The sequence below is a fragment of the Podarcis gaigeae genome, assembly GCF_964106915.1.
Source record: "Podarcis gaigeae genome assembly, chromosome: 6".
Lineage (NCBI taxonomy): Eukaryota > Metazoa > Chordata > Lepidosauria > Squamata > Lacertidae > Podarcis > Podarcis gaigeae.
In genome coordinates, this window is record NC_139682.1 from 33,455,694 (window position 1) to 33,599,872 (window position 144,179).

At 42.4% G+C, this 144,179-nt stretch overlaps 3 protein-coding genes across 5 annotated transcripts; 2 read left to right on the forward strand and 1 right to left on the reverse strand.

The window, feature by feature from the left end:
* Positions 1–2,223: 2,223 nt before the first annotated feature.
* On the forward strand, positions 2,224–29,599 carry LAD1 (ladinin 1). Of its 2 annotated transcripts, XR_014566141.1 has the most exons (11): positions 2,224–2,778; positions 17,449–17,592; positions 18,536–19,118; positions 20,619–20,768; positions 21,569–21,612; positions 22,984–23,056; positions 25,310–25,444; positions 26,297–26,386; positions 27,096–27,189; positions 28,284–28,842; positions 29,224–29,599. XR_014566141.1 is itself a non-coding variant. In XM_083746608.1 (10 exons), the coding sequence occupies exons 1-9, from the start codon at positions 2,741–2,743 to the stop codon at positions 27,159–27,161; spliced, it is 1,323 nt and encodes a 440-aa protein (XP_083602734.1). In that variant the 5' UTR covers positions 2,320–2,740; the 3' UTR covers positions 27,162–27,189; positions 28,284–29,599. The 2 variants fall into 2 exon arrangements, 1 of the variants encoding a protein (XP_083602734.1); XM_083746608.1 differs by having other exon boundaries at positions 2,320–2,778; positions 28,284–29,599.
* Positions 29,600–48,313: 18,714 nt separating this feature from the next.
* On the forward strand, positions 48,314–62,234 carry TNNT2 (troponin T2, cardiac type; the record flags this gene model as incomplete). 2 transcript variants are annotated; one of them, XR_014566143.1, is made up of 11 exons in its annotated part: positions 48,314–48,437; positions 49,945–49,974; positions 50,704–50,725; positions 52,029–52,089; positions 52,248–52,364; positions 52,834–52,911; positions 53,540–53,650; positions 53,924–54,033; positions 55,694–55,784; positions 58,749–60,533; positions 61,904–62,234. XR_014566143.1 is itself a non-coding variant. In XM_083746678.1 (11 exons), 10 exons carry the CDS (start codon positions 48,314–48,316, stop codon positions 58,791–58,793), a joined length of 789 nt encoding a protein of 262 aa, XP_083602804.1. In that variant the 3' UTR covers positions 61,904–62,234. The 2 variants fall into 2 exon arrangements, 1 of the variants encoding a protein (XP_083602804.1); XM_083746678.1 differs by having other exon boundaries at positions 58,749–58,793.
* A 20,448-nt stretch (positions 62,235–82,682) lies between these two features.
* PKP1 (plakophilin 1) lies at positions 82,683–126,730 on the reverse strand. The gene is made up of 14 exons (XM_083745276.1): positions 126,217–126,730; positions 112,697–112,797; positions 101,708–102,126; positions 97,241–97,385; positions 93,967–94,174; positions 92,768–92,945; positions 89,386–89,500; positions 89,043–89,198; positions 88,597–88,773; positions 88,294–88,447; positions 87,275–87,461; positions 85,787–85,871; positions 85,018–85,121; positions 82,683–83,811 (listed from the first exon to the last, which is right to left on the reverse strand). Exons 1-13 carry the CDS (start codon positions 126,431–126,433, stop codon positions 85,050–85,052), a joined length of 2,214 nt encoding a protein of 737 aa, XP_083601402.1. The 5' UTR covers positions 126,434–126,730; the 3' UTR covers positions 82,683–83,811; positions 85,018–85,049.
* Between the last annotated feature and the right edge of the window lie 17,449 nt (positions 126,731–144,179).

Sequence of the window (144,179 nt, forward strand, 5' to 3'; positions counted from 1 at the left end):
TCTAAGCAAGAATCTAGACAGGAGGGTTTCCTTTAATCAGCTCAGTTATAGCGGCTGTACTCAGAAGTCCCACTCAGTTTAGTTTTTGATCCTCTGAAATAGTTTTATTTCTCCCCCAGCTCTAATATATACTCCATTGCATTTCCATATACCATATACAGCTGTTTCCATCTATTGCTTGTTACTGACCCTTGGAGATGATAGATGATAGATGATAGATGAATAGATAGATAGATGATAGATAGATAGATAGATAGATAGATAGATAGATAGATAGATAGATAGATAGATGATAGATGATAGACAGAAAGAAAGATATGGTGGTAGTCAGCTAAATTTTAATCAGAGTTGTTGGCATCTGTCTGTCTCAAGAGACAAAGGAGTGAGTCTCTAGAGGCGAAATCAAATCGCTGCATTAGTAGCACTGAAGTGACCACCCAGGGTGCAAGCCTGGGCAGTAGGTATGGAGGTCCTGGGCTGCCCAGACGACAAGACCTCCCTATTGGCCTCACTGATGTGGTCCAAAGGAAAGCAGAGCAATACCTTTGGCTCCAGCTTGGCTACATGAGTTGCCAGAAGGAGGTATATGAGACATCATGCAGCCCTCTTAAAAGGTAAAGGGAACCCTTGACCGTTAGTTCCAGTTGCAGATGACTCTGGGGTTGCGGCGCTCATCTTGCTCTATTGGCCGAGGAAGCTGACGTACAGCTTCTGGGTCATATGGCCAGCATGACTAAGCCACTTCTGGTGAACCAGAGCAGCACACGGAAACGCTGTTTACCTTCCCGCCGGAGCGGTACCTATTTATCTACTTGCACTTTGAGGTGCTTTCGAACTGCTTAGTTGGGCAGGAGCAGGGACCAAGCAACGGGAGCTCACCCTGTCATGGGGATTCGAACCGCCGACCTTCTGATCAGCAAGTCCTAGGCTCTGTGGTTTAACCCACAGTGCCAGCCATCTTAGGGACCCACTAAAATTAATGAACATGACTCAATTGGGTCCATTATTTTCAATGGGGCTATTCTTACTAAAACTTAGTTGAATATCACCCAATGTCTATTAAGTGTGCATATGACAGTAGCCCCTGGTGTTTTCTTTTTAAATGTAAGCTGAACATTCAGGAATGGTATCTGGAGTGTGGGTCATTCTGCCCCCCCCCCATTGACTTATTTTACTGTATTTTAATATTTTTGATCTGGCAAACTGATTTGAGATCATTTATGTAATGTAAAGCCACAATACATTTTAAAATAAATAAAACTTTACTATATAATAAAACAAAATAAGTATCCCTTCTCCCTGCCCATCTGTGGCTACATGTTATTATGACACAAACATAAATAATGGTTAGGACAGCAAAACTGTTCCCATTAGTCAGAGGGGAAAAAATTCTAGTAAGAGGACATTTGAAATGAGGGATCTGTGTGTCCAGAAAACCCTGGGATAACAGTTTCCCACATGCAAGCCCTCATTTAATGATGCATTTAGGATGGCGACTCTGCATGCACGAACGCCGTCAGGGTTAGGCCAAAGAGGATTAGAAGTCTGTGCTTTTAAAGATAATCCCAAACGATGTCATCTTTCGACTGAAATGAGTTTCAGATCTGTGCTATTTACTTTGCTCTCGAACTTGTTCCGCAAGCAGCTTCAGATCAGCGCACCTTGCTGCACCTGTCTTGGATAAGGGGCTCAGGTGTCGGTGGGTGTTGTACAGGGAGGCACCCGCCTCATCCAGCCTCCTAACTTCACAAGGCTGGATAGAGCACAACTCCAACTCCTTCATGGGCCCTGTGACTCACTCCTTGGGAACCTGCCACAGCCCAGCAAATCACAGGCAATCACAATGATGGCTCAAAAACAAAATGATCACCACCCATTTGCCACCAGCATTAGGTCTCAGAGACAGGGACTTCCTTTGGAAACAACCCTTGGGAAAGTCCTATTCTCCTTTAAAAAAAAAAATTGACACGGTGACCATGGGTGTAACCAGGATTTTTTTTTTTGGGGGGGGCAGGCTTTTGTTGGGGGGCAAAACCTCAGATCTGTATTGATTTTTTTTGGGGGGGGAGCTGGCCCCGCCCCCCCTATGCCCATGAAAGTGACCAAGTTGCAAGCGAGCCCTCTAAGCATCTGGGTGCCTCTGATCCTCTGATTCAGTGGGACACGGATGACTTGATGAAGTGTTTTTCTCCACCCTCTTTCTCTCTCTCTCCTTTTTCCACCTTCTCTGCCTGCACAGCCGTGGAGAAACCGGAGGCAGAGTCGGAGAGGCAGGAAAAACTGGTTCTGAGCAGGGAGTTGCCCCCGAAAACCCAGGGCGCCTTGGCCCTAGCGTGGAGCTGAATTCAAACTCTTCCCCAGCCCGGGCAACCAAAGAATGGCTGCCTTTGTGCGCAGGCTGGGTCACGTCCCACCCTCGCAGGGTGCCTTTTGCAAGGTGCTGCTAATAGACAAATTACAGCTCCCAGCCTGTCAAGGTAGATAACAGCACCATGTGATGCAGGCGGCCCGGCAGTCGACGGGTGGCACCGCAGGGGAAAGGTGCGCAGCGCAGCGCGGAGGAGGCAGGAAGGGGACGGGCGAGCGCAGCGGGACTCTCCGCCTCGTGAGAACCGGGGTGCTCTTCTTCCCGGAGGATCTCGCTCCTGCCTTGATGCCCCGGGAAGTTTTGCAAGCGCCTTGGAAAGAATAAGAAGCGAGCAGCCACCGCCACTGGCCAAGCCCAGCGGAGGAGATCAGCATGGCTTTCGGCAGAAAGAACTGGTCTGCGCTTTCCAGGTGGGTGCTGCTTTCTCCTTGAGCCGGAATCCCCCCGGGTTGGGAAGGAAGGAATGAAGGTGGGGTCTTGGACAGCCAGAGAGGAGGAGGAGGAGGAGGAGGGGCAGGGGGCAGGCAGAGTTTCTTTGGGATCCTGCCAGGGAGAGGGCAGCGGGGAAATCCTCTGGGCTGTAAGGATTCCGAGGGAAGAAGAGCAAAACTTGCGCATGGATGTCCTTGGAGGCGGATGGTCCCTTGGCGCAGGTTAGAATTAGTTGATGAGTAGCCCCTTTAATATACAAACGGAGCTTCACATTTTCTCTTCGCCGGAGGCCAGTGTGGGGTGGAAACTTGTGCTTCTTGAGGCGGACTCGCATCTCTGCCCGAGCGCACAGGGCTGGGTGGTTTCGCTGCAGGCGATTGCTGGATTGGCCACGGATTGTGGGAACTGACTCCACGGCGAAGTTGGGTTAGGGTGGAAGCGAGGCTGCACATTCGGAGTTGGTTAATCCCTTAGAATCCAACCATTAGGTGAAGGGATTTTAAACATGTTGGTTGACTAAAAAGATGTTCCCTGCCAGATTATGATGATGATGACTATCATCATTATTATTATTATTATTATTATTATTATTATTATTATTCTCCAGACAGCGACTAGCATTTTAACGAAACATTCTCTCCTGTGCGTGAGAAAGTGGGGTTACCCTTTCTAGGTTGATGCCTGCTGAGAAAGACAGAATAGCTCAGCTGGTTAGAGCATGGTGCTGATAATGCCAAGGTTGCAGGTTCGATCCTGATAAGGGACATCTCCCTTTAGAACTTTTCACCACCCATCCATCAGATACTATAGTATAGAGATTTAAATGATTGATTGCCTAAAACTCATGCAATGAATGGACTAATGTTTCATTGTTTGGGTGAGTGTCCCAGTTTGAAATGAGGAGAGTACGAAAGCTGTATCTTTGGTGTTAAATCTCTGAACTTGATGTTGCAGCTATCAGGTAGCGAGCATGCATATGTCACCCCAGTCCTCAGTGGTTGCTTGAATGTGTGAACTGACTCCACTAAAAAAACCACAATTGTCTTGATTTAATTCGCTAAAATGGATCTGTTTAATAGCTGGGATAGTTCATTCACACATTCAGCCTATGACTTCATATTACAGTGGTCAAGTGATAATCATAGTTGTGTGAACTAGAACCAGATTTTATGCAGGGCTGCACAGCCATTCCAAGCCATGACACATTATTCAGGGTCACAATTCAGCTTTCATCACAAGTTGGCCAAAGGAAGCAGGGTGCAACCCAACCGGTATGTCTAAGCATTACTTGCAATGCGGAGGATGAACCTCTTAGATTTATTGATGCTGCTCTTTGGGGTGGCAAAATAATATGGGCCAGTTCCACTCTTTCTCCCATTTTGCAGTTGAGACTATGGGATAGCAACCTGCCCAGGGCCACTTAAGGCAGGACCACAAGGGAGCGTCTTCCTGTCTCTTGTCTTCAGTGTTTAACTGCCAAGCTGGAAGTTTGAGTGAAGACCCTCCCCTCCCCTCCCCTCTCCTGCTCCACTCCAATAAAATATAACGTGGCATCATGGACAGCCCTTTGCCAACATCACATTGTGGATTGTTCAGGTAACACATCACATTTGAGCTGAGCTTTTGCCTTTTCTCTGTGGTGATGATCAAATGAGCAGATCTGGTTCCCAAGGAAAGTACCTTGCAGCACACGCCTAGTGAGCTAATAATCAAAGTAAGATTTGATTCCTGGGCTAAGTCCAGCAATTGGCTTCGTTGGCTTTTGCAGTGGGGCAGAGGAACTCCCAAGAACCACCCTCAGAGAAAAGTACAACCAAACCAAACAAACAAAGCTGTTTTTGAAAGCTACAGGCCCATTGATTGCGAGTTTTTAAGTCAGTTGGCAACCTGATCTAACTGATCAATTGATCATAATAGCTCAGTGGCAGCTGGAGATTATTTGGGGAAGGTTAATGATTTCCCTTGACCGAATACTACGAGGGGGAGAAATTTGCTTCAGTTTGTAATTAAAAACGAGCTTACCTAATTTTCACTTTCCAAAACAATGTGTGAACTGAACATAGAGATCTTTCAAAATTCACACATCTCTGAATTTTGCAATGTAGTTTTCTGGCCAAGTAATGTGTACAAAAATTAGTAGGCTAAAGTGTGTATAAAAGTGCAAATATTCTTGAAAGTGTAAAAAAAAATGCTTTATTTTAGGTAAAGTTGCTTTGCAAAAGTGAGTTTATTAGGCAAAACTGCGTACAAAAATGTGTGTATCAGGAGAAATTCACGCTAAGATACTGCTGAGTTTTCATGAGGACTTCACAAACTGATGTGGAAAGTGGAGAACTGTGTGTAAGGTTGGGAAAATGAGAAACGGAAAGAAATTGAAATTGACAGATTCATCCATTCCCAACTACAAGACTTCCTGCACTCTTTGGAAAATCATTTTGCTATCTGAATGAATAAAGGTAAAGGTAAAGGGACCCCTGACCTTTAGGTCCAGTCATGGCCGACTCTGGGGTTGCAGCGCTCATCTCGCTTTATTGGCCAAGGGAGCCGGCGTACAGTTTCCGGGTCATGTGGCCAGGATGACTAAGCCGCTTCTGGTGAACCAGAGCAGTGCACGGAAATGCCGTTTACCTTCCCGCCAGAGCGGTACCTATTTATCTACTTGCACTTTGAGGTGCTTTCGAACTGCTAGGTTGGCAGGAGCAGGGACTGAGCAACGGGAGCTCACCCCTCACGGGGATTCGAACTGCTGACCTTCTGATTGGCAAGTCCTAGGCTCTGTGGTTTAATACACACACACATTTGGATCCATCTCTCAACTGGCTTTTAGTCTTGGAAGGGCTTTTCCCCCAAAGGTAGCACAGTAATATTACAAATACATATAGACAGACAAACTGATATGGGCTAGAGTTGGGCCATGATTAGACCATGGTCCTGTTTTGAACCTCCAGCCTTTCTTTTGGGGACTGCCACAAGAGCCTTCTGAATCAGACTAAAGGCCCAACTTGTCCAAGACTAGCTAATGTGGTGCCCTCCAAAGGTCGCTGGACTCCAACTCCCATCAGTCCCAGTCAACCAGCATGGTTAGGAATGAAGGCAGCTGTAGTCCAATGGTCGCCAGAGCATGAGACTATTAATCTCATGGTCACAGGTTTGAGACCCATGTTGGGCAGGAGATTCCTGCATTGCAGGGGGGTAGGACTAGATGATGCTCCTAGTCCCTTCCAACTCTGCAATTACATGATATGATAACATCTGGAAAGCACCATGTTGGCTATCTCTGATCTGGTCTAACATCCTTTTTCCCAGAACATCAAGCCAGATGCCTCCAAACTGAGCATTAAGGCAACAGCTCTCCCCTGTTGTTGCTACCAACTGGCTGGTGTTGCAGGTTCCCATAAACTGCAAGACAAGAAAATTTCAGAGTCCTCCACCTGCTCTATAACATTTTTTTGGCACTTGGCAATGATTGCTCATCCCAGATACAAATTGTCCACGACAATGTCAGCGGAACTGAACGCCCTTGTCTAAATGGAACACCTATGGTTAAGATCTAATTAAAAATCCATGTTTTTAAATTGGTAGTTAAGGAAGTCATTGTTATTCTCCCAATAATTAGAGTGATTAATGTTTCCCAGCCCTATTGAGAATGCATTCATTGGTGTGTCATGAAAATGGATGATGCTGTCATAGCCGCATGGATCACGGATCTCCCCAACCAGTTTGCATGGTGTATTTCCCCCTCTTCCTGTGTTATAATCCTCATTCCAGAAGTGCTGCAGGTAGGGAAGGAAACTTAAGGAAGGATGTGAAAACAATCACGTGATATATTTGGTGTGGGATCTTATGTACGATACCAGATTATGAATACAGTAGAACCTGTTTTGCTCTGATATCTTAGGAATATAACATTTGCGCCTCACAGAGATGTGTCTACATATACTGATGGTGGAAAGAAAGCCTAAAGATATGAAGTCCTGGAGGACATTGTACCTGCTACAGAGTTATCCTCATCTTGGAGGTCTGAGTGTATTGTAGCAACTACTTGATAATCACTTGACTCCAGCAGATCCCTGAGGCTGGCACTGATGTGCAACCCTTAGCTCTGGTTTCTAGTATGGAGCCAGGGTGCTTCTGAATGGTAGGGATAAATTTTTAGGATCCAGTAGCCTTGGTGAGAAAGAGGTCGCCTGCAGTTGTTGTTCACACATTTGGCTTTTTATAAAAAGGGTGGAAAGAGGTCAAGTGTAAATTGATGTGAGTTGGCACAAACTGTACATAAGAATCACAAATTGCCAAATTTACATGGTCTCCATAGACCAGGCATAGGCAATCTTGGCCCTCCACATGTTTTGGGACTACAACTCCCATAATCTCTGACCACCGGTCCTGTTAACTAGGGATGATGGGAGTTGTAGTCCCAAAACATCTGGAGGGCCAAGTTTCCCTATGCCTGCCGTAGACCCACTAGAAAGTAATGAGCTGGCCATTCCTCAGTGACTATAAAGGAGGCGGGATTCCCATTTGGTGGATGTTTCACTTAAGACAGAAATGTTGGAGCAAATGCATAACTTGTGAACAGGATATTTTCTCTGAATCTGAAGCTTTGATACTTGTTCCCATGTTTGTGACTTTTCCTCTCACAAGCATGTGGTTTATGAGCATCAAAGAATACAGCTGCATCCCAAAAGTTCATTTCCTCTGATTGAGAGATTGGTTTTTGAATGGATTATATACCGTAACTGAAATTGTGTGGCTCTTACGTGTGCAAAATTCAACCATTTGAAAATCTCTAGTTTAGTTCAGTCTTGTCCTGCCTGGAGTCTTGTCTCCTGGAGCCTGGAGATGTTGCTGGATTCCAAGTCCCATCAGCCCTAGCCAGCATGACTAATGATCAGGGCTGATGAGAGTTGTAGTCAGTTAGGGTTAATTTAATAAGAACTGGCAGAATGCATCTGAAGTTTCTAGTTCTATTCAATGACAAGGATTTAGGCACTTCGTCATTGAAGTGGATGGACTTGCAGTGCTTAATTTTGACTGAATTCTGCCCAGTGATATTAAAATATATCCAAAATTCCATCCTTTAAGTCTTTGTGCACACTAAGTTTACAGGTGATAATCACAGGTCTTGAGCATACCATGCATGATGAAGTGAGTTGGAGAGAGGTCCAGTGATGATTTCTCCCTAATTCTAGTCTGATGGAAGTGAGAGCATTTGTCATGTCCTTGTTATTCATCCATCACATCTCTGATTATGGCACAATATGACAACCTAAATTAAGAGTCGGGATTCATGTGACAATCTTAAGGATGTTATCTACTCATCTGTCTGCCCCAAAATTCTAGCTTCCCCAGAGTTCCACACCTTCTTGTTTCTTGTTGCTGGTGAGATGCCAAGGAGTGATGTAACGTCAAGCCTGGCGGAATTTCAATTAAGTGATGACCTAGACTACCCCCATCTTTTGGGAGTTTCACATGTAATCACAACGTTTGTATTATCTACACATAGGGCAGGGCAACCTGATGGGTGGGATGAGTTAGAACCCCGTGTATATTGCCCAAGTGAGTAGACTAGATGCTAACAACGACATGAGCTGAGGATGGGATAGAAATAACACAGAAAGATAGGCAGTGTGTTGGACTAAGGCCTGGGAGGCTGGGGTCCTAGTCCCCCTTCAGCCATGAAGCTCACAGGTGACCTTAGGCCAGTCACTGCCTCTCAGCCTAACCTACCTCACAGGGTTGTTGTTAAGATATCTGGGGAGAGGGGAGAACCATGTATGCCCCCTTGAGCTTCTTGGAGGAAAGGTGGAATATAAATGTATTAATAAATCATAGAATTATAGAGTTGTAAGGGACCCTGAGGGCCATTCTAGTCCAACTCCCGGCAGTGCAGGAATAGAAATAAATTTTCCCGTGGAGTGATCAAAGTTATTTGTGTTGTTTAAGTGTTAGTTTTGTTTTGAATAATGCAAACATAACAAGGGCAAAGGGGGTAGGTACGAGGAGAACAGGTTATAGCTCACAAAGGAAAAATGGAGAAGGGGTATTTAAGTGCTGTCAAGATGATGAGTGTTTAAGGAGGGCAGCTACATGTGTATGTAACTCTTTTGGCGTGTGCTGTTCAGATGTCAAAGAAGTGTCTATGTAATGATCCTGGCTGAACTCCTATAAAATGAAAACCGGGGATTCCAGAAGATTAAGTGACCTCAAACTTGAACCGACAAAAGAAAAATGACAAAATTGGCAATGATGGAACCTGAGCGCAAAGGTAGCTTCAGTGGGACATGCACGGTAATCTCAACAAGAACAACTTGAAAGACAGGGAGTTTGAGGGGAGACCACAGGAGAAATCTCAGATCCTGCTGCTGTGTATATAAAGGACACCTTGGGCACTAGGTGGTCTGTATGTAACTGGGCCGGGGGAGGCGGGAGCAGTGTCTTCTCAGCTTCCTTCCTCTTATATTTGTGATAAAGGAAAGGAAGAGCCGTGCATTGTCTGGCTTCAAAACAGGAAGGAGAAAAGATACTTTGGAAGACTAAGTCTTGTTCCTGGAGTGGTTAATATGTGCCTGATTTCCTGTTGCATCTTGCTTTCTTTTGGTATCTTGTTTTGACAATGGTTGCAAACACATTTTTGACAGGAAAGCCCTTCCTTAGCTCTTTAGTTCTTGGTAATGCATTCCAATTGCTCAAACTCACACAGCCAATTATGAGTTTCCTGTCCAGCATTGGTTACATCTTCTGATTTATTAACAAACACATCTGTGAACCAGTCAAAAAGCTTAATATAAATCTAGGGGTTCCCCATGTCCTTTAACACATATTTTCCTGTTACAGATAGGTAGCCGTGTTGGTCTGCCATAGTCAAAACAAAAAAAATTCCTTCCAGTAGCACCTTAAAGACCAACTAAGTCAGTTCTTGGTATGAGCTTTCGTGTGCATGCACACTTCTTCAGATACACTGGAACAGAAGTTTCCAGACCCTTCTATATAGTGAGAAGGTGGGGAGGGGTATTACTCAGAAGGGTGGTGGGAATGGGTGATTGGCAGATAGCTGTGATGAGCCTGTTGACGACTCTTAACGACTGCAATAGGTCTTACAGGAAGAAGCAAGGGGTGAAAAGGTGAAAAATGGCTTTGTCATGTATAATGAGATAAGAATCCAAGGTCTTTGTTCAGGCCAGGTTTCTCCATGGTTTTAAGTTTGGTGATAAGTTGTAATTCAGCAGCTTCTCTTTCCAGTCTATTTCTGAAATTCCTTTGTAGTAAAACAGCTACTTTGAGATCTTGTATAGAATGTCTTGGGAGATTGAAGTGTTCTCCTACTGGTTTCTCTGTCTTGTGATTCCTGATGTCCGATTTATGTCCATTTATTCTTTGGCGTAAGGTCTGGCCTGTTTGTCCAATATAGAGAGCTGAAGGACACTGTTGGCATTTGACGGCATACACAATGTTAGACGATGAGCAATTAAATAGTCCCGAGATGGTATGTGTGATGTTGTTGGGGCCAGTAATGGTGTTGTCCGGGTGTATGTGGCAGCAAAGTTGGCATCTGGGTTTATTGCAGGCTCTGGTGCCAGTGTCCGTGTTAGGTCTGGTTGTAGTAACCCACAATAATACTACAACCAGACCTAACATTATTGAGGAAAGAATACACACAAACACACACACACAGTTTTGCAAAATGTAGATTGATCCAGAATGTGCAAATCAGGCTAGTTTGCTTATAAATGCAGACCCAATGAAATTCTCAAGCATCCCTACTCCAAGACCAGGCTAACTTTAACAACATCACACATACCAATCAGGCTCCCGGAGGAAGTTAATCAGCCTATTAGGCTGGTAGGATCGTAGAATGCAACAACTCATTCGCCTGCAGGAAAAGACCAATCAGGCTCCAGCAGGGAAGCTGAATCAGCCAATCAGATGGGACTCATTGTGCAAATAATGTATATAAAGGCCTGAGGTTTTGGGGAAAATTCAATCACTGTTTTACAAGCTGCAATAAAGAGCATGAAATCACTGCAGGACTTTGAGTATATTTCAATATGTGAGTGGGTTTTATTCAGATATTGGCAGGAGCTGGTGCTGAAAGTCAGTGATGTGGTTGGTTAGGTGATTGGAGAGCCACATTGGCTACCCACAAATTTGTTGGATTCCTATCAACCCAAGTCAGTATGAGCAATGGCCAGGAATTATGGGAGTTGTAGTCCAGCAGCAACTGGAAGACATCATATTGGTTATCCCTATTCTAGGTTCTGGAATGAAAGTTTTACAGAGTCCCTTCCCTTTAGATGGCAATGTCTATTACTTCACCTATTTCAAAATGTGGTGAGCCCCTCCCTTCCCCATTCACACCAGTGCCACTGCCATTCCTGCTGAGTGCGGCCAAGGATTTCTTCCCCAAAGTCCTACCTGAGTGAGAGTTAGTGTCATGAAGTAGGGAACTGAATTTGATTTAAGATTCTACTTTTGCCAGGCTGTCACTCTACCTTGGCCAGGTCACTTGTCTCAAGCTGTAGTTCCCCCTGGGACAAAAATGGGAATTCTAGGAGGAAGGATTCAGCTAATGAGCCCTACAAGTGGAAGTACTAGCACCATGGGGCTTTCTCCCATTTCATTCAATGCCCCTTTAGTGCTATGTTGCATTCCTTCCAATGGCTGTCGGGTGGAATTCAGTGTAGCATCAGGTAGGATGTGCATGACCGGAATGAGGTCACCCATATAACAAGACTTCCCCTTGCATGTCTTCTCCATCCCTAAACATGTTCTGGGTTTCCTCTAATCCTGCAGAGCAGATTTAGGGTGCCCAGGGGGACCCAAGGTGGGAAGTTTCAATTGCATGAGTCAAGGCTCATTCAACAACTTAGCTGAAACTGGTCTATTGTCTCTAGATTGTTGCCTGAGCTAGCACAATAAAGATAGCAAAGGGAATTTCCTTTTTTGAAGTGTTTTATGATAAGTGGCAATATTTAAATCTTTTATTTTTTAAATATTATATTAATTGTATATCACTTTTCAGTATTACAAAGTCATTTTCTTCACTTTTAAAAATATGAAGTTAAATAAGAGCTTTCATTGATATAACTATCCATTTATATATCTGACTAATAACTTTCTTAGGTAGTTAAGGCTAGGAAATTGTGGCATTAGATTTAGATGCACTATCACTGAATACACACTGCAAAGAGAACCAGGTTATTCAGGTCTAGTTATCTAGGTTATCCAGACCAACCACATATTTTTTTTATAGTTTAGTCAATCACTTTGATATAGTATATCTTGATTTCAGCAAAGCATTTGGCAAGGACTACCATGGTATCCTTGTTGATGTGATAGTGAAATGTGGACTGGGCAATACTTCTGTTAGAGCTTCCTATTATTAAGATCATCTGCTTCAAGAGTTCCAAAATCTGCTGGCTGGGACTAGCAGTGTAGCTAGCCGCTCGGGTGCCTGGTGTGGCAGGTGCGTCCACTGGCTGGGACTGTTGCTCTAGAGAGAAACCTAGAAGCAATGGGTGAAAATTGCAAGGATATAGATTTGGGCAAAATGTTAGGAAAAACTTTGGAAGAGGTGAGATTGGCAAAATGCCACCACTGTGTCAGCTCTTCCCATGTGGAACTCCCTTCCTTGCATTTGCCTTTAATCTGTTTCTCCTCCACTTCTGCCCCAAATGTTCCATCACTATCCACTGCATCTTCACAGCAGCACTTCTGCAGAACTGTAGGCTGGGAATTAAAGATGAGAGGTGAATATTTGCCTGAAGCCACAAGTGAGACCATGGCTTAATAAGTCTTTGATCTTTGGACCACACAGGATTATGATATATTAACTCATAATGATGTAACTGTTTGCTTATGATATTACAGATTCCCCATATGCAGTTTAATTTGGCAAATTTGCCTTGGCAACAATACAGGCTAGACATTCTCATAGTTTCATTCCAGTACTTGTTTTCCTTGGTAAACAAATACCTGTACGATTTGTAATAATATCGGGAGAGCTGTGAATCGTTCTCTTAGTGAGCAGATGACTTGCATATTAAGGCAGCAAGATCAGGATCTACTAGGAACCTGTCCTGCACAAACCTCATTGAAATGAATTATTATTGGCGGATTGGGACTGAAGCTGCAAAGACTTGTGCGTTCCTGAGGTCATGATCAGATATACAGATGTAAACCTCTGGAGAGTGAATATGCTGCAAAAACGCTTGTGAAGTGGTTTTGCAATGTTTTTAAAATCATTAGCAAGGATTTCCTAATCACCAGGCAGTTGTGCAAAGAGAAATAGGAAAACCTCTGCTGGATTTGATAAAAAGTGAGGTTGTATGGAACATTTTCACTTTCCCAAAGTCCACCTCTGGTGACCATGAAACAAAATTGCTCTTTGGCAGTTCAGTTTGGACATGTGAGGGCAAAAATATGCAAAAGGATGAGCTCTGCTCCCAGCCTCACTGGACATCTCCCCCCCCCACCCCCAATCACTGACCTTAGTGTGTTTAGCACCAAGCTCTGAACAGTTTTCTTGCTGTTGTTACCTGATGAACCTGACAAGTTCAATGGGCCCAGATAAACTAAATTTCCTGATGGCAAGGAAGCTTGCAAGCTCTTTCAGGGAAACATGCTTGCAACCCACCTTCTCTCTCTCTCTCTCTCTCTCTCTCTCTCTCTCTCTCTCTTGATGGTGAAACATTTATTCATTAAAACAAAAACAAAAAACCCCCCTTGGCTGCCATGTTGTAGGGAGGGTGAGAGGTGGGTGCCCAGTCCACAGTGACTGAAAGTCAGTGCAGGTATCATGGTGTGCCAGGTTTTTGTTACTTCAGCCATTATACCTCGTGGAGGAGTCTGCTGCTGCCCTCTGTGAGGCGCAGCCCTAGATGACTGTTGGTGGTGGCCCAGAAACAGCCTGCCTGGACCGAGTTTGCAGCCCTCCAAGCCAATCTGGCCTTGTCTGAGCTGTGCCATGTTGCCTTGCCAGGCAGAGTAGCTGGGCACAAAAACATACTTGTAGAAGAAGACACAAAAATATGCATGCTGATTTGCAAGTGTGGATGTGAACGTAGAAACAATGACTTACAAACTATGAAGTAGATCTCATCCTAGTGGAGACGACACCTCATCTGTCTTGCCATGGCAAAAGAAAACAGCTAATAATAATAATAATAATAATAATAATAATAATAATAATAATATTTATTGCAAACTGCCTTCTGACCTTATGAAGTTTGAGAGTGGAGGGGGCATGTCAATAAAGCTGAGGGTGTGGCGGATGCGTGCACCCCATCTCTCTACACACCTTTGCCTTCACATCTCCGGGCTAAACACCTGAAGTTGCCTTCATTTTCATTGCAAAAGAACAACGTTTTCCCATGTTGTCATTCTTGTGGATGGGGCTCAGAAGCCTTTGATGGAGGATGCTGATGAACCGCATTGTTATAGTGGAATGTGTCTGCCAGCCAACTTTCAGGCTTGCCTATGGCAGAACTGCAACTGAGCAGACTGCAGACGAAAACCCTCCTCCGGCTGGGTTCCCCTGCGGTCCCAACAGGAATGCTTCAGTGCAGGATGATCGATCCTGCTCCACGCGAGCAGAAGCTGTTGCTGGACTGTCAGTGTATGGAATGGATGTAGTACTAATGTGCTATCTGTTTCAGCATGTATTCCTCTTTCAGAATCAATGCAGGTGTTGGTAACATAAAACATTTACTGCATAAAGCAATCTGGCAAAGCTTTCATACATGGGCCTAGGGCAGGATTTCTGACTGAGTGCTGGACTGTGCTTAAGGCAGGTGCCTTCAGGAAGTATGGTCTATGACTCCCCTAAGGAGCATGACCAGGGATAATGCTAGAAGCAGTCCAGCAACACTTAGCTTAAAGGAACAGTACAGTCGTTCCTTGGTTGTCGAACAGCTTAGTTGTTGAACATTTCGGCTCCCAAACGTCGAAAACCCAGAAGTGAGTGTTCCTGTTTTCAAATGTTTTTTGGAAGCCAAACATCTGATGCAGCTTCCATGGCTTCTGATGGAGTGTGGGAAGCTCCTGCAGCCAGTTGGAAGCTGTGCCTTGGTTTTTGAACGGTTCCGGGAATCGAAGGGATTCCCGGAATGGATTAAGTTCGACAGCTAAGGTACAACTGCACACAGTTAATTCACTTCTTCCTCCTCCTCTTCTTACTCTTCCTTAAAAAAAGAGAGAGAAAAACTCAGATTGTAGAAGAGGGTGGGGCTCTCTTGTTATGATCTAAGAACAACAGAAGGGAAGGGTCTATGAGTCATGAATGGAACAGAAGTTGATGTGTACTCCAAGCAGATTGCTGCCATTTCTGGTTTCATTCCTGGCTGCAGGCAGGCAGCTTGCTGCTCCAATAGGATTTTAAAAATTCAGTGCAAAGGTTTAAACACTCTTCTTTTTCTTTCCTCTTTGTCCCCTCCCCCCGCTTATTCCCCACTTCCCCATTTGTATGGCCCTCTCACAAGAGTGGAAAACAACACAGCGTAACTTTTTATTGAAAGTAAAAAAAATGCAGTGGAATCCATGGCACAATAATGATTAACCAGCATCCTGTGATAGCAGGAGTGGCAGCTTTCTTGAATGCCAGGGGGCTGGGCACGCCAGTGCCACAGTCGATAGCTGGAGCCTTTTCAGTCGCAGGAGTTTCAGCAATGCCCACCAAAACAAGTTGAAATCTTGGGTGCTTCCGCACAGAGATCTGTGCTCATGAAAGCCTGTACACAACCTGTTCTGATGCATCTGCCTCTCCACAGCTGTCTGGAGAACAGAGCTGTGCCCAGGAGATGTGGAAATCTGGAGATATAATGTAGACATGAGAAATCTGGTACCACATCATATCACAGTTTCCCTGGAACTGGTTTCCCACCCCCACCCAGTTGTGTGCTAAGGCACAAAGAAGGAGAGCAAGAAATGTTCACTGATGCATCCCCCCGCCGTCCCCTGATCTGTGCCCACATCCCAGCAGCTCTGTAGGAACACCCCATTTTTGCAGAGAGTCTTGGTGAAAAGGGGACATTCTGTTGACAAGGCTGGATTAGGATCTCCTGCCCCTTGGAGCATGCTGCTCAAGGTGGGTTGCCTCAGGTTGCCTCACTGCTAGGGCAGCAAGCTATTTTAGGGAATGCAGGGCAGACCACTTGTCACACCTTCCTTTTTTCTTTTTCCCAGACAAAATAAAATTTTATTAGACAAAAATAAATACAATGAAGAAGGCTCTGCCAAATGTTGATAAACTCCTAGTTCCAATATGAGACTCTCTAAAAATGATGAGCAGGAGGATGACATGTTTGTTTAATTGATTTGGAGAAGAAAGCAGGGTAGGATTTCTCTGGCTAATCATTGTCATGTATTGTTACACTACTAGATAAAAACACTTCTCTGAAAATAAGTTTTCTATTGATCCCGCCCCCGCCCCCCCCGTTTTGATTATTTATTTATTTGAGTTCAGGATTTTTACATACCTTATAGTATCTTCTTCCAATTTTAAAATTTCCCATACAATTTTTCCCTTTCCCTCCCCCCCTTGTCACACCTTTCTAGCCCCTTTCCACTCCTCAGTATTTGCCGTCTGAGGCAGCTGCCTCACACTGCCTCATAGTAGGTCTGAGTCCTGTCTCCATGTAACCACACCATCTCAGAATACATATAAAGTATGTGGTACAGCAAAGACAACCATGTTTCATGTGTGTTTGTCATGTGAAATTTTAAAAACCAATCTTGAGTAAGAAAAGAGAGGTTTATATATATAATTATTGTCCTTAGCTACATATATTTAATATATACTGTATTTAAAACTGCCTTTAAGGGTAAAAGGCCATCTCAAAAAAATAAAACAATTAGAAGACACTGAGCACAACTAATTAAAACAGCAGCATTAAAAAGGTTCAGAAAATAAAATTAAAAATTCAGTAACAGGTGCATTTAATTATTATTATTTATTAAATTTGTATCCCACCCTCTCAGGGCAGTTCACAGGATAGTTAAATGTAGATTGGAGAATCCAGGCCTTTAGGCCTGATAAGGGAGGGAGCTAAACACACTTCTAGGGCTAGAGTCACCCCAGAAAAGTCCCTGTGTCTCATGCACAACAAACTGATGGAACTTTTTGGCAGATCCTTAATTCAGGCCTCTATTGCCAGTCTTGGCAGGTCCATAAAGGTGTAAAGTGGCTTTTCCAATAACCTGGTTCTGTACCATTTAAGGCTTCCAATGCAACAACCAGCAGTTTAAACTGGGCCCAGAGATGCACTGTGCAAATGGATCAGGATGAATGTGCAATGAAAAGCTTGTCTGAAAGAAACCTAGAAGACAGTTCTGCAAAGGCAGAATAAAAGCAAAATTCTCAGAAGCCAGAAAAAATAACAAGTCACTGTCAGCGTGCCATTGGTCAAATGCTGCACTACAAAACTTAGTCTTAAGAGAAGGCCTAGGATGAGCCAGGTGGTCCTCTCCAAGGAGGACATTGCAGAACTGTGATGCCATAGCCAAGAAAGCTCTTCCCTGTACGCACAGCTACAGTAGCTCTGGAGACTATGGGCATTATCCATCTAGCTCATTCCATCAGTGCAAGGATTTCTGAGTCAGCAGCAGCTGAATAATGCTTATTTCTCTCTCATTCCTCCTTTCCCTTCCAGCCTGGCCCAGCAATGGAGTACTGAGGATGAGGAAGAGCAGGAGAGGGAGCGCAGGCGGAGGCACAGGCAGCTGAGCTCCACCATCGAAGTGAAGGAGGAGACCCCCAACACAGTGCAGAATGCGACCAGCCGAACACCAAATAGGTATATGTTTGCTGGGAAGGGAAAACAAAGCTCTCAAGGCTCTGAAGGCTGTTGCTTGGTACCGCAAGGGAAAATGTACAAGGTGTGAACGGAAAGTTTGGTGAATGGTCACAGAAATCAGACAGCGAGAAATATTCAAACATACATGCCTTACAGGCCTTTAAAGTAGGTCCTCTCTGATAAAATGCACCATTGACAATGTTCGTAGAACTGTTGGAAACTTCTGGAGAAGTCCTCTTTTCGTACTGCTTTCAGTTCCCCCATCGCAGCAGCTTGGAAGCATGAAATGTTGGGAAATCTGTGCCCTTTCAGTGCGGATATCAGTTTTGGAAAAAGAAAGAAATCCAGTGGGGCCAGATCGGCAGACTATGGAGGGTGGGACAACTCAGTAACCTCAGTAATGATTTCACACGGAATATGCAATTCTTTTGTCATCTTTCGGACGGACAAACGCCAACCCCGCATCAATAACTCAAGAATGTTGACATTTGCTGCTGTTCTGCTCTTCAACAGTCTGCCAGACTGAGGGTTGTCTTCAATGGTTTGCCGCCCTTCATGGAAATGCTTAAACCACTGTCTTTCGAGATACAGCTTCATCTCCATACACAACTGTGAGCATTTTGTAGCTTTCCAATGCCGATTGTGTGTTCGAATATTTCTCGCTGTCTGATTTCTGTGACTATTCACCGAACTTTCAGGTCACACCTTGTATATGACTCTGCACGGTTATGCAGAGGTTGAAACAACTTCTGACTGTGGGGCCTGAACCAAATTCCACTGATTCCAAGTCTGGTGAAATCTTTTGGTTTGCTTTAGTTTGGGTTTGGGGAAGGCGAGGAAGAACAGGATCAGGGAAGTCTTGCGGGCGCCATTGGGCACCCATGTCAGCTCCTGTGCTCTAAAGGGAACTTTTGAGAGCTTTCTCTCTCTTTTTTCATTGTAGGTTCCGGGGCTCCTTGGAAGTAAAGCCGTCCAGGCAGGAGAACTCAAAGCCGGCAAAGGACAGGACACTGGAAGAGGTAATAAATAAGCCAGAGGACAGAGTAAGGAGGAGAGTGGAGATGTTCAATAATGTGAAGCAGGAGAAAAAGGAGACAGTGCCTGCCAGGAAATGGAAAGAGGAGGCTGCTGAAAAGAAAGCTAAGCCTTCTTCAGAACCACCCCAGGAGAAGAAGGAACCCACGGTGGAAAAATGTGAAAGCCTGACTCAGCAAAAGGAGCCTGACAAAGAAAACCATCGAAACCTGAGTGAGGAAAAGAAGGTGAGAAGCTCAGAGAAACAGGAAAACTTAGATCAGGACCCCAAGAAGGACCTCAAAGTTGATGAGGATTCAGTCTTCAGTGAGGAGCAGAAGGCACTGAAGGAGCACAAGTCTCAGCGACCGGCCGCAGTCCAGAATGAGGTGGCCACACAGCAGCCTCTGCGAGCTTCTTGGGAGCGTAGGAGCATCAGCCGGCTTGAGGTGAAGATTAACCCCAGGGTCAGGAGCTTCACAGAAGTGGCTCCAGCTGCCTCTGGGACACAGGTACTCAGTCTTGGAATTTTAGAGGGAAGAAATGGAAGCCAAAGGGCTGGAAGGGAAAGGCAGTAGATGTGCATTGGGTATCAGTGCAAGTCAGAGGTAGAGTGAACTGGAGTCTCCACAGTTGTCAGCATCATTCAGCACTGGGATTGAGAAGCCAGTTGGTGAGAGCACAGTTCTGGTAACACCAGGCTTCAGGTTCGATTACCGTATGGGACGGCTGCATATTCCTGCATTGCAGGGGGTTGGACTAGATGATCCTCAGGGTCCCTTCCAAAGCTATGATTCTATGAGAAATAAGGATTAAATAAACTGAAAGGAAGGAACTCTGATGGAGTGAAAGAATGGGACATCATCAGCCGTTGTGGGCTAGGTAAATTGAGGATGGGACTTCAGGTTGTTCATCTGTGCTATAAATAAAGTCTATCTTACATTATTTTATTTGTTCACATATACACATAAATAATAATAATAATAATAATAATAATAATAATAATAATAATAATAATATTTGTACCCCGCCCATCTGGCTGGGTTTCCCTAGTCACAGTGGGTGGTTCCCAAAATAATAATAATAATAATAATAATAATAATAATAATAATGTGATAAATAAAGTGACATCAAACATTAAAAATGTCCCTAAACAGGGCTGCCTTCAGATGTCTTCTGAATGTCAGGTAGTTGTTTATCTATTTGACATCTGATGGGAGGGTGTTCGACAGGGCAAGCACCACTACCGAGAAGGCCCTCTGCCTGGTTCCCTGCAGCTTTGCTTCTCACAATGAGGGAACCGCCAGAAGGCCCTCAGCGCTGGACCTCAGCATCCGGGCAGAATGATGGGGGTGGAGACGCTCCTTCACGTATACTGGACTGAGGCCGTTTAGGGCTCCAACACTTTGAATTGTGCCCGGAAACGTACTGGAAGCCAATGTAGGTCTTTCAAGACCAGTGTTATGTGGTCTCGGCGGCCGCCCCCAATCACCAGTCTGGCTGCTGCATTCTGGATTAGTTGTAGTTTCCGGGTCACCTTCAAAGGTAGCCCCATGTAGAGCACATTGCAGTAGTCCAAGCAGGTGATAACTAGAGCATGCACCACTCTGGCGAGACAGTGTAGACCAACATTCAGTCCAAAAAAATGCCTCCCAAAACACTGATTAACTTTTAATTATCCATATAAAATAAAACATTAAAGCTATTTTAAAATTTAACATCAACTCCCCCCAAACCTATCTTTAAAGCCAGCATAAACTGCTTCCCAGTAGCCCAGCAAACACCATCAAACACAGTAACATCTACTTCACCAGCTCCCAAATGTCACAGTCAACCGATAAGTCTTCAAGGCTTGTTATGAAAATGGAAGGATGGCATTTGCTGGATCTCACTCCTAACTGAATTCCATAATTGAGGGGCCACTTCAGAGAAGTGTCCCTGCCATTATCGTATCAGCCCAGAGTTTTCTCTCAATCCACCCAATGGTTTCTTGACTCATATTTGTTTTCCAGGCAGCAGAAAGAATTAGGCTCAAAATAGAAGAAGCTGCAAGCTCTCCCTCTGCTCAGGATGGATCTGAGGCTCCCTTACTAACCTCTCAACCTCGGATTACCTACAGTAGTTCATTCAAACGAGTCAGCCCAAGGACAATCTCATTCCGGGTAGGTATTCATGATCAAGGCAGGAAAATACACCTCCTTTGAAAAGGACAAGAGACCACTTTGTGCATTATTCAGATTACTGGGACTCTATATACAAGGCGTGTCCAAAGTCCATTTCAGGGGCCTAATCTGGCCCACCAGATTTAATGTGCCCCCCTGGCAGTATGTAAAAAGGTAAAGGGACCCCTGACCATTAGGTCCAGTCGTGACCTACTCTGGGGTTGCGGTGCTCATCTCGCTTTACTGGCTGAGGGAGCCAGCGTACAGCTTCCGGGTCATGTGGCCAGCATGACTAAGCCACTTCTGGTGAACCAGAGCAGCACACGGAAACGCCATTTACCTTCCCGCCGGAGCGGTACCTATTGATCTACTTGCACTTTGACGTGCTTTTGAACTGCTAGGTTGGCAGGAGCAGGGACCGAGCAACAGGAGCTCACCCCGTTGCGGGGATTCGAACCGCTGACCTTCTGATCAGCAAGCCCTAGGCCCTCTGGCAGTATATGTCCTGGGTTAAAATCCTAAAAAAAGCTCAGCAACTTTGGTCGGCCCTCACGCATGTTCACTTCATCAAATCTGGCCCTCCTTGAAAAAAGTTGGGGCAGCAGGGGATATGTGGCTAGCCCACTCCCCATGTCCCTTGGCTAATTCAATTGCTCAGAGTCGGCCTGCTTAGCTGATCATGCCCAGCCTTAACCGTCCACATTGGAAGGGTATCTTCTTGGCAGGTTGAGTCTAGCAGTTCAATTTCTTCCCTTGTGGCAAAGACCACCATTAATCACCACCAATTATTGTGTCTCTAGGTTGTCCCCAGGAAAGAGAAACAAGATGATACATTAAGCAGAAGGTAAGTGGGTATCAGGCTCAGCTAATTCTTTAGATTTGTCAAGATGCTCAGGGCACTTAGGGCTTCCGAGCTTTTGTTAGATTTCTTTCTTGTGGACCTTTGAAATATTTATTGAATTTGTTTGAGTTCTGCATAGAAAACATTAGACTGGGGGGCTGGAGAGTAGAATGCTTTTCTAGCTGTGAAAGGCTGCATGCACACAATTCACCTGGAGCAAATTTTAAGCACATGACTTCCTCAAAAGAATCTTGGGAGCTGTAGTTTGTTTAAGGATGCTGGGAATTGTAGCTCTGTGGTGGGTAAGCTACAGTTCCCATGAGTCTTTGGGGAGGTCATGTGCTTTGAATATCTGAGGTGGTATTCAACTAAGTTATACACAGAGCAGACCCATTAAAAGCAATTGACTCAACTTAATCATATTCACTCATTTTGATAGCTCTACTCTGAATATAACTTAGTTAAAGACCATTCACAGTGTGTATGCAAATCAAATCCTTGAGTACAAAGTCAATGCACTTCCTGTATCCATAAGTGTTTCTTGCTATAAAAAGAGACAAAAGTACAAAAAGAAAAGAATTAAAATAAATATTGCAGCATTTTTATTTTTTTTAAAGAGAGATGAGTGAGCCATCAAATTCCATTGGTAGCAGAAAGCTTGTCATGTTTTTGTATGTAGGAGGAGATACCCTTCTTGATTTGTGGACCTACCAAACGAATTCTTTGCTGTACATTCTTTCAGTTGCATAAATCCACTGCTAAGTGCAGGAAGATCTATTTTGTAAAGCTGCATTTCTCACTGTAAAAACAGTTGCATCCCAGACATGGTCTTGATGTGAACGAAATCTTTGAGTTTGATCAGCAGTGGTTAGAATTCACAGTATGAAAATGTTTAAGGTACATTGCTATTTCTAATTCCAACTGGATATTTAAAAACAGGAGCCGGGAAGGGCAAAAATAGTTGTTTCTGCTTTCTAGAATAAGGGAGCTTTTGAAAAGATTTTGTTTTTAGTACGAGCAGTAGGTAATGTGCTAGCTATGGAGGCTGTGTTTTGGAATTTAAGAAGGGCGGGGGGGAGATGCCGTGGTATTAATTTAGGGAGTGTTAATTTATTGCCCTCATTTTTTTTTAAATGCCCAATTTATTTTTTTCTTCGCAACTTACATTTCAAATAAAAAAATGTTCAAGACTTAGTTTTCAGACGTTTCAAATTTGCATTAAATTTAATTTTAGCTTTACAATGGACTCCAGAGCATTGATGCCAACTTATTAGGCTCCAGTGACCTTTCACTTGGGGAATGAATATCACTGTTCCTTACAGGATCTTGGAAGGTTTTTGGTCATACCCTGTGTTATTTGCTCTTTTCCACTAGTGCCAGCATGAGGCTCCCAGCAAGCACTGCTAAGCTGGAGGAGAAGCTGGAGAAATATACTTCTGCTGTGCAGGTAAATATTGGAACAAGCTGTGATCATGATCTACGGCAAGGGAGGCTAAACATTTTCAGGCCATGGGCTACATTGGCTCAAGGCTAACCCTCTGGGGGCAACATGTCAATGTGGCTGTGACCAAAGTTATAAAATAATAATAATAGTAATAATAATTTTTAAAATTTATTTCCCGCCCTGCCCAGCTGAAGCGGGCTCAGAGCGGCTAACAACAATAAAAGTAACATAGTTTACATAAAATCACAATCAATTCATTAAAATTCATTCTAAAATCTATTCAAAATCAAATTAATGGCAACCATTGGGCTAGAGCCTCTTACCACCTCTTCTTTATTAATTTCCCATTAATTAATTCATGATTGATTTTATTTGATTCAATAAATATGCCCTGCCCCACTTTCACTCTCTGAAATATACTCGGCTGCATTCTGAATCCTATTGTTCTAGGACCAATCAGACTGTTGCCTTGTGGATCCTATTCCACTCAGTACATAACACTCTCACATTCCTTATTAATTTCCACCATCAACAGCTTACTGTTTTCTTATTTCTTATGATTTCTTTCTTTACAAATTCTTTATTTAATCTGCCTCAATAAATATATCTTGGAAGTACATTCAGTGATGAACACAATAGGCTGCACTCACAGAAGTTCCCCAAAACAGGAAAAATCTGTGAAGGGACCAAGGACAGGTTGAGTGAAGGGGGAGAGACAGAGACTCCTTGGCTGCAAAGGAAGGAGGCAGCATGGGAAATGGGTGGGAGGGGGGAAAGAGAAAGAGACTGGCTCAAGGTCATCCAGTGTGCTCCATGGCTGAGTAGGGGTTTGGATTCTGTCTCTCAGGCCCCAGTACAATACTCTAACCATGACACAATCATGTCATCCCTGACCATTTGCCATGCTAGTTTGGGGGGTATGCTAGTGAGTGATTGGTGCTGTTCAAATGTGGAAATATTCCTTTGTTAATATTTCTACCAGATGCTCAGTACTGCAGAGGTGTAAAAATCATTCTCATTATTGCTGGTGAGTGCTTCATAAAGTACAAGCATGGAAAATGTCCTAGTCAGCTTGCATGGCAGGTAGGAAGGTGACAAAATGTCTTGGGCCAGCCCTGACCATCACTAATGAGTGTTCTGGAGTGCTCAACAGCACCACCTGCTGCTCAGGAATAGATATATAATAGAATCACAGAATTGTAGAGTTGGAAGGGACCCTGAGAGCAGGGGTCAGCAAACTTTTTCAGCAGGGGGCCGGTCCACTGTCCCTCAGACCTTGTGGGGGGCCGGACTATATTTTGAAGGGGGAAAAAACCCCGAATCCCTATGCCCCACAAATCACCCAGAGATGCCTTTTAAATAAAAGCACACATTCTACTCATGTAAAAACATCAGGCAGGCCCCACAAATAACCCAGAGATGCATTTTAAATAAAATGGCACATTCCACTCATGTAAAAGCACACTGATCCCAGACCATCCATGGGCCAGATTTAGAAGGCGATTGGGCCGGATCCAGCACTCAGGCATGGATAGGCAAACTATCTAGTCCAGTGGTTCTCAACCTGTGGGTTCCCAGATGTTGTTGGACTACAACTCCCATCATCCCTGAGCTCTGGCCTTGCTAGCTAGGGGTGATGGGAGTTGTAGTTCAACATCTGGGGACCCACAGGTTGAGAAAGGCTGATCTAGTCCAACCCTCTGCAATGTGGGAATCTCAGCTAAAGCATCCATGGCAGATGGCCATCCAACCTCTGTTTAAAAATCTCCAATGACGGAGAATCCAGATGCTGTGGAAAATACAGTACAAAAGCCAAGTTGTTGGGGGACTTGGAAGGCCACCAGAAATCCATATGGCCCATGGGCTGTGGCTTAGGCACCCTGGCCTATGACTTCTTTGTACTATGCGCCCATCCTCTGGATAGGCCATGGGCATGAGTAATTACTAAGCTCTTGAATGATGTGAAAGGGACTCTGGTATGGACATTCAAGAAGCTTTGGCTTGATTTACATCTGAATCAAAAGGCCAAGGGATAATCACACAGGTATCCAAAATGTATCTCTGAGGAAGAGAGGACCATGAATAAAGTTAATAAAAACCAACCCAAACTTCTTTTGGCGGGGGGCGGGGGGAGCAAAAGAATAGCCAGTGAAAGAGAGGAAGATGCTTCTCTGCCAGGCATTGATTAAGCAGAAGAAGAGGTTTTTTCTTGAAATTTGAACTTCTCATTTTGCCTGTCTGTCTTCTTGACCCTAGAGAGCAGGGTCAATTAAATTACCTCCATCTACTCGGAGAAACTTCCATCCGCCTTCAGAGGGTGTGGCCAGCAAGCGCAGCATCTTTGAAGCAACTGTCCCCATCCGGGCTGAGACGACCACCCCTGTGCGGAAGGTAAGGTCTAAGTGCAGTCAGGATCATCAAGCTAAAAGGGATTTGGATACCCAGAAAAAGGCAGTGGGGAGTGTTTAACAGGAGGAAGATGGCACCACCAAGCCCACAGCCACATCTGCACCATACCTTCAAAGCACTATTATATCACTTTGAGTCATGGCTTCTCCTAAAGAATCCAGTGGGAACTGTAGTCTGTTTAGGGAGCTGAGGTTTGTTAGGAGACCCTTGAAAAACTGCAGTTCCCAGGATCCTTTGGGGAATGCCATGACTCCTAAAGTCAACTAAGACTTTTTTAAATGCATGATGTGAATGTAGCCATGATGAAAGTTGCCAGTCAGTGTAGACAATCCTGCGATCCGACCTGTTGAAGGACCGACGATTTGACTAAGTATAAGGCAGCTGCCTATTTCCCTATGATCCTAATTAATTAGGGCCCCATCTTCCTTCCTTCCTTCCTTCCTTCCTTCCTTCCTTCCTTCCTTCCTTCCTTCCTTTCTGTTCTCACATTTCTCCTGCCTTTTTTTCTGCCATGGAATCCAAGGCAGCATAGACATGGTTCTTAGACAGTCTCCCATCTGGGTGCAACATGACCCAGACCTGCTTAGCATTTGCAAGGTGTGGCCTCATGTGCTTTTCAGGCCATACCCTGGGATATGCCATGCAAGTCTCTGTACCATTCACCTCTGTAGCAGGGCCACATGCTCTTTTTGCTCTGCTTGCCCATGCTGGAAACTCTTGTCTGCCCCTCCTGTCATACCACAGCGAGGATGCTCCAACATAGGAAAGGCAGTGATAAGTGACTTGCTTTTCCCCACTCTGCAGTTCTGCACTCTCTATTCTTTTGTTATTTAGGAGAGTTTGAAGATCCCTGGAGGCGTCACATCTCGCATCAATCTCTGGATCAGTCGAACTCAGGAGCCCAGCAAGGATGAAGGAACCAAGGTATGATCTGTCTCAGTGGCGTAGCGTGGGGGGTGCAGGAGGGGCCGGCCGCACCGGCCGCAACATCTGGGGGTTAGGGTTAGGGGCGCAAATCCACGGGTTAGGGGGCGCAAATTACTTGCCTTGCCCCGGGTGCTGACAACCCACCCTACGCCACTGATCTGTCTCATGAAAACACTTGGGTTTAACAATCAAGAAGAGGCAAATTGCTTGTGTACAGTCCTGCTCAGCTACAGCCATAACCCATAAGCAAGGCAGGAGGACCCTCTTAGTGCTTATTTGGTTCAGGAACTTGAGTTGCCTTCTTTAGTTTCACTTTTGGGATTGTCAAGGGCTGCTTCCTTAGGATCGGTCAATTCACTAGTTTCTTGTGCCATTCCAGTCCAAATACTGCTCTCGTCTGCATTTTGTTATCTGCTACAGGAGATGAAAAATTGTTCAAAGGGCTGCCATAATCACATCACTCTAGAAACAGCACAATGACCACAAATCTGCTCCTGGAAACAGGTGTATTTGTGATAATGTTAGAAGTGCATCTAAACAGGAAAAGGCATGCGTGGTGGGTCCATTTTTTCCTGGAACCATGTGCATCTGCTTGGAGCTGCTCTCCCTTTCCAAACTCTGTATCTAGCTTAGCCCACCAAATCTTAGGTAGCCACATGTCTCTGTGGGGAGTCGTTTGAAGAGCCTGTGACTTGTCTTCCTGCAGGACATTCAGAAAATTGAGAACAGTGCGGAGTGGAGTCAGTTGGAGAAAGGGCCTAATAATTCCTGAAGGAAAACCAGTGCAAGGGCAAACGGAGGTCAGTCCTGAGGACACAAAATGACTTGATCTGATCCTAATGGGTGTCAAAACCACTTTGATTGCAAAGCGAATTCAGTTGAACTGGGTAGACTTCATCATGTGGGCAAATGATAATGCAAGTAGCAAGCTCAATAGATCCACTAACACAATCATTTCCTCTTGAACAATGGAATTTTCCTCCCTCTCCCTGCATACCCTTGAACCCTCTCCACATCTATGCCAGATCCTAGACGTGCAGCTAATTGTCCTTGCACTTGCAAATGGAATGCTGTTTGGTGGAATGCTGCCCTTAGGGCTATACCGATATTCAACTAACCTTTACTCAGAGTGAACCCATTTAAATGAATGGCCATGACTAACTTAGATTCATTCACTTCAGTGGGTCTGTTCTTAGTAAAAGCTAATTGAATACAACCCACTGCTTCCAGGTGCACTGGCACAAAATCCCCCTCATCTTCAATGTGCTACTGCCATCTTGCTGATAATGGAAATAGCAAGAGTAAGATTTAGTCTGGATGCTTTATGAAGTGATTGTATATGGATCCACTACAAAGACCACTTTGCCCATTTGGAAGGTTAAGACTGGGGCCATAATGTTAAAGGTCCAAAATAGGCATGGAATAGGACGAGCTGAAATAGCATCTGGCCAATGGATCAGAGCATGGGTTTCCTCAGAGTTATAACACTGCAAATTTGTAACCCCAGAGAGAGAAACCAGAAATGTGTTCTCATGATCTTTGGTGATAGGTGGCCCAAATGAGTTAACATTTGCACAATATATAGTGGTTAAAATGTCAGATTAGGACCTGGGAAACCCAGATTCAAATCCCACCTCAGCCATGAAGCTCACTGGACGACCTGTGGTCTATCTAGCTCCTTGGAGCTGAGATATACATTTAATTAATAATAATTTGGAGGGTGTATTTAATGAAATTGTATTCCCCCCCGGATATTTATTGAAGAAGTCTACATGCTAATATTGTAGGATATATGCAAACTGGTGCCCAAGGCTTGGATTCAAAGTCCAGTTCACCCTTCTTTCTCCCTTGCAGCAAGCTCTGCACTAGCCTAATGCTTCCTTTTATCTTGCAGGTGTCACTGAACAAGCTGCTCTGGGGACAACATTATCTCCATTTAAATCAAGGACCTGGACCACTTGAAATTACCCTGCATTCCTTGGTTTCAGACTGTTCCACAAGGCCATTTGCCTGCCAAAGAGTATCTATCAGTCAAGCTGCCTATGGTGCCTTTTCATGGATGGGGTTTCTTGGTGACTTAAAAAATGCTTCTAATTGGTGGATGGGAAAGATGGCGATTATGACATGGAAACTATATTACCCACGATCCACTTCTGTTCCTTTCCACTCCTGTATCTTCTAGCCCCCAAATAGCAAATACATGTGGCCTATTCTCTGGATTTTCCTTCAGTTTTGTATCTGCCATAACAATAGGGTTCACCATGTAACTCATGTACCCTGCAGTGACTGCATAGAGTTAGTATATCTACTTGCCACCAGTTACGCCACCACACGGCTGGATCTTAAGAACATAAGAGGAGCGCTCCTGGATTAGACTGAAAGCCTGTCTGGCCCATCATTCTGTTCTCACACTGGCCAACCAGAAGTCTCTCGGAAGCCCATGAGCAGGAAATGTGCCCAATAGCTGCCTCCTACTTGTATTCCCTAGCAACTCGCATTCAGAGACATTCTGCCTCTGACACTGGAGGTAACATATAGCCATCATGACTGGTAGCCAGTGGTGATGATGTCACTGGGATGAAAGAGGCTGATTCAAAGGGGGAGAATTTGTGAGAAAACTGCAACTGGTCAGGGCTGTTCTCAATGGAGATTTCTGGTATCTGAGATAGGGTGATGGGCTACCTGTGTGTGGTGGCAGAAGGGTGCAGGATGCCTCAAAATGTGTGTGTGTGTGGGGGGGGCTTCTTGCTACAGCAGCCCTGCCAACCCTGTGCAAAGAATTGCTAAGAAGTCATCCTGACAAAATATCAAAGGGTGTATGTGTTATCATGCAGTATGGATATGTTCTTAAAACCGATGGAACAAATCTGTTGTATCTCAAGGCTCAATGTTTCCATTTGTACTTAGAGTGAAATCTTGTGCATTGCTACTTAGAAGCAAGCTCCACTGATTTTGGTGGGATTTACTCCTAGGTAGGTGTGCTTAGGACTGGAGCCTAAGTCATGGCAAACTTTAGCTGGATCAGGGGCCATAGGTTCTCGTGTGAACCCTGCCCATAACAGCTTATGCCAGTGACTTAAAAATCAAACCAGTTTGAGCAGAAAGTTTTTTATTTTTAGTATATATTGACTTATGAACACCTAACTCTAGATTCACTGGTGATTTTGGCTCTTGCTGTATTTCATAATAAATTTCACTTTGGTTCCAGTACTTCCTGTCTTTGGCTCTTCTTAAATTGATTCTTGGCTGTGAAAAACTGCGCTGGGCTGAAGATCCATTTTGCCCGTTTCCAACAATGGCTGTCCAGATGTCTCTAAGACAGCAACAAACTGGACCCAAAGGCAATAGCACTTCCCCACTTCTGTACCCTCAGAATCTAGTGCATTCAGATCTATACTGTTTCTAAAAACAAAGTTTCTATTTAGCTACCATAGCTAAATCCATACTTCTGTTTCTGCCACAATTTTTAAGCACAGATCTATGACTTGTGGGCACAGGTCTGTGCTTTTTTTGGGAGGGGTCCCTGTTTCACCACGTTCCCCAGGAAAACCCACTGTTGATCACTGAATTGGAACAAACATCAACCCACAGAAAGCCGATTGACACTTGTTCTGATTCAGCGGCAAACAGGATGTTTTCCTGAGGAAAGCAGTGGGGCAAAGAAAAAACCTGCCCAGACTTATGCCTAGAAATTGTGGCATAGATGGAAGTGTGTATGAGCCCCAATAGCCTTGACAGACTACCCATGTTAATCTATTTTCTAAGCCTGTTGTTAAACCACTCTAAGCCTACTCTGGGCCTACATCCCATCTTGTGGTTCTCAGTGCAGAGGAAATTGTTGTATCAGTCCAAGATCTTGGAAAACTCACATACTGCTAATAGAACAAAGTTTGGGGATGAAAATGTGCATACTTTCTTCTGTGTGCAGCTGTTGAGTACCTTTGTATATAGTTGGTATGATTGCTTAGGTATTGTTCTTCCAACTGTAAGCAATGACTGTGTTGCTCTGGATACTTTTTCATGCTGTCATTTGAAGAAATTTCTCATGTCCAAGAGATCTTGTACATGAAAGAGAACTTTTATACAAGCCAAACAATCATGACATTTTCTCGATTTCACAGGTTTCACGGTCTATGGACAAAAGGACCAAATGGAAGTGTCATAACTAAGTGAAACAATTTGCCTATCTAGTCTACTTCCATTTCCTGTTCTGCAGCATCCCCTGCTAGAGCTACTGGATCTATTTTACGGTGGATGTTGGGGACTGAACTTGGGACCATCTGCATGATGAGCATGTGCTTTACTACTAAGCGATGGTCTCTCCCCTAAGGATCATCACAGTTGGTGATGATCGGTATATAGCAGCTGCAGCAACCCCCCCCCAAACCCTCAGCAGAATACAGTCTGTGGCAAATCAATCATGTGAAGCTCACGCTATGCACTGAAAGTTTATATGACAAACTGATATTCCTTGCTGCATCTGTCCACATGCTGAGTCATCATGAGAATAGGCATTTGGAGAAGGTGCTTCAAGGGGCCAGCAAGAGATAGATGTAAGTGGGCAACGTAACCATGAAAGTATTTTGACACCATAGCTAAACCTGGAGGCGTTGCATGCTCAGAGGTAGTAGCAGTCCATAACTGTGACTAACTCCAGTAGGAGAAGATGACAGATGGCCATGAAGGAATTCAACAGGACCAGCAGTCAGGAATACCCTCTGTAGAAGTCAGTGGCTTTCAAACTGTATTCTGAGCCCTGAGATTCCTTGAAAGTTTACCCAGAACCCCTCAAAGAGAAGATCAATGCATGGCTGATAAGCTTCCTTATCAATGCTACCAATCTCCCACACTAACACACAGCTGCAGGAGCATGTTGGGGGCATTTACACAGGGCAGGGATGGGAAGCCTGGGGTCCTTCAGATGTTGGTAGCCATCAGTCACAGCCAGCATGGTGAAAAGTCATGGATTATGGGAGCTGTAGTCCAACAACATCTGAAGGACCACAAGTTCCCCATTCTTGATGCGGCACCAAGGAGGCCCTTCAGGTCTGGCTTCCATTTGGTCTGAACTGTCTATGTGCCTTAAAACAAGCTCCAGATGACCTTAGAAATGCTATGTGGTTTACTGACAGGCAACTTCTTGTGAAAAACATTCACTGAAATAGAGAAGTTTTGAAAACTTAAAGTCAAATAACAAGATGGGTATTAGAAGGAAAATCTGTATTAGAATTCCTATTGGGTGGGTTGTGGGAGGCACGTAAACTTTCTGTTTAGGGTTTAAAGATAAACTCACTCAGATGATTTCCCTCCATGTTTTCTTTTAATGGAACATAGGGAGAGCTCATCTGGATCAGAATAAGATAGTATCTATCTCAGTATCCTATTTTCACAATAGTCAACCAGGCACCTATGGGTAGCTCACAACACCCCTCTTCTGCAGTTGTTGCCCAGTAATCAGTATTGAGAGACAAGTTGCCTCTGATTCTGATGTATAGCTGTCATGAAAAATAGCTATTAATCTCCATGAATTTGCCTAATCTCACTTTAACTAGATGGCCATTCTAGGCATGAGTCCATGTATATGTAGTTAAGTCCCTGGCACAAGTAGGGTCAAAGAGCTAGAGATTTAAAAGACTCTTAAGTACCACAAATCTCTTGGGAGCAGAGCAAGCAAGTTCTGGTGACCAGCTCAGTTGAGTTGATTTAAGCCTCCAGTTTAATGGTTGCTTCTGTGCATACTTTTTTTTTAAAAAATGTAGCTTGTCATTTAGCTCTACCCTGCCATCTCTGCTCATTTGCCAAAGCAGCTGTGCAGGCAGTAGGGGGTCAGTGGTGTTCCAATTAAAGGGACCTGGGGGGGGGGGGATAGGGAGAACAAAGCCATGTGCCGAGCTTCACTTGCTAGCCTTCTAGATTTCCACCATGAGCCCTTGCAGGGCAGAAGCATTCCATATCAGAGTTCCAGGCCACTCGAGAGTGACAGCTGGCTGGCTTGTGTCAGACTCTTGGGCACTTGGGTATCTGGGGTTTAAAATAGCAGTTCTCTGAGGCCATACAATAGCAAGGGCTTATATGGGCTCTGGGGAGGGGAAGAAAAGAGTTGCACAAGAGGCTTCAGCTGACACTGCCAAAATAGCAGCAAAGCTTAGCATTCCAAGCTGTTCCCTGCTGGCATTCCTCCAATCAGGCACCCGGCCCGGGGGTGGCAGCCTGGGGTGGAGTGGCCTTGTTAAAGCCTCACTCTTTTTAGTTGCATTTCTCAGACACTGCCCTTGTCTCCACTGGAAGGACTCTCACCTGTTCTCTGCACAAGAGGTAAGGGATTCAAGCTTAGATAGCATTCCTCATTCTGAAGTTAGCCAGGGCACAGGATATACCTGGGAATTGTCTGTATGAAACCTTGTGGGAGAGAGGATATTAATTGATATTGGACAAAATCCTTTCCTCCCCCCTCCCATTCTCAATGGGGGCACAGTTTCTGAGCCCCCACATACTTACTGGTTTCAAACACCCATAGCAAATAATTCCTTGTAGAGAAGCTACCCTCTCTTCTACATCAGGATGGAGAAAGAAAGAATTGAGCCCTGCATGCAAATATGCCGTTGGAAGGTGATGGAATGCAAAACAAGAAATGCATCAGTTCATGCATAAAATACATATGGAAAGCACAGGGATGAGCAGGGGACAGAATTCAAGAGGTAGAACTAGAAGTATAATAGAGTTATTCAGGGCAAAACTGGTTTGCCTAATGGCATATTTACAAAAAGAAAATCTAAAGTATGGCGGGTATCAGTGTAGCATCTAGACAATGACTAGATCTGTGGGTTTTGTTTTGCAAAGCAGAGTGTAAAAAGCACCTCTGGTGGAATTTTGTAGACCACTCAGCACACAGTTTGAGCAGGGGGAGCTCATAGTTGTAGCAGAAATGTATATGTATTCTGAATCATCCTCAGGTTTCCTTAAAGTCCTTTGCATAGTGCAAAACTATGTCATGAATGCAGTTTGTAACCTTACTGAATTAGGCTTCATTTTTAACTAAACAGTTTGGCATTATAATTGGAGGTGCATTAGATAAAAGAAAAGTTACTGTTCTTTTCATTAAATCTTATTGTGGTTTCAATTTTTTGCAAATTCATATTTTGTTCATTGTGGTTCACAGCTGATAACTTGTTTGTTTAATTCTTTGTGGGTAAAAATTGCCAGCTGAGTGTAAACATATGTGGCCTTCTAGGAGTTTTGCTTTATTAAAATAGTTGGGTCTGAAGTGAGATCTGAAGTTTTATCAAAACGTTATACAATATGGATTCACCTGGTCCTCCTGTCTGGAATCTGAACCTGTGGAAAGAATTCCTACATGCTTTAGGGCTACAATCCTACACACATTTACAAGGGAGTCAGCCTCAATGAACACAGAGGGACTTACTGCAGAGTAAACGCGTATAAGATTGCACTGCTTAAAAGATGCTGGATGCATTTCTTAGCACCTGGTGAGAGGATAGGGTATCTGAGAGACTGAAATGCCTAGAAAGATAATGAGGGGGCATATGCTTGTGGCAGCTCAAAGGGAACTAAGGAGGGAATAGAGTCATACCACCCAAGACTATAGAAGCTAACAACAAATAACTCACCTTCAAAACCCATAATTCAGGGATGGGGAAGATGTGGCTCTCTCTAGATGTTATTAGATTCCAATTCCCATCAGTATGAGCCAGCTTTGTTAATAGCCTGTGTCACAGACTCCTTTTATAATCTTGACTGCATGACTCTCTTGAATTCACCCCTCCATCTAGAGCATGGGTGGGGAACCAGCAATCCTCCAGATGTTTCCAGACTACAACTCCCATCATTCTTAATCACTGGCCATTCTGGCTGGGGCTGATGGGAGTTGGAGTCCAACAAGAACAACATCTGGAGTGCTGCTAGTTCTCCATCCCTGATCTAGACAGTGAGGTGTCCAATTTTTTATCTGTAGATCCTGGTTCATCATTGTTAAAGTTAGCCTGGTCTTGGAGTAGGGATGTTTGAGAATTTCATTGGGTCTGCATTTATAAGCAAACTAGCCTGATTTGCACATTCTGGATCAATCTACATTTTGCAAAACTGTGTGTGTGTGTGTGTGTGTGTGTGTGTGTGTGTGTGTGTATTCTTTCCTCAATAATGTTGTAGACAAGCCAGCATTTGCTGTGAAGCCAATGTTATCACCACTCTGTGGAGGAATAAGGATCTCTGTTTGCAGTAGTCTCTCATGTAATATACAGGATATTTGAATATACATGTAAGATTCAAACATGCGCAAGACTCCCAAGACAAGTTGTGATTTAGATGTTATTGCAACTTTTCTCCCTTTATCTTTCGCAAAATCATTTTGTGAACGGAGGCAGTGGGATCCTTGATTCTGCTATCATACAGCTGTTGTACATGGCTCAAATAATACATGCTTTGATGCTCTGTCCCTAGGCAGAAAAGAGAAACATGGAGGTATGGCAGGGAACAGATGGCCTGACACATGGGAGTTATTTGTAGCGCTGGGCAGAACCTCCCTACCAAACCCCTCCAGTTTCACTTAGTTTGGGGATTTGCTTCAAACTTGAAATGGACAGGCTGGATTTGCTGAGAGCTTTTGCCGAGACTCAGGAATGTTTTGAGCAGCCAAGACTACTGGGCAAGGTCTGGGCAAGGCTCACACTGATGTACAGTGTCAGGTGGAAACATGCAGCCCAGGAAGAACCTGGCTTTAAACATGAAACTCAGGGGGGAAATGGCTTGGGAATCTACTGAGGATTATGGAGGCCTCTATTTTAGTGATGGATACAAAGCTTGGAATCCAGGCTTAATTGTTCTTGGAAGGGAAGGGAACCAAGAGATTCCTTAAAGGCAAGTTTCCATGCCCATCACCCTTTGATATCTCAGTCTTTTGTAAACATAACAGCACTTATAGAGGAGGTTACAAGCAAAGGTTGCAGTGATGGCATCAGCACAGAAAATATTATGGTGGGCACAAAAGGGGGAATCAGATTGCTACAGGGAGGCAATCCTCAAGCCATCTTTAGTCTTGCAAGTGGAACAATGCATAGATGAGGTGACACCCTTAAAACCACAAAGCCAAAGCTGCAGAATGAAATTAGGATTCACTCATCCCTCATCCTCTCTTGTCATTGTGCATGAATTTAGTGTCCATGACAGGTTTAAAGCCACATTTATGCCACAAATTCCATGAATCTCCAAATATGTTCTTTGGGCCAAAGTTCACAGTGCAAACCCTTATCTTTATATATTTCTGCTCCAGTATAATTGATTGAAGATCAGAAAGGAAAAGCATTCTGACTATTTGAAAAACACCTTTCCTTGAAGTACAGAAAAGAGGGTTGGGTCAAGCTGTGGGTCAAGCAGGGGTGGAGGAAGGAGGTGCGGTGGGGGCGGTCCACCCCGGGTGTCACCACTGAGGGGGGTGACAAACTGCCAGACGGCACTCACCTTGGGTCCTGACGCATGCCTGAGCCACACGTCTCTCCTGTGAGTGATGTGGTGGTTTGGGCGCCCGCAGGCTCTGCGCTGCCCAAAGGTCTGCCCGCTGCCTCCCCCCAACTGTAGGGTGGCTGAGTGGGAGGAGGCAGGCAGACTCCTCGGAGGCCCCGTGGAGCGTCTTGCCCCGGCTGGCCCCGCCCCCACACAGGGGACGCACAGGGCATCGGCTTGCTCCACCGTTGGTGTCAAGGGCAGATACTTGCCACCCTCACCCCATGTTAGTACTGTCTGTGGTTAGCTAGGAGTAAAGTGTCCTCACATTCGTATCTCAGGTGTAAACCAACTTTATGGTGAATGAAATCATGTGCACTGGGTTTACAGAAGTCTGTGCAATGCACCATCTCGGGATTTATTATCCCTTGAAGTTGTATGTCTGAACTGACTCCGATGAAATGCACTGCTGATGTTCCACCTGCAGTGTTTGAACTTCAGGTCCCTACTTGAGGTTGAGATCATCAGCTGATCAGCTTGCATGTATGAGCCAGCCCTTATAAACAAGCCCACACTTTTGTGGATGTTGCTGTTCATGTCTTGGGCTAAATGCATGAATGGGGACCAGGTCTGTGCTTCCAGACCCCACCCATCATACACTCCCACCCCCTCGACATTTGTGCAGGTGTGATATCTGCTAAGGAGATACCTATATATGCACAGAGAGCTGAAATAAGTGTAGGTTTCCATACACTCCATAACCCTGGGTGATCAGGATTCCTGATCACATGGCAGTCTTGCACAGACATCTCTTTTGTAATCATTGTGTTGAACATGTGGTTGTCCAGGAAGCAGGGTGCACAGCAGCAGCAATGGGGTCTGGAGAGGTTGATGTGGTCCCACTCTCCACCCATGCCCTACATATAAACATCATTGTCTGCTGTGGCCCTCAGCATCAATGTAAAGTTGTCTACCTTACAAGGTTATTGTAATGATTGCTAAGGTAATATGTTGACAATAATTTTTATTAGCTTTCAATTACAATAATCCAATGGTAGCCTTATTATAACAATGGCAAATTATAATACAATTACTAATCCCAATCATTCAGATGCCAATTTATATAATTTAGGTGGCCTCCTGCGTGCTAGAATTGATGGTTTGATGATTTACTTTGTTTCTGTGTTCCAAAACCTTATTTGTCTCAATGACATTGCATTCAAAATAACAATCCCTTATACAACAACTGCAATATTAATAACATCCATTCATCTTGACACATTAAATGATTTATAAATCTATAGGTGAACCATTCAAAGTATATCCTTATTCCTCCTGTGTGTGACAATTATTCTGTCTGTGGTGTTCTGTCCTTGTAAAATTGTTTCCCAGCTGTTGCTGCTCTCCAGATTGCTAAGGTAATATGAAGCACATGTTGTTGTTGTTGTTTAGTCGTTTAGTCGTGTCCGACTCTTCGTGACCCCATGGACCAGAGAACGCCAGGCACCTCTGTCCTCCACTGCCTCCCGCAGTTTGGTCAAAATGAAGCACATATGAGAAAAAATACTAGGGATGGCTACACTATTCACTGCCTTTTCTCTGCATTCAACAGGACTAGAAACATTATTTTAAAACAGATATTAAATGGAAAGTTGAACAAGTCCCCTAGCCCAGTTATGACCTTACTTCTCAGCTCTATCAAAAGTAAACCCAAAGGACATGGCCCAGTCAAAGATATGTGCTCTCTGGGCTTGAAAGTTAAGTACAAGCTTAAATCTCTCCCTCCGAAACCAGTGGGGCTGAAAAGTGCTTAACTTGGGTTAGACTGTGGCCAATGTCCTTACCTAGTTGATTTGGCTTTTAGATGTTTAAACCCTCTCCCCGCCCTCTGCTTTCTGTAGTTGCCATTTTCTAAAGTGGAGTCGTAGCAGATGTGGTTAAAGCCTTAATAGCATCCTTGGAGATTGCCTAAAGAATATCTGTTAGGTCAGGAACTGAGGTTATCACTTTTAGTTTAAGGTCCTTGTTTTTTAAAAACCAAAACACCAACCTGTAATTCGTTTGGGTTCCTTGATATAGAGAAAAACACGATTGAAAAAGACAAAAAAAGACAGATAAATGGATATATATCTGTATAGCTATATATATCTATATAGCTATGAAATTATCCCAATCACTTTCGCCTTTGAAGATGTGTAAGGAAGAAAAGAGCAAATGAATTTATCCTTCATAAAAGGGAACAGCAGGAAAGGGGATAACCTCAGAACCTTCCACTCCAGATATTTTTTTTATTTCCTTATCTTTGTGACACTCTCCACATATCTCTTACTTCCCTTGAAACAGGTCTAATTCTCAACACTGTGTACCCTGCTCTATTTCACATCGGGCTTGCTCTTGGTTATCAGTGTTGGGTGATGCTGTTGCTAATCTCTTGCCACCTATTTTAGGAGAATTTTGTTGCTAAGCAACAGAGCCATGGAAGAGAATGGAGGCTCCACTGTAGTGGTATATCAGCAAGTCAACATTTCCAAATCTGAGCCAAGATGGAACAGCTTCCAGCAAGAAACTGTGACTTTTAGGCATAGATGGCGCTGCTGTTTTCCTGAAAGCTTAATCATTTCACTTCTTGCATGTCGAGGTCCCCAGGCCACCCCTCAAATAAAACACAATTCACACAGAATTTTTCTTTAAGGTTTAAAATACATAAATGTGAGTGGTTGCTTAGGCATTGGTTACGACTATCTGGCCTCGCCCAGGGACAAAACTGACTTCCGGATTCCAGCGAAAGCCCGTAAGGGAAAACAATATTGGGGAGAAAATGGAGCTGAGCCCCAGGCCCTCACCTCTCCCTGCATGCTCCCAGGGGCTTGCAAGGCCCAGGCCCCAGACCAGGGATTCGGACAAAAGCATGGCGAGCCCCTGGATTCCTTTAACGGAATTCCCTTGCAGCAGCAGCATTGGAGGGGCAGGCCCAGCCAATCCTTACCCCTCCACCAACCAAATTTTTAACCAATGCCTAACCGCAACCTTAAAAGTTGTGACGATTTGCTACGCAGTAGGCAAAAACCAAATGGCACCAGCCAATCAGCCAAATGGACAAAATTCCTACCAGGCCCCTGCCCCAACGGCAGGTGACCCCATGACAGGCATAGCAAGGTCAACGCACAAGCCCTAAAATTAGGTAGGGTGGGCGGGTGATCTGGTGGACACAGCAAAAGAGAAAGCTCAATGCTGCATGCCCTGAATATAATACCTTTGGTCCAACCCACAAAATTGGCAACATCAAATTTACCCCAGCAACCCAAACAGCCCAATCACTGCCTATGGCCATCTAGACAATCCTGCCCAGCAACAGAGGGGTAGCCTGTCAGCCCCCACCACAACACATGCTCTCCATGAATGAGAACACGCTTTGTCAGTAACTTTTTGTCTCCAAAGACGTCATGATGTAATGACTATGTACTAGAAGTGAGCAAAAAGCAACCACTTTTCTAGTTCAACTATATATTACTTGAGGTCCAAGAAGCTTTTACGGCCTTCAAGCTCATGTGAGAATGCTGAAAATTTATTTCCTTCCTTCCTTCCTTCCTTCCTTCCTTCCTTCCTTCCTTCCATCCATACTTCCTTTCACATCAACAGAAGCATTTCATAAACGGTCACCTAAGACAAAATTAAGTCTTCTTTCCTGGTTTCTGGATTCCTTATATAGGCATTGCACCAGTCACTCAATGAAAGGTGATAAATATTGCTGCATGCCACTCCAAACTCTGAGTAATGCGAGATTCCATTGGTTCCAGGTGCTTACCCAGAGTTTGTGTTTCCTTTGAAATGAGATACAGTGAAAATTGTGGTGCCCTTATGATATATGGTTTATTTACACATATATACAACCTGAGCCTACGATGGAGGGGTTCACAGCATTAACACCCCATAGTGTTTCTTCCCCTATAGCCACAGCCTTGGATTCAACCAAAAATCAATCAGGCATCTCCCCCCCCCCCCCGCTGCTTCCTTGCTTTTAGCTCTTGTCACTCAACACTCCTGTCTCCTCTCTGGCCTTTCTCTTTCTAACTAACAGTGAACTGAAAGACTCCCAGTCCTCATTGCTGCACAAAGATAGCGTGCAAGGAGTCTGGGGATAGTGGACATGATGAGGAAAGGCATACAAAATGGAAATAAGTAAGACTAGGTCATTTGTTTTTGCCTTTATTTTGTGGAGTAATTAGATTTTGGTTTTTTTAATCACTGTACATATTTTACAATCAAAAGTGCCCAGTAATTTGGGATGGCTCAGCTTGAAACACGTTGTGGACATGATTTGCAGAAGTCTCAAGCCTTGTTCTGGTAGCAATGTATTTGGTCCTGGTGGTACTCTTCCAAGTTCCTGAGGGTGCATGAATATCACTGTCAAATCACTGTGGCTGTATCCATGGATACATTATTACATCATGTCAGCTATGCATGTGACATAAAGGTATTTTAATTTTTGTCACGTGAAGCAGCCCCAGGACATGCTGAAAATATACACACTTCTGATATCTCGATATTAAAGTGTGTCCCACAAGACAAGGGTGGATAGAGGGTAGTTTGGCAAGTACTCCCAGACCTCTATGTGTTCTGCAGTAGAATTGCAAGGATTTCTGACTCTCAGTTGTTTAGCAGTAGTTTTGGGGTAGCCAGGAGTAGAATTTTGTGTAGAAAAGCTATCGTATGTACTCCATTCATTTCTGATACTCAAAACAAATTCCTGGGCTCAGAGTTTTTAAATTTGAAGTGCATGTTTTTTGCACCAGGCTCCAGCTGGCAGATGTTGGGGTTCTACTAAAATTAAATAAAATAATGTCTTGCAAGGTTTAAGTCTTTTCATTCTTGTTCTTTAAATGAAGATGGTTTCTAGAAATGCTTAATGAGGTGTGTCTGCGATTCAGGGTTTCCCAAACTTCTAAGTTCATTGATCCATTGATGAGCTTATAAAGCTGTCATCAACCCTCAACCTGAATTCTGAGAAATGTACATACATACATACATACATACATAATTGGATTTGCATGCTGCCTTTCCACAATCCAAACAATGCTCAATATGGCTTACAACATTTAAAAAAACCACATAATTACAGCATATCAAAAGGAATCATAAACAATAAAGGAAAAATAAAAAATACACAGCCAAAACTGAACATTTTCCACATAAATCACAAGATCTAAAATAAAGACACAAAAATTCAACAGCAACAGCAGCATCAACCCCCTAAGCCCCCAAGACAACACCCTATTTATTAAATGAAATAAAGTAAAGAAATATCAATATATAGTAAACATTGATTAATCACCCATCACCATGATGATGGTTTTTTTTTTAAAAAAATGCTGTTATTTTTTACCTATGTCATTTTAAAGTGTGATATTAATACTGTATTCTTAGTTTTAGATTTTAGATTTATGTGGAAATTGTTTTCCATTTGCTTGTGTATTTTATTATGTGGTTTATTCATGGTTTATGACTTCTGTAATTATGTAAATCTTGCCATGTTGTAAGCCGCCTTTATCATCGTTTTTAACTGTGGAAAGGGGGCATACAAATAAAATTATGATGATGATGATGACCATTACAAGGAGTAATGAAATGTAAAAAATAAGGAGGTAAAGCAAGTGAAAACAATAATGACAAACAATAAAACTACATGGTCTGAGAGTACTGTTGCATTGTAGAATCATTGTAATAAATACAGTGGCTCTTCATGCACAAGGGAGGCACACTGTCCTTGTCCATGCTGTTCCCCTTGATTTTTCAAATCCCTAAATCCTAATTAAATTTGTAAACTTCTTTCCCACCCAATGGTTCTTTCCAACCCTTAGATCTTTATTTATCCCCTGGACAGTCCCCTCAACCTCAGGGGGTCGGTACTGACTTCTTTAGGAAACCCTGATGTAAATAGACCACGTAGGAGCATAAGGTGGTACAATAAGGTATTGCCTCATGTGCAGCAATTTTTATCTGCCAAATGTGGAAAGGTATGTATTACCCACTGCAGTGAAGGCAAGGGCCATAGGGAGCCAGTGTGGTGTAGTGGTTAGGAGCAGAAGCCTTGTAATCTGGTGAACTGGGTTCGCTTCCCCGCTCCTCCCCATGCAGCTGCTGAGTGACCTTGGGCCAGTCACACTTCTCTGAAGTCTCTCAGCCCCACTCACCTCACAGAGTGTTTGTTGTGGGGGAGGAAGGGAAAGGAGAATGTTAGCCGCTCTGAGACTCCTTTGGGTAGTGATAAAGCGGGATATCAAATCCAAACTCTTCTTAGCTCAGTGACATGTTTTGCATGCAGAAGGCCCCAGCTACAAGCCCTGGCATCTTCAGATACAGCGGGGAAAGATTCCTGCCCGAAACCCTGGTGAGCCACTGCCAGTCTGTGTAGGTAATGCTGAGTTTGATGAGCTAGATGGACCAATGCAGAAAAGAGTTTCCTGCGTTCCTCAGGCCTCTAGATCTGTACTAAATCTGTGTTGTTAATTTCAGCAAACGCTGCAATATATCTATATGTGTGTGTGTGTGCGCGCGCGCGCGCCATGGGAATGTGGGTGAAATACCATACGTAATGCCTGGATTTTCCATGGGATTTCCAAGGCTGAGGGTGTCCTAGTTGTTGGTTTTTTTAAAAAAATATGGCAACCCTAGACAGCAATCCTGGTGCAAGTTGCAATGGCACTTACTTGGATAGTATCAGTATTGTAAAAAGACACACCTTCAGCTAGTTCTCCAAGAGCATCATAGCTATTTAAAATAGCTGCCTGTGATTCCTATTTATGTATCACTGCTTCTTTTTCTTTATTAAATTACAGTTAACTGAAAATGTCAGACACTGAAGAGATCATTGAGGAATATGAAGAGTAAGTACTAGGTTCTTCAATGTTTTCCTTTCCCATCCATATGCAGAAATGTGTCTTGCTTTTCGGTCACTCACATTGATTTATGTGGCTGTGTGGTCATTCAGATATGCCATTCCTATATTTCTACAATCTGGTCCAGAGGGGAGAGAAATCACAACATGAAATCATTCTGAATGATTAGGGTGCTGATCCATAGCAAATATTTTATTTATCTTCCCCTCTGATGTTTAGGTAGTGAGTGCTGCTGTGTAAAGAGCTAAAATGCTACTATCTACATACGAGGAGGTTGCACTTGGGGAAACCATTCTTTAGGAAAAAGCTCTGAAGGGGGAAACCCCTGAAAGAGGCCAATAAGAACTGAGCATGCTCAGTGTTTTCGGAATGCTGACTGACTCTTGGAAGGAGAACTTTAAAATGGGGCTGGAGAATGGAATGGAGTGGCTGGAATCTTGAACACCTGAACTGCATACTGCAATATTTTGTTCCAGGTCATTAGATAATAGCAATTGATAAACCTAACATTTATGCATTTGTGTAACACTTTTTTTTAAAGTGCTAATGAACGAGTCACCCTCCCTTTTAGCCTGTGATCTTTGGATGAAGGGTGGTATAGAAATTCAATAATAATAATAATAATAATAATAATAATAATAAAGGAGGGAGTGAAGATCAGCATCAGAATTTTTTTTTTTGGGGGGGGAGTGAATATCAGCACGGGAATAATAATAATAATTATTATTTATATTCCCCAGCCACTCTGGGCGGCTCCCAATAGAATGTTAAAAACACGACAAACACATCAAACATTAAAAACTTCCCTAAACAGGGCTGCCTTCAGATGTCTTCTAAAAGTCAGATAGTTGTTTATTTCCTTGACGTCTGATGGGAGGGCATTCCACAGGGCAGGCACCACCACCAGGAAGGCCCTCTGCTCTGTAACCTCATTTATTGCAGTGAGGGAACCGCCAGAAGGCTTTGGAGCTAGACCTCAGTGTCTAGGCTGAACGATGGAGGTGGAGACGCTCCTTCAGGTATACTGGATATAAAAACACACCCTTAACGAAGTAGAGCAGCGGAAGTGCCAATTTCTAATTCACTTCAGGCACCACAAATGTCTAGGGCCAGCCCTCTTGATAATTCTAGTATTTCTCATAAAGCACTTAGAGGGTTTGTTACAAACAAGTGGTATATAAATTTTATCAGAAAACGAAGTGTTGAGAAGGGATTCCAAACCCCAGAGGTGAGGGTCTCACTAGGCTTCTTCTGAAATTAAAAGAGAATCTGGGTCTCTGAGGATTCTTGGGACCTTCACGTAGGAAACCTGTCCCAAGCATAGAATGACAGACTATTGGGATTTAAAGATTTTGGATACCGGAAGAAATGTAGATACAGTACTTAATTAGCAACCAGTAAGAGCCATACAGCTATAAATTCCTGGGAGGTATAGATGGCTTGTGACTTGGGTATGTCTGTAATTTTGGAAATTCTTCCTACCTTTTTTGATCCCCTTACTCCCACTCACACAGACTTTCTCAGTTTTCTACGCTCCCATAGCTCACTCATCAGCTTCTTGTTTTCCAACTGCAAGGACTAACCTAGTTAGAGAGAGCACTGAAAAATGCTCTTTCACAGCCTGCCACATTCCTGCTCTGGCATTTTTATCAACACCTGTTCCAGTTACTTGAGCTGCATCTCCAGCTGATGCACAACATGAAGTCATGCCTAAGCATGTTGTATAGGCAACCTGCTCCTTCCAGTCCTCTCCCCCCAAAATAAGCTGGCCCTAGATCTGCATGTCACTTCACTTAAATGTACCCAACTGTCCCTTAATACAGCAAGCTTTTAATTGCATGAGGTGGGGTGTGAGATGGCCCCAGGTATCTGCTTATCTATTCCAGGGGTTTGGAAATACATGTGAACTCCTGCCACCATATGGGCAGAATCCACTCAGCAAACAAAAAACAAAAACCCTGACTGTGGGACAAAGAGAAGTGTCTTGTTGCGGCATTTTAAAGCTAGAAGATTTATTCCGGCATGAAATTTTGTGCGACATGACTCTTCTCCGCTGTTTCTGCTGTAACAGGTTGGCATAAATTGTAAGTTGGTTGTAGTGCATTCTTCCAAAAAGAATATGTGTCAGAGACCATGGATCATGTTGTTCTAAAATCACTTACTATTTATTATTATTAGTAGTAGTATTATTATTAGTATTATTATTATTGCAAACCAGCCATTATTCTAATCTAGCTGTTTTCCCTTCTGCTTTACAGGGAACAGGAAGGTAAGGGAATGAAAACTGTCAGATTAAGCATGTTTTCCAAATCCACCATTGCTGCTCTAATAATGCTCTCTCTTTTCCTCTCTTCCGACTTGATGCAGAAGAATGTGTCGAAGAAGGTAGGCTTCCATTGTTACTATAAGAGTCAGGGTTAGATGAGGTGATGTGTTCTATTGGGTCATGACACCATGCCATTAAAAAAAACTATTATGGGATTGGAGACCTTAATATGTATCATAAATTTGTTATTTACATATACTGTATGTGAAAAACTATTAGGTGTCTCAGTGTAGCGAGTGTAGCTACTGATGTGTAGCTACATTGTCTGAAAAGGCACTTTTGCTCATGTCACCATCATCTGAAATGGTGATATGGGGGAGAGCTTGTTTTCTGTAGTGGCTTAGAAGTCGCTCACACTATGGGGACCTCCTGGTCACACAAGGTTCTGTTTCTTTGGTAGTGTTCTATCATAAAACTGTTCTGTTTCAACTGGAAACTCCTTATGGAATTTTTGTGTGAAGAAGAAAATGAACGTATGATATCTGGGTTTGGGATTGAAGAAAATATTGATGCATAGAAAGTGGAATTGTTGGGTGTTTTCTTGGAGAGGATGTTTTGAACAATTTTCTATTTATAGCTGACAGACAAAAAATCCCTTTTATTTTATATTATTTTATTTTCTTCCTTCCTTCCTTTTTTATTTTTATTTAGAAAGCACAGAAAAGTGTAGGTTGAATACGGCTGAGTATTTGCCTAATATTGTGTGTTATGAACATTTAATCCAGCCTTCATCAATTGGTGCTCACTTGGTATTTTGAACTACAACTTTCACCCATTGGCTGTGGCTGATGGGAATATTAGTCCAACAGATCAGGAGGGCACCAATTTGGGGCAGGCTAACTTAATCTACTATTTTAGGAACCTGGGTAGAGTATTTCATTGCCAATAGGACTGACACTGATAAACTCAGTCTGGAATGAGCTTTCTGCTGTTTGCATAGTATCACTAGAAGCTGATCAATGTGTCTTTGCGTTTATTTTTTACAAGCACACCTCCTCTTCTATGCTTTTGTATGAGGTCATAATTACTGCCTCTGTGTGTGCATGGATATGTGGGTGTTCTGAATGTTCCAGGCCTTAATATCCTATTGAACTTGGCAAATGTTTGACTTCACAAGTGCTTGGCATCTGAAAACTAGGCGTGCACACAAATGCAAAGCAAAGATCAGAATGAGAGACAGCCGTTTTGTCCATAGATGCTCCAGCGTGAAGCCACAGCTTTCTGTGATCCCTTGCTAACCTTTTCTACTTATTCCCTTTCACCACCCCTGCTTGCCCTGGTTAAGAAGAGGAAGAATGGATAGAGGTGGAAGACGGTAGTAGAACATTTCTTTACATTTCACTTTGCTGCTGCTTGCCAATGACACGCAGGCAGAATACTTACTGACCTATCGTGCATGGAAATCACAAGCATTTATGTACTGTGTGCATCAGCCAAAGGCCATACCTGTTTGGAGAGCTACAAAAGAGCCCTGGAAATTGTAGTTTTGGAAGGAGGAGCTAGAATTCTCAGCATTTCCCCAAAATACAGTTTCCAGGATTCTTTGGGGGAAGCCAGGATTATAAAGCAGTCTAAAATCTATATATGTTTGTAGTATTGATATCATGTAGCCTATGCAGGTTTATGGCTTATGTTTAAAATCACATGTGGGAAGTGGGCTCATTCCTACTCCTCTCCTCAATGTGTTGATTTAATACAAAAAACAAATGCCTAGTGCTTATATAATAGCGTCATTCAGATTTGGGTACCAGAAGGTAGCCTCTGTGGGTGGCAGTACAATTTCTGATTGACTCCTTTTGCACCATTTATTTCCATTTATTTCCATTTATTTAAAGTGAGACGTTTCTGAGAGCCACTGTCTTCTAACCCTGGTCACAAAAAATCTAAATGAGATTCCATCATATTCTGTGGCATCAAAATCCCTAAGTAAATTGTGTGGTGTGTGTGAAGACATGTTTCATTTCTCCAATTTTACAAGGTGACCCTGAGTTCTGATATGATGGAAGAACCCTTCCATCGATCCACTTTCTTCACACCAGACATCACCTCATAAGCTTCTATCACATCTCACCTCTTTAGTTATCTGTTTTATAAACTAAAAATCCCCAGATGCTCAGCTTTTCTCAGTAGGGGAATGTGCTGTAAACCTCTGACCATTTTGGCTGCCCTTTCTTCTTTGTTGCTCTGCATTTAATAATATTGCGATGGACCAGGAGTGTGGACCTTGACTAATAACCTGCCTCTACATTTGAGGTGTGTATCATGTTGAGGACTGATGAAGCTCATCTGAAACCCTACCTCCCCTGAAGAACCAGGTGCGCAGCCTGGGAGTCATTTTGGACTCACAGCTGTCCATGGAGGCACAGGTCAAATCTGTATCCAGGGCAGCTGTTTACCAGCTCCATCTGGTACGTAGGCTGAGACTCTATCTGCCTGCGGACTGTCTCGCCAGAGTGGTACATGCTCTGGTTATCTCCCGCTTGGACTACTGCAATGCGCTCTACGTGGGGCTACCTTTGAAGGTGACCCGGAAACTACAACTAATCCAGAATGCGGCAGCTAGACTGGTGACTGGGAGCGGCCGCCGAGACCATATAACACCGGTCTTGAAAGACCTACATTGGCTCCCAGTACGTTTCCGAGCACAATTCAAAGTGTTGGTGCTGACCTTTAAAGCCCTAAATGGCCTCGGTCCAGTATATCTGAAGGAGCGTCTCCTCCCCCATCGTTCTGCCCGGACACTGAGGTCCAGCTCCGAGGGCCTTCTGGCGGTTCCCTCACTGCGAGAGGCCAAGTTGCAGGGAACCAGGCAGAGGGCCTTCTCGGTGGTGGCGCCCGCCTTGTGGAATGCCCTCCCATCGGATGTCAAGGCGATGGACAACTACCTGACATCCAGAAGACATCTGAAGGCAGCCCTGTTCAGGGAAGTTTTTAATATGTGACATTTTAGTGTATTTTTTATCTCTGTTGGAAGCCGCCCAGAGTGGCTGGGGAAACCCAGCCAGATGGGTGGGGTACAAATAATAAATTATTATTATTATTATTACCTCCCACAACAGAAACATCATTGAACATCATTAAATTGAATCACAATGTGTTCAGTTTAAGATGGCAGTCCCAAGTTATCACTTGTCATTTAGCCATGTTCTAGAAATATGCTATCTTTCTTTCCCAACCCCTCTTCTCTGACCAACGTCCCAATGGCTGGGATTCATTACCTCAAGCAGAATTTTGTGTAGGCCAACAATGAAAATTCTCAGATCTGTTGATGTCATCCTGCTGTTTTCTTCCTTAGAACAAGAACAAGAAGAACAAGAACAAGAACAAGCTGAAGAAGTCAAGGAAGATGAAGATGAACCTAGGGCAGAAGGTATGATGTTCTGGTGAAACATCTCTGGCCAATACAAGCATTGTGATGGAGGGTCTTTTTCAGGTAGAACCCTTCAATGAATAAAAATTCAGCAGCATTGTTTTGGTTAAGCTGTGATCTCAGAGCACACTTGTCATTTTGGGGGCGGAGAGTGTAAAAAAATAAAAGTAGAAAAATTATAGTAAGAATGGGGGATAAAATTAATTCACTTTGCAAGTAAAGGTGAACTTACACAATCCCCACTGTTTGAAATGCTATGAGAACCAAAACACCACAAGCCTTCAAAATTCACACTTAACCGAATTTTTCACTGTGTTTCTCCAACCAAACAGTGCTTACAGAAATGCATATATTAGAAGAAAGTGTGCATAAAAATGAATATAGTCATGAAATTAACATACAAAAAAAATGTACTCAACATAGCACTAAGGAGATCTTTCTGTCAGCACAAGCTGTACACTGTTTGGGGAGTTCTGACTCCCCAGAGCAGTTTTGGAAGAGTGGGATGAAAGCCTCTTGGCACTAGTTGAATTTGCTTCATTGCATTGGGGGAAATTGCTTGCAAAAATGTACAAACGTGTGCTTATTAGGAAAAATGTGCTGGCAATTTTAAAAGAAATCTGCAAATTGCTGCAGAACTGTGGAGAACTGAATGGGAAAATGAAAAATTGAGAGAATGCAAATGGACAAATCCGCTGCATGCCTAGTGGTTGGTCCCTTGTACGTGGTGTATGTTTCTTGAGTAATAAATCTTCTATAACAATGTTCCATCCCTCTATGAGTCTGGCTGTTTCTCTGCATTCTCCTTAATACTTTACCAGCATGGGCAGTAAAGGAAAGCTGATGGCACAGGAAGATAACCTGTGTTTGGCAAATGGGCAGCCTTGCACTTGCAGAGACCGCCCCCCCCAAAAAATACGCTCCCCTTAAAAAAACAAAAACTATGTGGAGGAACATCATGGCTTTAGGGGATGCCCCCCATGCTTTGGTGACACCAGCAATCATTACATCCTGTAAACAAATATTTTTCCCCACTGTGGAAAGCATCTGGCACTCTTTACTGATAGTAGTTCTGCTTTTCCCCTCTGACTATAAAGGGAGAGAAACCTGTAATATTTTCAGGGTAAATAATGTATTGGGAAAAGTTTTCCAAAATTGGTACCCCCCCAAACTATTCCCAGAATTTTACTGATTAAAGCCACCTTCTTTGGTGAGTCCAACTGCTCTGGTGTTCATAACACTGACATCGCATCACCATCTGTCCTGGAGCTTCTGGTGTTGTGAAAAATGCAAAAGAGGGGACGCCCCTGTCTCTGATCACCAAATACCAGAATGCCAGCAATGTAAACTCTCCCAGCAATGGGTGAATGAACTATGAAGCATGCTGGGAATGCCGTAATCACAGCTTAGAGGAAATAAATGTATCAGGGAGTGTGGGGATTCTAGACACAACTGCGCTGGCGTGGTACATCTCTAATCAAAATTCTTTGCTCCCCTTTTAAAATAGAACAAGAAGAGCAAGCTAAAGAACCAGAAGGTAAATGAAAAGTGTGCACCGTGGACCAGTATATGTGCTAGGGATGCTTGAGGAGTTCAGTGTCTATAAAATTCAACGTAAGCTGATCTGATCTGCACTTCCTGGATGAGTGTGCAGATGGGGAAGCAGTTATCCTTTGGATTTTGCATCTCTACCAAATTTGCAGTAGTGCTCTCAGCTCAAAGAAATTACCGGAAGGAAATGCATATATTGTGATAAAATGTAAATATACATATTTTAATGCTGATATATAAAAAAACCAATTCACAAGTGTATGTTAAAATGGGACTGAAGTCATACAATGTCCCATCATGCAACCGTTACAATTTTGAGAGCATTTCCCCATCATTTTCTTTACCCATTCATTTTTAATTTTTTTTGGAAGCAGGTTTGTTGGACAAGTGTACAAAATCCATGTCAATCAGCCTGAGAAAGCGAGGCAGGAACTAGAAAGGAGAGATGCGCATTCCCCTGCAGTTCAAGAGTTAAGAATGTGCCCTTAACTCTGAAACACACACAGACATATTAAAAAAAATCTGCCCAAGCCTTTATTCACATGAAAAAGTACAGGGGGAGATGAGAGATGAGCGATGGGAGAGTTGGGGAGCAGAAACAACCCATATAAGCCTTAAGGGAGTCAGTAGGCCTGTCGCTTCAATTTATCTACAAAGGGAGCAGGTAAATATTTTTGTTTGGCAACTCTTTAAATGTTCATTTGGTTTCTTGCAGGAGAATCAAAGCCTAGGCCCAAGTAAGTATAAGTAGAGTGGATTTTGATGCTATGGTTAGCAGGCAGTTGTTGAGGCAGGGGCAGTTGTGTGGAAGGGGGAAAGGAGATGGTGAGTACAAGCACAACTGAAGAAAAATAGAGAGATGTCAACGTTTGACATATTATATTATTGGCTTCCTAAAAATTCAATTAATGGCAGCTTTGGAACATGGTGCACATTTACCTGGAAGTGAGTCCTGCTGAGCATGGTAAACTGTACTTCCAAATAAACATGCACAGGATTGCACTGTTAACAAAATCTTTTTAAACAACAGCAACACTGAAATATCAAAAAAGCAAATGCATGGTCTCTTTGGGTGGTACAAAATTATCTAGATTTTTTTTATAAAAAAAAGTTGCCCACAAATACAGAGACACTGCAAAATGCATCAGGCAAAGTGATGAGACACTATCTCAAGAACAACATTCCCACCCCAGCTTGCCCAGTGATGAAGTTATTACAGCTGTTCAGTGGCTCGTATAAGTCAAGTCAAGGAAACTTAAGACTACTGTGACAGCTGCGGCCATTGTAAAAAGCTCAGCAACCGGTATGGCATTCCATACGGCGCCTTCCAAGAAGCTGTAAATTGTACCCTCAGCTTGGAACTACATTCAGTTTGACATCCAGTTTAAATAAAATGTGCAGAGTGAGTTCTAAGGTTAGCTGCTCCCTCCCAGATTTCCATTGTTAGGAATTGAAGTTTCACCATTTATCATTCTGTAGAGGGTCTTTTCTGATTTGATGGGGCTATCTAGTTATTAGACTACTGGACACATATGGATATAAGATGCATAGGGTCCCCCTTTACCTTGCATTTAGTGTTGTAATGTAAGGTTGTTGTTTTTAAAATGATTATATCTTCCATTTATGCTATCTATGGACTCATCCACTTCCATTTGTCCCTGGTTTCTAGGCATATATCTATGATTTGTAAGGCATGTGTGCTAGCAGGGTACTGCGATAGTTCAGTCGATAGAGCATGAGATTCTTAATCTCAGGGCCACGGTTTGAGCCCCATATTGGGCAGAGGATTCCTGCATTGCAGAGGGTTGGACTAGATGATCCCTGTGGTGCCTTCCAGCTCTACAATTATATGATTCTGTGTTTGTCTATATTGTCTTGGCCAGATTTACTCAGAACCCAGAGACAGACCTCTTTAAAATCAATGGGATTAAGCATGGATTCATGTTAATAATGTCAGCCAACCCTGATAAAGAGATGAGATGTCAGGTGTTGCTGTACTAGTGGCTTACCTCTCTATTCCCCGCTCCCCTCCAATTTCAGGCTCTTTATGCCAAATTTGGTGCCTCCAAAGATCCCTGATGGGGAGAGAGTGGACTTTGATGTGAGTATTAGCCATCATCATCATCATCATCTTCTCATAAAGCTGGTTTCCTTCTCTCTCTCTCTCTCTCTCTCTCTCTCTCTCTCTCTCTCTCTCTCTGTGTGTGTGTGTGTGTGTGTAACATTCCAAATCCTCATATTGTCTTTTCTGCTTTGCAGGACATTCACCGCAAGAGAATGGAGAAGGATCTGAATGAGCTGCAAACCCTGATTGAGGCCCACTTTGAGAACCGGAAGAAAGAGGAGGAAGAGCTGATATTTCTCAAGGACAGAATAGTATGTCACTTCCAAAAAGAAGACAGGACTTAAGAGTGTTAATGTCTCATTCAGATCCTAAAGCCACTTGTCGGTGATGCAGAGCCACAAAGACAGACATCCCACACGTATTCTGGGAATGCTTAAAAATGCACATTCACAATATAATTAATGAAATGGCAGGATATTTATTGTCTAGACCCCAAAACTATATTCTGGACTATTTTAAAGCCCCAGTTTTAGAGGCTGATCTAGAAGTATGAGATAACATGGGTGCAATAGGTAGCCATAATATTATATTTTTTTACCATGGGAGGTATCATTTGGATGCTCAGGTGGCAAAATGTCAGGTGTCCAGCATTTTCAATAGTGTTATAGTTTCAGCCTCAACTGTGACTGCCTCAGGCCATGCTGAGTTAAGGAGGGGGCATTCATCAGAGTATACCAGACCCCCTCCCTGAACAGGTGCTGGGCTGATTTCTTCCTATAGGAGCAGCGGCGAGCAGAACGAGCTGAACAGCAACGGATCCGCAGTGAGCGAGAGAAGGAACGTCAGGCCCGCTTCGCTGTGAGTATACCCAAGACACGAAGTCTACAGCAAAAAGTCACTTCAATACCTTTATGAGTTGGTTTTTGTTGTTCTGGCAAACCCCCATTTATGCATGGGGCAAATTTTCCACTTAGCTGCTCATGTAAGAGTTATACTCAAGCAGTAATATGAGCCCATCTTCCCTGGTCAACCAGGGAACCCAAAGCCTTGGAATTCAGGGAATCACTGACATAGGCCTTATGCATAACAGACCAAAACCAGACTAGAATTGCTCAGTTTATAATGAAAGCACCACTGTTACTTATTTTTCTAAGTTTTCCCTTTCTCCAAGTGCAGAAAAACAAGGAGGAACTGATCTGGAATCGGCTAATGAGCTTGCTTACTAACCGGGATTGGGGAACAGAACTCATCCTGTCTGATTTGTGTCCATTCAGTCTCCTAAACAAGTTTCTATTTGATGTCCCTGTAGATCAGGGATGCGGAGCCTATGGACCTCCAGATGCCGTCGTTTGACTCAAACTCCTATCATCCTTGGCTGGGATGATGGTGGCATTTGGAGGCCCACTGGTTAGTCGCTCCTGCTGTAGACAGATTCTCTTTAACTACCTGCCATTCTGAAACCTCTCTGTCATTCTGCCTGTGGCAGGAAGAGAGAGCCCGGAAAGAGGAAGAAGAAAATAGGAAGAGGGCTGAAGAGGATGCCAGGAAGAAGAAGGCTTTCTCCAATATGCTCCATTTTGGAGGCTACCTACAGAAGGTACATATCTAGCCTGAATGTTCTTCCAGAAACTGAAACCCACATCTGGGGACAGAATTTCCTGTCTGGTTGTCTACTCACCTACATGTTGTATGCCCAAATAGCTCAAATAGAGACTGGTAAAGGTACAATGAGAGTGTATCAGGAGCTTTTTAGTCTTTGTTTTAATCTATGTGTACTTATATCCTCCGCATTCATAGTCCATGTACCTGTCTGATGAACTGGGCTGATGAACTCTGATGCCACTCAAGACCTGTTTTTGGTTTTTTTTAGACAGAGAAGAAAAGTGGGAAAAAACAGACAGAGCGGGAGAAAAAGAAAAAGATCCTCAGCGAGCGTCGAAAACCTTTAACCATTGATCACTTGAATGAAGACAAATTGAAGTAAGAAGGGAAGCTGGTTCTGGGGCAGCAGCCAGAGGCTCAGCGGCCAGTAGGGACCTATTTCCTTCATGATGAAGAAATTAGATGAAACAATCTTCTACCTGCCACTTTCCCCATAGTTGTGATTTGTGGTCTCTCAGAGGGCCAAACTAGACATGACTTTAAATCCGTTCTTTGTCTTTAACATACAATACAGACTTTTTGTTTTTAAATGGAAATAACATCCACTGAGGGGACTGATAATTATTGGGATCAGAACAAGCTTTTCCAGGCTAAAGTACACTGGAGGCACAGTGACCTTAACATAAGACAGCTCCTGAAGCGTTGTAAGATTGCCACAATCCTACAGTTACAGCATGCATTGTGTGCTATGCTGTTATCCATATTTGGGGTTATGTGAACACAATGCAATGCTGGCTTGGCTATTACTATGGTACTATAGGGTACAGTTAGGGCGCATGCAGCAATGTTCCCCTTGCTTCTTAGTTCATCACTCCTTGGAAATGTTAACTGCCCACAACATGCATTAAATGGTAGCAGAAGCTATTATATCCCACATGGTTACAAGTCAGGAAGCCATAAGGGGCTGTTAAATTGTACTAATGCTTCCTCATCCAATTATCATGCACTGTTTCCAAATGCTACCTGCATTTGAGTTTAAGCAGACAGAGTCAAATGAAAAGGAGGGAGCCAGAACACTAGAGGGTGCAATAAGCACATGGAAGCATATTGGAGGTGATGCAGTATGAAACCTCAGGTAGATCAAGGGCTTAACTACATATTACATCAGCTGTGTGTCTTGCAGCCACATCCAGGGATTAAAAAAACCCCTACAGGTTGAGCATGATTTCAATCAGAACCACATCCTCAGTCAAAAATGCCCTAATCCTCATGCTGCAATAATCAATAGGGAAAAAAAATATGCTTATGTGGTTTGGTGATGCACATTAGTCCTATTCAGGCAATACCACCTAAAGAGGGAACATAGGCAGAGAGAACCTTCACTGGTACATAAGATTACCAACAGCAGATGTCCACTGTAAGCACACGAAGAGCCAGAGGAGTTGTGTGGGGAGTGGGGCCAAAGATGTATTCCTGCAATCTCTCTCTACTCATGTGCTCCCTCGATGTGGTAATGTCTGAAGAGAGCCGCTGCTTCACTTGTGCCCAGGTTGTTCCACACTTGGCAGAAGACCCAGTTATGGCAAAAGCATCAGCATAGGTATTTGTAAAGTAGGAATATACTAAAATGTGTGATTTAAATTTAAGCACAAGTTAAAGATAAAGACATAAATGGGTTGAAAGGTTGACAACTGGGACTTTCAATAATTTAGGAAACATTCTGGCTGAAGCTATAAATGTTATGTATACTCATATTCACAGGCTAAAACACACAGACATATATATTCATATTATGTCTCTCTCACACGCACATGTACATCATACATATACCGTATGTTCACACTCATGGACCACATAATAAAGAATATGCACACAATTTTTATGCCTGTGCCCATTCACATGCATAATGTTGCATACCTAAGATTCTCATTCTTATGTTCTTTCCTATTCTGGAAGAACACGCTCACATTGCATGTTCCTATGTGCATATATAAGCACTGGCAACCACATTGATTGATGCTGCATGTTCTCACAACAGGGAAAAGGCAAAGGAACTGTGGCAGAATATCCATGACCTTGAAGCTGAGAAATTTGACTTGCAGGAAAAGTTCAAGAGGCAGAAATATGAGGTGAGTCTGCACATCTGTTGAAATATCTCATCTTTTACAGCCCTGTTTTCGGAAAGGAAGGGCGCTTTTTGCAAGAAATTTCAGCAGCATCCAAAAAATGATTGCTCTCCGAGTAATTTTTGAGACATTGTATCAAAAGAGGACAAAAAATACCCATTCATTGAGAGGAAGAGCAATGTTTTCTGACAGCTGCTTCATTTGCCCTCACTTTGTGATTAAATTTGATTGGCTACATATTGTCACATTATCATCCTTTTCACTATTCAATCCCAATTAGCTAGCATCACTGATGCAACAAGTATTGTCTTCATGGTCAATTATCTTCATTTGCTCTGTGGGACGTCATGTTGACATTCCATCACGATACCATCCCATTCAGTACACAATTCCTGATTGGCTGGGATTTCCCACATTTCTGTAATCAGCAAGATGACTCAGTGATTATAAAGGAGAAAATGGCACTGAAGCAGCAGCAGATTGAAGTGGAAGGGGAATATGAACATTTTCATCACGGGAGCTTTTCAGGAAATGTTTTCCCTTCTTTGAAAGAGTTACTTTCACTTTGAAAATTGAAATGGGCAAACATTCAACGTAGTTTTAGTTGATACTTGTCATGCTTTGCCTCTTCTTTTCCTTCTTGCTTAGAAAAACCACAGGTATGTCATTTGATCATACTTGTCTCACTGAACTTCATCTCCCTTTGGAACCTACTTCAGAAATCAGAGCCAAGTGGCTCATTAAATGAGTGGAGTCTGGCACTTTTCTGCTTCAAATGGATGTAGCTTTATGGATGAAGTAGCATCAGTCTAGGTCTGTGAAGGTCCTGCCTAGTCTCTCCAGACATTGAAGGACACCCCAAACCACACCATAAGCTGCAATAGACTCTGTCAAAGCCAACCTGGCCCATTTCAATTTGACCAACAAATATTTCTACCCTGAAGACCACATTTGTGAGTGCCTTGTGATCACTCACCTGCCTAGTAGCTTATTGAGTCTAGTTAAATATTGTTGCAGCCGCTTAATTAATCTGCACTAGAACTGGCTTAAATATACCACTAGAACTGGCTTAAATATACCACAGCTCATACTACCTGTCTCTTTCACTAACATCACATTTAAGCTAGGGTCGAGCCTAAAATGCAAATTTCCAAACTTTTGACTTGAAATTCTGAGGGTAAGATAGGGGAATGAATTCAGGGGACATATTGGAAAGGGAAAATGTCTGAAACATTCACCAGTGGTGGGGGCTTCCTGAATGGCAGAGGGAGGTGGCAGAGGTGGCAGCAATGACAATATTTTTCTTTTGGGGAGCAGGTGTCTCATTAGTGGCAGCGATGCTTTTCCTGGTAGTTGCCATTTGGCTGCTTTCTTTTACCAAAATGCCCCAGACTTAGTTCTGGAGTATTTCTGATCTCCCCCTCTTTTTACTACTTCCCCTCCAGCAGCTGCCATTTCTTTGTGGGATGAAGAATGCTTCATCCAGGGCATTCTCATTTCAGGGTTTCAATGATAGGGTTGTGTGGATTTCGGCAAGCCTTGGCATTTCCTCAGGCCTGCTGATATCTCCATTTTGTGCATGGATGGTGTCATTTTGGCAACAGACTATCAGCAATCAAAGGACAAGTTTGCTATTAGTATATAGAATGCACTCGACCTCACCTATAGTTTGGCTTCTCATACTGAGCACTGCTTTCTCAGGATCACTGCCTTCTTCTTGTTAATTTTCCCTTTGCAGGGGCTTTCACATCTATAATAATCTCCTTTCTCTAACCCTAACTAGATTTCCATACTCACTGCACGCTGCGATGAGTTAAGCAAGTAGTAAGTATGGCCTGTCGCCACCCCACTTTGCTAATGGCAGTGCTGTGATGAATGATAAAATGTGTGGAGCTAAGTGTGGCCCAGTGAAGTTCGGTCCATGTCAGCATCTTCTCAAGATGGTATTTCATTGTCTTGCATGGTTGCCCTGCTTAGCTTGCAAAGATTTCTAGGATCAGCCATTTGTCTTTTCAGCCAGATCCTCTGAAAGGGGTAAGTACTTGGATGCACCTAAGAACCTTTCTCCTCTGCTTTGAATCCTTATACCAGAAGCTGGAGCTTCTAGGCACCTTAACTGAACAAAAACTCCATTACTAGTTATCCACATGGATTTGCTCTTTGACATGGTATCCCTCTGGCATTGTTTTTATTGCATTTATCCTGCTTTGTGAACTTCATGAGCAGAGCACATTTGTGCAGAGAACAACACATAATGCTCAACGTATAGCAAACTTTAGAGATGCTTTGAAAGAAGCACCGAGTCCAGGAATTGCTACAAATGGCACAGCGCTGCTCCCAAGCATCTATTAACTGTAGAAAAGTGGATATTTCTAGAAGATTCTGTAACTGGTCAAGATCATGATGGGAAAACTTTGAAGAAGCATCCTGAAAAACTCACCTGAAGCCTTCAAGAATGCTGGAGAGCAGCCTTTGTTCTCAGTCCCTCCCAAGGCTATTTTTCTAGAAAAAGAGGTGCCAGAAATCACCACGAATGCCTCCCTTCTCTTGTAGTGGCAATCACACCCATCTGAGAGGTGCTGGAACTGGGTTCCAGTGAGTTTCAACTGAAAAAAGCCCTGTTCCTTCCACCAACCATACCAAATTTAATCTCAGCTGCCTGGATTTGTAACACTTCCATTTAGTGTGGAAATAATATTTCACGGCAGAGAAAAACTTCTAAGTATCACATTGGATAGTATGGACAAACAGATCCACTGTCCTTTCTGACTCCCAGTCTTTACCTATGGAAATTCCAACAATTAGAGGGATTCTTTACCCACCACACAGCCCTGCTGACTACTCTGTGCGATAAAACCAGCCCATGTTTAGACTTCTTTTCTTGCTGTCTTCACACAGTGGCCGTCCCAATCCCCGCATGGTGAAGTATTGCCATGTAGCTTCACCTCCTGTCTATTTCTCTTGCAGATTAATGTTCTACGGAACCGCATTAGTGATCATCAAAAGGTGTAAGTACTCAGGCCATCCAGTTTGATAGTATCCAGCATTCCCATTAGATCTTTCACAACCCCCCCCCCCCGCTTTTTCTTTTTCTTTTACAGGTGCACCACTTTCACCCTTCCCTTCTGTAAAATACTTGTTTGGAGCTTTCAGGATTTTGTTTACGTTTTGCTTCCGTTCTTAACTTCCTGCTGTTCCTCCTTTCACTTTCATTGTCATTAGTATTTGTCAGCCCTTCTCATTTCAGTTCTTGGCTTCTTTTTGCTCTAGAAAGCCTGCTGCTGTAATAATAGGCTATGCCTCCGTGTCCAAGAATCTTGGATTGAGCACTTCTGGCTGTTCATAGGATTGATACAGTTAGATTCCATTTAAGAAACAACAACCTTGCTTTATCACCACCTTTTCTTATTTTCTTTCTTTAGTCCTCATTTCAGCTAGTTGCTGCTTTTACTGCCTCCTGCCTCCCTTTTCACACCCTTTATTTCACCCCTCCTTGTTGCTTTATTCTGTCATTTCATTCTCACCACTTTTTACCCCTTTCCCTTCCAATCCACCTTTCAGACCAGAGTCACAGCCACATCATACATTTAAAGCAAAAGACCAAAATATCAAGAGGGCACCAGGTTGGGTGAGGCTGATCTAGACCATGTCAGGCTCACTTCAGGCTTGGAACCAACATGCGCAGGGTCTTCATTGGCCACCAGACACTTGGATGTCTATAGAAAGAGACCCTCATTGGTGTTCAGGGAGCTTAGCGCGCTTTGCTAACTGTGCCATACTTTGTCAGGGGAGATTCACACCATAGATTTAAATCACATCCAGCACATATTCAAAGCACATGACTTCCCCCAAAGGATCCTGGGACCTGTAGTTGCTTAAGGGTGCTGTGAATTGTAGCTGTGCCTTAGATGTGTGTTGTGTTGTGGATGTGCTTTTCTCCATTTGCTTCTTTCACCTAAAGTTCTTTCCTGGTTTTCTGTTTCAGCCACATTTCTCACCAGGCGCCTCCAATTTATTTCTTCCCTTGCATGCCTTTTGCACACCTTCTTCGTTATTTTGTTCTGATCTCTGAACTCCATCACTTCCTCACCACTTTGGGTCATCATTTTTTTCACTCCTTCACAGCATTTCCCCTTCTAAGGATATGTCCATGAACACCGTTTAGGAAATAGTTTGGCATAGTGCGGCAGCTGAGCTGTCTGTTTACCATCATCCACTTATTGAGATCTGGGGCATTCATCCTCTTCCCTTACATCAGCTCATCTCCTTTCAGCATGTATGAATCTGACTTCTCTGTCTGTAGAAATTATTGGGGACCTCTGTTGGATTGTTCGGTGCAGTCACCCATTTCCCTCCATGCTTCATGTCTCCATGACTCCATGGTTCACAGATGGAGAGCAGAGGCCAGGAGATGCTAAAGAACTTGCTTGGTGTCCTGTGCGTAGCTGATGGCAGAGTAGGAAATGAATCATCACCTGCATTCTTGACAGCAATGCTGATCAACATGGAACATTCTTCTTCCACTTTACCTGAACAAGTAGCGTAGCCATCTTTCAGAGTGGCTGTGCAGGCAAAATTGTCAGAAGATTCATCTTTTTAATCCACTTGTCCAGAAACAAATGGCAGTCTGCATTAGGAATGCCTCCTTCTCTAGTGACCTTTTAGGTGCACCCAACTGGTTAGTCAAGAATGTTACATGCTTCTCACACCATATTTCTTCTTTTATTCCCTCCTAACCTGCTTCAGGAAAGGGTGAGTAGCATGTTGCGTCCTTTATGGTGTGCTGTGGTGGCTTGCAGTGCATGCAATGAAGGCAAATGACTTTATGTTCCAAATTAGGCCCTGGATTTCTGTATCAGGGATAGTTTAGTTGGATATGTGTTACTGTACTTTAAGACGCTAGATAGGGACACTTGCTTTAATACCTGGGAGTGAGATATATCAAAGTGCAGTCATGCTAAATGTTAGCAATTACAGTGGTACCTTGGGTTAAGAACTTAATGCATCCTGGAGGCCTGTTCTTAACCTGAAACTGTTCTTAACCTGAGGTACCACTTTAGCTAATGGGGCCTCCTGCTGCCACCGCGTGGCCGTGCAATTTCTGTTCTCAACCTGAAGCAAAGTTCTTAACCCGAGGTACTATTTTTGGGTTAGCAGAGTCTGAAACATCTGTAACCTGAGGTACCACTGTATGCATGCATATATATATATATATATAGAGAGAGAGAGAGAGAGAGAGTCTGTATGTATAGCCCTCAATATTTTTGAAATCCAGGTCTCGGATTATTTTTACACCTTGCCCTTTTCAGTGTGCACATAAGATTAAGTGTCCAATTTATAGACCAGCAGGGCCAACAGGGAAGATGGGATGTGTATAGGCCAATCACATCTGAAGAGCATCACACTGGCTATCCCTTCTATATAGTGAGAAACAGTCCTCTGGACCTTATCTTTTAAGGCACATGCCAAGCTTATATCTTAAGGTGAATACCTCTACTCATGTTGGGGTTCTGATGTCAGTAAGGCAAATGGCACAGAGGCTTCCACAACAGAAGTAGGGGACTTATGAAGCCAGAACCTCCTCTCCAAGGCCACTCTTTCCACCCAGAGGGAGGAAGATCCAAAACATTCTGTGGCCTGTAGGATGTAGTCTTGTGCTGGCCACAGGTTCCCCATCCTTACTGTAGAAGAATTCTCAAGCCCTTACCTGCTCCCAGAATACAATTCTTAGGGTTCCTTGGAGAGAAAGAACCAGTTCTACCCAAGCTTTAAGTCTGGGAAACAGACCTGTAAAGGCACAAGATGAACTTTGTTCAGGATTCCACAACTTGGGCTCCCAGCTCACTGCTTAGTGTGTATAAACACAGCAACTTTGCATGAGTTATGCTCACATTGCGTTTCCTTCATGTAGACTGCACCTGCCATGTGGACACACTCACCAAGGAACCAAGTTGGGATCTGTGTGGATGCCACTGAATGAGTGACCCACAAATATTCCTGTGCAATAAGTACCACCACAGTGCTGTTTGACAGTAAAAGTGGACACTTCCCTTCTCCCTCGCCTCTGCCTTTTGCTCACTGATGCCTGAAATACCTCATTTGCTTCTCTGCTTCCCCAACAGCTCAAAGGCCGCCCGTGGGAAGCCTGTGGTTGGTGGCCGGTGGAAGTGAGAGATGGTTTATGCCTAGCCTGCGGAGACAGCACAGCAGAATACTTCTGTGTGGGCCAGCCTTTGATCCAGCATCCCAACCCATGTGGCCCAAAGGAAAGCACCAACTCTTCCAGATTATTCAGACCAAGCCACCTTCCAATGGCTTCACTCTGTAGAATGACTGTAGGTGTGTGTGTAGCACTGTCACGGCACGGAGCAAACACGCTGCTGTGTAGAAAAAATGACTGTGTCACCAAAGTTAAGCATACTGTGTCTGTAAATAAAGCAAACCATGCAGCAATGCCCACTTTATTTGCTGGATTGCTTACAACCCATCAGGGGAAGGTATAGAAACCAGCAGGAAGGTGGGGTCTCCTATTGTCACTGCTGTTTTCATAGACCAGTGAACCACTGCCTAGAGGCTGGAAGCATTTGTGTATCAGGAGCACCGTGGAAGCTGCTGTGAGTGTTTCTCTTGCCAGTAAAGAGTTAACTATCAGACGTGTGCCTTAGTTATCTGGGACAGGCTCGTGACACTTTCACATGTACTGCTGGCAAGCCAGCACAAGTCCTGCAATACTCTATGCAAATGCCCTCGTTTTGCAACCCTATAGACAGTTTAGTGTGAGAGGTTTTGAGGGGTGGGGTGATAGAGAGAGATTTATCTCTGCCGAAACATACTCTGAAGCAGGCCTAGTCAACATGGTGTCCTCCAGCTGCTCTTGGAGTTCAGCTGCCATCTTCCCTAACCATTGCCCATGCTTGTAGTGGAGATGCAGTCCGACAACATCTAGAAGGCACCCCCTTGCTTTCAAAGAAGCATGTGGTTCTAATGCAGAGAGGAATTGCTGAAGATTTGTGAGTGAAACACCAAGGGAATTTGCAGGAAGCGGATTTGTCAGGCAGAAGCTCTGCTGTCAGTCAGTAATCATTCTGAATGAAGCAGGCAAAGATCAGCACAGATACCAACAGCTGTTCTCCCGCTATTGCCTCCCTAGCCAAACCAAAACTCTTGAAAAGTCCACTGCAGTACATTTCCCTTTGATTGACACAAGGTGGCACCCTGGCCTCTGTCTCTGACTTCACCTTGCCAGTGATCACACCCTGCTTTTTAACAGCCACGCCAAACTCATGGTATTGTTTGAGCCAGAGACACGCCTGCCAGTTTTCGTTTCCTCACTGTGTCCACCACTGGCGTAGCTGAATCAGGCACCTGAGTCAGCGAGTGGTGAAGTGGAGAGCACAAGCCTCAAGAGCTTGTTCAACACCCATCACCCCCAAAGGCTTCTATGCTACCTTCCTGACTAAACTAGCTAGATTAACGGTGGAACCACTTGCAGAGAAGAAAGGGGTGGATTATTTAGTCAAACTGAAGGCCCATCTATGGTTGTTTTTGGCCATATGTAGGCAGTTTGCTTGCAGAAGCTAAATAGATGGAGAGCATGAGAAAACATAAAAAAGAAAAACAGGGGAGGATCTTGAGATACCATAGGATTCCCCAAGTTGTAGTACATGGTCCATGAGCTTCATTTGGATAATCTAAAGGGCATCTGTGAAAACATTTACAATTTGAATTCTATGGGATTCTATGGAATTCAAATGTAATACAGTAAAATACAATAATGTATAAGAAATATAAGGAGCACTCAAAAGATAGTTAACAATACACCATATACAGCTCATTACAATTGCTATGACAGGCAGAAAGAAGTAAATAAGTGGTTTGTGAAGAACCCCAGCAATTTTCAAGTGGTCCGGAGTGGTGCGGTTTGGGAACTACTGACCTAGAATAATGTTTTGAGATCTAAAGAAAGTATCTCCCATGATTTCTGTGTCCTGCTATAAACATCAGTGGTGTGAACATCTGAATATGTTCCTTAATTATGTTTTTCAAAAATGCACCCCGTGGTTTCCTGGCAAATTGGGTAGATATGCCAAAATGTGTAGCCATTTCTGGCATCTAGGGAGAAGGAGTACAAAAATATAAATATAACTCACAAGGCACCTTCCTGAATCTAACAAAATACATCCTGGTAGAGAACCTACAAATTGAAAATCACATCTGGCAGCTATCCCACAAATGTGAATGGGTGCCGTTTGCCACCCATCTTTCTTCATCTCAGCTTCTAGGAGCTGGGGATCACGAAAGAGAGGTGCTGGTGTCACACACCAGGAGCCTATTGCATCGCATAGAAATAGGGTCAGCCCTACTGTGAGGCAAAGTTCTTGCCCCAGGTGGCAGGTGATGAGGGAGGTGACAAAGTGTCAAAAGGCAAAGCTGTGGGTGTCACATGTCCTGTCTGGCACCCTCTAAGGTAGCCTGCTGCCCTCAGATGTGGTGGAGGCTGCTCTTCCATCGCCACTGTTAATTCATGGAGGATAAGGCTATCATTGACTACTAGCTGTGTTCTACTTCAACTCTTGGAGCCTGGAGGCTGGTATGTCTCTGAATGTCAGTTACTGGGAATCACAGATGGGGAGTGTACTGTTGTACTCAGATTCTTCTTGCAGTCTTCCCATAGGAAGCTGGACTAGATGGGCCATTGAGCTGCTCTAGCAGGGTCTTTTATCTTCTCAAGTAACTGCAAATCCAGTTGGCATCTGCACATGGAGCAGGGGAAGGCTGACCTCAGGCAGCAAAATGTCTTGGCCCAATGTCTGGAAAGTGTTCAGCTGCATGTGTATATGTGTGCAAAAGGACAAGACACAACTACTTAATCAGGGCTTTAGTAAGTGTTGGTCACATAAGGGAAGCAACAACTCTCTTTAATTTGGGCTCTGGGGGTTATAATCTCCTGCCAAGAACGCGTTTTTGCTTTCTGAGCTCCCTGTTGGTCCTCAAGGTACAGAATCATTTGCAGAGTTTGTGGGCTGTGCAAGACAGTAGCCATTCTAGAATGCAAACAATAGTAGTATCAATGTTTTTATTTGAGTCATCTCAAAGCCAATCGTAAACATAAGTAATGTACAATGTAAGGAGGCACATTTTAGCAGAAATCAGGCATTAGTCACTGTGACCTACAGCACAACGATGCAAATATAGTGTTTAACTTTGCTTAACTGATCCCAGTTGGCATGTAAAGGAAACAGCTCCACTGGAACCCATTCTAAAGGTGTGGGGGGAGAGCTATTAGTTTCTCAGAAGAGCACAGCTCCTGAGTCATGTGCTTTGCATGTTGTCTCTTGCCACTGTTTTGTGTAAATGTATTAAATGCAAGAAGTGCACTTTTTGTGCCTAGCTCAGGAGTCACTCAAAGAGGTGCCAGAATTTACTGTCAGTCCGGAAGGTTTCATCTGGAGCAACAACAGTGCATCAGTCCGTATCTGCACAAATGCACACCCACATTCACATACCCCAAATGGACTAAACCAGAAACAATCACTATCTCAGATCGGATCCATGACACCACCATCCTTTCAGGCCTTAGATGTAGTCTGTGCTCATGGTCAAAATCACACATATATTTCTAAGTATTTGGGAATCTTTTGCTATTTCAGTCAGTGCAAATCATCACTGTTAAAATTTACCCTTTTCTGCTAAGAATATTGCCACAGTCCCTCTAACCTGCAGACAAGAAGCCACTTCCCCACTTGCCTATCCCAAATGTTGAACCAAATCGCCTTGAGATTAAAAAGTCTTGTCAATTTCACAAATGTTTTATCAGGTCTTTTAAAAAACAACAGCTTAATTAGTGGCACAAACAGAACCCTGGTGTCTCCTGCTAAGTGTCAAGCCGCATAGCTTCTCCTAGAACCCATGAGAATTGCTGGATCTTTGCACTCTCTTAGGATCAGGCCTGAACTTGAAAAGCCTGGGCGTGTGAGTTTTGATTGGCACAAATCCCACGAATGGCTGAACTGAAAATTCAGCAGGCGATACCTACAGAGAAGAGATGGTACCTGGCTCCACTTTTACACATCAACCAAGTGGTAGCTCCAACTCAACAAGCAGTGAGAAATATATACAAAAGTAATGAGAAGATTTCCTATACTGAGCTCTTCCTCCTTATCAGCTAGAAAAGCAAAGCATACGATTTCCCAGGTACCTTGGGGAGATAAGCAAGTATAGATGCCCCAGTACTCTTGATGGTAGAGAATAATGCTGGTTATAGTTTTAGCATTGTATATGTTTTCAGTTGAGTAGATCCAGGGAACTGCAAGTCTATAGGAAGTGTAGCAGTATAACCACACCTGGATTAGTGTTGGTTACAGAGACATTGGCTGAGGAATACATTCTTTTCAACTAATACCACAGATAATATAATGCCAGCTAATACAACAGCAGTGGTAACTGCTGGCATATTCAATGCAAATTTCATTCTTCTTGTGTTAAGTGTTATATGCACACTTTTGGTCATGAAAACATTCTCCCATTTGCCACAGTTAGGATCTTTGTTCCTTTAATATTTCCACAATTGACAAGAAAAACAGCAAGTGAAACTATACTGGTCACTGGGGAAAAAAAAAAAGATTTAGCTCTCAGTATAGGTAGGGAAGAAATCAGATTCAGTTTGCATTTAAAGCCAAATTTATCACATATGCATTTTCCAAAACAATATAATAATTGAAATCTAGTCATCCTTTGAAATTTGCACTCAGCTGTATTTTGTAGTTCTCCAGCTAACCAATGCTTACAAAAATGCATATATTAAGTAAAAGCAGTGTGACTTCATGGTGATTACTGTTACCTATTTTTCTAGAAAAAAAAGCACTGAGTAAAAGTGTACATAAAAATTATGCAAGGAGGGAGCTGCAGCCCAAGATAGGAAAAGAGGTAGTAGGGGAACACCTAGCTGTTCAAAGCTCCAGAGCTTGATCAGCTGCACCCAAGGGTACTAAAAGAGATTGCAGATGTAATCTTGGAGCCTCTGTCTACTATTTGAGTGAATTCTTGGAGACCAGGTGAGGTCCCTGCAAACAATGGTTCAGACTTAGTAACGGTTCCTCATCATCCTGGGAAAAAGTAATAAGTGGGGTGCCACAGTGTTCTGTCCTGGGCTTCTTGTTGTTCAACATCTTTATAAACGACTTGGAAGAAGGAATTGAGGGGATGCTCATCAGATTTGCAGATGCTGCAGAAGACAGAATCAGGATTCCAGATTAGCTTAACAGTTTGGAGAACTGGGCCAAGATTAACAAAATTAATTTTGATAGGGACAAATGTAAGTTTCTACACTTTGGCAGGAAGAACCAGCTGCACAAATATAAGGTGGAGGACACCTGGCTTGCCAGTAATACATGTGAAAAGGATCTTGGGGTCTTAGTAGACCACAAGCTTAACATGAGTCAAGAGTGTGATACAACAGCTAATACTATTTTAGGCTGCACCAACAGAAGTATAGTGTCCCGATGAAGGGTAGTCATAGTATTGCTCTATTCTATCTTGGTCAGACCACACCTGGAGTACTGTGTCCAGTTCTGGGTACCATTATTTAAGAAAGGTGCTTAACAAGCTGAAATGTGTGCAGAGGCAGGCAGCCATGATTGTCAAGGGTCTGGAAATCAATCCATATGAGGAATGGTTGAGGGAGTTGGGTATGTTTAGCCTGGATAAGGGGAGACTGAGGGGAGATATGATAGCTTTCTTCAAATATCTCAAGGGCTGTTGCATGGGAAATGGAGCAAGTTTGTTTTCTCCAGCTTCAAAGGGTAGCATCTGGACCAATGGCTTCAAGTTACAGGAAAGGAGAGTCTAACTAAATCCTTCTGACAGGAAGAGCTGTTCAACAGTGAAATGGACTCCCTTGAGAGTATTTTAAGCAGAGGTTGGGTGGATGCGTCGCACGGGCCCTTCCAATTCTACAATTCTATGATTCTATGGTTTTGAGCCAGTCTGACCTCATGCCGATGCACCTGTACTGTGCCAAGCTCCCTGCTCTTTTTGCCCCTCCCCCTCCTGGTACGTGGCCGCAACACCCAATGATTGAAAGCCACGAGAGCAATGTAGCCGCCTGCCCTACTTACTGGTCATTACTGCCTCATTCAATGCCACTTCCTACATCTGCTAAAGGAATGGGACTATATGCTCTAATAGTTTACTACAGAAGCTAAATGGTTGGCTGGCAAGGTGTGCCCAGGTTCAGTCAAAGAAACGCCACAAGCAGAAGAGAAGGAACAATATGAAGCCGCCAAGTCTGGTGGTTTCTTTAGACTGGATGGGAGGCAAGTTTTGTCTGCTTCTGAGCTTCACAAAGCAAATAAAACTTCTCCCTCTCAAGAGAAGCCCTGAGAGTGCAACTTGTTTTTCTAGGCTGCATCTGAGTCATGTCTGCCTTCCCATAAGGCTTGTTGGCTGATGACAGAGATACCAAGAGATTGGTCTGCCCTGATCTTTTGTTTCAGTAAAAGGTGTGGTACGAACTCCAGGCACAGATTTGAGGAGACGCCTGGGAATAGACAGCAGGGCCAGCCCACTGCAAACTCCTCCTAAGTCTTCTGACTTTGCTACCCTTGTTCTTTGAAATTATAGTAACCCTTTAAGGCCCCACAATGTCACATGCCGTCATCTTTTTGCCCCTTGTTCAGATTTTGAGGGGAACTTTCTTTGCGCATGAATATGGGCACACAATGCACTCCTAGCAAGTCAAACACAGGCACACTTGCCCAGATCCAGATGCAAACATACAGCTGCATGCACACAGAGGCAGAGGCATGGGCAGCATCTACTCTGACCCACAGCAAAAGCACGTGTACTTTTTGAAGAAAATGATATGACTTGACAATACAATACATCAAAGGTATAGCATTCAGAGCAGACATGCAGCTGATGACTATGTCTCATTTCATCAGTTGTATCATTGGCACTATAAAATATATGCTAATGGCAGCTACACAATCCTGATACACATGAAGGCCAGGATGGCACTAGTGGTGTATGGGAGGGTGGGGAATCTGCATTTCACAGCAACTTCTAATTGTCTGTATAAAGCTGCCCTAACATGAAATTTCATGTGTTCGGTTACAACAGCGATCCTTTCTGTGTGCTTAAACCAAGGCTCAGTACCTTGCAGCAGGACTGGCTTTGTACAACAGGAGGAAAGATAAAAATCAAAGACTGTACACTTATTCTTTATTCTTTTATAATGCATTTCATCATAGCAGGCACATCGAGCAACATATAATATAAACTGGATTATCGTCTAATGCATCAAGGTCTTTTTAAAAGTTGTTTATTTCTAATTATTAACCTCTTCTCTTTTGTAAGTGCAGCGCATTCAGTGGCCTCATTTGGGCTGATTCACACAGCCACAAATTAGACCTGCTTTTCAGCCTATGACAAATTTGTGAATCAGTCTGCATGCAGCAATGTTTCTGAATACAAGTTGTTGGAAACCACAGGGAGAATGCTCTTGTGCTTTGATCCTGCTCACTGGTTTCCCACAGGCATCTGGCTGTCCATAGTGAGAACAGGATGCTGGACTAGATGGGTCATTGGCCTGATCCAGCGGGCTCTACTTACGTATTCATTGATGTAAGATTGCCCTATAAGAGTTGCTAATGATCTGTTTAGCCCCACATCCTGGCTGTGAGTGTAATTGATGCTAAGTAGAGCAGAGCAAAAAATAAAATAAAAATCTGGTGTCCGTGGCAAGGGAAAACTGCACAACACATCAAGATGGTTGGATTTAATTTTGCTCTGTTTAAATGCATTTCTGCCAGAGATTATAGATATGCTTATGAGGCAATCATCCCTTCTCACTCACCTAGCACTTTTCATCTTCAAAGCACTTTGGAAAACCAAAGCTATTAAAGGAGGCACAGCAGAAGTGGATGACTAAGCGCTGAACAAAGTGGCACACAATTCAAACTGCCTGCAACAGCCCTTTGAAGAGTCTAATAAAAATAGATATATAAACTAGATGGTGTATTGAAGGCATGGTCAATGCTTGGAAAGGTATGTAACAAATTGAAGACTTTTCTCAGCTTCAAAGCTGCTACAGGGCCATAACCACTTAGCTGGCATCCCTTATTAGTGTCACATCTGGGGGGAACCAGTGCTCAGGCAGTGAACACATGGCCCTGGAGAAAGCCAGCTCCATTGCAAAGCCAGTTCCGCTTATCATGAGAAAGTAACATTTTCTTCCAGGCCTGATGAAATGAGATGATGTTAAAGCTTTCCTTTGCCAAAGGGCTCTTGCTGGAGACAGTGCGACGTCTGTAGCCCATGCAATGCAAGGCACTAAAGTGCCCATCCCAAAGATTGCTGCAGACTGATACTGCAGCAATTTGAAAGCTCTTGTATTTTTAAGCCTGCTGTTTATAGCTTTGGCACCTATTATGGTAAGGCATGTTATGGACAATCCCATAAAGCATTCAGAAAATGGGCGCTCTTCTTTTGAGGTTCACCAATCATCAAATAAAAATGCGGTTTCAAATAAGGTCATCAGCAAACTCAGAACTTTTTACCTGAGTGATTACCAGCATTTGAAATGAATAATTGGCTAAACAGTGACATTTTAATGGCTATTTCACCGGAACTTCGATGATTGGTAATTGGTCTGCTGGTGCTAAAGGAAGTGCAAAATAATTTACAATTAATAATACAACCCACAACATATTGGTAGAAGGAGCAATCTTTTTTCTTTTCTTTTTAGATTTTATTTTCCAGTCCCTATTACAGCAATACACTAGAGTCAACAGCCTCAAACACAAATGCCAATCTCTCCAATAAATTTCCCCCTTATTAAAATTGACTACACATGAATGAATCACCTAAGGTGGGACTTCTGAGTACAGTTGCATAGGATTGCCTTGTAAAGTTTGTGACTCAAGCAATTCTGAGAACTGTGTCCCAGACACTCATATGTCTCTTTTCCAAAGCCTATTTGCATACATCATCACCTTCCTGCACTCTAAAACATTTACTATTTTATAGTATTTTTGTTGCTCCCAGTCAAGGTTATCTTAGGATCTTCTTCAGAAGCTCTGCTCTGTGTACCTGTGCCAAGTAAAACCAGGCAGGTAACTACATAGGAGAGGGTCTTCTCAGTAGTGGCACCCCTGTTATCAAATAACCTCCCAAGAGAGGCTAATCTGACAGCAGTTTCAGTGCCAGATGCAGTCTTTTGTATTTGTCCAGGTCTTTTAAACTTGGGTTTTTGAAACCAATGGTAGGCCTCTGCTGTTTCAGTGTGGTTTAAACTAATTTGTATGCCCTTGTTCTTTTAGATCCATTCTTTACAATCTCCACAGCCTGGCAGTGCTTTATAGAGTGATGGGTGGCATAGCGTGGGGGAGGGGGACATATGGGTGGTTGCCCCAGGTGCAAAATTGTTAGGTAGTGTCAGGGTTTCAGGGACAGAGAGCGAGGGAGAGGGGTCCCAGGGCAACGAGGAAGAGGACGACGATGACCCGAGGTTGTCAGTGAGTCCGTCAAGTGAATCCGAGGATTCCCAAAAGGGAGCCCCCCTGGTCAGGCCAAGGGGCAGTAGAGAGGGAAGCAGTCAGAAGCAGGGGAACGAAGAGGGAATCCCCAGTGGGGGTTGGAGATCGGGACCGGCCTCTCCGTCGGAACGGAGTGAAGGGGGTGGAGTTGCCAGTGTGTCAGAAAGAGCAGAACAGGGAGCAGAGAGGGGAAGGAGTTCGGAGCAGAACGTCCTGCCGGAAGGGGAGGAGTGTAGTACCGAGAGTAGCGTAACGGTCGAAAGGAAGGTCAGAGGCAACGTACGCGCGCCAAGTTCAAATGTGGAGGCGCGCGGAAATGAGGAGAGCCCTGAGGAGGAGCCTGGTCCCAAAGCACGAAGGAGGGGGGAGCAGGTGTCAGAAGACTCAGCCTCGGGGGAGTCCCGAAAGGAGGGAGCACAGGGGGGCAGGAAGACCCTGCGGAAAAGGAAGGAGAGGAAAAGGTGGAGCAGTACAAGCCTCTTAAGCTGGTGCAGGGGCGGGACTGACTCAGAGGGGACTTCAAACATCTAAGGGTAACAGATGCTGAGCCACGGAGCTTGGATGTAACGACAACAATGTTCTTCAATAAAACCTTTTGTATATAACTTGGACTGGATTTTGGTCTCTTGTGAGCTGGGACCTCGGGTGGCTCTGACAGGTAGGCATGCAAAATTTCAACATCAGGTGCTGCCTCAATACAGTGATGTACTTCTATTGCTGGGTTCTGTTGAAAAATGGCAAACTAGGAAGTGACCTCTCCAGACACTGGAATGACTCTTTTTTAAAAAAATCACTGCAGCTGCGATCTCCTGGGTGACATAGACACCATTATGCAGTTGAATGTGCATGTGTACTCTATTTCTCTCCCTTCCACTCCCCCCGCCCTCGCTGCTCCGGGCACTGGCAACCCATGCTACACCACCTGCTTGACAGTTTAGAATATGCAGAGGACAAAGGAAAGTGGTTTCAGAACCCTCCTGGAATTTTTCAGTACTGATAAAAAAATTATGCGTGTGTATCTGTGTTTGTGGGGAGGGGGGAGAGGCAGTGATGGTGAACTCTTTGTGCTTTCACCTCGGGTCCTTTTGACATCTGGACATGATTTTTATATTATATTATTTATTAAATTTATATCCCACCCTTCATCTAAAGATGTCAGGGTGGTTTAAACATAAAACATGGTTGGGCACCCCAATGGCAGCTTGGATACTGGAGGAGTGACCCTGATTGTGCTATCCGCCATCACAAAAAAGAGATCCTTACACTGCCAGTCTGCCTCTTTTGGCTAATTCTGTGTGAACAAGCCCAGTCCCAGTGAAATGAACAAGTGCTGACTTCGCAAATGCTGAAGCCATCACTCTATCTCTGAGCCTTCCTTTCCCACATTCTCTTTGATTGAAGTGGAGCTGTGATTCACCTCGGAGTTGCCTCTGTGCCAAGAGTTGAGCTGAGCTGAGTCCTCTTTCTCCCTCCTGTTCCCATGCCAGTTAACCACAGCCAGAATATTAAAGTGCCTCCGCAGAGCTCCTACAGGACAGGTTTCAGGGACATAAAACCCACATGGGTGTGTCTTTTGTTCTGCATCACCCCGCCCCATGATGTCATGGCTTTAAGGAGTGTAATAACAATCATCTGCTCCACCCAGGACAGTCCTTTAACCCTTGTAACTGCTGGTTCCTCCTTCTTTCTGATAATATTGAGTCATTCTCCAATCACACAGACTTAAGTGCTATTAACTCCCTTAAAAAAATATCAGACACGATTAGATGACTACCAGCACCAAAACAGTAACTAGTAGTAGCTGCAATGTTACAATATACTTTCCTGTTGCAAGAGAAGAGAGGGGTTTCTACCCTAGAGCATGATAAGAAATTGCTGTCCCTGAGACTACAGTATTTACTGGAGAAGTGGTACCCGCTGTCAATCATGCCGGCAGTTTTGCTGTAAGAAGCCATGCTGGTAAAATCAGCCATGCACAGTTGCTCTTCTAGTGCTTTGGCTAGAATGGTAGAAACCAGTGGCGTAGCGTGGGTTATCAGCACCCGGGGCAAGGCAAGTAATTTGCGCCCCCTAACCCATGGATTTGCGCCACCTAACCCGTGGATTTTCCTAACCCCCAGATGTTGCGCCCGGTGCGGCCGGCCTCCCCTGCACCCCCTACGCTACGCCACTGGTAGAAATCATTCAACAATGTTATCAATTCTAGAGCACACATCCTGCTTTTGTGAAGGAGACTCTTGATGTAAGTGAGAAGTGACTAGCACTAAGACAGGCATAGGCAAACTTGGGGCTCCAGATGTTTTGGGACTACAACTCCCATCATCCCTAGCTAACAGGACCAGTGGTCAGGGATGATGGAACAAGCATTACATCAGTGCAAGGATTTGCTTGCACCATGGAAAATTCACCCTTCTTCTCCTTGCACCCCTAAATCTGTTCTAGGGGTTTCCCCAGTTCCCTAGAGCAGATCTGGGTAGGGTACAGGGCACAGGGAAGGGGGCAGGAGAGGGGGAAGTCCTGCTCTTGTGCAAGTGGAAATATTTGTGCTGATGGGACTGGCTGGCTGAATACTGTCTATTGTGTGTATCAAACCTTGAAAACACTCAGTTCAACCAATTTAGAAATTAAAGGTAAATGTGGTCTCTGTAGATAGATATCTGTTGAGGACTCAGCTAGGGACCATCTGACAAAAGACCCCTGGACCCAATAATGGAGGCAACCTCCCCACTGCCTTGCCCCTCTTGCTCTCCCTCATGGTAAGCAACAGTGACTCTGCTGTCAGGAGGTCAGGTAAGCAACACCTCCACCCTGTTGTCCACTACTGCCTGGGTCCTCTTCACCATTGTAATCAGCTTGATTGTTCACCTGCTTCTCGCTTCAGCTCAGTCAACTCTGGTGGTGAATGAGACACAGTAGATGCTACTGCCTGCTTGCTATTTGGCTCTCTGCCTGGTAAGGAAGTGAGTGATAGCAATGAAGAAGAGGAGCAGCAGTAGTTAGTGATAATAGCAGGGAGCTGGTAGATGCAGGCAGTGGGGGTCCATGAGAAGGTCTTGCCGAATGATCCTCCAAAGTCTGAAGCTGATACTAGAACCCATTGCCTCAGGATGGGAGTGAAGTCCAAATGTACTTCAGAAGAGAAGGAGGGAGAAGGAGGAGCAAGCTCTGCTGTAAGTGGCCAATTTTGATGCAGTCTAAAGCAGCCTTCCCTAACTTGGCTGGGGTTGATGAAAGTTGTAGTCCAAAACATCTGGAGATCACCAGGTGGGGGAAGGCTGGTCTAAATGAATAGTCTCTTTGTGCCCCAGTAGACTATATCAGCATATGTATTGATTAAATGCCCCTGCGGGTTGTGACCAAAATTCATAATCCTAACTTTTTAACAGTTTCCTAGTTCTGAAAGCCTGAAGCTTTGCCTTGTATTAAGGTGAGTGTAACTATAAACATGAGTTCAATACTTTTGTGTGAGCTTACTTATGCTTTATGACCCTGTCCACATGTGTGCATCAGTATTAACTGCTATGTGCTTCCAAGGAAAATGCACAACACATTTCTGTTTATTGTTTATATTGCTGAACCTTCATTCAGGTTAAATCCCCTGTGGTCTCATGTGTGTAAGCAGGAGGTGTCCGTCCCTGCCCCCCCGCCCGCTACTGGCTGCAGGTAAAGTTTGTGTGGGCCATTGCAGCTGACCAGGGAAGGGAACACATCCAACTTCACATATCATCTCGCTTTGATCTGCCCTCCATTCAGAGTAAACCGTAAATATTAGCAGGGAATTGCTTTGCCAGGTGTGCTTGAAGGTTGAGAAGACCACCCTACTGACTTATTCACCGAATAATATGATACACCTTGCAGCATTTAGTATCTTCCAACAATGTCAGCAATATCTGCTGATACGTTTTATAGCTGATGATTGGCAGTTGTAATCTAGATGTCAGCATCTTACCAAAATCCCAGGGTAGCCTTATTTGCATCGCTGCCCTCTAGGCTTTACTTTTAATATGGTAAAATGTTCCATATCTCTGGCCTCTTTGATGTTGTGTAATGCTTCAACCTGGCTGCAAGTCTTTACTCCATAAAAGGGCCTCAGCTGCAACTGTGGTGTGAAACAAAGCTCAAGGGGTCATCTTCCAGCTCCTTATTATTTCTGGATAAAAGCATCAACAGGATTAAGGCTAGATTCACATCATACATTTAAAGCACTGTGATACAACTTTAAACAGTTATGGCTTCCCCCAAAGCATTCTGGGAGTTGTAGATTAAGGGTGCTGAGAGTTGTTAGGAGACCCCTACTGCCCACACAGAATTACAATCTCAGAGCTCCCTGTGAAGAGAGATTGACTGTTAAGCCACATAACAAACTACAGCTCCCAGAATTCTTTGGGGGAAGCCATGACCATTTAAAGTGGTATCATGTGCTTTAAATATATGGTGTGAATATGGCCTAAGAATGACAGGGAATTAGATGGAATTCTCCATACATAGCTCCTCTTAGGAAACTGCAAGGCACAACTGTGCTGATTTCTATCTGGTTGGCATATTCTTTTCTACTTGGGTACTACTATTCCAGTTTTACAGTAGCTTTCTGAAGTTTTGTGGCCATGATTTATGTGGGCAATTACTTCATTCCAAAGTATAAAAATGTCACTCTGCTTAAACTTTCCTGAGAATCTGCTGGGGCTATAAAAGGTTTGCCTTTGGCTATCTTGACTTTATTTCAAACGATGAAGTGACTTAATTTCATACAACAGCAGAGCTTTGTACCTGCCTGTGCTTACAAAGGGAAAATGAGGCAGAGTGACGTGCATTCTGCTGCAGCCGATGGCATAAGCAAACATTAAAAGATTAGGCATCTTTATTGCTGTTTTTGACAGCCCTTGTCTAATAGATATGCTGGATAACATTAACACAGCACACAGAAGAGCAGCCAGTATTTATTTCTATGGGAAATTGCAGATTTAGTATTTAGCCCCCATGTTGAATATCTTTGGGGCAGAGACTAGAATAAATGGGTTTCAAGGTTCAGAGGGTCTATTACAGTAATTTATTCTTTTTTTAAAAAAATACATATTTATTAAACTGTTCATATTGCAACAAAAGAACAGTACAGCCGACTGAAATATCACATATGTACATGGAAACTTCCATTTTCTTTTATTATTGTGTATAGTGTTTACTTAATTGAAGTAAAATTGGTTTTATATGGGTGTTTTAACTTGGAACTGTTTAAATTGTATTGTTTATGGATAAATTTTGATGTATTGTTTTAGATTTGGATCAATGGCCATAATAAATCAAACTAACTAACTAACTAACTAACTAACTAACTTTTATTATCAGTCCCTTTCTGTGCGCAGTCTAGGAGCCATCTCTACACTCCATGACTTCCTGTAAAGTACCAGATGTTCTTCTGTCATATCTCATGTTCATCTGGTGGGCCTGCATGGCTTTCTCTGTCCCAGATAGCAGATTTCAATTAAGGAATCTTGTTTAACCACTCCCCTCAGCCAACTGATGTGATGTGTCAGCTTCTTTGATATGCTACATGACAGATGCTGCCATATCAACTTTGAGCAGTAATCTAGTGTCGAGAAATCTCCATTCATGTTGTGACATGCGGAAAAGCCACTGGGGGTATGTACTGATTAGCAGCTTGGAATACAGCAGGGCCACCCCCACCTCTCCAATTGCATTTGAAGCTGTATTTGCAGCATTGCCCACATTAGAGAGGGTGTTGATTATGATGTCACCCATTGGGCATGATGTTTTTGGTCCCCCTGCTGCAATCCCCCCCCCAACTCTTATTCATTAAGCTGTCATCTGTCCACGTAAATTCACCTGTGGGTGTGTGACAGCTGATAGGGTATATTTGTGTTATCACTTTCTCTATATCCAGATTTGTAGTTGGACTGAAGCGAGTTTGAGGGGGAAAACACATCAAACTGCAGTCTTTGTCAATGAGCTACCAGGATCATTCTGGCTAATGCCATGTGAATGTAGCTTCAGAAACTAGCAGTGGGAGTGCAGTGGATGTAGAGAAAGCTGTAATGGTAATGTAGCCTAAATCTTTATAGGGTATCTGTTCTGCAAATTCCTAATACATTCAGAATAATACAAGCCATATTTTTAAAATATGAAATGGATACATTCATTGACACAAAGTGAGACCTATGCTGAATATTTAGTTCAAGAAGTGAATATGAACTATGTTTCTCCATACCAGTCAGGGCTAGCATACTTGCTGTATACAGACACTTAGAAAGGATTTAAAAGTTTCATGCTTCAGTGCTAAAGCTCACCAACAAAGCAATGATATCTGATTATTAAGCGTCAGACTCAAGCTGTCATGGAAGAGAAGATCTGATATGAATGTGAACTAGATATTAAGCAAAATAACCTCCAATGATATAATCCAAGGACCTGCATGCTTCAAAAACTCTAGATCTAAACTTCTAATCACAAAGCTTCATTTTTTATCATATGGCAATGGATTAACCGGTGCAATTTGGTGGTGTGCAAAGCAATTCTGTAACAGCATATAAGTATAAAATGAAACAACTTAGAAATGAAACAAAATACCTAACATATGCCTTTGCCAAGAAAGAAAGAAAGAAAGAAAGAAAGAAAGAAAGAAAGAAAGAAAGACAATTAGATGACTTGGGGATGATGTATAATTTACAGAGAAGACACAAGAAGGGCCTAGCTTAGAAAACGATGCAAGCGTACCTGGTCATTTTGTATTACTTAATTTTGCATTACATAGGTATGGGACCTATGGTTGGTCTGAAATTCCAGCCAATTTCTCTTGGGCTCTAGTGCTTCTGTGGCAGCTACATTTTTTTTTTTGAAGGGGGGTGGGATTTCTAACACTCTGCTGTGTCAACACACTTGCATCTCCCTTTGAAACTGTGAGATCCTCATGGCATCTGCTTCACCGCAACAGGCATGCAGCTGCAGGTTCCAAGCTTTGGTGTAGCGTCAGGCCTATTATCCCCTCCTATCCTTGGAGTGAAACCAGATGCAATCGGGAAAGCAGGGCAGCCAATAGGAGCAGAGGACTATTCATTTCTTACATTAATTTATGTTTTCATATGCAGTTGTTTCATCTGGTCATGTCTCCACAAGCTGCTACTGTCTGCAAGCCAGTTTGGTAAGGGAAAAATAAAACCACCTTCTCAAAAGATGCCAATGCTACAGTTTCTTATCATGGTGTATCTAATTCCTTCCACCACTCCCTGCTCAGATGAAGGAGTGTGGCTAACATTTGCAAGTGTCTATATGGAGCTTTTTTTCTCTGAGCGGCTACTGCAGATCTTCAACTGATGCTACTGGTAGCACCAGTCAATGTTGGTAAAGCTGTATTTAAATGGCAGCCCTGGGAAAAAAACAACAGCCTCCCATCATTACCAGATATACCATATCACAGGCCTTGGGTTCTCCAAATGTAAGTCAGGCCTCAAGTGCAACATTGCAACTTGAAGAGCAAGTGTTTTGCTCTAAACGTGCACAATCCAGAGTGAGATGAGATCACTGTGGCTGCTCTCGCCCATTTGTCTGACCACCCTTCTGCCTGCAGTGAGGGTTTGATTTACTGTAGGCAGAGGAAGAGGGTGGAGACCATGACAAGCAGAGGGATGGGCAAGAGCTATCTCCTTTCTCACTTAACTGGTGCATTGAAATGGAAAATCCTCATTCTCTAGATAGCAATTGGGCAACCCTAAGACAAGCATCTTGACCAGACAAAAATAAATTGCTAGGTGAGGTGCCAGCTACTTCCAGACTCCCTCCTCCAGCTCATCCTTTAGATTTCTCTTCGCTGCTCCAAGAGAGTGTAGAACTATTCCTCCGTGTTTTAGTTTTAGTTTTTATATGTACTTTTAATTAAATTTTCTGTTATATAATTTCAAATAAACAGTTTACATAATTTAAAATATCCAATGACTTCCCTTCTTCTCTTTCCATGGTTCATTTTGCATATCTTACCTCCCTGCATATTTTACAATATCTATTCCAATGGGTTCTCCACTATTACATCCTTCAAAAATTATTTACTCTGTTGAACTTATCTTAATGCCGCCGGCGTTTTCAGCTGTACACAGTTATTCCCCATATACTCAATAAACTTTTTCCAATCTTCTTTAAATGTATTTTCTTGCTCTCTTATTCTATATGTTAAATGTGCAAGTTGTGCATATTTTGTCAACTTAAGTTGCCAATCTTCTTTAGTTGAGACCTCGCTCACTTTCCATTTTGGGACTAACAAAACATGGGCTGCACTTGCTGCATACATAAAAAACCTTTTCTGACATTTGGGGATTTCTCCTTTCAGGAGAAAGGACTCTGGTTTGGGCAGGGGGAAAGTAATTTTAAACATTTTCCCCAGTTCATTATAAATCATTTCCCAATACTCTTTTACCTTTTTACATGCCCATGTTCTTCCATGTTTTTGAATTAGTCCAACTCTAAGAATATCCACTGTCCTTAAGAAAACAGTCTTTTTTTTTGAGCTGATCCACAAGGCTGGGAGTCCCAGAATAACCATCCTCCTTAAGGAGTTCATGTTGCTGAAATACACCACTGGCTTGTGAGAATGTATTTATGTCCTGATGGAGAAGCAGGATAGATAGCAGCTCCTAGAAACGCAGTGCTGTGATCTATAGTGAGACTGAGGCATGTCCTCACCTACCAACATAGTCCTCCTGCTTCTGTCTTTCATTAAAGCTGCACAAAGCTGATGGCGCATAATAGGAAATATGTTTTGAGATCTATAGAAGAAAGGACAGTCTTCCACTAACTGCAGAATGTAGAAAACTGAATTATTCGTAAGTTGCTTTATTTATCAAAGTAAGCACAATAGCCAAGGTGAAAAGTTAAAAGATCTCCCAACTCTTTATTGATTTCAGATGTTCCAATGAAGCAAATACACATACAGTACAGGAAAAAACAAAGTTGACATGGGATTCTTGTACATATATATTACAGAATACTTTGTATAGCTGGGTTAGTGATATGGGTGGTAATAAAAGGTAGTAAATTAATACAACCAAGGAGTAAGCTTGCAAAAGTTCATTTCTTCTAGTTGTGCCCATGAACCTTCTGAAATGATGCATTGGACATCCAAGACATCCTTTGACTAGCATTTTAGAATGCATAAAACAAAGCAAGCCCTAATAAGGAAAGCACTTTTTGCTATCTTGAGGTCATAACAGGTTCTAGCATTTATTTACGTGACTCACGTCCTATGCAAACACCAGCCTGTTGCATCTTGCTTCTCATGTGGCAGGGCCAAAAGAAATGTTCAGCCCATCCTCACAGATAATATTCTATCCATCCATTCCATGCTAGCAAATGATATATACACTGGGGCCCTTTCTCTCTGGATAATAAGTTAGGAGAAGAGGGCTGATCAGGGATCAGGAGCCATTGTAGGGCATTTGACATTACTGCTCATGTAGATCTCTTCAAGATCAATTTGCCTTGCTAAACAGCATAACAATACCAGTGGTAAGGGTTCTCTTACTACATGCCAAACATTGACAAAACTGAAATTTTTTTCCTTCCAGTAGCACCTTAAAGACCAACTAAGTTAGTTCTTGGTATGAGCTTTCGTGTGCACGCACACTTCTTCAGATACACTTCAGATACAGTGTGCATGCACACAAAAGCTCATACCAAGAACTAACTTAGTTGGTCTTTAAGGTGCTACTGGAAGAAATTTTGTTTTGTTTTGACTATGGCAGACCAACATGGCTACCTATCTGTAATTGACAAAACTGGTTTATGGAGGGCAAGTGCAGATGACAGGTAGTTCTTGATTATCTGATAACTGACTAGTTGTGCCAAAGCCTTCTATTAACTCAGTGATAATCATTCTGCTAATCATTCTGTTAACAAATCTGGTGTATGTGTAGATACACACTTTATGCTTACGTATATGAACACTATTAAGACTATTAGTAGCTTGTCGTTATGAAATATCAAATGTTAAAAATGTAGTTCATGACCAGGTCTGGCATCACCACACAGCAATTCTTGGGACCTGACTCTGGTAGGGCCTACTAATGACATGTGACCTGTGCCTGCCCCCTCATCTACCCCCCCCAGCAGCCAGGACTCTAAATCAACACTGGGCACCACTTTTACATTTCCCACAATACCATGGAGTGATGCAACATAGGCATTGTGGGAAATTAAACATCAGCATCATGTCTCAGTAAGTTAGGAAGGAGTTGATTTTGCTGAGGGTCCTCTGAAAACTTGGAACCAATCAAACTGATGAAGATGAGATAAAGCACATGTAATCCAGAAACCTACTGCCAATACATTTGATTGGTACATTCAAAGGTAAATTGCAACATTGTTCATTTCTACAGTTCCTGGCCATGTGCAACCTTCCTGTCTGCCCATTCTCTTTCCTAGTTTCTTTCTCCTCTTAGATTCCTCCCTCTCCTCTCAGCTCCACTCCTCTCAACTCCTCTCCCTTATTCTGTACCACTCCTTGTCCCAGTCCTCCTTTCCAAGACTTCACTTCTTCCCTAGGTCTGTGCTCTTTCAGCTGCCTTTTCCCCTGCACGTCATTCTACAATGTGCAGGAGAGTCCCCCATCCTCTGGAGAGTTCCCCACCTGGAGACTGCAAATATCTGCAGGGAGAAGGAGGGAACAGGAAACTTTCCCACCCTCAACTTCTTTGAATTAACTTATCTTTGCCGTTTATTTGGAATGACACAGCAACTTGCTTTCATAAATGTACTTTTATCACTGAATAACGACACACCATTTGCCCAAGCTAAAGCTCCTCTACAAAATGCCATAACCACCCCAGGAGTATTACAACACACCACTGAAAAATGTACAAAAACCTATGACAGGATGCCTCTGAGGTGTGAAGACTGAAATGGTAGTTGAAAAGCATAAGGCAAATCCATTTTAGATCCAGCAGAAACTGCTTGAACATATTTCTTTTTTAAAAATTAATGAAAACCACCACCCCTTTCCTCCCAAGCTTCTAAAATGGTCTGACAAGAAACAGTTCGATTTCATAGCTACTTGTTAAACACTGTAATTTCATTTTGGTTCCTACTCATGAGCCTTGGGAGAAGGCTCTGGGTACAAAGTGAAGTCAGAAGACTTCTGCTCTCACAATGGAGCGTTTCCCTTTCCTTTTCTCTTCACCCCCAATCCAATTCTATGTCCTCCCCCTGCATCTTCAGAATCTACTTCAGAGGGTTGGAAGACCCTGTGAACGGGGCTTGGGGGCCCACAGGGCAGAGGAGAGGAGAGGAAAGTTCCATTGGGTGAGAGGAAATTGTTTGTGCTACTGAGTGAACATGACAGGAATTCTCAAAGAGTAGATCACGTCTATTTTTCTTTTTTCTGAGTATATATCGGCAGACTTGTTCAGCTGATGGATTTATGAAATAGCAAGAATCCGACTTTGGTAAAGCAAATATTTTTGAAAAGCCACATAGAAGCTTGTGGTAGATTATATCCTTAGTAAGACCTTGGGGGTCTTCCACACAATCCATTACTTATATATAGTATAAAAATAAAGTTTTCAAAAACTATCAAGAATCAATTCAGGAGAAATTTATCTGACATGAATTTGCTTCTTGGGATTTGGAAACTAAGTGACCTAAAGGGAGAAAAATGCTTAGCCATAAAATGGAATACGAAAGCAGAACTGGTGCCCACACCCTCACCCCCCCCCAAAAGAAAGATGAATGCAGAAGAAACTCTGTGATGTCAGTAAAGTTTAGGGAGAAATAATTTCAGCAATCTAAAACAGGAGCTCTATACTAATTATCTATGTAGAATGACCACTGACAAAGAAAGAAACACATAAGGTATTAGTAATTTTACATAATTTGTTGAAAATGAGGAATAAAAAGGACTTAAAGCACTATCCTGTGCATGGTTATTAAGAAGGAAGCCACACTATGTTCAATGGGGCTGACTCCCAACCCTTTAGGTTGTGCAATCCTGTGCACATTTTCATGGGAGTAATCCCCAGTGAACTCAGTTTTCCAAATAAACAAACATTGAATTGCACTGTTAGACAACTGAATGGCACCCAAATGCCTTTGGTGACACTGGAATTCCACTTCTCCCACTCTATATACGTACACCCACTAAATATATACATACATATGTGCTACCTCCTTAAAAGTTTCCTAACATAGCATCAGTTGGTAGGTAGGTGTCTAACTTATTCATTGTACCTCTCAAAATTGTAAGCCCCCGTTTGTTTTTAAAAATACTAACAATTGACATCAAGTACCATTAACCTCCAGCCTCCCAGCCTATTCCCAGAAAAAATGAAAGAAATATTTAAAACAGCCATTAGAACATTTTAAGATATGCCAGGCAATACAGCTTTTGTACCTAGTTTTACAAGTGTCTTGAAATCTGGCAACATTCTCTCTGTGTGTATGTTAATGTCCAAACAATTTCTTGACGGCAGAGGCCTCTAGGCAGAAAAGAGTCACAAAGTCTGAAAGAAAAAGAAAAAGACTGCAGAATTAGTCATTTCCAAGTGTCCCCTATGTACATATTGAGAAATGCCCCCGTGCGCCTTTAATGAGCAGTTGTACCTGTGGAATACATAACACACATAGGAGTCAAATCCTAGGGGCTTCAGCCCCACCATAAAGTATTTGAGGGAACCGTGCCCCCACAAAGTTGATGGGCATTCCCATTCAAATGGTGTGTGTGCACTGTGTCATGTGATCAATTATGCAGGGCGAGGCTTATCTCTGGGGCCCCACAATATTTTATTCAACTTGGCACCCCTGATAGGACACGACTCAACCGAGTCTTCTTCCTGCTGCTCCTCTGTTGAGCCATGAGTTCATAGCTGCACACAGATCACAGTGCGCTCAGAATGGGAGGGTGGCGACGGGGACGCAGGTGGCGCTGTGGGTTAAAGCCTCAGCGCCTAGGACTTGCCGATCGAAAGGTCGGCGGTTCGAATCCCTGCGGCGGGGTGCGCTCCCGCTGCTCGGTCCCAGCGCCTGCCAACCTAGCAGTTCGAAAGCACCTCCGGGTGCAAGTAGATAAATAGGGACCGCTTACCAGCGGGAAGGTAAACGGCGTTTCCGTGTGCGGCTCTGGCTCGCCAGAGCAGCGATGTCACGCTGGCCACGTGACCCGGAAGTGTCTCCGGACAGCGCTGGCCCCTGGCCTCTTAAGTGAGATGGGCGCACAACCCCAGAGTCTGTCAAGACTGGCCCGTACGGGCAGGGGTACCTTTACCTTTACCTATATGCTCCCTAAATAATCCTTCACTTCTCCCTCTTCGTCCCAGTTCTTAAGGCAGCAACTTAACCCACTGATAACCCCGTGGAAGTACAACTTTTTTTGGGATTGGGAGATAAGAGGTTTCCCTTGAGTCCTGTACCCAGCAGTGGATGATGTGGTGGCCTGAGAGTGTTCCCCTGTCATCCAGTTGGTTGTATTGCTGCTGCTTACCTGCTGCGGGTGAGGGCAATGGTGAAGTTGGCATGGTGCAAACAAACCAGCGGAGCCAATTCAGTCCTTCTACCAGTTTATTTGCGCCACGCCGACCTGGCCATCAACTCACATCTCTCCCTCTACCTCCCAGCAGTGATATGACTGACCAGCCCTGCATATTGAGGCTAATCTAGATGTGACTAAGGTTCCCCCCCCCCAGCTTTGAAAGTCTGATTCAGTTGTTTACCTGTAAGCCAAACATGCAGGAAAGGTATCTTCTTAGAACCTTGAAGAAAGGGTCCTGAGAGTGCTTCCTGTTAAGGATCCCATCATATTTCTATCATATCCTTGCTGCAGAATAGAAGGTTGTAGATCACATAAATTGGATGAAGAACCATTATGTTATGAGGAGTCAGATGTTTTAATATAAGCATGAGAGAAGTCAAATTCAGGGAAATGTCTGGATGCACTCACAAACTATATATGTTGCACATGTAAAACTCTCTAAGGCACGAGAGTGGTTTCAACTGAAGATTTCTAGCAACCTCACTTAATAACTCATATATAAATGCAAAAACATTTTGCAAAGCTTCTGAATATTCTGCTTCTGTGTCCACAATTAGTCGACGTGAATCTTTCTGTTCTTTTCTTTTTAATTGTCATCCATCAGCAGACCAGAGGAGCAAAACTAACAAAGCACAAGAAAATGCATTGCATTTTTTAAAAAAGATATGTCACTGTATATATTATTTATATTGAATATCTGAAAAGGTAATTCCTTTTCATCCAGAAGAGATGCCTCTAAAACAATTCTGTATACAAAAAATGAAACAAAATGACAGCTCTACTTTCCAAAACAGTTTACCATCACAACTTTTTTTTAAAAAAACACTGTTTCTATGATCTTAGGAGACATTCACCACAGGGCTAGCCACACCTTTTATTATGTGAGTGAGGCTGTCCAAGTGCTGTGCTGTTTATGAGAAATAGTGAAAAAGACCACATTATTCTCTTACCTGTTTTAGTATACTTTGGAGCTCCCTGTTTGACCATAGGTCAGACAACAGCATCCGAGCAGCTTCAGCTGCTTTTGGATAAGATCTACAGAAAGAAAAGAAGGCAAATGAGCTTTCCAGAAAAGGATGGATGACAACAACTTTCTTGCTGTTCTTCCGCTGGCAGGTAAAGACTTTCTTGTTCCAACAGGCCTTTGGAAATTGACTAGGTGTTTTTTTTTGTAATTATTGTTATGTTTTAAACAGATTTAAACAGATATATAAAAATATAAAATATATAGGTATATAATATATGCATATTTATGTAGTATTATATATACAATATATATATAAGTGGCCTCGGTCCTGTATACCTGAAGGAGTGTCTCCACCCTTATTGTTCCGGCCGGACACTGAGGTCCAGCGCCAAGTGCCTTCTGGCGGTTCCCTCGCTGTGAGAAGCCAAGTTACAGGGAACCAGGCAGAGGGCCTTCTCAGTAGTGGCACCCGCCCTGTGGAACGCCCTCCCACCAGATGTCAAAGAGAAAAACAACTACCACACGTTTAGAAGACATCTGAAGGCAGCCCTGTTTATGGAAGCTTTTAATATTTGATGGACTATTGTATTTTAATATTTTGTTGGAAGCCACCCAGAGCGGCTGAGGAAACACAGCCAGATGGGTATATAAATAATATGTTAATAATAATAATAATAATAAGAAGAAGAAGAAGAAGAAGAAGAAGAAGAAGAAGAAGAAGAAGACATGTTTGATGTGCTGTTGCAGGCGTACTATGGCATTTCTTCTTTCTGTACTCCTCCCTCTGGCTCATCCATGCAGTGCTAAATCTTGGTTTAGTATTACATGCAAATCTTCAGAATGTAGTTTACAAAATAAACTACAATAGCCGAAGTTTAAAATGCCATTCAGTAGACAGCAGCCACCACCAACCCCATTTCATGGTATTAATGAGTCTCTAGGTATGCCAGGTTCAAAGTTAAGGACAGCGCTGAGGAGCTTTACAAAGCCCATCATCTCTGACTAATGGCCATGCTGGCTGGGCCTGATGGAAACTGGGATCAAATAACAACAAGAGGACCACAGGTTTCCCATCAGTGGTTTAGGAAAACAAACTCGGTATCTGAGACTCACACTAACCACAGAGTTTGTTTTCCTAAACCACTTCGGCTATTGTCTTCTTCTTCTTCTTCTTCTTCTTCTTCTTCTTCTTCTTCTTCTTCTTATTATTATTATTATTATTAATATATTATTTATATACCCATCTGGCTGTGTTTCCTCAGCCGCTCTGGGTGGCTTCCAACAAAATATTAAAATACAATAGTCCATCAAATATTAAAAATGCTTATGGTGAGGTGTCAGTGTTCTGCAATAAATAAATTAGAAATGGAAAAGTTCTAAGCTGCACATATATATGATATGCAAAGAAAGGGATATATTCAAATCATGGTTCAAATCTCTCGTATGCCTACTTTTCGTCACCATTACTCACCCATTACGGCATAGGCCTACAACATTATTTATCAAGCTGCCTGTCAGGTAGGGCTTGGCCATTTGTGGGTTGGACATGATTAGGTTCCTCAGTGTGTAGCAAGCAGATGTCATAATGTCCCCATAGTTGCTGGAACCTGGAGCCTGGAGGGCCAGGAGACGGGTCACATCTGGGAGCACCTGATTAGCTGAAGGGCAGAAACAGATTACCATTAAATACAACTCAAAAAAGCTATTGAGTTGTCTAAAACTCAAAAGGGTTACTGAAACTAAATAAGCATTACTCAATAAGGTCTACAATCGGGCATAAGGGGAATATTAGTCACCCTTGGGAGTTGTAGCAACAGATCCCACTTTTGCTAAAAAGCAAAATTATCAGGTGGGAAGAGCCAAAGCAGATCAGCTTCAGGGAGTGATGAAGTTCATATAACTGTGACTGTGGGTACCAAGCCTAACCTAACACACCTGCCCCCCCCCAACCCCAAACAATAGCATTTTACATGAGAGAGATAGCATCATCCGGAGGGTAAATAATTCTTTGCTTATTCTCAGTTGCTTTTTAGATCATTAGATAGACCTGCTGATCTTGAACAAACATGAAAGCACAAAACTGGATGAGAACAGAAAAATGTTGAACCAGCTTCTCACTGATGAACACTTTACAGTGGTACCTCTGGTTACAGACGCTTCAGGTTACAGACTCCGCTAACCTAGAAATAGTACCTCTGGTTAAGAACTTTGCTTCAGGATGAGAACAGAAATCGTGCTCCAGCGGCACGGCGGCAGCAGGAGGCCCCATTAGCTAAAGTGGTGCTTCAGGTTAAGAACAGTTTCAGGTTAAGAACGGACCTCCGGAACAAATTAAGTACTTAACCCGAGGTACCACTGTATTGTGATAGAAGAGATTTAAACACTCTGATCATTTAGCAGAGTGGGACTTTGGAGAAGAAACGACATATATGAAGAAAAGCGCGTGAATGTAAAGAAAGGAAAATAGGTAGAATACAAAATGGTGCCTACCCATTGTTTTGTGTAGAATAGGGTGTCGAGACATATTGCTCAGCAAGGATGTTCCAGAGCGAACTACTTCAGCATTATTGGACTGCAGAAGGCGTGCTATACGGGGCAAACCTTTCTCCTTTAGACCAATCAACTGGCTCATTGCATTTGACATCTAGAAAAGTAAATAATTAGGCATTTCTTATTTCTAGAGTTTTGGGGTGGTAGCCAGCATACATCACACGCAGAGTGTCTACTATCATCAGTCAACAAAGTGCTTTTCCAGATGTCTAACCAGATGTGGGGTCAAAATAAGGCATTTACCAGTCCTCTGCTTGCAGTCAGATTTTGCAGGGCTCCAGCACATGCCTCCAGGGTAGCATCTTTCTTGCTCTGGTCCATCAGAGACAGATATGTGCGGATGGCATCTGAATGGTACAACCAGCTGGACCCTCTGGGTTTATAGTCCTCTTCAGGAAGAGGTAGGTCATAGTCATCATACTAAGGGTAAATAAGAATAATTAAAAAATCTAAGAAGTTGAAGTTTTACAAAAGAACCCCCTTTTTAACCCATGTTTTGCAAAAGAACCCCATTTTACCTATTTATTACACAAAACTAATATTAAACTGTTTTTGAATATTGCATTTTTGAATTGCTGAAATCCACCCTGGGACTTTATGGCGAAAGGTGGGCAGGAAATTGAAATAATCATCACCCAATGTTGCCATTAACACAAGGCAATGATGTAGCTCTATGCACCAAATCTCACCTCCAGTTTTCCACCTCTGTTGTTGAAGCAGCCAGTCAGGGTTTTGTCTGTGTAACTGTTCCTGGCCATGTGGTTGAGCTGCGTGTATTTATTAGGCACCTCAGCGTCAAGGCGGTAGGACAGATTGTGCAGGATACAGATGCAGTTCTCCACAGACTAAAACAAAGAAAATGAAATAACCGGTCACTTCTCTCAGTTGTCAGTGCATAAATACTTTACACAGGGCAGGATTCTTTAAAAAAAAGACATTGCTGTAAAAATAATTCTGGGTTTACAATTCTGGCAATGTTAACAAGAGTTATATCAGCTGATGAACAAACATTACTCTACGTCTGACTTGTACCTTGTCATCTGGACGGTTGGCAGCCACACAGTTCTGAGAATAAGCCATTACAGAGTCAATCAGTCCAGGGTGGTTCCTCATGGTTTGACGTCCAACATCTGCAGAACTCAGGTTCCTACAGGGAAGAGACATTTTATAAATCAAAGGGAGAAGTAATCAGATCAGTCAGGCACCTCAGTTACTCTTGTCCTGTGCTCACCAATCTCTCTCTAGTTCTCTTTGATTCAATGAGGGTGAAATTCTCCTATACAGAGAGCCTGTGGAATATATCGCAGACCTATTCCACAAAATAGATCTGCTCCTAAGCACAACTATTAGCTTCATGGCAGCTTTCTTTCTAAAGCTAATAGCTGGGATCACAGCTGGGGGATAAATGGTTAAACCTCCCCTCCCCACATGCTGTAGTCCTCAATGAAAATCATCTGCAATATCTACTATTAACTTTTCTTTTTCTTTTTGAGCCCAATATCTGCTGTGTACATATTACTGGCTTAAAACACATCTCAGTCTTTCTTTTGCTCAATTTGGATTAAAGATGATTGGGGGGAGGGAGACGACACATAAAAATGGTGTATTTCATAAAGAATGGCAGGACAAATACAGAATAGATATGGATTATGGCTAATGTAGAATGTACACTGCTTCCAAAACTAGCGGTGGGAGCACACTGAGTGCAAAGTAAAAGGGAGTGTGTACACAGCCAGGGCTTCTAATAATGCATTTAGCATTGGGTCTAGCTTGGTCCCAAAAGCTGCATATGCTGAGAGAAACAGGGTGCTTTAATATTAGTTGATTCTAATCATTTAAATAACTATTCAAAAATAATGTTTTTAAGGGGGTGAATATAATATCTGAAAGTTCATTAATCCAAATACAGTGGTACCTTGGTTCTCAAACGCCTTGGTACACAGACACCTTGGTTCTCAAACGCCAAAAACCCAGAAGTAAGTGTTCCGGTTTTCAAACATTTTTGGGAAGCCAACATCCGATGCGGCTGTTGGCTATTGTTTCTGGGGCACCTGCACCTTGGTTTTCAAACATTTTGAAAGTCAAACAGATTTCTGGAATGGATTAAGTTTGGCGCTTTTGTTTTTGTTATTTATTTTGTGTTTTTGTTTTTGAGGCTTTTTCAGTTAATTGTGTGGAACCCAGTTCAACTACTGATTGATTGATTGATTGATTGATTGTGTGACTAAGGAAATAGATAAAAGCCCTCCATCCAAACAATGACTATCATCAGTGCAGGTAAGAATTTTTTTTTAATTTTTTTTTATCATCTACAATAATGTCTTATATATTTTATAGTACAGTACATTGATTATTGCTTTAATTTTATTGATCAATGGTCTCATTATATAGTAAAATCCATGTTATAATAGCTGTTTTAGGGGTCGTTTTTAAAAGGCTGGAACAGATTAATCCATTTTGCATTACTTTCTATGGGAAAGCGTGCCTTGGTTTTGGAATGCTTTGCTTTTGGAACGGATTAAGTTTGAGAACCAAGGTACCACTGTACTTAATTTAACAATTCTGGTTGGTTTTCCAGGGGTTGCAAGGGAGTCTGAGAACTTTCTCCTTTCAATAGCTCAAACTCATCTCCTTTTGCTCAGCTACACTACCATTAAGGCTGATGCCTGCCAAGTTTCATAACACAACCATTAAGATGAAACAATCTTTCAAAATGTTTGAGGGCAAATGCAAATATTGTTTGATCAAACTAAATAGTGCTGTTCAGATGGTTATAGCTAACGTCTTCAAGACACTGGTTTTTCTCACATGAGGCTTACTTCACAATACTGTGTCAAGGTGCTGAGATTTTTTTTTAACAGAGACCATTTCTGATACACAAACAAGCCCTAGCTAGTTTTAAGATCACTATGGAGCTATTTTTTCTGTTTTCCCTTCAGACTCCCAAAGGTTTGAAGATATGGAGCTTGGAATGCTTCCATTTTGCACTGAGTCATTTTATAAGGGAGCTCTCTCTCCATTATCTACCTAAGCAAGAATGGAAATAATTTACTATTGTACAGTGAGTTTACAAGCTGCTTATATCAGCTTGTTAGACCCCTGGACCAAGAAAGCTGCAGTCGCTGATGCAGTTCATCTTTTTCATTTCACCAAACAATGGTACTTTTAGTTCATGTGTGTGCTTGAGGCTGCTGCTCAATCCCCTAAGGGTGAACTTCTAATTGTGTAGCTCTTCCATTGGCTCATTCAGTGATTCTCATATGCTGGCAGTCTAGCATTGCTGGAGATCAGTAAGAGAAACTGCAAGTCAGGACTAATACGTTCATGCCAAGGAATTTGATAGCTTTTCCTAAGCTTGAATAAAACTATTGCATGCTAACTAAGAGGCTTCCTACAGTTTAAAAGTGGGTGGTTGTAGAGGACTAGGGAATCTAATGAAGAAAACCAATATGGAGGGCAATTCAAAGGAAAGTCATTGCCAGAGGCAGTCATTAAAATTCAATGAGGAGCAAGCAAAAGGTTTGTGTGTTTTTTAACATGCAGGTGAAGAACGTTTGGTCAGAGTACCAGCACACACCTGGTACCTGCGCCTCCAGTCTTTATGCATACAACAAAAATACATCTAGATGACTGCAATGAGAATGGTTGAGAAGCTTCATTTTGTGCAGAATCGGACAGTGCTTGATGCAAACTTAAAGGAACTTCACTGTCTGTCAATTTAAAGACTGGCACTTAACCTTTTAACCTTTACAACCCGAAATAGCTTTGTGCTCAGACTACCACACCTCACATGCTTCTCAGTAATACTGGAAATCTGCATCTACTGGGCCTGAAATCTCTGAGTCCAGTCCCTATATAGCTCTATTTTCATTCTGGTTTGTTACTAGAATAGGGAACCAAAAGCAGTGAATCAATGATCTCAAAATACCACTTTCATTGGAATTTTGGCTTACAATTCCAAGTCTTTTTCAGACATGGAGCTCTACAATGGATTGCTCTACCCAGCAATGGTATGCCTGGTATATATTGAATTTTAAGTGACAAGCAAAAACCTTTCAATTCACCCAAGCTTTTAAAAATTTCTTTTATCTTAAATTTTTAAACTTCAAATCCCACTGCTGGAATGTGAAATGCTTGCAACATTCTAGTGACTTTTAGGGTTGTCCCAATTGTAGACAATTTCTGAGAGTTTATTGTTGACCAATACGACTATTCTTTGTTTCTTAAAATTTTTAAACTCTTGGACTCTTAATTGCACTTTCATGCATTATTTGTTTTGTTGCATTAATTTTTGTATACTGACTTGAAATCATTGATAAAAGACAGTATATCAACATTCTAAATTACATACATAACATAAATGCACCTCAGTTTTTTCAATATGATCAAAATGCTAATATGTCTGTTGACCTACCTCAGACAGCCAGTGGCATTGAAGAATACCTCTGGGTCAATAATTTCTCTTGATCTAGTACTAACACCATCAGACCAGCCAGAAAAAGGAATAATAACACGATCAGTCAGAACAGGAAGAGCTTCATGTATTAAATCTTCTTTCAGTTCATCTGTGGACGATAAGTTCCAGAGCAATCCTGGAAAGCAAATACATGAGACACATTGCTATAGCTTCCTGTCATTCTCATTTGGATTCATAATAATAATAATTTTATTATTTATACCCACCCACTCTGGGCGGCTCCCAGCAGAACATTAAAAACAGAATACAACTTCAGACATTAAAAACTTCCCTAAATAGGGATTCAAGAGGAAACTGCAAAGCTAATAGGTATTCTGAAAGTGAATCTCCAAATGTTCATGGAAGGCATTCAAGCTACAGTCATGTTAAAATAAATTCTACCTGCCTCACTGCCTGCTTATGAATGATACTGGGAATCTACGTCTACTGGGCCTGAAATCTCTGATCCCACATAGCTTTATTTATGTTCTGGTGTGTTACTGGGATAGGGAAGAAAAAAACCAGGGAACCAAAATATCAGTCTAGAAGATTGTCTTTCCTTTTAACAAACTGGTAGTGTTTCTTTATTAAATTCCAACTTCTCTTCCACTTGCTGCATTAAATGAAAAAGCACCAATACTGAGGTTTTCCAATACAGTGGTACCTCAGGTTACAAACAGTCCTGTTTATGAATTATTCGGTCTACGAACTCCGCAAAACCGGAAGTAGTGTTCTGGCTTGTGAACTTTACCTCGGTCTACAAACGGAATCCGAATGGTGGAAGGGCACCGGCGGAGGGAGGCCTCATTAGGGAACGGATTTGGTTTAAGAACGGACTTCTGGAATGGATTAAGTTCGTAAACCAAGGTACCACTGTATACAAATATATTGAAGTTTAGTCAATTTTATGTTACCTATATTGAGGGCTTCCACCTGCACCACAAGACTTCCTCTTCTCTCCCCAATCTGTTCAGGTTTTGGTGGGTAGCACAGGGAGCACACAGAGTGAAGAGATGGAAGAAGTTGCATTGTGAAGGTATAAATCCTTGCGCTAATGGGAAACCTTTGCTGGACACAACCCAATATTTATGTACTAATTTGTATTAGTGATTTACTGATCCAGTTGCTCCAACATTGTTATAAAAGGGTGGGGGTACCTGTCAGCTGCTTCTGTATCTCTGTGCTCCCAGTCCTTCTCAGGAGGCTCACACATTCTCGAATTCCATTCTGACGGCGGGTTTCTAGCTTGTTGGTTGGATTTCTGAAAACTAAGTTTCGGAGGGCCCCAGCTGCAGCCTGTTGCACGTTCTCATCTGGGCTGCGCAGAAGCTCAATAAGTTTGGAAATGCCACCAAGCCGATAGACCTAACAAAGAAGGGATTTAAATGTTTGTTGATCAAAACTGTTTAGAAACCTCTCTTGTTTTTTCTGCAGATAGGAAGCATTCGTGTTGAAGGTTAACATATGACGTATACTCATTGCAGTGACCAGTGTTGAACTACTACTGGCTTTACTGTGAATATTCATTCATTTAATTTATTTATTAAATCTATATACTTCCCTTCATCTGTAGAGCTCAGGGAAGTTCACAGCATAAAAATACAAAATAAAAATACATAATACATAATATAAACATAATAAACACATGACAAAGTACATAATAAAAACAAAAACAAAACAATAACGCCCTCCCCCTATATATGTATATGTGCCCCATATAGTAGGTTTTATTGCATGCATAAACTGCTGCTTCCTATTGCACATGATAGCATTAAGAGTTTATAGAGTGTTCCTTGGGGCCCAAAGTCTCTTCTTCCTTTAAAATAATGAACCAATGCTTTTGATTGGTTCAAAAGCCACCTTGGTGCAGAGGTCACTCACTATACGTGAAGGAAGGAACGCTTTGCTGATGAGTCAGGGCAGTTTCTGCAATTCATCAGTTCAGGTGATAGCAGTCTAAGTTCCAACATGCCATGTACTGTAGGGGAAAGGGTGTGCTCTTGTTCATTGACTGCTGAAAGCTCTGGTCTAGACCTCACTTGGTTCAATGACCCTTGTACAATATTATTTGAAAAGGTGGAAGTGAGACTGGAAAGCTTATGTGTTAAAGAGGAAATGGGTGCTGCTCTAGGAAAGCCAGACTAGTCATGATGTAGAAAGTAAATATAAACGAACTGTTTATTGCAAATTGTTTAAGTTGTTGGACAGGCAATTAATCAGGATCACTGCCCTGATATTTTATGACATGGCACTATAGAAATACTTTTTATAAATAAAAAATAATTCAGAATAAGTGCTTTCCTACTGGTCATATTTATTCCTCAAAATACTTTTTATCTCGCTCCTTCCATTGCCTAGTGGATAGGCATTATTGTTTGATATTAGAGCAAATTATATGTCCCAAACAGGTATTTTTTCCAAAAGTGTGCAAGATTTATTTGCCTTCATTGCAAGTTTGTTCTGAGTAAATTTTGGAAAAGGATATACCCATGAAGACAGCATGGTTATGTTATTCAGTAAAGTATCATTTTTGTTAATGGCATGATAATATAAATAATAATATTAACTGGATCCTGGCCTGCACCCAGCTTTGGCTAATGGGGATGCAGGCTCGGGACTTGGGCTGTGCCAGGGGGCAGAGCCAACGGAGCAGGTAGGCTTCCCTTGGATCCACCCCTTGCCCATTTAAGCAACTCACACCTGGGGCACTACCTATTTGTTCCTTCAGCAGCTTTTCCCCCCCTGCACACCCACCCTCGGTTTAAGCTTATAGTCAATGACTTTGTTGTGGCTATGGTGGTTGCTGTTCTTTAAGGGGGCCGGGTAGGAATTTGCCCACCGGGCTAACTGGCACTGACCTGGTGGTTTTGCCTACCTCATAGAAATCGTCATGACTGGTTGGGCATTGGGCCAATCCTTTGTTTTGGATGGAGGGGAGGTTGTAGTCTCCATCAGCCCCTCCAAAAGCTGGGGTATCCCGTTAAAGGGATCCAGGGGGAGTGGCCATGTCTGCAAGCCCAGGTGGGTTCCAGGGCCGAAGGCACTCTCCCAGACAGCGGTCCCTGCAGGGGGCACCCTATTTGATGTAAATCTTAGGAACCCCCATCTGGATTGGCCACTCGTCACTTCCAGTAGTTGGGCTGGAAGTATTTTGATTGCCTCATGCCCAAGCCAAACCTCTTTCATCTGTATTCAATAAAGTTGTGGTGTGTTTTGACCCCAAAACCAGCCTTATTGGTCTCTTATTTGCATGGGTAGGGGGAGTATGGAGTAGGGGGAGGGTATTTGTCTGACAGCTTACTTTCATATAATCATAGAACCTTAGAGTTGGAAGGGACCCAAGGGTCATCTAGTCCAAGCCCCTGCAATGCAGGAATCTCAACTAAAGCATCCATGACAGATGGCCATTCAACCTCTGTTTAAAAACCTCCAAGGAAGGAGAGTCCACCACCTCTTGTGAGAGTCTGTTCCACTGCGGAACAGCTCTTACTTTCAGAAAGTTTCCCCAAATGTCTAGCCAGAATCTCCTTTCTTGAAACTTGAAGCCTACACTCCAGAGCAGGGGAAAACATGCATACTCCCTCCTCCACGTGACAACCCTTAAGATATTTGAAGGTAGCTAGCATATCTCCTCTCAGCCTCCTCTTTTCCAGGCTAAACATAGCCAGCTCCTTCAAACGCTCTTCATAAGGCTTAGCTTCCAGACCCTTGATTATCTTGGTCACCCTCCTCTGCACACGTTCCAGCTTGTCAACATCCTTCTTAAATTGTGATGCCCAGAATTGGACACAGTATTCCAAGTGTGGTCAGTGAGAATTTCAGAATTAGATAACCAATTTGTTCTGAAGGAACAAAAGTGGATATCCTAACTGTTTCAAAGCTGAATTTTGATACATTTATGGGATCTGACTGCACGCTAACGTTGGTGCTGTTTTAGAAGTCAAATACTCAAAATGAAAGTTTTCTCAGTTGTATTTGCAATTCTGACACAGTTCTTGAAAACATAAATTTAAAACAACTATATTTCAATTATCATTACCTGGAAATAACCCCCAAAAAATAATCACTCATATGCATATGCATCAATTCAAATAACCACATCTGAACCTATGCCAATAATTTTGAAGTCAGATGCTGATGCTCTGAACAGTTGTATGTTTGGAAGTTTAAACATAAGTTATTTGCAGAGAAGTAGAGCTTTGTGTGTGCCTAATACCTACCCAAAAAGCGCACCCAATGCACTAATGGCGAAGCCCCCTTTATACCCCTAGTATTACCTCTTAGTGTTGAATGGACAAGATACCTCTTCCCAATCTGACTTCCTCTTCTTTCTGGTGGAGCTACAGGAAACACGAGTCCTGACATAATTCCACACATTAAAGCATCTCCTACAAAGCCACACACAGCTGAAGTAGTGAGGGATAACTTTACCTCTTGCTTGGCAGATTCATCTTGAAAACAGGTGTGCTGCAGGTAGTAAGCCCCCATGGCATGGTACTTCTCATCTGAAGAACACAGGAACTGGATGGCTTTCTGAATAGTCATTGCTCCATAATCCATCTCATCATTGACTATTCTAAACATTAAAAGGGGAAGGAAATGTCATTCACTGTGAGGCAGATTCCTAGCAGTTTAATAGCAAAATAGTGGAAGAGCTAAAAATGAATTACATCCTCTTCTTATCTAGGTGACAAGTATTAACAGGGAAGTACAGGAACTCTGAACAGTGCATAAATCCCACCCTGTAAACTATGTAAACACTATCTATCAACCAAGAAGTTGTAAATATACAACATTAAGATTAAAATAACAAGATTACACTAAAGTTAAGATTCTAGCTACCTCCTTGCTCAATAAAACCATCCCACCATCTCTTCTGTACCATATTGAATGGACACCACTTCCCATAATGTAAAATCAGGCATAGGCAAACTCCGGCCCTCCAGATGTTTGGGACTACAATTCCCATCATCCCTGATCACCGGTCGTGTTAGCTAGGGATGATGGGAATCGTAGTCCCAAACATCTGGAGGGCCGGAGTTTGCCTATGCCTGATGTAAATGATTCACCTAAATTAAAGGGTCAAAACCTTTATCCCATCCTCATCCCTTTTAGCCATAATCCAGCCTCATTTCCTCTTCAGTTCCTATTTTAGCATAAAATTGTCCTGTCATTCTCTTCTACTCACCCACCTAACTAGACCCCAGTATAGAAGTTATCCAACTGGGTAGCAAACTAAGGGAAAGGACCAAGTGAACAATCTTCTAAGACATCTGGCTTGCACGGCAGCAATGCAATTTTACCTCATTCTAAATAATAATAATAATAATAATAATAATAATAATAATAATAATAATAATAATAATTTATTTATACACAACCCATCTGGCTGAGTTTCCCCAGCCACTCTGGGCGGCTTCCAATCAAGTGTTATGGTCCCAAAGTACTTGCTACCACCCAAGAGTTGGGTAGCATAGGATAATTCTGTACCAACACAATCGTTATAAGCAGTGCTTATAGGAAAAAAGGTGCTGGTACTCACCACGAAGTTGTTACAATAAGTGCCACACTTTTAACATTTGTTGGGGCGGGGGAGAATATGCTAGTACTGCATACCCTTGAGTACCCCAAGAAAAAAAGCCATGGTTGTATACCTGTAGACCTTGGAAATGTGAATGTACATAGCTACATGCTTAAGTTATTTTGTCTTGGAGTTTTGACTAGGAGCTGCAGCATGGTGCCGTAGATAGCACGGTGTACTCATACAAAACTTATTTACATCTGCCACATCCAAAAGCAGCTGCCAAGTTCTGCACTACAAGTGCATATGGAAGATCACGGGTGAATCTTTTTTTCTTCAGGTGAATCTCAAATTACCAGTTGTGATTTCCTTTTTAATCATCTTTTCTCTCTTTTTTTGGACTAGAAGCATTGGTATCCCATCAAAGGGATTCAGGGTGGAGGTGCTACTGTCCAGGCACCCAGATGGGTGCTGACAGGTCAGGTGATCACAGGTGGGGTCACCCTGATTTGGTGTGTGTCATAGGGTGGTTCGTAACCTTGGTTAACCCTGCCAAAATAATCAACCGGCAACTGGGCTGGTTGATCCAGGTTACACACCCAGTGCCTGCACCCAAAACCTGTTGACATCTGTAATCAATAAAGTTGTGACCTGTATAAATCTCAAGTGGTTTTCCTGCATTTATTGCAATTCTACAAGGCTTGGGGCTGACCACCCACAGCTTCACTGTGCCTGGGGCCCACAACCATCTATTCAGTCTTAGGCAAGTCTTAAAATAGGTAATGAGAAAAAAAAGAAAGTGTTTTTCTGCTCGATCCTGATAAAATATTCAAAGTAGAAATAATTCTATAAGCATGTTGATTAACTGATGGAGCTGGAATATGAGAGCAAATGTTTGGCATACTTAGGTGTAGCAATCCATCCTGGAATGTTTTACACCCAGAGATAAATCAATTCTCAAGTCTCAACTGATAACCATTCTCAGTCCTCAGCCTGTCCCATATTTGTAGGTACACGGTGCTCTATTATGCAATGTGCCACTTAGTAGGTTTTCAGGACACCAGGAATAACTATGAACATGCATCGGAACATTTTGCAAATAAAAAACCAAACCAAAAACCCTAGAAAATTTACCTAGTGATCATTGCACCAAGCCCCTGTTTCTGGTTTAAGTCTCATTGTTTCATAAAAAAGCACAATCCCTTCCCATTTCTGCAGTTTAGGCAAATTAACATATTTTATTTGAAAGCAAAAGCTAAGGGCTTTCCCACCAAGTAAGAAAGTTACTTTCCGAAAGAATTTTCTTCTACAAGCCACTACACATTCATATCCTAGAAGCACTTTGCTTCCTCTATTGTGAATACAGCAATTACAAAAATGTTTAGTAAATATAACAAATAGGGTAGCCTCTCAGTTTAGACATGTTCTTTCATAGTTATCCATCTCTGCACCTCTCCTCCTTCTGTGGTCATAAACGGGGGGGGGGGGGGAATGCAGTTGCAGGATGACCAGGGACTGACAAGCTTTGTTCCGGAAACACTCCATGTGGAGTGAATTTGCCCAGCAGTGCATGGCCTAGAGAGCAGTGAAATAGGTGGAATTTCATCCCCACATCAGGGCTCTTGCACAATCTTGCAGTAGAGATGCTCCTGTGGGATCTCAAGAGAGAAGGATGGGGTCAGAGGTTTTTCAAGGCCATGTTGACCTGTGAATTACCCACCCTGAGATTAGAAGCAGAGACAGATTTAGGGGAGTTTGACCGGTTCAGTTGCAATGGGCATGAAGCTTTGGGGATGTCACCAAAGACACCACAACTATTATTTAGAATGGAATGAGAGAAGTCTCTGCAGAACCAAGAGCAGCTGGCCCATCTCCCCCACTTGTCCTACCCGCCAGATTATTTAAAAACAGTTTTCAATTTGAAGATTCTGTTTTCAGAGGCCTATAGGTTATAGAAGCTGTTTGCCTTGCAGAAAGAATTGGCATTACCAGTGGCATCAAATCCTCTCCAAATTAGATATTGGACTGAATTTTCAAGTTCTACAGTGCTTCAGAACCATGCAGATAGTCTCAATTCTAGAAAGGAGACAACTCCCCAACAAGAACAAGTTCAACTGGCAAGAAGATTCAGCAACCAGGCCCAGTGCTTCAAGACAGACAACTCCCAAATCTGAACCTGTTCTACAAGGTGAACCACACCCTATCAGGAAAGGTGCTATAAAGAGACCACTCCTGAGAGACATTTGGCAGAGGACAGTGTTTCTCACTCAACAGTTATGCTGCTGATGAATCTTCATGAGCTGAAATGGCTCTCTCATTTTTTAAAAGCTCTATAATAAACCAGATCTGTAATAATATTTTCAATGGTAACTAGCCTTTTCTTAGGGAGAAGTTTGGGCAGGGCAACTAATTTGACACTCCAGAGTGGCAGAATCTCCTCCTCACACACCCAAAAGAGTCATGAGTGGTGTTATAGAGACTAACACATTTATTATGACATAGACTTTGGTGGACTAATATCCACTTTGCCATAAGTCTGAAGTGCTATCCTAAGTTAGCAGGTATGCAGCAGCCCATACTTGTCTGCTTAGGATAACACTTCAGGCCTCTAAAGAAGTAGACTCTAGTTCATAAAAGCTTGTGCCATTTTCTGTTCTTTAAAGGTGCAGCAAGACTTTTTGTAATTTTAAACTAAAGTTCCATAGAGTTCCAAAACATTTTTCTGGATTCCATGTCACATGCCTCAAAATAATAATAATAATAATAATAATAATAATAATAATAATAATATACTGCCCTCTACCCGCAAGTCTCAGGGCGGTTCACAGAATAAATCTAACTGAAGGGTCAATACATCAGTTTTCACTGGAATTTTCTTTACTCCAAAGCTTAAGACATTTTACAGTTACCACTAGTAGGCTAAACTAATTACTTGAACCTCACTTAAAACTTTAGTTCATAACTCTTTACTTGGGAAGAACAGATAGAGTAGAGGCATATGTTATTGGTGCTGAATATCTGACTGCCATTATTAGTGTCACAGACAAATGATCTGTTAAATGTGGTTTCAAGTTATATTCTTTAACATGGAATTTTCCCTTTCCAGCTGAGATCCAAACAGTGCAATCCTATGAATGGTTACTTAGAAGCTCCATTGTGTCTAGTCCAACTTGCTTAGGATTGCAAACTAAATGGCTCAAGTCTTGATTCATACAAGCCACATCAAAAAATCAGGAGGCAAAACACCAGAATAAGGTTCTGATGGGAGTCAGAATTGGCAAACCTTTTCTTTCTGCATGGTGATGAAAACCAAGTAAATTGCCCTGCAGACCATGAAGAAGAAATCACAAGCAGAAAGGACACACATGAGAACTTACTTTGAGTTAACCTGTCCATAGACTGCATCCTGCTTGCTGCTAGCAACAGGCTGTACATAGACCATGCTGGCAGAGGTGCAAGAGGGACTGCGGACTGGAACTACTTTGTTTGGCCTTGTTGCAGTTGTAATTCCATGCTGGTTGTTGCTTGTGCTGTTGTAGAGGCTATGGCGATGCATACTGGCCTTGTGACTCACACGGCTTCCACTCTGGTTTCTCCTCAGCGTGCCTCTTGGAGGGTCATAGTAGAGGTCTGGCTCACTCCGGCTACTCTTCATAGTCTGCACAAGGCAGTAATCACTGCCAGGAACAGTTGGGCTACAGACCTTGTTGTAGTTCCGGCTGCCCCAGCCGTCCATTTGGCTGTAGGAGCTGTAGCGTTTGTTCTCGGCTTCTCTTTTGAGGGTTCCATTGTACAGCTGGGGGAGATTGGGGAGAGGGAGAAGGGGAAGAATAGGAAATACAAGGGTCAAAGTTAGAATTTCACTTGCTTTACAAAGACCACTTAGATCCCTGAGAGGTACTGAGCACCATGTCCAATGAAAGTAGAGTGGCCATGTGCTCTTACACTGGACAACCTTCCATTCGAAGGGCTGTCCAGTCCAAGCCCACCTTAAAGATGAAGTACCCTAAGAAGGCAAAGCAGGGGCCTTGACGCTGCCCATCAACAGTTACTACTTGTCAGCACGCTGATCATTATTCCCCTCTATGTGTTTCTATTTAAATTAGAATATCTATTTTTCAAAAAAATGCATCTATACAAAAAATATCCTATGGAAATTTTATGTATTTCTTCTATCTGGAAAATGCATAAGTAACCACTCTAATCAAAAGTAGCATTCCACTCATTACCTTTGATAGGAAGAATGAATGAGCCATGTTCAGTAGAAGCAGTGACAGCCCAATACATTTTGCTACCTGAGCAAAGTCCACATCACCAAGATAATTTTTTTTAAAAAAAGGCTTTCTGCACCATATAGGAGGCACTCTTTTTCTGCCACACCCCACCAGTGCTGCTTTATGGAGCCATAGCCAGATCTACAGTCCTCCTACTCATGAAAGCTATAGCGAAAGGGGCAGGGAGCAGGATGGTCAGGCCTGAATCAGGCTGGTGCAGCAATGGGGCCTGGATCCCCAAACAGCTGTGCCACAGATCCTGGCCTGGCTCATCCCCACATGTGAAACACCCCTTTAAGCATACTGCAAAGCCTTTCATGAGACTGATGGCCAGTGGGAGGCTGCCAGAATTGGATGGAGCACCTCCTAATCCAACACACAAACACACATCTGGTAGAAGGAGAGTTTAGGTTAAAGGTAAAGGTAAAGGTACCCCTGCCCGTACGGGCCAGTCTTGACAGACTCTGGGGTTGTGCGCCCATCTCACTTAAGAGGCCAGGGGCCAGCGCTGTCCGGAGACACTTCCGGGTCATGTGGCCAGTGTGACAAGCTGCATCTGGCGAGCCAGAGCCGCACACGGAAACGCCGTTTACCTTCCAGCTAGAAAGCGGTCCCTATTTATCTACTTGCACCCGGAGGTGCTTTCGAACTGCTAGGTTGGCAGGCGCTGGGACCGAGCAGCGGGAGCGCACCCCACCGCAGGGATTCGAACCGCCGACCTTTCGATCGGCAAGTCCTAGGCGCTGAGGCTTTAACCCACAGCACCACCTGCGTCCCTGTTTAGGTTTAGGTTGCTCTGGACAAAACCAATTCCTGCCTTCATCTAGTCTCATAATGGTTCTGCCTAAAGCAAGTCATTTCACATTGCTGGTGAATTTCACTCTACTCAGCACCCCTCGGGATTTTTCTCATCACAGCATTACACATTAATATGAACCGAGTGTATTTTTATCCCTCCGCTCTCAACCACAAAGTAGAGGGGAAAGGACAAAAAGTGCAAATAAAATAGAGAATTGCAACCACAAGGCCAGAGCTGTCTCAGCAATTCACTGAAGTTCAGTGCAGCATTCTAAGAACTTCCTAATAAATTCTCATTTCCCCCCCACCTCACTGAGGCTTTTTGCATCTACTTAATGAACATATGTTCAGAAATTTGGATTTGTGAAGAATCTCAAGTATGTCCTGGCCTACAGTGTAAACATGTTGAACCATCTCCAAGACTGGAGTATCTCTAACCCTCTCTGGCAAAGTAACTCTCTTAAGAGAAGGAGAGAGACTGTGAAACACCTTAATATGGATTCATTCAGTCCAAGGCTATTTGTGTGCTCATTTGAAGGTTACTCTTTTACCACACATTTCAAGCAGAATATACATCCATGTATCCATGTAACAATAATTTGTGCTTGAGCTTGTTTTCCCCTCCTTTCTCCCACCCCCCTTTTCTTCATGTATCATGTCCTTTTAAATGGTGAGCCTGAGGGCAGGGACCTACTACAGATATATGTAAGCTGCTCCAAGAGGTGCTCTGCCTAAAGGGTGGGTTTTAGAAATGCAATACTGTAAATAAACCAAAATGTGCCAAACCAGAATGTGCAGCAGCATCCCATGGTGTTTAGTCAGGATAAGTAAATCCCACTGTATTCACTAGGATTTTTGCTTTCAGTTTGCACACATATTAAGGCTAGATCTAGACACATCAAAGAAGCTTTTCAGTTAAATGCATTGTAAACTCATACAGGGAAATCCAGTAGGAAAAGACAGGACTCCACAATGCCATCTGGTGTCACAGTTTTATATCGCATATACAACGCTTTTTCTTTACCAGTCTAGCTGAGTCCTAAGTGTCTGTGAGACAGCTGCTAATTATGTCCCTAACATGATGCATTCAACCAAAGTGTTAATGTCATAACTTCAGAGTTTGTTTTTTAAGCATGCACACCAGTTTTGCTCTACTGCTGGCTTCCTCAGCCTCGGCCCTCCAGATGTTTTTGGCCTACAACTCCCATGATCCCCAGCTAGCAGGACCAGTGGTCAGGGATGATGGGAATTGTAGTCTCAAAACATCTGGAGGGCCAAGTTTGAGGAAACCTGCTCTACTGGATCACTGGGATTCAGTGGGTTCTCTGAGACCTTCTCCCTTGTGTAGAGTACTATTCCAGTTAAAATGCACAGAAATTTATGCCTTAGTCTTCCAAACTCAGGGAAGCGTTTTGCTGACACAAAGCTTGCCCTGACAAGAATGTGTCCTTGTTGGAGACAGAACATTTTCCTTTCCTGATAAACACGAGAAGCAATGGGCCTCTCCTGTCCATCTTACTGAGAGACCATCTGACATGGCATATCAGTTTAAAAGAAAAAAAGCAAAGAAAGATGAAGAGCAAAAGTAGATTTATGCGGTCAGGATAAAATAGCAAACTGTAATGCTGTCTATTAAAAAACAAACCACCAGCTAGAATCTTGGGAAAGAATGAGATGCAGAACCTTGGAGCCTGTGATATCAGGGTTCAGTTTATAGCAAAATTCAAACACTGCTTTTGATAATGAGGTTATTTTAACACCATAGAAGCTGTTTTTCCACATCTCTGCAGGATAAATCTTGTGCATCTCACTCCACCCAAGCTGTGCCTGCATTGACTTGTTTCTAAGAACTTGTTTAGCAGAAAGGTGTCTTCCCAGAGCTAATAACTTGGAATCCACAGCTCCCAAGCTTCACTGGGAAGAAGAACATGTTAACAGCTCAATAGCACAGAAAAGGAGCCTGCCATTCCAAAATTCAGGATACCCCCCTTGATAATTCCTTCTCATAAACACATCGAAATGAACAGTGTACAAACACACTTGTGCACAAATGTCTTTTTTGTTTGTTCTCCTTCCAGACACTTGATGTGAATAAATGCAAAAGTAAACAGAAGCCTTACATAAATAATATGTTAAGTCTTTAATGGAAACATAATAGCTAGCTTTTGTTAGCTGCAAATGCCCCAGGGACTCAACATCTGTGCCAAGCTGCTATCTCTCTATTATTCTCTCTTTTGCTGCTATAAAGGTGTATGGCTTACTAAAAAAAAGAAAAAAGAAAAAGAGTGTAGCCAAGGTAAGTCTCCAGCCATTCAAGCTAGATCAGACAGCCTTGAACATAGCCCACATAGTTTGAATGCAGCAAATGTCAACACTGGGGCAGCAAATAGCTGATCAAGCTAGCACTCAACTTGAAGTGCAAGAAGTAGAATGATGGAGAAGAGGACTACAATGCCATGTGGAATTTAGTATAACAGCCTTTGGGTATCTCTCATTTAGCCCATACCACCAAGACTGGTCCTGGTAGTTTCCCAGTCTGTGTTTGGTTCTGGGATGAGGAATCAGCAGTAGGATTAGCACAGCTGAACCAAGACATTTTGGCATCCAAGGTGGACCCCAAAATGGTGTTCCTTATCCTGCCAGGGAAGAAAGTGTGAGAGGAGATCTACAGCAGGAACAAAGAGTAAGGCTGATAGTGAGATCTGCTGCCTCTATAGATCTTGCCACCTGAGGCAGTCACCTCACCTTTCCTCCTGGGTGGGCTGGCCCTGAGGATCAGCATAGTAGCCCTACCATCGTTTGATTTTCTTAAACCAGTATTGAAGAGCCATCTTTTTTCCATAGCCTTTACTGGCTACTGCACATCAAGCTGTGGAAATGGTTCCTGTTTCCACATATGGTCAATTAATAATCAAAGAAGGAGGAAAATGGAAACTAAAGCCATACGAACAAGTTAGAGAACATGTTTATGACTGGTTGCATTACTTTCAGGTCAATGAAATGTTTAAAAAAGACATTAAAGAAAAGGGTTATGTAGAAAAAGATTCAAATAATGATTCTAAAATTCTGTCAAAAATGTACAAAATATTGTTGGAATGGAATATGAAATATGAGAAAGTTAAATCGGTAATGGTACAATGGGCCAAAGATTTTGGTTATAATATACAGTTTGAGGATTGGGAAAAACTGTGGAAGGAGAACTTAAGATTCACTGCTTGTATGACACTAAAAGAAAATGTTATGAAAATGTTTTACAGATGGTATATCACACTGGTAAAATTAGCAAAAATGTATAAGATGTGTAATAAATGTTGGAAATGTAAGGAAACAGAAGGAACGTTTTATCACATGTGGTGGGAATGTAAGAAAGTGAAGGGATTTTGGGAAAGGTGGCTGCTTTAAGCAAATATCTCTCACCGCTTGAATTATTGAGTACCGCTATGGAAGCAGTCAATGTCAGATCCACTAACATGTGGCTAACAAGGGCAGTTGGCAGTGGCAAGTTTTTCACATTTGTTTTGTTTCAGGCTAGAGCAGCTGAAAAGCATTAGAATCAGGTTCCTTGGGGGATCCATCATGCTTTGGACCCAGTAGATCCATAGATTCAGTTTTAGTGTGGGTGGTGCTGTGGTCTAAACCACTGAGCCTCTTGGGCTTGCCAATCAGAAGGTCAGTGGTTTGAATCCCCGCGATGGGGTGAGCTCCCATTGCTTGGTCCCAGCTCCTGCCAACCTAGCAGTTTGAAAGCCCGTCAAAGTGCAAGTAGATCAATAGGTACCACTCTGGTGGGAAGGTAAATGGCGTTTCTGTGCGCTGCTCTGGTTTCGCCAGAAGTGGCTTAGTCATGCTGGCCACATGACCCAGAAGCTGTATGCTGGCTCCCTCCGCCAATAAAGCGAGATGAGCGCCACAACCCCAGAATTGTCTGTGGCTGGACTTAACTGTCAGGGGTTCTTTACCTTTACCTTTTACTGGCTACCACTGATAGTAGCTTCTGACCACCAATGGCACTCCTCTCTGATGGCAGAAGTTTATGGGGATTTTAAAATTTTGCTCTAAACTATGACTGAGGCCAAGCAATCCAATTTCTGCTAATGTATATCAGCAGCTTGTTAATGTCAGCATAACATCAGTGTATCTTAGGATCCCATAGCAATCTAGGTGACGTAGATGGAAAATATATTAATGCCTTATTAATCATCATCTGCTTAGTAATAATAATTTGTACAGTACTTTAGTGTTGGATTATCTCAGTAATCCAGGCCTGCACAACTTGCCACTTGCCAAGTCAAATGTAGTCTATCTTCCTTTTAAAACATGGTTAATTAAATATATTAACACCCCCATAAGTTAAGTAAGTAGCAATTATTGTAAATGTTCATATCACCAAAATGATTCACAAAGCACTTAAGTGACATGATAATACATTTATAATTTTTATTGTGCGAGGCTGTGGTCACCAAGAACTTTTCAGAAGTGGATCCCTATCATTCTCCACCCTGTCTAACTGGAGAAAGTGAACCACAACCTGCACACATAGACACACACAGAGACAATTGGAAACTGAATAGGTCAATGGGAGAGACAGGAATTGAACCCACTCATGAGCCTACTTATTAGGTGGTTCCAATTTCTATAGCTAGCAAAGTGATTAGTAGAAAGATAGGAACTGAACAAAAAAACTACAGATGGTTTAGTTACTTCTAGAGCAGCAGATGGTGTGGAGGTAAAATAATAAAATTGCACAAACACGTTGGGAGGAGGTGTCTCTCAGGCCAGAGGGGAAAGCCAAAGCAATGAAATATGATGGAGTGCCACCCTGAATGATGTATTGTGCACACCCTAGATCCTGCTTGCGAAATGCACTCATTTCAGTCTGTTACACACAACTGGAAGAGAAAAACTTGGATAACCAGTAAAAATAAAATAAAATAAAATTTCGTCTGGATTTGAAATATTTCTTCCCTTCACTTTCATATTTTTCTTTGACACTTTCTCATTTCTTTCAGAAAGCACAGATGTCCAAGTGTCTATTTATTTATTTATTTATTTATAAATAAATAAATAAATAAATAAATAAATAAATAAAATTTCAGTTACAGATAGGTAGCCATGTTGGTCTGCCATAGTCAAAACAAAAAAATTCCTTCCAGTAGCACCTTAAAGACCAACTAAGTTAGTTCTTGGTATGAGCTTGAAGAAGAAGTGTGCATGCACACGAAAGCTCATACCAAGAACTAACTTAGTTGGTCTTTAAGATGCTACTGGAAGGAATTTTTTTGTTTTAAATAAAATTTGTTATTTTGTATGCTCTCTTTAATCAATTGATCCAAAGACAGCTTTGGCATAATTTGATCAGAATGTGAAAATGAATTCAGATAACGTTTCTTCTCACACTCACACATAATTTTTTTTGGGTCATCTTATAGTGCAATTTATTGCATACTGCCCTGGTATCCACATGGCAGAATTGTTTAATATACAAAAACGAACAAATAAATAAACACCCCTATGTCTGACATATTGTCTGACACTAGCCTCAATCACAGGCAAGTTTTTAAAAAAACAATTTTTGTTCAACTGGCTGGTGTTATGAGAATGCATTTGACTCTGAAATTATCCAGTTCTGCATAAATCTCACTGCAAGGTGACTGGGGGGAAATGTTTCATGCTCAGTACAGATCCTCATTTATCTGACTGGGTGGTATGATGCTTTAATCCCCAGATAAACAGACGATTCTCCTTCCTTCTCAGCTGGGCTGCAAAGAGTTTAGCTCTCAGTGGCGTCCCACGTCACTATTGCAGCTCAGCCAACCAGTTTCAGAGGATTCCCCGATGCAAGCAGTATGGGCAGAAGATTACAAAGATTTCCCTTTCCATCTCTCAGACTTATAATACTGGTGAAACAGGATTACCAGGGACAGCGTTATCACAGTACAATACATTTAGATGATGGCTATTTGAATGTTTTAACAGGATCCAATTTGCAGAGCCATGAAAAACAGCAGCTTTGTAACCTGGCCCGGTCATGGGAAACTCAGACAGCCGTGGATTTAACCAACACCCAACATCTCCCATTATTCTTTTTCTCTCCCACCTCCTTTATTACTTGCACAGCATGATTCTTCTCTCATGTTTGCCTGAATCTGTCTGACTGCAGCATCACCGACTTTGAGTTTATACAGTACATTGTTAGGCGTGCCCTCTGCAATGAGTAGCCTTCATTCTCCCCAGCCTGTAAATTCCCTCGTTTACAAAAGATTTAACATGCTTCGGCAGTAGTCATTTCCATGACTAATTAAAGAAATATTTCTAATGAAACTAAGAAATATAGAAGCCGAGTGACACGTGTGTGTAATGAGAGAAGATGTTCTCCTGAGAATCTCTCCCTAGGTTACGGAATGTAATACGCAGCAGAGTTTCGGAAAGCAATGATGCCCATTCAGTTAGCTTTATAGGAGGCAGAGAAACAACTTGAAGCCAGTTTTCACATTGAATCTGGGAGACAAGAGAGTGTGCATGCTTACACTACGCTCTTCATACACTTTGTGGCTGTGTGTGAAGAAAATGTCAGTTATGTGTGTTTCATTTTGTAGAAGAGACCAGGGAAAGAAGGCATGATATGCACTCTGTCCTGAGACTTATTGCTGAGCACATGCTGTTGTTGCTGGGAAGGGGAGATCTTATGTTATGTTGTAGACTTCAATGTCCCAAAGAGACAAAACCAACATAAAAAGTTTCATTAATGAGAATGATCAAAGAATTGCTCAGATGAGAAGGCAGCCTAAGGGAGAAACATGGTATGCAGTGGGATGTCCTATTGTCCCATCATCATGCTCTCCAGGATAGGAAGTTCCCCCACAGCTGGTGATTATTTAGGCAACCCAGGTTAGTGAAGGACGTGGTTCTTCTCCATTAGGGCAATGAGATTCATCTTTGGAGGGGTGTGTGCTCTCCATCTTCCTTGTTTGTTACGAAGGCTACTGTTTTTGTTTTGAGGTTAGTGAGAGTGCCAAGGAAACCAAGCTGAGCTGGCTATTTCCTGTGACAGGAGGAGGAGTGTATGAGAAGCAGCTTGGAAAGGCAGTGAAAACCATCCTTAAATGTGACTTACACAAGGAAGAAGAGAGCAGGAGTTCTGCAACAATCTCTCAGCGGGAGGCACGAGGTGGACTGCACACAGCAATACTGGGAAGCTGCTGGGCGGAGAATGCTTGTGCATGTAGGATTGCAAATAGGGACTGGCTCAGGATTGAGCCAGAAAGGCACGGATTGATTTTGAGTGGCAGGACAGCCATCTCAGTACAGTTTCCTTGGGTGCCTGGTTAGAAGTTAAGCACGCTTGCCTCCACACTAGTTTCATTGCCGTTGTAATCTTAGACAGAGATAAAAATAAAGTTGTGGTTTGTTTCTAGTCAAGTTCTGGTGCCCCTCCTTTATTACTCCACAATGTTGCTTGCTCTGTTGAAACATTACTTCTGCTTGGCTCTGGCAAAATTCATGAGATCTTGACATACTATGTAATATAAATGCACAAATACAGCAAAAATATAGTTCCATAAACGTCTTCAAGCATGACCAGCAACTGAGCCTCAATTCGCCCCCCATGGTAATGGACTTGTAGCCTAGGCCAGGTCCCTGCTTTACATGACTGCCCCCACCCCAAATCTAAGCAGATGATTGGGATCTGAGTCAATATGTAGTTTTTAGAGTAAAATTGAGTTATGCTAAAGCTCAAAAACTACAAGGTGACTGTCTGGTGACATTAAATTCACGGATAATTAAAGACAGAATCCTACAGACCAATTTTGAGAAGAAGCTGCACATAGGCAACCAAAGAATAATCATACTTAAACAAATTCCAGCTCGAATTTTGAGATAAAAAAATAATTATAAATTTTTGACGGAAGCACTAAAAGCACACGAGATCTGTTATAGATGGGAATACCCGGAAGGCATCTCATTTACATTTAATGAAAAGAAACAAAAATGTAGAGACCCAAATGAGGCAGAAACATTCTGGGAAAGAAATAAGAAAAAGCTCAAAGCAAAGAGACCTGAACCAGATGAGGAAGAAAAAAGAGCAGTGGGAGGACGAAGAGAACAGGATAAAGATAATCTTAAGGACTCTAAATAAAGCAGAGAAATGGATTTGACTTGGAACATTAATAGACTGAATAATAAAAAGAAGCAAAACAAAATAGAATATATTTTACAAAAACAAATCTGGATATAATTTGTTTACAGAAAACACATGCTGCTAGAAGACATAAAAGAGTGTTAATAAATAAAAGATCGGGTTTGGACTTTGTTTCTTCGGATGAAAGCAAAGAAAGAGGCATGATAATGTATATAAAAGAAAAACTTGAAACGGAAAAATATATAAGGACAAAAAGAGACGAGTGATAGTGGTACAGGTATCGTCACAAGGGGGAAAAATAGTAATTGTGGGGATTTATGCACCAAATTTAAAAAGAAATCAGAATTTTACAAAGAATTAGAGGGGGTAATGTTTGAATTCATGGACCAGAAAATAATATTAATAGGTGACTTGAATGGTGTTCTCTACCTAGATATGGACAGAACAATAAGAAAATCAGATTCTAAAGAAGGGAGACTACCTATAAATCTTTTCAATCTGGTTGAGAATTTTAAATTGAATGATGTACAGAGATATAAACACTTGTTTGAAAGACAATTTACACATTTCTCAGAGCCTAATCAGTCTGCTGGAAGAACAGGAAGGGCAGAAATACAACCTAGGACTCTCAGACCATAATCCAATATATCTGGAATTAAAAGGACAGCAGAACTCAACATTCAGATGGAGACTAAATGAAAGCTTATTGGACAGCCAACTGACCCTGGAAAAGGCAGAAAAACTTTTGAAGGACTATTTTGAAATAAATTTAAATCAAGATACAGATATAAATGTGACTTGGGACGCTAGCAAAGCTGTGATGAGGGGCTTCTTCATACAGCAGAGTGCTTACAGGGAAAAAAATAAGAGAAGAAAAAAGAAAAGGGGGGAAAAGGAGATCATGGAAGAATTAATGGGAAATGGGGGGAAAATGATAAAGGCCCCCACCCTAAATCTAAGCAGATGATTGGGTTCTGAGTCAATATATTCAACAACACATCATATAGCATAACAGTGACATATCATTCTTGTTTCAAATGAGTTATTGCCTTTCCAAGGAAGAAAGCTATTTTTGCTTTGTGACAGAAGAGCCCCACCACTGTTTCTCCCCTTGCCCACCATCAGCATCCCATGGTTCTTAGAGAAAACCTTACCCCATGTCCCCAGTTGTTGCTCCCTGTGTGAGCTTTGGCATAGTAGGAACCACGGGCTGTTCCATAGCTGTGACCATCAGCCAGACCGTCGTACATGGAACCTGGAAGCAGAGCAAAAGAATTAGGTGTGAAAAGGAGGCACTCTGAATCCTGATTTGATTGAATATTTCAGTGACTGAAGTTTAGTCTCTCAGGAAAATAAATCTCCCCCCCCTCCACCCAGTAGGTAAAGCACAATGGACTCAACAGTAATCAAGAAGATATGGATATGGCTGTACTAGGCACAATGTCAGCCCATTAACCTACATCAAGTGAGAACTAGTGATGGATCAGTCCATGCCAGTTTTGCAGGTGTTTGTTCACACATCTGTTCCATCACACATTAATCTTCCAGTTTTAAAAATAATACATTTGCAAATTTCATATTTAAATTGTATTTAAACATGTATTTAAATGTGTGCTATATTTTATTACAAAATGCACATATTTTATCTCAATGTGCACATTTCTAAATAATAATAATAATAATAATAATAATAATAATAATAATAATAATATTTTTTTGTTTATATCCCGCCCTCCCCAGCTGAAGCCGGGCTCAGGGCAGCTAAAAACAATAAAATAATACAACATTCTAAAATCATTTCATTATAAAATTAATTCAAATCAAATTGATGGCAACCATTGGACTAGAGTTCTGTGAAAATTGCCAGAGGAGGGAGTCAGGGTGTGCCCTGGCCAAAGGCTTGATGGAACAGCTCTGTCTTGCAGGCCCTGTGGAAAGATGTCAAGTCCTGCAGGGCCCTAGTCTCTTGTGGCAGAGCGTTCCACCAGATCGGAGCCACAGCCGAAAAAGCCCTGGCTCTGGTTGAGGCCAGCCAAATGCATGTTGTCCTAAAATATATCTTTTCTTTACACATCTGGTACATTTATTGAGCCAAAAATTATGTCATAAAATTCAAATAAGTGCAAAATCTGAGGAATAATTATGCTCCAATCTCTGTGTTTTTCTTGGAGATATGAATTTGGCTGGTTCACTTAAAAATGAATGAAATTATCCTCCATCCACAATAAGAGCCAGTTCCCATGACTCCTATCTCATGAAGAATTTTTTTTAAACAAAAAGCTGAATTCTGAATTTTTCCATGTTTTGAATTTGTACGGAATTTTGTTTTAGCTCTAAAGCCGGTCAGATGAGATATTAGACAACTCATCAAACTTGGTGTTAAGTACATGATAAGATTCCTCCCAAATGATGTATCGCATAGTAAATGGTGACTGGTAAATGCAACAGTATATTTCCAAGTGAGATTTCTCATGTCACTTCTATCATATAAAAACCCCACTTACAAACTAGGTTATTGACATGATATTCTGGCCCCAGAACACTGTATTTAGGCTAGGAAATGTGATTCCTGATGATATGACAGCCCCTCTGCTCCCCCCGCCCCCCAACAATTTAAATTGTACTCCCTCAAATCTGAGCCCCAGTTATCAAACAGCCCCTAGAGACCTAAAAGCTCAATACGAGTAAGGCTGATAGGATTTATTCCTTAGTTTGTAAAAATAGATCTGCTTGCTAGCACATATTGTTCTCTCACAGAAATCTGGAGTGGAGAAATGCCTGCCAATGAATCCTTACCAACTGTGCTCATTTACACAACTTTCACTTTGCTTCTGTTTGAATTTTTTGCACAGTGTACAATTACTGACAAATGCCTTCTTTACCTTCTTCATCCACAAAAATGGGAAGCTGTCAAAATGGTAATATTTAACTGTTAAGGCAGCATAATGTAAACTAATGTCCAAAATTATGAGAAATGGGGCATGCCACAACTGCTTCAGAGGAGGTGCACATGAAGTCAACAGTTAATCAAAGTCCATTGTATGCAATGGCATTTTACTCCAATGAAATGTTAAGTTAGGTCCATTAATTTCAATGAGTCTACTCTGAGTAAAATGTCATTGACTACTATCCACCGAGTTTCAGTTATTAGTAATCAACAACAAATTAGCAACAAAGTCCAACTCAGAATAGGCCAATTAAAATTAATAGAACTAAGTAATACTCATTCATTTCAATGACTCTCCTCTGAGTAGGATGAGAATTGGATACAACCCATGCTCCTCATAGGGTTGGGGCACCACTAATGACTACTTCATATGTGGCCAAACTAAACATAAAATTCTAAAAGAGAAACATGTTCTATTTGTGGCCTCTAAGGTCAAACCATGAGCAAAGGAATGAAGTCTTCCTGGTGCATACATATGAAAGAGCCCCAGTGATGCTGCAAATAACTGTGGGTGATGTCCAGCATTAGTCATGCTCAAAAGAGACCCACTGAAATAATTAAAGTAATTTACATCCATTGATTTCAATGACTCTACCCTGAATATGACTTAATTGGACCTTGTCCTACAATTTAACACTCCTGATGCAGAAACAGTTTATTTGCTGTTGCAGATAATTGTTCCTGAACTGGAACAAATATCATTGGATCAGTAGGGGGGAAATAATCATTGGATGCCCAAGCCTTTCTGCAATTAAGCTAATTGTGCATACGACACACAGCAATTATTTAGACGTGCATTATACTTCTCATACAAGTCTGGGTTTTTGAACAAGAACACAACATGATGCACAATTATGTCAGTTGTGAGTGGAAACACAAATAAATGTTGAACAGTTATTCAAATGTCCATTGAGGGGGGCGGAAACATGTCTTATAATGCCAGTATGTAAGAAGTTAATGGGACATCCATAAAGAGCTTAGTAAAGCAATATAAATGTTTACTACTTTGTTGTTCTATATATATATATGAGAGAAGCTGAGAATGTTGCCACACAACCTCCATATATATATATATATATATATATATATGCTTTCGTATATATATATATATAATTTAATTAAACCTTCAGCCATCTTTTGTTCTAGGAGGTTGTTCTTTGGCTGAGGGCAACCTTCCGGCCAACAGCAGAAGTGCTCCGTAGAAGGAGAAGAGAAGGTGGAGTTTCACTACAGGCTTAGCAAGTTTCTTCAGCCCAGAGCACTTTTGCACCAGCTTTTTGCAAGTGTATTATTTAGCTCTATGAGAACAGGGAAACCCATTTGAAATTAGACATGCTAGAAGGAGGAAGGAGGCTGGGTTAATTCCATTCTCAAAGTGCCTGGATGTACTATGCTGAGAAAGCCTGCGTGGAACGTTGATTACATGTAGTATAATGCTCCCAGGGCAAGGGCTAAGTATGGGCTAGTGATACTAACTGCTAATACTAAGCAGGTTTGGGTTGGGTCACTGCCTGCAAGGGAGACTACCTGGGCATTCTGTGTAAGCTGCCTTGAAAGGATGGAAGAAAAGTGGAATAGAAATGGATGGAATGTAGTAAAATAAAATAATGGAGTAGCTTCACAGTTTTCCTGTGGCATTAATGTTTGTTGGGGAAACAGCTTGATGCTTTTGCTACAGAAAATATATAAAGGAGGAATTGGGCCTCCAAATTAGGGAAGGGAGAAATTCACACTTCTGAAAACTATATGCAAACTGAAACACAGCTATTCTTCGAAATTCATTCTCAAGATTTTGTGATGTAGTTCTTCAATCTAGAAATGGGTACACAAGTGTGTACAGTGGGGAAAGGTGCACATAGTTGTGAAAACTATACACAAAAATGCTTTATTACAGGGAAAACTGCATGGAAATATGTGCATATTCAGCAAAATTGCACAGAAAAATGTGCACTTAAATGATGGTGAATTTTGGTGAGGCCTTAAAAAAGCATGCAGATGTGTTGAAATCAAACTTAATGTAAGAAAAACAAGAAACCGAGAGAAACTGAAATTGACAGATGTCTCCATTTCCTACAAATACAAAGTGGACACATCCAGGGATTCCTGACTCATTGCATTTGCCTGGCAGAAGTCTTCAAGCACTTCAAGGAATGCATCTGACTTTCACATTTCACATACCCACAGAGCAAGCCCTAGTATAACTATAGGAAACACTATTACTACAGAAACAATAAAATAACTATAAGGCTGCAATCCCAGCCCCACTTACATGGGAGTAAGCCACACTGGATTCAACAGATCTTACTTCTGCACAGTCATCCTTAGGATTATGCTGTAAACCAGGAAACTAGCTAGTTGTCTTTGAGCAAATCAGTGTCTCTTGCCCTGATTTCCTTCACTGGTTGCTGCTGTAAGGCAAAAATGCTGTTTCGGTATCCATTTTCTAGTCTGCAGTTATTCTAATGGGCACAGAACCCACTCTGCATTTTTCCTGCACATGGAACTCTGGTGGGTTACCGATATTGCAGTTTAATTTGTAGTGCTGTATATTTTCTGAACATGATCCCCATTCGCAAATCTCTTAAACCCGATATAAATTCAATGCTAAAGCACATTGCCTCTGTGGGATGGGAATAGCATCACAGGACCAGTATATAAAACAGCATTTTCTCCTTCTCTTGCTCTCTTAGGTAGTATACCTAAAGGAGTGTCTCCACCCCCATTGTTCAGCCTGGACACTGAAGTCCAGCGCCGAGGGCCTTCTGGCGGTTCCCTCACTGCAAGAAGTGAGGTTTCAGGCAACCAGGCAGAGGGCCTTCTCGGTAGTGGCGCCCACCCTGTGAAACACCCTCCCATCAGATGTCAAGGAAATAAAAAACTATCTGACTTCTAAAAGACATCTGAAAGCAGCCCTGTTTAGGGAAGTTTTTAATGTTTGAAGTGTTATTCTGTTTTTCGTGTTCTGTTGGGAGCCGCCCAAAATGATGATGATGATGATGGATGATGAATTTATAGAAATAAATTGGCATTATAAATCACACTCACAAATTTCTTTGCCCTAGTCCTCTGGGAATAATTTTATAAGGCAAAACTCTTCTGATGTGTATGTGGTGCTATAATCACATACAGGACTTTGTGTTCATTTCATCAGGTCCCCACAAGTAATCCACCAGGTGTCACACATACATGAAAGCATTTGGGTTCTCATGGGAGAAACAATGTTATCATTTTATCCTAATTGACACCTAGTGAAGCATGTATGGTCCCAACATGCAACAAAGTGGGTCCCATTTCCCACCCAGACACTGTCAGTGAGAACTATACTGGTTCATTCATAAGCATCTTTCCTGTGTGCACCATAATGCCAATAGGGAGAAAAATATATGGCACAACTCAGCCCACTCACTTAGTTACTGTCATGCGTAATTCCTTGTAGAATCCCTTGTAGAAGCAAGGTCTTTGATATACAGACAGATGCTTACAAGGTTCTGGAGTGCGGGAGACGAGGGTTGCTGATCAGTCAGATTTTACAGGCCCTGCCAGAACTGAAGGATGCCAGAGAAACCTAAAAAAGAAAACTTCAGCAGAGTAATTTCTGCTGTTCAGTTTCGTAGAACAGTGTAATAAAGCAATGTGCTGTGAATGTAAATATATGTCAAGTTTGCAGCACTGTGTAGGGATCTGCCCCTTAATAAGAAGTGCATGGAGGTGGCTGGTGCCATTTTGCAAAGTTGCATGTGTTAGGTCTGCACATATGTGCACTGTTCCCCGCCGTCACCATTCACCTGAGAAAGCCAGGAGAACTCAACCCCCTTCCACTAAGTTGAGTCTTATCTTTTCTCCCACTTAACCTCTCAGTGTGGTATCCCATTGGAGGGGTGGACCAAGAATAAGATGTTAAAATCTAGACAAATCTTTTGCATACTGGCATGCACAATCTGGATAGATGATGATGATTACTATTCTCATTACTATTATTATTGCTTTCTGCTTTATCTGTGAACTAAGATGGCATTCATCATCAGAAATGAGCAACCACAAAGCGTAACAACAAAACCAGAAACTAAAGCAGACAAACAGCTTGATCCCTTTTTCAAAAACATTGCTACTTGTTGAAGAAAGAGGCGATTAGCCTGAATTGCCACAATTTCAGAAAACAAATATTGGCATGCCGACTTGTGTTTGTACTTTGCAGCATACCTATAGCTCTGGATTGCTGTGTGTGTGTTTTATAAAGACGTGTGTCTATCCAGCTGGTTAACCTTATCTTTGAAATGGAAAGTGATAGACAAAGGTTAAGCCACAGTTCATGTTTAAAAAGATATCAGCTGTCCAGGAATCCTGATGGTACTGAAGGAAAGGACACACATCTGGAATCTCACATGTGGGCATTCTCCACACCTTTCTGCACATTACTAGAATTCATTTTTGTTATCAGCTGACAGTAATTGGTGTTGTGAGACCAAGTATTTTGTATTGTGCAATCCTCTACTCATTTACATGGGTCCCACTGAAGCCAATTGGGCTTACTTCTGAGTAGACATGTATAATATTGCACTGCAAGGCTCTCATGAAACCCCCAGTGGCCCTGCATTTTTAAAAACCTGGTTTAAAAAATCAAACATTTAATAGTAGCAACAGAGTGCTATAGTGTGTTATTAGTGCATTTAACATGAAAAATGAAGAGAGGTGCACAGTGAGTGATTCATTATCCCAATGCATTTCTGAGTAAAAGAAAGAACTGCAATAACTAAAAGCAAAAGGGACTAAAATGCAATGTGAAAGCAAAACAGGGTTGTAAAATATGTAAATGGCCAGCATTTGGGGAAACAAATGTTATTTCTCTTTAAAAGTCCTAAACTATGCACAAATGTTCTGAGGCAATGAGCACTCAAAAGATGTTGATCTTTGAATCATGTGACACACCCTAAGAGACTTTGACACTATTTAAATTCTTAACATATCAAAAAATATCTACAGTGGTACCTCGGGTTAAGTACTTAATTCGTTCCGGAGGTCCATACTTAACCTGAAACTGTTCTTAACCTGAAGCACCACTTTAGCTAATGGGGCCTCCTGCTGCTACCGCACCGCTGGAGCACGATTTCTGTTCTCATCCTGAAGCAAAGTTTTTAACCTGAAACACTATTTCTGGGATTAGCGGAGTCTGTAACCTGAAGCATATGTAACCTGAAGCATATATAACCTGAGGTACCACTGTAGTTTCAGTCCTTCTATATGGATTTTCAGCTTAAATTATATGGTGTTGTGGATGTTCTACACAATTTTCACCTCATGCTACTTGCCTGTGTTGTTGTTGTTGTTGTTGAGGAGTCATGAAATGGCATTACTATCTAAGGATCCCCCTCAAAATTTGGGGAAGGGCTCAATCCCCAGCATCTCCAGGTAGGGCTGGGAGAGAACCCTGTCTAAAATCCCGGAGAGTCGCTTCCAGTTAATGTAGCCATTACTGAACTAGGCAGACCGATGGCATGACTCAATATAAGACAGCTTCATACGTTCCTAATCTGCACATGAACCATATAGCATTGACCAAAGTGTGCCATGTTGTCTCCAAATGTGCAGAGAGTCTGAGTTCATGTGCTGCAGTTTCATCCCTTGCAGCCATGATAGGCAGTACATCTACATTCCCAAGCATTAGTAAAGATCTGACCTCTTCTACTCCTCTCTAGCTGTAAATCTGGAAGATACCAATCAAAGAAGCACCATGATACTTTCTGTCTACAGTGGTACCTCAGGTTAGAAACACCTCAGGTTACAAACACTTCGGGTTACAGACTCTAATAACCCAGAAGCAGTACCTCAGGTTAAGAACTTTGACCCAGAATGAGAACAGAAATCGCGCTCTGGTGGCGCAGCGGCAGTGGGAGGCCCCATTAACTAAAGTGGTACCTCAGCTTAAGAACAGTTTCAGGTTAAGTACGGACCTCCGGAACAAATTAAGTTCGTAACCAGAGTTAGCACTGTACTTAGTTCACATACTTCTTTTCTTTTTGCCTTTGTCATTAGTAACACTTTCCAGAAAAATAAACAAATACTTTATGGATTCCTTTCATTAATGTGAGGGGTTGCAAGTATCACCAATATTATTATTGTTCAGCATCTAAAAATTATACTAATCTGCACAATGGGGGGTGGGACACCTGCTTTAAAAATGTTATGCTTCATATGTATATACAACCAATTGACAACTGAGTAAACCTACAAAGCCTAGTGTGTGTTGCAATGAATGCAAATACATTATATTAATGTGGAACGTCAATTGCACAAAGGGGAGGTGGAGATGGGTGGGGCCAGGTTAGCACTACAGAGCCACTACCATTCTTGTTGCATTATGGGTAAGATTCAGCAAGACATATGCACTCAATTTCCATTTATTTCAATGGTTCAAATTCCATCGTTGAAATTTTCCCATGGTAGCTGAAGAAGCATTGCAAGTGCTTACATTTGGCCTGATAGATGTAAAAATATAAAGTATAATATATATGCTTAAAACAGGTAGCATACAGATTCACACTTCAGGAAGACAAGATTGACTATTGGCCAAATACTCATTTTACCAGAGTATAATATACATAATATTATACATATACAAAGTATAATACCTTTTTACCTTTAATATGTAAAATGAACCTAAGATGCCACTGATCAGTGACAAGCAACTCCTTAAAAGAAAGGCTAAGAAAAAACCCAAAATACGTCTTCCTTAAATTCACAAATCTTGATTTTATTCTGTTTAATAGCTATTTACATCATCGGAAGCTCACATTTATTGATTGACCAAGGCAAAATCCTCCTTCCCTCTCTCCTTGTACATTGATGCAAACTGCCGTTGCTCACCAAAGATGCTATCCTGCTACCATGCTTTCCATTTGCAGAATTTCCATTTATCTGTCTTGTTCAACATTATATGCATTGTTCAACAAGCTATCTACCATGATAACAGTTAATCTAAAACCAATCATCATGACATCATGACACACACAAATGTTTCCTATTATTCCGGGACTATTAAAATGTCTATAAAAACTGAGTTTGTGACAGCTTTCTGAAAATTAATGGACTTTATTACCCCTATGAATCTATCCATTGAGAAAAAACTGTGTTATTTCCTTTTCTGCAATGACGTCGGTCACCTATGTCTACTCCAATGTAATAATTCTGTTCTTAGTTATTATTTTTACTTCTATGATAGATGCTCAATTTGGGCTTAATTTTGGATTCCACTTCTTCTTTATGTTAGCAACCTTTCAGGCAGGCAGGCTGCCAGCAACAGCTATTTCTCTGCAATTTCTTATCTGTGTTCCATCAGCACTCTAGAGAGATTGCCATCCAATTTTAGCAACTTACTGTTGCTCAGATGTTAGTTACACAACCACTTTATGAACTTTACATCCATCAAATACTATCCTGCCATAAATCATAAGTTTGCAATGTACAATTAATTTGAAAAGGGTGTGTATCCCTTATCCAGCCTAAAAAAGAATTCTTTTGGGGTATTGTTATTTTCTGGACAACATCTAACAGAAGACCAATGCATGAAACCATTTTGTTTCTCAGGAACAGAAAGTCTGTGGGATTCATCTACAACTCCTAAAGGAGATTATGTTAGAAAGCAGATGACATATTTTCACTAAAGGTTTACTCAGAGTAGATCTACTGAAATTAATGGACCCAAGTTAGCTGTGTTCATTAATTTCAACAAGTCTACGCTGCATAGGAATAGCATTGTGTCAAAATTGAAATATTGATTCGTTTAGAAAACATGCAATAATTTTATTGAATTTAATGTAAATTATAGAAATAAATACTTTGGGTTACTGCTCAAAACAAATGTGTAACTAACACAGTTGATGGATTTAAGATACTGTGTTTTCTGTTTTTACTAGATAACATCCACCTAGCTGATCCCACTAAGCCGTCATTCTTACATACAAAGTAGACCTAACATAATAAACACAAATTCCAGTTGTTGCTGTATTGGTATCCTGAAATGCCTTTTTAAACATGCAGGGTGCTTCCAGGTGGGTATTTATTGTGGGATGGCATGCTCTTCATGTGTGCAATTATTTTATTTGATTTTATTTTTTGCGGCATCCATGCAACACTGTTGACATCAAAATGTCAGCAAGGACTTTTCCTTGTTTAATCCAGATTTACTCTTCCCAGTGAACAATCCAATAAATTCTTTAAAAACAAAAAATTGTGGAGTTTTTTTCTTTGTGACAGGAGTTTCAATTATATCTCAATGGCTGTTTAAAATATTAAGCTCTCATCTGGAAGCACTGACACCCTTCTTCTCCACAACACAGAGTTCTGTGTCTCTTTTCCCAGTGCTTTTCTTAAAACTGAAAAGCAGCCTTGGAAAGCTGTGGTTGGAAGCTGATGAATAATGAGGGAGGGACTGCTTTAACCCTTCCCTCCCTGCCATTTGTCCTTCAACCCCAAGTTCCTTTCCCACTCATATTGGAAAAGAAATAAGGAGTTAGTCACAAGGAGATGAGCAACTCAAAGGAATGATCTTTAGCATATCCCATAAGATCAGAAAACAGCTTGTCGGGAGGGGGCAATTTTTGGTAGACAAAGTAAAGGAGTGGAATGGGGAAATGAATACTTCACTTTCACACTCTGCAGCTCTCAAATAAAGCCACATTAGACTGTTTTTTATTTTAAAAAGACAAAATTCGGCCTCAGATGCATATGTGATCAAAAAGAAAGAAAGCATGAGCCATGTCTTTCAGAGTTCTCCTTGATACCCAAAACCAAAGCTGAGAACATCTGATGTTTGATTCAATCTGTGCTGCAACTAACTACTCCTGTTCTGATAGACTAAGGTTGCTGGTACAAGCTTTTCAGAGCAAACCAAGTATCCCAAGTTTATGAAAGGCAATTCATATATTACTATTTTCCAACTTGGAAATCAATCTATTCGCTGGAAAAATTGTGTAGCTAGCATGGGATTTTAACACCCAACAAATGTGCTGGGTCATGGTGAATATCTTCTCCTCAGCACGTACATCAAGAGCAAATAATTTTTTCACCCAGTCTCTCAAACGTGAAAAAGTCATACGCAAAGTGTCTTTCCAGAAGTTCGCTTCAACACCGATCAGTCCAAGCCAGCACAACAAGGATGACAGCAATAGTAGCCCAGAACATCCAAGGCGCCTTGATCTAAGTAACTGTTATTTATCTCTTGAATAAAAATTGTCACATTTCTAAAAACTAGCTAAGCCACTGTCCCATAACACTTAACCAACCAACTGAAGTCTTAACTATAACAGAAGTTGCTTACAAAGGATAGCCTTGGTGCAAAAGATATGAGTTACAAGAAGCACACTGTTTTATCAAACCCAATTGTGAATAAACAGGTGACCTATTTAATCCCAGGAGGATTGTTTGGGGTACAATTATTTGTTTATAAGCGTCTTTAAACTGCCTAATATTAACCGGAAAAACCCTCTAAGTGTTATACAAAATAGCATTAAACCAATAAAACAGTACAATAAAAACAGAGACAAAACATTAAAAACCCATGAAACCCTATTAAATAAAAACAGATGAAAACAGGAATTCAGAAATGACAGTCCAAATCTTGTGGGTCAGGGAACGTTTGGATAAAAAGGTATATCATCACAGGAAGTCTGAAGCTGCTAACAGATGATGCTTTGTATATGATGGACAGAAGGGCATTCTGCAGTGCAAGGCCAATGACAGAAAAAAGCCTGTTTTGGGGTTACCACCCTGTGATATTTGATAGGGTCAGAGCCCCAAGTAAACTTTCCTCAGATGATCCAAGTGATCTTACTGGTCTATGCAGCAACAGACAATCCTTCACGTAACCTGAAATCTTTCATGTAACAGAACATCAAGGGGTTTATATCCACACTCAGTTGTGCATAGCTTTGCTGAGTGACCATAGGCAAATCCTTTTGCCTTGCTATGCATAGAGGATACACAGAGGATAGCCTTTCCTGATAGAATCCTTTGCTATTTTGATCATGGAATATATGGATATCAATGAAAGAAATGCCAAAGACAATTGCTTCTTGTCACACATTACTTCACTCTTTGCTTTTAATGGAGTCTTATCCTTTCCGAAATGAGCTGAAATTTACAGGGCCATGGGTCTGGCTCTCAAGTCTGAGATATGAAGGACAAATTATCTCACACACGGATAAGATGTTAAGACACAACTCCACAGTGTTCTTCAGCCAAGTGTCCTGCCATGCAGACAAGAGTGGCATGTCTTGTTGGCTATCCCTAAGGACCACCAGGGACATAATGCACAACTACCTGGCATTCTGCTTCATTTTAGGATTCTTAATTGACATAGTTAGTTGCTTCTCACAATCTCCCTACAATGCATACAATCTGCTGGAGTAGTTTTAAGTATAAATTCCTCAAGACGTGAGTCATGAAAATACAAAGTACATGTATAAATGTGGTTTTAGCCCGAATGATTCACTCCCAAAGATTTTCAAAAGAAGCAGCAGCAGCAGCTTGAAATCATGAAACTTCACTGTCTCACACAAAAAGAAGGTGTGTGTTAAAGTGCTCCCAAATTAGATTTTTAAAAACCTCATTCTTTGAATAACAATGTCATGAACTGTGGAGACAGAAGGCAAGGCTTTGGGGTTTGCTCAATAATCTTAGAACACTAATTAAGAACAGTGATGTAAAAAGCACAAAGCCACACACTTTGCTTAATTGATATATGTGTGTATGTGTGTTTTTCAAGATCATTTGCAGTTTAAGGTGTGCAGAAGTTGACACACGAGCTGTAAAATAAAAACCAGGGGGTGGTTAAATCCAACTAAGTTATACTTCTGGAGGTACCATTGAAATCAATAGACTTGGGTTATGTAAATCTATTGGTTTCAGCGCGTCTGCTCTGTGAATGACTAACGTTGAATATTCTTTCACTGTCTGGAAAGTTACAGAGTACTTAGATCAGTGGTGCAAATAAGTAGTAACAACATTCTCTGTTTGACAGTCACAGCAGATCTATGGACATGCCTTAATTTCAACCAGACAACTTTCCTGCTGGGGTGCATACCATTTCCAATTTGTAGATAAATAGACTTGAAATGCTGTCAAGACTCCAGATAATATCAAACCCTTGGATCTAAGTTAAATTGTGCATTACAAATCTCATTGGTTTTAGTGGGAATTGCTTGACTTCTATGATTCCATGACTCTAAATTGGAATGGTTTCCTCTCCTGCTGAAGTCCGTGGAATTTATCTGTCGTTAACTTTTGCAAAATTGTACCAGTCATTCACAATAGAATTACGGGAATCTTGAGGATGAAGCTGGCTAGAAGATGTTCAGCTCCAACCTACTTCATCTCAAAGCAGAAGCATTTGCTCCTAGCACCACCTTACAATTCCAAATCAACCTACACAATCCAAATCAAAGTCCTTCAGCTTATCTTGAAACCATTTCGGCACTAAGCTGCAAAACTACCGAGACTGGGATCCCCAAATCCCTAGTTATCCCTCAAGATGTTGCAAAACTTCCTTGGTATCACCACAACACAACCTGCCAAGAGAACCAAATGACACCAGCTGTATTGACTCCAATGGACAATGCCCAATACCACACATTCTTAAGCTCAAAGAGGCATCGGATGGGGCAAGCGCTGTACAGCCAAATTTCTCACACTCAGCGGTCATCCCTTGTTAATCAAGCAGTGATAGGTATTTACCTCGGTTGGAGTGGCCTGCTGCATTCGATGCTGATGAAAGGGAGGTCTTTTGCTTTTGCCGTTTCACCGTCATCATCACCTGCTCCTGGACCCTTTGTTTTCCTGTCCCCCTAGTTTTCAGCTTGTGATCCGAGGGCAACGCTAGAGTAGAATTGGCCTGGTCCTGGAAGCACTCATAAGCCAGTGCTGTTTTCAGTGGAGAAGGAGAGTGAAGCATGGTTGCAGATGGGGTGGCAGTGGGTGGGATGTCACCTGTCTCTCTTTTGCGACTTAAAAAACAAAACAAAAACAGCAGTACAAAAAAAAAGGTCTTGTTCAGGTGTAGAATGTCAGGGAGCCCTCCTTGCCATACGTCCGTCTGCTGACAGCTGCTCTTTCCCCACACTCTGCTCTCCTGTGTGTGAGTGAGCAGGCACGCCCTCTGCTAGACTGGATATACAGCCTGAAGACTATGTCTGCACACACCCACTTCTGTACTCTGCTTGCAGATCTAAGGCAACACAAGACACTCATCCAGGTGCAAGAGAGCTGGCGACCGCGTTGTTGCTGCTATTTAAGCGACTGTGCTTTGAAAAGTTAACATAAATGTAGCAGAGGATTAGCAACCATGGCAGGTGGGCAGTGTGGGGTAAAACGTAACATCGAGGTTGCATCTTACATAATTTTATCTTCTTTCTATCGCTGACAAAAATGATTGCTCTGAATAATTTTAATTTTGGCATGTTTCCCTCATTGCACCTGGTTAATACCTCCTACACTGAATAGGGATGGGCAAATCTGTCAATTGCAGTTTTTTTTCCTTTTTCCACTCTTGTTCTCCACATTTCCGTATCAGTTAGTGAATATTTCAGTCCTTGTGAACATTCAGCAGCATTTTACTGCAAGTTTATCCTAAAATGCACGTCTTTGCATGAAATTCTGCCTAATACATATATTTCTGCAAAGCCATTTCCCTTAATATAATGTATTTTTGTGTGCTGTTTGCAAGAATATATGCATTTTTATGTTGACTTTATCCAAGTATATGCATTTTGTGTATACATCCATTGATTGGCTGGAAAAACTGCTGCAAAATTCGGAGAAGCGTACATTTTGAATAATGGTTGCATTTTAGTTTGTGTATTGTTCTGCGTATTGCTTCATTAATCAATGCAAACTGAATTGAATTTCACCCCGTCCCTATCTTTGAATGAATCTTTATTTTCTTTCCCATGCTCCAAATTAGGTCACTAATTAGCAATCAGGTGTATCTTGCTAATCCACACAACAATTCCAGACATATTGATTGCAGAGAGAAATTGTGGCAGTAAAGAGGAACTGTGCCTGAATTCCACATGGGCTGGGCCATAAATGCTCTAAAACAGCTGCTGCAAAATGGTCTTTAAGGTTTCTGTGGGTGTCACTGAATCTTGCCCCCCCACCACTATGCTTTCACCTGCTTAGGCTTTTGCCACTCCTGTGGATTTGGGGTTCAAAAGATCACTAGGAGGTCTGGTATAGTAAGGAAAAATTATGCTGTGTCCTGCTGGGATGTGCACTGAGTGAGCAGGAGGCCTCAACCCTCCACCAGACTCCCAGCAGAAGGAGCAGGATGTGGCGGCAACAGCAGATATCTTATTCTCACTGTGGGGCCAAAGTGGGGCTTCATTTGCTTCTACAGAACCATGTCCAGTAGCATTAGAGTAAGAAAAGTGATGAGGTAGCTTTTTAGGTGATATGCCAGTGAGGGGTGTGGAACCACATTGTATGAACTGAAAGTAATGTTGCATACACACTGCACATTTAAGAGTACATCCAAAGTGTATCCCCCCCCCAAAGAATTCTGAGGTTTGCTGAGCTAAGGGTGGCTGGGAACTATAAATCTGTGATGGGGTAAACTGCAATGCCCAGTGTTGGTAGGGCATACAAGGCTCTGGTCATGGAAGTTAGAGGATAAGGGCTGGAAAGACCAGGCAGTTATCCATCAATGCATCATATTAATTACAGTCTGGTCCCTCTTTTAACTCAGACTGCTCTGTGGAACACAATGGATGTGCCTAGTGTCAGAGCGCTCCCTTTCCATAATTTTTATACAGATTCCAGCACCCCAATGTTTATAAAACTATGGGTTGAAAAACTCAGCTATGTATACCTTGGCTCCAACAATGCTCTGTAATCTCTTTCCAAAAACACAAAACACTTTGTCTCTAGTGGCAAAGCTAATTTTGTTTCTGTTTTTTTCATCCCATTCCATCTATGAATAAAAATAAGCTCCCTACTGCTTAGGAATGAACATTGTTTGTTCACTAAATAGATTCAGCAAAAATATGCTTGTGTATCTAGAGAAAAGGGTCATAAAACAAACTCAGATGAAGGATTATGTGCATATTGTTTTTTAAAATTATTACAGTAGAACTTTTCCTTGATTTCTTGTTTTTTGTAAATAGGTTTGAGGGTTTTCTCAAGTGATGTACCAATTCTATGAAACAAACAAACAAACAAACAAACAAACAAACAAACAAACAAACCATGAATTAGGCATTAATATGTTAGCATGAAAATGTAGTATCTCATTATATGTATTATGTTTTTAATATACATTGTATTAAATCTATAAATAATCTTTTAGAAAGCAAAAAAGGTGGATTTGAAGGCTCAGTTCCTCACCTTTGCTTGTTTTTGATCTCTATACCTGCCCAAATTGCTCTCAGAGTTGCCTGTAAGTGAGTGAATACAATAAAATACTTTTGCTGAAGGTAAGTGATGAGGAATGGTATATTTCAGTGACCTTGTTTGCATGTCATGGTAAGCCATAAATCATAGCATGCTGAGCTCAAGCAAATGACTTCTACTTCACTCTGCCCCATTTCTCCCAAGTCGCACTTGGAAAATACAAGTCATGATCCCTGTCGAAGCATTATGTCCAAACCAGGTCAGATTGTGGTCAGACACCATAGTCATGATTCTTATTTCAGGCATAATGTTCAGACAAAAAATCATGGCTTGTTTCTCCACAGCATGAGCAGGAAGGAACAAAACACCCCAACATTTTCATGGTAATCCATTAACTACAGTTTATGGTGACGTGTGAACTGAGCCAATAAATTCACACTGAAAGAGAAATGTTCTTCCATTAACTACTATGTTGAGCTAGAACCTAAGTTCCTGCCAAGTTTACCTTGTTCATCTTAATTTACTGTGGAAATTTGCTCTTGATCTGGCAACACTATTCTAGGGCTGCCATGTGTCCTCTTTTTCCAGGACACGACCTCTTTTTCACAGATAAAATGTCTGTCCGGGTGGATTTTTTAAATCTGCCAGAATGTCTCTGGTTATACTTTCTGGATGAGACTTAGACATAACTGGTGGTTGAAGACTTGCTTTCCTCTTCTCCGTTCCTGTTCCCCTCAGCAATATATCACAGCTTCTATAGCCTACATATAGTAGGGGTATTTAAAATGAGAGTCATCATAGTGTCCTCCTTTTTGCTCTTCAAAATATAGCAACCCTTATTATGCAAATCGAACTTGGGCTTTCTTGCTTTCCATTGTAGCATTTGTTGTTGGCACCCTTTGGAGGTGAAGCCAAACTGTTGGAAGTTGCAGCACCTGCTGTGGCTGTAGAGACTGATAGAGGAAAGACATGTTTTGTGGCAGCTGCCGCAGGTGAAGGTGTCCGGTTGTGCTGCTGCAGATGCACCATGGCATTCCTTCTCCCAGAGGTCATTCCTCCCCTGGTCACTGCTATGGATACATGACCTGGCTATTGAACACATGCCTTAGAATACCTGCTCCAATCATCTGGACCTATTATAATACAGCCAACATATCTCCTTGCTTTGATCTTGGAGAACTAGGCAATGATGATGGTTGGTGGTTATGCTTTGCTTGTTTTCTCATGTCAACAGTAATAGTCAGTGCCAAACAATTAAGTAGCTATTATAATGACAAGTATGTGTCACCTTCTTTTTATAACCCATGCATGTTATCCTTACACACATATCAACTCCACTTCAGCACAGAACACCCTGAACCTGGAACAGAAAAGCAGAACGACTCATTTCAACCAGTTATTTGCTGAAGTGTAACAAAACATGAGATATAGGAAGCTTTCTTTTAGTTAATGACCACAATAAAACTATTGCAAACAAGTAATGAGGAAAGGTTTCAGAAGATGAGCAGACAGATCACAGATGAAATTATTTTGCTTCATTTGCATCCATGAAGAGGTTACAATTTGGGGAAAAGACCCTCAAGATAGTGACTAATGTATATATGGGCAAAAGTCACCACTTTCAGATGATAAGAAAAACCTGCAAGAGCAAAACAGCAAATAAAACTAAGGTCAAGAACCACCTCAAGAGGAGGGTTGCCAATTTTTAATTCAAGATGGTTTTATGTATGTGTTTTCAAACTTCACCAGCTGCATGGCAGGGACAGCCTCAGCAGATGCAACTTTTTCTGTTCAGGGGACTTCCGGTGATGGACCTCTTCATGTCGCCTGCCAATAAAATTGCACATAATCAATTCCTCTTGGCAACTGTTAGACTTGTTCATTCTCAAGGTCTACGGTAAGCCTCTGATCATGATTAGTGTTAAATGCTTCACAGTGAATCCGTCCCTCAGGCAGCAGGAGTTTGTGGAGGTGGGTTGGTTGCCTGAGTCTAAAAAGGTGTTAATTAAGAGACTAGATGGAGCTTTAAAAGGAGAGTTGCTGCAGCTTTTCGAAGGAAACTTGGATGGTGAAAGTCAACACCAGGAGGAATTTGAAGAAGCCACAGCTCAGGTGCTCAGTCTCGCACATGCAGCATGTTGTGCACTCGGTACAACAGGATAATGCTGTGAGTCATCCTGCACGCCCTGAAAACTAGGGACACACCCTGAGCACCAGGCTTGTTCAAAGCATTTTTGTTCTGCGTTTCTGGGGCTCTGCCAAGCCATTGATTGCAATCAAAGGTCTTACTGGTCCTATTTTCCTGCCAAAATGCTTGAGATCTTAAGCTGGAACTTGTCAAAACCTCTCAGAGTGGTGGAAACTATAAATCTTTGTCTTCCGGGAAAACCATCGTTTATGTTAGGGCAACATTTTAAGGAAGGCTGCTGTACTGCAGTCACATCCTAATCTACCACAATCTTACCTAATTGAGGGGAATGGATTGGCTATTCAGTGGGAGACATGTTGGGCAAAGGTGTGTTCCACTAGGTGGAGACACATCTCAAAATAAACACAGGTACCATATATTGCTAATTAAGAAGTTAAATGTAGTAATAAATCAGAGAATTACAAAATGGGAGTTTAAATCAAATGGGTCTCTAAAGTAGAAAGCAAGTAGGAAGCCAGCCAGTCTCCAAATCCTCTTTTTCTCCTTTGAAAAGGATCCAAGCCAGGGTAACTGAATACCATCTCAGTTCTTTTACAAAGGGAAATAGGAGGAGGAAAATGGAGAAGAGATGGGTTAGAGAAAGAAGTTAATGGATGTTCTCCTCAAAGAAAGAGAGCAATATGCTTAGGAATGCACTATAGTTTGGTAAATAGTGGCCTTACACGAACGATTCGACTGCTTTTGCATAAATGGTGAGGGCACATCAAGCAAGAATTTTAACAGATATAGGCTCCTGGAATGGCAATGTGGTTAACGATGAGCAAGCAAGTACTCCATTTTCCCCAGAGGGACTTGTGCTTGATGCAAGCACACCCACACAAGGCACAATTGTCGCCTGATTAAAGGAAAAATATAATGTAATAATAGAAAGATTAAGTCTGAATACAAATTTGATGATATAGATAACAGGGATAGCTGGCTAGTTATATGCCTTGGTAGGCAGGATGATTAAGGAAGCCAAGGGCAGGGACTCTTTTTTTCTTTTTCTGCTGAAGGCCATATTCTGTCAGGGACTGCATGCCAGTGGTGGGTGGGGCTGTAGCCAAAAGTAGGTGGGACACCATTTTTATGTTTCTGCCATCTTCTTTCCTTTATGGCTATCTCTCCCTCACTCTCTTTCTGTCCTCTTCTCCCTCTCTCTGCCACCTCATTACTCCCCTCTCCCCACCTTTGGACAGGTCTACCTGTCCCTAGTACCCTGCTATGGTAGACACCAGAAGGAGCAAGGTTTTGTTTCCTCTTCCATGCCTGCTGCCATCTAAGTGGTGGGAGCAGCCACCACATACATGGGTGAGGGGGGACATGGAGGATTGTGGGTAGGTGGGAGGAAAGTGGGTTGCTGCTTTCCCCCATGAAAGCATGGGACGTCTTGCTCTCGCAATCTTGCCCCAAGAGTGTTTTTTTCAGGGCTAGGATCTTGTATGGGTCACATGACCCATGTGGGAGTGCAGCCCCAGAAGATGGTCTCCTGGTTTTCTCCCATGTTGCGTTGAAGGGTATGTCTAAAGGATCCCCAAAACTATCCAATGAGGAATGATTATGCTGAGCCAGCATGGAATACAGGCTGGCTGCTGGAGGGAAGAAGGAGCTAAAAACAGGAGAGAGGAATGGAATGGAGTGGAGTGGAATATCATGGAAGTGGGCATGACTGACTAACTGGTACCCTCAATGGGAACACTCCACACAGTGACTCTAGTGTGTGTGACAGAACCTTTTCATGGACCAGAGCTCCCTTTGTCACATGCACAAAGCGTCTCATCCTTTGGCAGATCACGCCACATACAGAGAGAAGGGAGAATGTTGTTACAAAGTGAGGCCAGAGGCCTAGGAATGCAAGAGGTGGGTGTGTCACATTACTATGCAGGGCAATGTGCTCCTATGTGCTCTGCATAGTAATGTGACACTCCTATCTCTTGCAATGTTAGGCCTTCTAGCCTCATTTTGTAATAACATCCCTCTCCCTTCGCTAATTATCGGTATCAGTGTTTGCGTGGGTGCTACTGACAACTGACAACAACACTTTATGCAAATCAGTTCTGGCCTACAGAAGGTTATGCTGCCATAAATTGGTTCAGGAGCTAGTGAGATCTCAGGAAAGCCTTGATTTTTCCCTGTGTTATTATGGGATGTGTTAAAGTAAAGGTAAAGGTACCCCTGCCCATACAGGCCAGTCGTGTCCGACTCTAGGGTTGCGTGCTCATCTCGCTCAAGAGGCTGTGAGCCGACGCCGTCCGAAGACACTTCCGGGTCACGTGGCCAGCATGATGAAGCTGCAGCTGGCGAGCCAGCACCAGCGCAGCACACAGAAATGCCGTTTACCTTCCCGCTATAAAGCGGTACCTATTTATCTACTTGCACTTTAAGGGTGCTTTCGAACTGCTAGGTGGGCAGGAGCTAGGACCGAACAACGGGAGCTCACCCCGCCGTGGGGATTTGAACCGCCAACCATGCGATCAGCAAGTCCTAGGCACTGAGGTTTTACCCACAGCGCCACCCACGTCCCTGTGTTATTGTGTTATTGTTTTATTGTGGGATGTGTTATTGTGAGTCAATTTGGACAAGCAGATCTGGCAAAGGAGAGGAGGAGGCTGCTTCATATATGGAGATTTGTGAATAATAATAATAATAATAATAATAATAATAATAATTTATTATTTGTACCCCGCCCATCTGGCTGGGTTTCCCCAGCCACTCTGGGCGGCTTCCAACAAAGATGAAAAATACACTAAAATGTCACAGATTAAAAACTTCCCTGAACAGGGCTGCCTTCAGATGTCTTCTGAATGTCAGGTAGTTGTTTATCGCTTTGACATCTGATGGGAGGGCGTTCCACAGGGCGGGCGCCACTACCAAGAAGGCCCTCTGCCTGGTTCCCTGTAACTTGGCCTCTCGCAGTGAGGGAACTGCCAGAAGGCCCTCGGAGCTGGACCTCTGTGTCCGGGCAGAACGATGGGGGAGGAGACACTCCTTCAGTTATACTGGAAGAAGAAGAAGAAGAAGAAGAAGAAGAAGAAGAAGAAGAAGAAGAAGAAGAAGAAGGAGGAGGAGGAGGAGGAGGAGGAGGAGGAGGAGGAGGAGGAGAAGGAGAAGAAGAAGAAGAAGAAGAAGAAGAAGAAGAAGAAGAAGAAGAAGAAGAGTAGTAGTAGTAGTAGTAGTAGTAGTAGTAGTTTGGATTTGATATTCCGCTTTATCACTACCCGAAGGAGTCTCAAAGCAGCTAACATTCTCTTTTCCCTTCCTCCCCAACAACAAACACTCTGTGAGGTGAGTGGGGCTGAGAGACTTCAAAGAAGTGTGACTGGCCCAAGGTCACCCAGCAGCTGCATGTGGAGGAGCCGAGAGGCGAACCCGGTTCATCAGATTATGAGTCTACCACTCTTAACCACTTCCCCTTTTCTGAGTCCATACCCTGTTTAAACTGCAATCCTAAACACACTTACATGGGTGTAAATCGCAATGAGACTTACTTCCAAGTAAAGATGTTTAGGATTGTACTGTTAGTCATCCAAGACATATAATCAGCCAGCTATTGTGCTTATGAAGGCCAAATTTATTTATTTATTCTATTCAGCATAATTTATATACTACATGATTGTCAGCAAACCTCTTAGCAGAATACAAAAGAATATTTAAATTGTCAATAAACCAGTTAAAAACTATTAGAATTATTTGAAGATAATTAAAATTAAAGGAAAAAAAGATTAAAACACATTGGCATCTACTGTACATGCTTACATGTTTTTAGCAGGCACCAAAAAAATAATAATAATACAGTGAAGTGGCCTTCCTGATGTCCATTGACAGGGAGTTCCAAAGTTTAGGTGCTAAAAGACCTGTTTTCTTACAACTGCATAAATGAGTGTTCCATAGTGGTTGAATGGGCACATATGGGTCAAGCAAACCTGCAAGTAAACAATTTATGATCTTATATACCAAAAGGAACACATTGAACTTGGCTTGGTAACAAGTTGGCAACCAGTGCAGATGTTTATGCTATGTTCCTTAATGCGTGAATTTTCACGAAGATTTGGCAACTTTGGAGAACTGCAGCACAAAACTTAGAGAACTGTTTGCCTATTGTGACTTTAACAACAAACTATGGTGTAGGTGTTCAATAAATAAGCAGTCTTTCGTTAGTCAATCTAGCCTTACTATTTTACATTCTATGGATCTGTTCTGGATCTAAACTCAGCCCTGGTTGTAAAATGAGCATGTATCTTTCCCCCCTAATATCATTCCTGTTACCTTCTTTTCTAAATGCAAACATCATCTTTGTGAGTGCCAGATCTATCCAGATATACTTTTGTGCTTCTCCGGGTGCTTTATCTTGTTATTTGGACCTCTCAATCGTGTTTTTTTAATCCATTTTTATTATTTCTTGTAAGCTGCCCGGAGAACTTTATGTAAAAGGGTGGCATACAAATGAAGAAAATAAATAAACTTTAGAAACCCAGGAAACCAAGTGGCTATTCAGATGCACCCACAAAACATGAAATAAACACACATTATTCCTACCAACCAAATAATAAATTGGAGATTGTGGCCAGAATACTGAAATTGTACCCTATAAGAAGGCAAAACACCAAAGTTAATTATTATGCACTGCTATTGTCTAGTTAAGATGCAAGGAAGGTTTGCAAAAGGGGTGGTGTAACTTCAACTCTCAATGAAATAAAGGGAAAGCTCCATACAACCCCTCCTCTCCTCATCTTTTCCCATCCTGCCCCCCAGAGCAGCAACAAAGGAGAGTCCAATTAACTTTGTGGCCGAACTGACCATGATGCTATCCCTAGAAGTATAAAAGTTCCAGCTAGCAAACACACCATGGTTGGACTGTTGGATTAGGACCTGGGAGACCAGAGTTTGAATCCCTGCTCAGTCCATTAAGGTTACTTTGGGCAAGTCACTGTATCTCAGCTTTACCTTGATCACACAGTTGATGTGGTGATAAAATGGGAAGGGGTCATGTACCCCACCTTGAGCTCCTTAGAGAAAAGGAGGGATATAAATGTGATATATAAAATAAAAACCTTAGGTGGGAACTACAGTAATGCAAAGGGCACTTTGACACCCCAAAGGAGCAATCTGAACAATTTTCCAGGGATCAACTGTTCAAACAAAGCGCATTCAGAACTGCCTTTTGGAAACATCACTTTTTCCAGGAACACTGCCTAGCTCTGCCTGTTTGTCTAGCAAAAGGTTGCTAGTCCTTGGGCTGGGCTGCCTGGCATATCAAATTTCTGTCTAGGGAGGGCCGGACCTTGTGGCTGCAGGTATTTATTGCTGCCCTCCTCTACCTTGTGCCTGGGATCTGGTGAAATGGGAGGCACCATGATCTAAGGCATATCTCAATGTGTAGGCAGGGTGGATTTTGTTAGCTTTCTTAATCAACTATCACCATGTATTAACTATGGTATGCCTTCTGTCCTTGGCTAATACAGTGGTACCTCGGGTTACGAACTTAATTCATTCCGGAGGTCCATTCTTAACCCAAAACCATTCTTAACCTGAGGCACGCTTTAGCTAATGGGGCCTCCCGCTGCCACCGCGCTGCCAGCATGCGATTTCCATTCTCATCCTGGGGCAAAGTTTGTAACCCAAGGTACTACTTCCGGGTTAGCGGAGTTTGTTTGTAACCTGAAGTGTTTGTAACCCGAGGTACCACTGTATAGTGTATATACAAGGAAAGGGATCTTATGAGAAATGTTGGCTAGTTCAAGTGTGCATCAACTATGGAAAAAAATCAGCTTCCATATTAAGGGATCATTAGGACAGGGATTGAAAACAAAATTACCACCATCGTAGTGGTGTTATACAAATCTATGGTGTGGCTACAGTTGGACTATTATGTGAATTTCTTGTTTCTACACTTCAAAAACAACTTTGTAGAGATGGGAAAGGTTCAGAATAGGGAAACAAAAATGATTACAGGGCTGAAGCAACTCCCCTATGAGAAAAGGTTTATTTGGGGTTTCTAAAAAGGTGATTAAGGGAGCAGGACATGGCAGAGGTGATTAAGATTATTCACAGTATTGAGAAAGTGGATAGAGAGACATTTCTCTCTCCCCCCCTCCACCTTACATAATATTAGGAGCCAGCCAGTGATACTGAATGTTAGACAATCTGAGACAAAAAAGGTACTTCTTTACATAGTATGTAGTTGAGCCATTGAATTTTCTTCTGCAAGATGTAGTGATGGCCACCAACTTGGACTGCTTTAAAAGTGGATTTGGTCAATTCCTGGAGACTAAGGGAACAATAACTACTAGCCACTAACCATTAGGGCTGTGTTCTCCAATTATTATCAGAAGTAGTATTCCTCTGAATACAAGTTGCTGGAGACACAAGGCAGGAGAGTGCTCCTGTGTTCCTATCCTGCTTGGGGCTTCCCATAGGCCTCTGGTTGACCACGGTGAGAACAAGATGCTGGACTAGATGAGCCACTGGTCTGACCCAGCAAATCTCTTCTTATGTTCTTTTGTTCTTCAGCTCCAGCAATCTTAGCATATTCTCACTCTGATCCATTCCCTATTTATTTTGTCCAGGCTAATCCATGAATGTCCAAGTCTTGTGTGTGGTCCGCCTGCTGCAGCCTGTGGAGCACATCACTGATCTGCCTTTGTTTTTGTTTTTCTTAGACCATTAACAGAAACTTTAAAAACCATTTCAACTAGGACTTGCTTTCTGCCAACCAAAACAACATTGCAAAGTACATAAGAACAAAAAAAAAGTCCACTGTTTTTATTGCTAGCTTGCCCTGCCTCTCTGAGAAGAAACTGGCTCACTTCTTTCCATCCTAAGAACATGCATCCCTTTGTCATTCAGGCCTCTCCTTGAAAAGATTATAAACCACACCACAGTGCCATTCACTGTTCAGTTTATGTAGTCATGCACTTGTATATGCTTATGTATATTTAACAACAACAACAACAACAACAACAATAATTTTATTGTCTATATGCCACCCATCTGGCTGGGTTGCCCCAGCCACGCTGGGCAGCTTTCATGCACCTCAGAATGCTTTACCAGGATCACACCCATAACCATTCTGGCTTCAGTGCATTATATATGGTAAGATTCCCCCATCCCCTTGCATAAAACATGCCCCAAATTATATAGCCCCAATCCTTAATCATCTTCATTCTTCCCGTTGTCAGCCAGCATTTAAAGTGTCTTGAAAGATAAACAAGTATTTGTAAAGCGCTTTGTTTTTGCTCCACATCTGTCACAGCACATTTGCCCTTAGGGTGTCCATTCAGCACAAACATTTAGCACGTGATGGAAACTGTAACTTCCATTCTAATTATGGATCAGTAAGAGATAGAATGCACAAAAACTGAGTTTCCATGGCACTAGCAGCTTCAGCAAGTGTCTAAAGCTTAGATCAGGCTTCCTCAACCTTGGCCCTCCAGATGTTTTTGGCCTACAACTCCCATGATCCCAACTAGCAGGACCAGTGGTCAGGGATGATGGGAATTGTAGTCTCAAAACATCTGGAGGGCCGAGGTTGAGGAAGCCTGGCTTAGATATTCTAAGCATCATGAGTCCAGGAAGTGGTTAACACCTCACTAAATGAGTGAGTTATGCCCATCACCTTGAAATAGGCAGTGGTATAAGCCCTCCTGAGGCAGCTCTCCCTGGACTCAAAGGTTTTAGAAAACTATCATCCAATTTCTATAAATCTCATCATGGATAATGTGATTGAGAGGGTGGTGGCCATGCTGCTGCAGGTGCATCCAGCCCCATTCCAGTTTGGTTTCTGGGTATTTTTGGGCACTGAAACAGCTTTGGTCACCCTGACCAATAACCAATAGCGTAGCATGGGTTGTCAGCACCCGGGGCAAGGCAAGTAATTTGTGCCCCCTTACCCGTGGATTTGCGCCCCCTAACCCTAACCCCCAGATGTTGCGGCCGGCCCCCCCTGCACCCCCACGCTACGCCACTGCCAATAACCTTTATCAGGAGGGAGACAGGGGTAATGCAGCTCAGCTGGTTCTTCTTAATCTCTTAGTGGCTTTCACAATTGGCCACAGAATCCTGGGGTTCGGAGCTGGAGGCACTGTATTATTAGTTGCAGGGTAGCACTTGCAAACTGCTGTTCAGTCCGATGGCTTTTTGAGCTATGAGGTCCCTTAGGAGTATATTCTGTCTTCCATGCTATCCAACATCTATATGAAACTGTTGGGGGCTGTAATTTGGGGATATGGAGAATGATGTCATTACTATGCTGATGACAAACAGCTCTATCTCTCCATTGCATCTGAATGAGGGAATGCTATGAACGTGTTGGACCGGTGCCTGGAAGCAGTGATGGTGGCCAATAAATTTAAACTGAATCCTCATAAAAAGAAGGTGCCATGGGTGGCCAGTTCTCAGATAACCTTCTCTGGGAGGGGTTCCACTATCCCTGAATGAAAAGGTTGACATCTGGAAGTATTCCTAGATTCGAATCAGAAATTGCAGTCAGAAATGGCCTCCGTGGCTTATGCTCAGCTTAGACTGCTTTACCAGCTACTACCATTCCTGGGTCAGAATTGCCTGGCCTCAGTAGGCCTCAGTAGTCTAGTGACCTCCCATCTGGATGGCTGCAGTGTGCTCTGTGTGAGGCTTCTCTTGAAAATGCTTCAGAAACTGCAGCTAGTGCAGAATGCGGTTGCCAGCTTGGTGAATGGGGTAGCCCAATGTCCCCAAGCAAGAGATGGTGGGCATATGGTACTGTGCCATCAAACAAGTGTTATGTAGGGAGAGAATGTCCGTTTAAGGAAGGCACATTAGGAGACAATAATTTTGACCTAAAGTACCAGTTTACAGGAAATATCTCTTATGCATGCCCCCTATTGCAATTAATGGGATTTTGCACAAGTTTCAGTTCATTTTGATGAAATTTTGAATTATCTGGAGAATTTATCAGGTTCTTTCTGAGGAACAGGGGGAACTGCACATATTTTCTTCTTCAGGTACCCAAATATGCTGAATCTGGGAATAATCTGGGGGGAAATAGATGGATAGATGAATAGACAGATAGATCTGCTATACAGAATAAAGGTAATGTAACATGAACAAAAAAGAAATAACAATAATCTATATTCACTTAATACAATTAATACTTACAATATAAATGAGAAAAGGCACAACAACAACAACAGCAACAGCAACACAGAAAACAACATGGTTCATAGTATCAGGATATTATTCCAGAAGTTGATCAACAAAAAACATTTTCCTATAAACCTACCTGAGACTTTCAGTAACTCCTTGTATAATATTGTGAGTAGCTATCACCCTTATTTTTAAAGTCATTAGAAATTGGAGTGATTTGTGAAATTTTCCAGTGATAACAGTAATAGATATTTATTTGACAAACGAATGTTTAAATCTCGCTCTGTAGCAGGCCAAACAATACCTTACCAATATATTCTTGTTCTTCTTCTACTGTTTGGTCAGCTTTATGCCAATCATAAAGAAAAGTCAATTTCACTGGTACATGATAATACCATGTGATGTTTGGGAATTCAAAACCCTCCTCTTAAATGTTTATAATAAAACGTTCTAGCTGAGAGGCTTATTTAACTAATGACATTCATAATAATCTCTTGTCATTGATTCTGGAAGTGTTTGATCCACACCTGGGGGTGCCTGAAAGTTATAGTATTGACATTCTAGAGCCACATTTTCCCCTTGATAATAGCTACGAACCACAATATTATGAATTGTATTGAGGTAAGCTTTATTCAGAGGAGACCCATTGAAATGAATGGACCTAAGTTAATCATTTCAATGTGTCTACTCTAAGTAAAAGGGACGCGGGTGGTGCTGTGGGTAAAACCTCAGCGCCTAGGACCTGCCGATCGCATGGTCGGCGGTTTGAATCCCCGCGGCGGGGTGCCCTCCCGTTGCTTGGTCCCAGCGCCTGCCAACCTAGCAGTTCGAAAGCACCCTTAAGTGCAGGTAGATAAATAGGGACCACTTACCAGCGGGAAGGTAAACGGCGTTCCGTGTGCTGCGCTGGCTCGCCAGATGCAGCTTGTCACGCTGGCCACGTGACCCGGAAGTGTCTGTGGACAGCGCTGGCTCCTGGCCTATAGAGTGAGATGAGCGCACAACCCTAGAGTCTGACAAGACTGGCCCATACGGGCAGGGGTACCTCTACCTTTTTACTCTAAGTAAAAGTTAGTAGACTACAACCCTATGTTACTGTTTTCTCGTTTGGTTATAACCCAGTTTCTCTGCTTGCTGCCAAGCAAGTGCCTGCGTGTCTGGTTCTGCCTTGCATAATCTTGCAACAATGTGAGCAGCAGTCATTGCCATGAAAGATACCCTACGCTGGAATTCTTGCAGTGAGACTACTTGATACATTCCCCAGGGAATGTAAGGCCTTGCTCAGTCACTTCCTTTATTCTACTGGAACCAAGGCGTTCAGGTCTGTTATTTGATTTGTTTTATGTTACATTTATGGGGAATCTCCTCACTTCCTTGCCCACAGCATTCTGCTCTCAAATTAAAGGCAGCTTGTCCTCTGCTCGCTGCAATTGAGCAATACAGTCCTCCTGGGAAATCTCTGTGGCTTTCAGGTATTATTAGACGAGTCATGTGAAAGCAGCTCCTCGGGAATTGCCACATCTGCGCTGGCATGTTATATTCTGCCCCATCCATGTTCTGAGCTCAGCTGCCTGTAAATTAGGCTTTGCTAATGGCTTTGTTCTCTTTGCCGTGCAGGCAGTCAATGACAGCGAAAGCCACTCAATGCCACACTAAGCAACATGAGAGGAAAACTTTCGTCAGACTTAGGAGTGGCTGTGACATCCACCCAATTTGTCATGAGCTTGGTAGGAGCAGAGAGAGCAAGGAAATAGGATTTTGGTAGAAGGCCAATATGGGCCCCATCTGCACCATACATTTAAAGCACTTTTAACAGTTTATAGTTTGTATAGGGTACTAAGGAGACCCCTATCCCCCTCACAGAGCTTCAGTTGTCAGAGTGGTTAACAGCCAATTCCTCTTCCCAGGGAACTCTGGGAATTGTGGCTCTGTAAGGGGAATAGGGGGCTTCCTAACAACTCTCAACCCCATTAGTAAACTATGGTATCCAGGATTTGTTTGGTGGAAATCATGGCTATTTAAAGCGGTATGATACTGCTTTAAATGCACAGTCCAGATGAGGCCATGCTGTTTCAGTTCAAGTTGGTTCCACACCAGCTCACACTTTTGTGGCACGCTGACTTCATACCACTGTGCAAGACAGGTGATACCTTGGAGCTGACAACATTAGGGCCCTATCTTTATTGTCCAAAACCTGCACAACTTTGAGGACTCAGTTGTAGCATGTATTTAATTCCTTAAAAAATCTGTAAATTCAAAAATGTATACCCTTTCTCCTAGCTTGTGGAAGACAACAAACCAATATTAATTATTACGCAGAGCAATATCAGTGTTCTGGTGGTTGTGATGGTTGTTTACATGACCTACCCAAGTAGGGGACAGCACAATCATTTTGCCTAAATTGCATACACAATGCTTATTCCAAACTGGAACTGTGAAATAATAATAATAATAATAATTTATTATTTATACCCCGCCCATCTGGCTGGGCCTCCCCAGCCACTCTGGGCGGCTTCCATAAAAACCAAAAATACAGTAAAATATCACACGTTAAAAACTTCCCTGAACAGGGCTGCCTTAAGATGTCTTCTGAATGTCAGGTAGTTGTTTATCGCTTTGACATCTGCTCACTGGTTCTGATTTAAAAGAGAGGTAGAGCTGGGTATCATCTGCATACTGATGAACACCCAGCCCAAACCTCCTGATGATCTCTCCCAGCGGCTGCATGTAAATATTGAAAAGCATGGGGGAGAGGACAGAACCCTGAGGCACCCCACAAGTGAGAGCCCAGGGGTCTGAACACTCATCCCCCACCACCACTTTCTGAACACGGCCCAGGAGGAAGGAGCGGAACCACTGTAGGACAGTGCCCCCAGCTCCCAGCCGCTCAAGACGGTCCAGAAGGATGTTATGGTCGATGGTATCAAACGCCGCTGAGAGATCCAGCAGAACTAGGAAACAGCTCTCACCTTTGTCCCTAGCCCGCCGGAGATCATCAACCAGTGCGACCAAGGCAGTTTCAGTCCCATGATGAGGCCTGAATCCCGACTGGTAGGGATCCAAATGGTCCGCTTCTTCCAGACGTGCCTGGAGTTGTTCGGCAACCGCTCGCTCTATCACCTTGCCCAAGAATGGAAGATTTGAGACTGGGCGATAGTTGGCCATTGTGGCTTGCAGTTGGGCAAGTTAGGCTTCCCCCCAAAAAATGTGTCATTTTAAAGTAGGAAACCAAGAGCCACACCTATGGGGCTAAAGAAAGGACTAGGAGCTGGACTGGCTTTTGCTCTTGATTTAGGTAGCGATCCTTGTACTGACAGTTACTGTTACTGACAGTGATGTTTCTTTTTAAGCTGGTGCTGCAAGATATTACACCATGTCTGGAATGTATCACCTTATTTGCAATTCAGAACCCTTTCTCGGGAACTAATGACCAAGAGCACCAAGAGAAGAATGACTTTGGGGGAGCTTTGAGACAACCTGCGATTAAGCACGGCACACATTTCTCTATAACAAGGCCTAAGTCAAAGCCAGAGGTTTGGAAGAGTGTTTTCTGATGTCAGCAAATATTTTAAGCAGATGCCAGGAAGACATTTTACCAGCCTAGGCTCCTTGGTTTAGAGCGGCATCTGCAAATGTTCCCAGTAGGAAGCAACAAAACGAGGCAACTCCCATTGCAGCAAGGAATGCATGCGATGCCCCACCCCATGCTTTTATATAATCACCACTCGTATCTTGCAGGAAGACTTTAACATTATGCTAACTTGATAATATATCACACCATATATTCTTATGGCATATAATATCACTGAGTGTTGAAAATATTTGAACGATAAACAAGCAGGCAGGGTGGACCCTTCATGTATAGTTTTGGTCCTTAGTATTCTAAAGCAGCATCTTGAGTCTCACATTGGTGGAAACAGGGGAGCTGGATCCTCCAATCAGGCATGGCCACCTGGGGCTGGGCACACTTCTAGAGGAAGAGTTTTGACCCCAGCCCCATGGC

Coding starts and splice junctions, on each gene's coding strand:
- LAD1 (XM_083746608.1), top strand. CDS start 2,741: ATGGCTTTCGGCAGAAAGAACTGGTCTGCGCTTTCCAG. Junction 17,593..18,535: donor ACCAGCCGAACACCAAATAG/GTATATGTTTGC, acceptor TTTTCATTGTAG/GTTCCGGGGCTCCTTGGAAG. Junction 19,119..20,618: donor CAGCTGCCTCTGGGACACAG/GTACTCAGTCTT, acceptor TTTGTTTTCCAG/GCAGCAGAAAGAATTAGGCT.
- PKP1 (XM_083745276.1), bottom strand. CDS start 126,433: ATGCTTCACTCTCCTTCTCCACTGAAAACAGCACTGGCTTATGAGTGC. Junction 102,127..112,696: donor GCAACAACTGGGGACATGGG/GTAAGGTTTTCT, acceptor AATCTCCCCCAG/CTGTACAATGGAACCCTCAA. Junction 94,175..97,240: donor ATGAATCTGCCAAGCAAGAG/GTAAAGTTATCC, acceptor CTTCTTTGTTAG/GTCTATCGGCTTGGTGGCAT.